This window comes from Artemia sp. Qi Xiang Cuo, chromosome 8 (assembly GCF_049724085.1).
Source record: "Artemia sp. Qi Xiang Cuo chromosome 8, ASM4972408v1, whole genome shotgun sequence".
In the NCBI taxonomy this organism is placed as follows: Eukaryota; Metazoa; Arthropoda; class Branchiopoda; order Anostraca; family Artemiidae; genus Artemia; species Artemia sp. Qi Xiang Cuo.
The window spans coordinates 49,222,204-49,366,382 of NC_142801.1; the positions used below are offsets into that span (position 1 = coordinate 49,222,204).

The 144,179-nt window shown below is 35.8% G+C and overlaps 1 protein-coding gene and 1 pseudogene across 1 annotated transcript; both read left to right on the plus strand.

Annotated features, from left to right (window-relative positions):
* Positions 1 to 21,541: 21,541 nt before the first annotated feature.
* LOC148949507 (uncharacterized) lies at positions 21,542 to 22,581 on the plus strand (annotated as a pseudogene).
* A 27,260-nt stretch (positions 22,582 to 49,841) lies between these two features.
* Positions 49,842 to 115,218, plus strand: LOC148949508 (uncharacterized). Its single transcript, XM_089093001.1, has 4 exons — positions 49,842 to 50,213; positions 100,161 to 100,263; positions 105,995 to 106,017; positions 112,100 to 115,218. Exons 1-4 carry the CDS (start codon positions 49,943 to 49,945, stop codon positions 113,077 to 113,079), a joined length of 1,377 nt encoding a protein of 458 aa, XP_088949127.1. The 5' UTR covers positions 49,842 to 49,942; the 3' UTR covers positions 113,080 to 115,218.
* Positions 115,219 to 144,179: the final 28,961 nt, after the last annotated feature.

Consider the following 144,179-nt stretch of genomic DNA (forward strand, 5'->3'; position numbering starts at 1 on the left):
ATAATAACTCCCTTTGCCCCCCCTATGGATACTATCTTGATAGGACACCGTCTCTGCTTTCAATAAAAAAAATAATTAACTTATTGGCACCCCTGCTTTCAAAAAAAAATCGAGCTTATCGAGTTAAATCAATGGTTTCCCAAGGAATTTGATATCCTTTTCTTCTGTCTCCACTTTAAATGAAAAAAATAATTATCCTTTTGGCATCCCTGCTTTCAATAAAAAAAAGGTATTATCACTTAAAAATGATAGCCCCCTATCCCCCCCCCCTATAGGCAATAATTTACAATTTATTTATGAGTTATATTTTTGAGGTAGCTTCCGAACAATTGACTATTAAACATTCAGGCGTTCTACAATTGAGTATTAAGCATTAAGAAAATCTCATCTAAAACAGCAAAAAAAAAAAAATAATAATAAAAATCTGCAAACTTACAATTCAGCTTAGAAACAATCTGTCGGCTGTCAAATTCAAAATCCAACTGAAGGATGAAGCTGTATAGTAGTGAATTCGTTCTATAATTATATTCAACTTGAAAATAAAATTCTTGAGAACGAACGATGTTAGAAATAGCGATTGGGAAACTACATTCGAAATGATTTAAACTCATTTCAGAAAGACGATACTTTTTTTTGTCAACATATGAAGAACTGTGTATATTGTAACATTTGAAATTGCATATTTTATCTGTCTGGTTTTTAGGCAAAGTAACAAAAGAGACGAAAATTAATGAACAAGAGAGTAGTGAAGAATTATGGTATGCAAAGTAATATTTGGCAGGAAAAGTTACTGATGATAAATCGCTAGGGGTGGCACCGTGATTGCGTGATTTTCGGGGATTCGGGGAACCAAATTTTTTTCGGGGTGACGCATAGATTTTCGGGAAAATACCTGAAAATTTGGGGATAGTGCAAGCCCTGCTTGATTTCTAATCAGGAAAATTGAAATACTAAACCATACGAAAAGGAAAAGCTCCGACTTTGCGGCTGACGCAATAAAGAATGGCCGCAAAATTAATTTAAAGTCGACCGAACGCCGCCGCCTCTGTCGGCGATGGCGCGCCTTCGGCGCGCCGGCGGCGTTACGACACTTCGGTGGCGTTCGACCGGGCCTCTTGTCGGCGGCGTTCGGTCGATCCGCCGGCGCGGCGCCGGGGTCTAAATGTACCTTTCTTATGAGCAGAGATTTTTCTACTGGTTGTACGACACACGTCAGTCATACTACCAAATCCTTTGTATTTCAGTGTGACATGGGGATATTCAAAAGTTTTAAGTGCTTCTACCTATTCATACTCGAGAAAGAGTGACCAATCAAATGGTCTAACTTTTATTTCATATGTACGATCTTTTCTCAGGTAATCATATGTATTTTTAAGATCACAATCGACAAGAGCAACTTCACACTTTTCCATCGTCAAATTTGACAGTGAGGGAGAGTTTTGTCCAAAAATCATCTGTTTTATTCAAATCATTGTAGAGGGGGTTAGAGACATTGGACACAAGCGTCACACAGAAATCCTCGGGCATTGTGAACGTCTTCAGCGGATATCCACGAACAAAAATCAGAGTTGTATCATAGCCAACGAACAAACAACTGTCTCTTGTTCCTGCGAGTACGATTGTTTAGTATCTTTTCAATCTGATACATTCCAGTATTTTTTTTCAATCTGATACATTCCTGCTTGAAGAAGTCATTTTATTTTAAAATCTTTTCCTCTGTTTTTGCTTGCTGCTGCTGCTAGGGCACGTACAAGTGAACGATGACACTTTGTATGCTGCTTAACTACTTCTGGCAGTTGAACATTGCCTTCAGTCAAATTTGAACAAAGCTCTGATATGAGATTAATGAATTATCTGTCTCAACACTATGTTTGAGTATGGCCTTCCGAAGCCGTGGTTTTGGACTACCTAGGCCGGTAAATACATGTCGGTGTTGATGTACTTTCTTCAGTTCCATGATTGCAACTAACTACCTTTTGTACTGTTCACCGGCAGATATACGGTAATTTCATTGTCAAAAATATCAGTCACTACACATAAATCCTCGGGTGTGTTCTGATTTAGGTTCAGTAAAATATTACCATAGGGTTTATTGGTGGCCTAATTGTATGCCGAGAGTAGAAATTTCGGTTCACCCAGATATACTTGTCTGTTTAAAGTTATGAGGGAGCTGGAATCACGAACAACAATGTAAGTAATATAGTAGATACAATTCGAAGCATGTGTTCTCATACAATTGCTCTGATGAAAGAGATTGTCTAGAACTAGGGTTACGGAAATCTGTTGATGATGAGATCGGACAGTGAACAATTTTAACATTTCCTGAGACCATTCTTCAATGGATTCAGCTAAATAATTAATCATCAACCAAGAGTTTGGTTCAATACTATTAAAAAATGTTAAGTCCATGTATGAATTTCTTTTTCAAGGCAATAGGTTTTATTTTATCGTATTATTCTTGCCAAACACTGTAGGAATAGTAAGTGTTTTTGGATTTTGTAAAAATAAACAATTTTGAATTATTTTTGTTAAAAGTGTCATTTTGCCACACATTGATGGTTCGCAAAGAAACGATCTGAATGGAGTTTTAAATTGATACATAGTACCTAACAATGTCAAAATACAACTGACTGTAGAATGCATCTGTACCTTGAATGAATAATAACAATTCCCTGATATGATTCGAGAACAATATTTTTTTAAAGATTAATGCATGTTTTTATTTATATATAAAAAGGCACTACAAAAAAATGAATGCAAAACAATAATACATGTTTATTTACAGTAAACAGGCACTATAAAAAAGAACTTATGATGCTTAGAAAGGCTCTCCAACCTGGAAGGGCGTTAAGGCTGTTGAGGGCAGCCGGCCGAAGGCTATTCCCTCCCTCCTCGGGCCCGTCACGGGTGCGGGGACAAAAACAACTTTTTTATAACAATTTTTATTTGCCAAAAAACACACTCACATATGACTCTACCTCGTTAAAGAACATAAAAAACACTGCTGAGTTGGGGAAAATGCCCCCTCCCATCTATATAAAAAAGGATCCCACCCATCACCATCTACTATTGAATTTTTTCCTGAACGAGATGATGTCTCTAACTTGACATAGACCTCGGTCAGACGTGAGATAATGTCCGTGGGGTAGCACCTTCACACTGTCCACACAAACATATAACTTAACTGATAGGGATGACATGGCATTTTTTTCCACTATAACTGTGTAGTTTTGAAATTTTAAAGAGCGAATCGCCATGACTTTTGCCCTTGATACTAAACTACTTTCCACACAGTTTCTATAAGCACTCATTTCAAAATTCTGATTCACATATTGTCTAGGTACCCCTTTGCATACTTTTTAGATTACCTCATTGTGTGTTTGCACACAGTACACCTTCGGACCTGCAAGCACACCATTGGAAATAAAGTCACTGCCCGTCTCGGATTTTAGCATTAATAATTTCGTTGGGGCCTGGCGCTTCACTAGCTCCAGGTAAATAGACTCGTAAAAAGTAGATGTGGTTGAAGACTTCACTTACCTGGGATCTATTCTGTCGAATGATGGCTTGATCACAAAAGAGCTTACATCTCGAATTGCCAAAGCTTCAGCACTTTGGGAGGCTTAGCAGCATCTGGCAAAAGCCAAACATAAGCCGCTTTACCAAAATGCGCATCTACAATGCGTCAGTCAGCACCGTCCTGCTGTATGGAGCGGAGACGTGGCCAGCTGCCAAATCTATCCTCAGCGCCGTTGATGTCGCTCAGACGAAACATCTCCGAAGAATTCACTGGACTGACTTCGTTAGCAACCAGACTCTCCTATCACGTACGGCTCAAACTCCTTTCTCGACGCAGCTCGCCCAGCATACTGTTCGGTGGTACGGCCACCTCCTTCGCATGTCACGCGACGCCCCAGCACGGGTTGCATTTGACTTCGACCCCACCCTACCCGGATGGAAGCGACCCAGAGGACGCCCACCCACTAGGTGGAAAGACAAAGCCGATGAATTCCTCACCCAAGCCCACATCCCGGTGGAAGAACCTACGAGCCTGGCAAGCGATAGGTCAACCTGGAGGCGCCTAGTCTCATCGTTCTCTACGCCGAACCCTCGGCAGGAGCCTTAAGTAAGTAAGTAAGTAAGTAATTGGTAAAGTCCATTCGAGAGCTAATGTGCATACCTTTTTCTGAATCTTCTAATAAATTCTCGGTTTTAACTTTTAGCAAGAGTAAATCGGTATCCCCGTAATATACTTGAACTTGTCCCTCCCTCGGCCATTGGTGCCTACACACATCATAAAAGAATGACAATATGAGTTTTTGGCTCCCTCCGACAATGCCCCCTCGAAACCCCCCTCCCGTGACAAATACCCTCCCCCCGGAAAATACACCCCCGCGGAAAATAACCCCGCAGAAAATGCCTCCGGGAAAATACCCCCAAGGAAAATACCCCCCAGTAAGTACTCCCCGCGGAAAATACCCCCCCCCCCGTGGAAAATAAGGCTTTTCAAATTTGAGAATATTTTTTCAGTTTTTTCTTTTTATTTCCATAGAGGGAAGGAATTTTGGTACTTGAGTATTATGCGCCACTCACTCAAGTTTAACCTGTGTAAAATTCGAGGACACACAACTTTTTTCGTTAGTTTCTTTGTTACTTTATAAATAAATTTGTGCTATAGGTTTGGATATTAGGGGGGGAGGATGGATAAACTATAGACGGTAGGCATGCAAAATGAGTATGGTACAATTATTTTGCATATTAGATAGATAGCTAGAGAAGTTTATTTTAAATCCAAATATATGGCCATGAAAATAGTAAAATAGCATAAATGAATGGCACAAATAACATCAACTTTGATCAGGAATCTTCATAAAACACTTAAATGAAACACTACATTAACCTAATAATAGTCCTTGGGAAAAACGCTTGGGAAAAACACTTAAACAAAACATTAAATTTACTTTATACTGGGATTTTTTTTTTAGTTAACGCAATTTCCAGATACCTCGCTTTTCTTCTGTAATTTTTTAGTGGCCATACCTAGGAAGAATTGTTTTCTGACTTTAAACTGTCCAAGTACTTTACCCCTACCCCCCTTTTCTTCTGTAATTTATATATATATATATATATATATATATATATATATATATATATATATATATATATATATATATATATATATATATATATATATATATATATATATATATATATATATATATATATATATATATATATATATATATATATATATATATATATATATATATATATATATATATATATATATATATATATATATATATATATATATATATATATATATATATATATATATATATATATATATATATATATATATATATATATATATATATATATATATGTGTGTATATATATATATATATATATAGCGAGGGTTTTTGCGAATCTTCGCTTAATATATAATCGGATGGAGTTCACTATACCATGCCTTGGTCTATACCATGCATACGCCAGTGAATGGAATTGTTTATTTAATATGTGAGTTTTCTTTTCCAATTTATTTATATTTTTTCTTTTGTTTGTTTAGTATGTTTTTTATGTTGATGTAAGAAATTTTTCTGTTTTTCTGTTGAGAAAGGCTCCCGGATGTGGGGCCGAAATATTCGGAGTATTTTTGTTTAATTAAGTGTTTTGTATTCACTGCTTTATAGAAATTAAAACCCGTTTTTCTTGTTTAATTTTATGCCTTGGTCGGCCGTTATCTATCCACATTCGTAACCAGAATTTCGCGTCCGCACACGCATCTACAGGATCCGAATTATTATATATATATATATATATATATATATATATATATATATATATATATATATATATATATATATATATATATATATATATATATATATATATATATATATATATATATATATATATATATATATATATATATATATATATATATATATATATATATATATATATATATATATATATATATATATATAGATATAGCGAGGGTCTTTGCGAATCTTCGCTTAAAATATAATCGGATGGAGTTCACTATATCATGCCTTGGTCGGCCGTTATCTATCCACATTCGTAACCAGAATCTCGCGTCCGCACACGCATCTACAGGATCCGAAGTATCGGACCAGTGGGGTATTACCGAGCCAATACGAACACGACAAATCGGTACTGCAGCCTTTTCCGTGCACTACAAGGCATGAACTATTTCGCTACAGTATATATCGATCAGTACTTATTTATCACTTGCTGCAACTGAAGAAGATTTATGATGTAGATTGTAAGGGACGCGAATTATTGCTAAAATATCGTCACATACATTCTGGTACAAGGGGGTATTAATTTTATCCCACATAACTTTCTGATGCCATTTTCTTCCACTGGGTGGATCAGGGTGGGATTTCGAAGATGTATTAGATGAGAAAACATAACCAACTGGTAAGTGGTCATATGCACTGATGAATGTATCCACATATGACTGGCAAAGGGGAACTGGTTGATGTGAATACATTATAAAATCAAGAGATGAAGTTGCTCCACAGTTATGCACATACGTGAAATCGAGATCATTTTCCATTATGTTTAGACCAGAGCATGCAGTCGAGGGTACTTGGGATCTAGGGCTTTCCGAATTTAACAAATCACAGTTCATATCTCCTTCAACAATGTATGACACATCTTGGGTGCGACAATTGGCAATAGCGTTTGCTAATTACCGACAAGCACTATCAAACTTGGAATCTGATCTAGATTATTTGTAGTCCGTAGGCATATAAAATGAGAAGATTATTGTCCGTTCAATCTTGATCGCAAGAAAATTATTGGATACTTGGAGAACTGTCACACGTAAGGACTTTGAAGCGAAGATTGCGATACCACCTTAGTGCCGGTCTCTACCACTCGATTTCGCACCAACAGCAAAAAGATCAATTGAATTTCCGATATTTAACCGTTGAGTCCCTTCTTTTGTCAGGAAATGTTCCTGGAGAAATACAACGTTATGACTGCGAATTAGGTTTTCGAGGATTGGCAGTTTGTTGAATACATTTCCATTAATGTTCCAAGTAATCAAACTTAATTCGCGATTCATTTCTTAACTGCAAGTAACTTTTGCGCTTCCGGACAGCTGAAACAGTATGCTTGGATGTTTGTCCGAACCACAGAGTGCGCATCTAATCGGTTTACTGCAAGGGTTGTCATTAGTGCTACTGTGGTTATTCCCACATCTAGAGCACTTGGCTTCGTTCTTGCAGAATTTGGTCGCTTGACCAAATGCTTGACAATTGAAACATATCATTGGAAGAAACAGATATTCAGAGATTGGTATACATTCTAAATGAATCACTGGGGGCGATTTAATGACGTTTTCAAGGTTCACTTTGGAAGAGAACTGAAGTTTGAACGACCTACAATTTCCCAACTGCAAAGCTCTCGAACAGTTCGGAATAATCTCGCTGAGTTCCACATCGCTCTTATCTGCGGGAACGTGGCGTGCTATTCCGTAGAAAGATGGTTGTTTCACTTTTGCCTCAACAGATATATCTTTAGCACATAACGCCTACGCAACTGCGTTGGTAGACACATTATTGGCTGGTACTATGCGCCACCCACTTTTCATTGCTCGCAGTTCAACAATACTAGAGGAATTGTCTCCACATACCTTATCTAAGTTCTCCTTTCTCATTTCTGGGTTCCTCAAGTTTTGAGGGAGTTTCTTTAGCACAATTGCGTAGGTCAGCTGGGGTGTGGGGACGATCGCTGAGATGGGGATCTAGATCCGCCGAACGGCCACTGGACAGGTAGCCGATCACGCTCGATAAAACTGTCTAGCTTAGAACACATTCCGTTTACTTTCCTAGTATTAACGGCACTTTCTTCCCCAGGGACAATGGGTACTTCGTCTGGCTCACGGATGACGTATTTAGGGAGGGCAATTTTCTTTTCGTCGCAATATATATATATATATATATATATATATATATATATATATATATATATATATATATATATATATATATATATATATATATATATATATATATATATATATATATATATATATATATATATATATATATATATATATATATATATATATATATATATATATATATATATATTGGTCTGACTCCAAACAACGTAACAAAGAGGCATATACACAAATTATGATGCGTTTTTAAAGTTTTTTTGTGCCCCCTCCCCCCTCTTCCGAAAAATAACCCTCCCCAAACAAAATATTCCATCACCTTTAAGATGTGATGGGAGAGGTACTCGTTTAACTAAACAATGCAAATTTTATAAACGGAGAGCTTTTTCTAGTTAATCCTGTTCCTAAAAGCAGTCGTATATTTGAAATCTGCCTAGAACTGAGTCTTTTCCACTTTAGATCTTAATTCTTGATTTTTAAATATGGGGCACTTTAGGCTGAGGCTTGCTCTTCACCACGTGTTCGCTAGTTTGAACACTGAAAGTCATTGACCAAATCAGCAAGAAGCATTTAAAACTTACGCCGTAATTAAAACTATTCATTGGACTTAAGTTAATTTGTAAGTTAAGAATCAATTCAGTAGCCACGATTAATGAGACGCAGAATCCATTAATAACTTAAATCCAATTAAAGCACGCATCACAGAATGGATGGCTTGGAATTTCATTACAAAAGGATATTCAATGATTATGCGCTCACTGGTATCTAAAATTAGGAAATGTGACAGTTAATACAGCCTTGAAAATTCAGTTGCCTGTCATATTGAACAATTGAACCATGAGACATGCAAAAAAAGAAGGAAAAAACTTGTCTCTTATGTACACTTACTGTGCATGCTGTAATCACATTTCATGATTCTTGTGAGTCTAAGTGAACGCTTTTTTATTATGATAAAAATAAATAAAAATACGGCATTGGATTTCGTGGCCCTTTAGCGAGGAAGTGCAATGGGGGCTGGGGACTAGCCATCTTGTGCTTTTGCACATCTTTCCTGTTCACCTTCCCCAGATTTCTTCACGTGCCCATTTAGAGCTGGGTCGAATCTGGCTGAGCTTACAGAGTCACTCACTGGCCCCCGTTCCCAAATCAAAGAACAAGCAGCACCAGGACTCCAACCCATGTCCTCTCAGCCAAAGGATTTCAAGCATGGCGTGCTAACCACTTGGCTACGATGAGCGGTTCGTTGGACGAACTTCGTTCGAAACAACTTTGACTGGTCTGACCCTTTAATTTAACCACTGAAACAACTAGGTGAAACCTGTAAGGTAAAAACCGACTATTAGACATGTGCATATGGAGGGTGTTCACTCCATTGTCCCTTGAAGTCTTGAAGCTTTTTATTTTCCTGCTGATCTGGTGTAATTTGCAAATAATTCGGATGTTTTTTGCTCACAAACTTCTGTGCAGGTGCCTGCTAACTGGTGGCTATTCATTGACGCCTACTGAGTAAAATTAGTGTACCTGGAAAACAGAACAATTTGGAGAACATTGCTCAAACTTAGTGTAATTATAAATAAATAAATTTCGGTACTTGTATGATAAACTCCCTACCGCTAAAGGTGTTCATTCATTGACGCATTATAGCTCTTTTTTTTCTTTAATTTCTTTCAGCTTAGCGTGAGACAAGACTAAGAGAAGTGACAGAATAGATGGAAAATATATAGTTTGGGCTATATATTCGCAGATTAGGGGGGGGGAGGTAAAGTATTCGGACAGTGTGAAGTTAGAAAACAACTCTTACTACATAATATGTGGAATAACTGTACCTAGCACATCAGGCATGCGCACATGCATGCCTACCCCCCCCCACCCTAATGTGCAAATATATAGCCCAAATTTGTTTTTAAAATATTATATTTTTATCCTACTTTGTAATATTTCATTGAGATTGAGCGTCAGAGAAATATATTAGAAGAATACTATGTAGGGGTATATCATACAAGTACCCAAATTTTTTCTGGATCTATGACATACTTTAGATCGTTTTGAAAATTTAATTCTTTGAATGATTGCAACTTCATTTAGCTCAAACATTCTTTTGCTTCATCTTATCGTTTTCATTTTCTTCCTCTATTTGTATAGTTGCTACCCAGAAGTCCAAATTTATGAATTTAAAAATAAATTAATTTTGTTAGAGCAACGTGAAAGATTGCAAAAACATTTAGTCTGCTTCGCCTGCAAAAATGCTGCAGGAGCACCGCTTTGGGTTTTTTCACCTTTCATTAAACGCTCTGTACCCTTTAATACTTCTAAAATGGTATATTGTAAAAAGTTTTTTTTTTCAAGTCGTTCCTTAAATAAGGTATCGTCTCAACATAGGTGGTTTCTGCTTTAGACAAATCCTCAGTTATGCCTGTTTGCCATTCTTGAAAGAGATCCGATAAATCTTAACGACGCCACTGCTTGGAAACTCGCAGCGATAGTAAAACTTATAAATCAGTGAGATTTCGCAATTGCTGCTTACTCTGCCACTTACCAGTGAAATAACGCTCCTAAGCAGGAAACAACAAAAAAGTTAAGCGATAGCCAAGCTATTTTTTAAAATCGTTTATTAGAGTGATTTTTCTCTTTTATTTTCAATCGGTTTGTTTCGGAGCAATAAATTTTTTTTGTAATAGTTAAAAACTAAATAGGCTACTCTTCACTCAAAACTGGCATGTTTGTTACAAAAGAATTTAGGATTCAAGAATTCAGTGGCAGAGGAAGCATAATCAAAGCGGGAAAGAGGTCTCACTAATAGACAAAATGCTAGCTTCTCCCTAAAGGAGGCAGAAGGACTGATAAGCTATGAAAAGACTGCACATTTAATGCAGATCAATTCAATTTAAGAATTTACTTTGGCTGTGTGTATTTTTTATCTGTCTGCTGCAAAGGGATATTAATTTTGGATGTTTAAGGTCAACTACTGGGAAAATACAGGCATTCGGCAATTTGCACAGGACAAAGTCGGCAGTGATATGTATCTTTGGTAGAGTCGCTGTTTTTGTGCAGCGTTTTTTTGGGCGGAATAATAAAAGTAAACGAAAAAAGAAATTAATTGGACGTTGTAAAGTTTGGTTCTTACACTTAGACAAATGATTTCATCGTAATCTGAAAGGTTGGGGGTAGTAATTAATATCGGGAAAATATAATTAAGAACAGTTATAATATTCCATCTTTTTTTTTTTTAAATAAGGTTGGATATGAGAACTAGGTCTAATGAACTCGGAGTGGTTGTTAATTTTCCTTACCTTAGACCTTAGAAACTCCTTTGCCTCCAGAGGTGCTTAAGGTATCCAAGAAGAGTTGCCGGTCATCTCTCATTGCTGTGGCCACGCAGACATCCTCCCATTTGGGATGGATTGAGGCATTGAGATTTGCGAGGTCTGCGTGGTAGCTGCGTCGTAGGGTCTTTTTGGGACGTCCTGTTCTTCTTGTACCACGTGGCCGCCACTCAAGGACGACCTTCAATAGTTGAGTCTCGGGCATGCGGATCACATGCCCGAGGTATCTCCACTTTTTATATTTGATCACTTCGGTTATCAGCGGCTGAGATGGATGTCTGAGATACTGAGTGAGATACTTTTCGTTACTTTTTGGAACCAGTGGATTTCTAGAATGCATCTTTAACACATATTTCAAATGTGAGGAGTTTCTTTTCAAGTTGTTAGTAGCTAGCTTCAAAGCCGTAGCAGAGCGTCGAGAGGACGTTGCTGTTTAACAGCCACAAGTTCAGTCAGAGAGAGTATTTCTGGCTGCGCCAAACTTGAGACAGTTTCCTGAAGGATGCATTAGCCTGGCCAATTCTTAGCTTGACTTCTCGCTAACACGATCCTGAATTGTGGATGGTAGTTCCTAAGTACTTGAACTCCATGACCTGCTCTATCATCTGGACATGGAATCGAAGGTGGAATTTAGATCTAGGGTTCATCATACTTTTTTTTCGTGGCATTTACCTTACGGACGAAAGATTCGGCAGCGTCTCTGACTTGAGATTTTGTTTGCAGGACTCTAGTAGGCTGATAGAGTCAGTGAATCTCCGAGTCTCTTATTATCCGTCTGGATTTCATGGCCGCCGCAGGTCCGGAGATGATAATCGATGGGGATGATAAATAACAGTGGTGATAGCGCACAGCCTTGCTTAATCCCTGTCATGATGAAAAAGTAACAGGTACTCCCGTCACTTGTCTTCACACAGAATTCTGTGTCTTTGTAGAAGGTTTCGATGAATCGGACGAGCTTATTCGGAATACCGTAGTATCGGAGGACCTTCCAAAGCGTTTGGTGTTCTACAGATTCGAAAGCTTTCTCGAAGTCTATGAAGATAAAGTACAGCATATTGCGTCGTTCACTCGCTTCTTCTATCAGCATTCTGAGAGTAAATACAAGATCGGTTTGGCCAGAATCCGTGCTGCTCCTTCCGGGCATGTGCGTCCAACGCTGGTTGGATTCTGTTAAATAGGATAGTCACCATTAGTTTAATAGGCGTAGAGACAAGGCTGATACCTCTTCAGTTTTCACACTTTGCAGCGTGGTTTTTCCTTAGGAATTTCTTCCGTTGCCCAAATTATAGAGAAAAACGCGGTCCACACAGTTATACATGCAGTTACTGAGCATTTAATCATGTGAGCTGCAATCCCGTTTCCCAGGGGACTTTCCGGACTTCAGATTCCTAGCCGCCTTTAGTATATCCCCAAGTGAGGGTGTTTTGATATCGACGGCTGGGCTTAGAAATGACGTCTTTAACTAATTTTTGAAATACGTTACCCAGACTTCGTTTACTTTATCAGGGTCAGTAAGAAGTCGTCCATAATCATCTTTGACGAGTCCATCTGTCTTCGGACATTTTCCAACTATCTCATTGGTGATGTGGTACACTAACCGAGAGTCTCCCCGTCTAGCAGCTACTTTAGTCTTCGCAGCTTTCTGTTAAAGGACACTTTTCTGTTCGACCTTTATAAGCGCAGACGCTTGTCTTTGTAGCCTTATTATGCATAGTACACTGTAGTTCAAAGGCGTGACTCCCGTTAAGGGACAGATTGTTGAGAAGTGATTTTTTCTTGTCAGCTTCTTCTCGATCAGATCTCATGATTTGACGGAGATCCATTCTTTGATTGGCGACTTTTCATTACCAAGCGTTTTGTAGGCAGTATCATTATAGTTTTGTCTGATAGCAGTCCAAGCTGCCTCCAGAGTTTCATCTCGCAGTATATCAAGGGCTTCAATCCTGTTGGCCAGTTTTAGCACAAACTGTGACCAGATTTCCTGGTCATTCAGTTTTCCGCAGTCGTGGGGCCGTTGCCTAGTTGTCCTCACCTTTCTTGGGACCGGAAACTTTACTCTTATTTTTGCAACCATCAGGCTATGTTCTGAGAAGATATCAGCGACTCTAAATGCGCGCACATCAGACAGCGACGTCTGCCACTTCTTATTAATAATAAAGTGGTCGATCTGGGTTTTTGTGCCTCCATCAGGTGAAATTCAAGAGTACTTGTGTATACCTTTATGGGCGAAGAGAGTGCCGCCAACAACCAGGCCGAGTGACTGAGCTATTTCAAAAAGTAGCTCTCCATTTTCGCTGCATTCTCCAAGACCGTGGTTGCCCAAAACTTCGACACAAAAATCTCAATCGTTGCCAACCTTCGCATTGTAATCTCACATGAATATAGGAAGTCATGTCTGGGTATATCTTTAAGGACAGATGTCAATCCAGTGTAGAGCGTCTCTTTCTGATTGTCAGTGGCTTTGTTAGTGGGTGCATAGCACGTAACCAGGGTTATTTTGGCATGCTTCCCATGGAAACGAGCAATCGTAACGCGGTTGCTCACGAGTTTCCAACCAATCAGGGATTTTTCACATGCTTAGAAATAACTACGGCGACTCCTTGAAGATTAAGGTGTTTCCACTGGTGAGCAGTTACATTCCGTTTCCCGGCCATCACACTTCCAAGAGGGTCATACAATTTTCAATGATAATTTCGCATTAAAATCCTATCCGTTGGCTGGGTGCAGGAGTCGTCATCGAAAAGAGAGTTTCGATTATTTTCTTCTTGGATGTTTCTGTTGCAACTTGTTTTTCCCTAGGGAGCTCTCTCTCTGATTCTGGGAGAGGGTTGCAAGCCCACTGCCCACCCTCCTTCTTTTGCAGGCTTAGGATTGTCTACAGCCGAACATAGGTTCGAGCTGCAGGTGGAGTTTTCAACTGGTCAGTTTTCAATTGATGAGTATTTTGTGCTTGAACCTCTGTTATGGCAACTGTATCAACACTATGTTACTAACAGTTAGACTCTAGTTCAGTCAATTTGTTGAAATCAGGCTTTCAGCGTTCGTAACAAGGAACTTTGAGAAAATAAAACGATTACATCATGATTACAGATACGAGCAGATTTTCTTTTGTGGAAGCTAAATGGGAGTAAGAGAAATGTGGAACTGGGAAAGACAGACATCTTTCTAGGCGTGAAAACTGTGGCCCGTTTAAGAAGTAGAATAATAAAAAGGGAATAGACTGGGCCTGAGAGGAAAGGAGGAAGGTCAGTTGTTTTCTGAAATGAAGTTAACCAAAGAAGGAACAACAAGAGATTTGGAGATAATCTGTTAAACTGCTGTTACGCGTTAACCGTCATGATGGGAACGATGATTCGGGTGTGCTGAAATGTCTTTCAATTGTGGACAGTGGGGGAGAGAAACATATTAGTACGATTAAAATTGTACTCGAGCTTCACACATTTTCCTGAGAGGTCACATTTACTGAAGTGAGGCAAACAACGATCATGCTGTTCTCTATGACATAGGCTGTTGAGCTCCACTTCAGCTCCCACACTATAGTCTCTGGGCCAAGGGTAAGCGAAGACCACCCTTTTCTACCCAAAGCAAGATTCAGAAGCATATTTTCAAAATGTAATCTCATGTTCATCAATCAAGTCTGAGATAAAAACTTTCTGTAGGAACTACGGGCTGGCAAAAATTTACTTGCTCGCAAAAAAAATGAAATAAAAGCAAGACAAACCAAAGCGTTACGCTGGTAATACAATTAAGCTTTGTAATGTGTGTTTTTTTTTTGTTTTTTTTTTTTTTTAATTTAATCTTCTATAAGTTAGTAATGAGTGCTGAGCTTAACAGCTCTATTTAAGTTGCTACTTGTAAGAATTTGAACTATGTTGTTTAGCTTGTGTTTTTCTTTTCTTTTCATATGAATGTTTGCGCGATTTCTTAGTTTTTAATTCATTCATCTATGGAAGTGATTTTTGTAGTTTGTCGACTTTTCTCATTTTCTTTATTTTATATGTTACTTCTGTATATGTTAATAAAGGTGTCAATATTTTTGCCACTGCCACAGACAGTGCAGCTTTATCTGGATTTCCGCCGTGTTTTATCTTGTACTTGTTTTGACTTTAATCGATTCCTCTTCTGCTTCTTCCCTATCTTCAGGCACGACATCTTAGCTATTCCCCTAGATTTACGCATATGTCACATTCCACAGTTTCTCACCACGAACCCCCCTCCGTGAATTCTAAGGGTGAACACCTGCAATTCCTAACCTCACAACTCTACACCAACACGATACCCAACGATAAGCTACAAATCCTATCCACAAGACGCGATATTAGTCAAAAATATACGATAGTACGTTAAGTTAAACGTAACTTAAAGTTTAAAGCCATTCACAATCTTCAAATCTTCTTTGAGCCTCAGCGTCAGCTGACCACCAAGAGACAAAGGGCCCATTAGCGAGTTTTCCCAGCACCACAAGGAACTCCAAAAGCTGTCGAATCTTTCAAATGATATTCCCTTAAATTTTGGTTAAAATTTATAGGGCTCTATATTGTGTCAACAGTTCGAAAAATATAATCTTTTACTAATTGTTAAGCAAAGCGATATCTATTCAGTACACCTACAGTGTAAATAATACGTTCCTGCGTCGCCAATGTTTTCAAAGGGGGTAGCACCACAGAGAATTCTCAGAGCTGTCAGAGCCCAAATAGTATTCTTTTTGAGCTGGTTTATAGCATTTTCCTAGGAGGTATGCTAGAAAATTTTTAGGGACTGCCCTTTCCAGAACTTTAAAAAGAAGTGACTGCCCCATTTAATCGCAACAAACAAAGTTTATTCTTTCTAATGATGTAAGCTCCAGAATTCTAAGTATCTCTATCTCTGGCACAAAATGAGAGAAGCAAAATGTTTTTTTCTAAAATTTCCGCCAAAGCAGATGTCGGATTTTAGTTTTCTGTTATGAAAATTTTAGAAGTTATGGCAAGAGCGCCCAGTCAATTCTAAATCGACTGGCCACACCACAGTAGACAGAATATAGCAGTATGATCATTCTCTATCTCTCCCATTATAAAAACCCGGACAGGGGTGCGAGTGGAAAGAAGCAGGCTAAGCAAGCTAAGGCAGAAAGAAGTGGGAGGAGCTTTTTGTTCACGATGACCAGAAATGATCTGCGATAAGCTTACTGGTATATTCAGAAACAGGCTAAACAAGCTAAGGCAGAAAGAAGTGGGAGGAGCTTTTTGTTCACGATGACCAGAAATGATCTGCGATAAGCTTACTGTCTATAAACTGTGGGCCGCACAAACTAAAACAGTCTATAATGGACAAAATTTGGCCATTGTTTAAGGTACTACACTGCCTTATACATGAGGCTGAAATTACTATCCGAGGCTTATAAAATGAAACATTGCAGGCAGGATTCATGTTCCATGAATGGTATCAAGTTTTCCACCATTGCCTCAGTGACAAATCTAAAAATAAAGTACCTCAGATAGATATTCCACAAATTGTATTTAGTCTCCACCAAATTCGGTATCATCGGAAGCCATTCGTGAGACATAGTTAGATAAAGCATGAATTTTTGGGGGAAATAAAATTTTTTTGTGAAATGTGTGTACACTTGCTGTGTTTTGGGCTTGGAACACTCATTTCCCAAAAACTGTCATCAATATTCAATACCAAAATTTGACTAAGATGTAAATCCCAAATAATATTAAAAACTGTGTCTGCTGGGGAGTTGTATGAGGCATATCTGTGTTGGTGGTTGAATAAGGAGTTTTGTGAGGCGGGAAGGTTGATCTGTAGGGGTCGAAGAATGCGTAGTGGGGATTATTGGGGTAGAGAGCTGTGGGGTCACCGCTTGGACCATAGGTTTCTAACTTTGCGAAAATTTCTACTTGACACGGAAGACATCTGTGTGCGGTAAAAATATTACGGTGAATTTGCCGCTTTTAAGGGAGCTCAGTTAAAGCCCATTTGTTCAAATTTAGCGAGTGCTGCGGAGCAGGCCAAAGAAAAGGTTTTGTTTCTAAGGAATAGCGTTTTTGTTTCATTTTGTATAGACATAATTATCTGGAATAAACTAATGTATTATTTATTATTACCACTAGCAGTAGGCTAAGCCTAGTGACCTTTAAATGAAACTTAATTTTAACTTTTGTAGTTTAAAAACAGGCTTCCACTCTTATTTTGACCTCGCTTTTTGACAATGCTGTAAAAAGATTCAAAACTCTTAAACTTAAAAAAAGAATGATACGAGCGAAATAGTTTGGGAATCTATTATTGAAACCGAGATTTAGCTAGCGATATATTGAGCCAATCATAATTCTTCAAAGAATGTTCTGATTGGCATCAGTCAATCAATAAATCCTGTGAAAAATCTGACTGGCTAAAACTAGAGATAACAAAAACTCAATATTATCAACATTCTATTGTGAGTGGACCTTAGAACCGTTGTTGATAAAATAATTTAAATAATACGTCTATGAAGTCAGTTAAACGAAAGTTAGTCCACAATCAACTTGCATAGCAAGCAGCTGAGAACAAAGTTTTGGCCGGGTACTACCGCTGCCATTCAAACCCACTTTAATCTGAACTAATGCCAATGGTCTAAATAGCCTTTTCATAACCATTCAATCAAACTCAATTAAGCTATTGTTATCATGCTACTGTAGAGACTTGAGCGTGATTGACAGTCTGATGTAATTTTTGATATTATCACAAGAAAATGCGGCCGATGCCTGTCATAGTTGCTAAATAGCAGTAGGTAGATTATCAAGATATGAGCTACCCGTACGAACTAGGCTGAAGCAGCTGGCACCTAAGCCCACTTAATGCTTTCTTTCAGATTGATAAATTGTCAGGGCCACTTTCTTCTATATAACAGAGTTCTTACAATAAAAATATGTCAAACAAAATATCTCTAATCATTAGTGCCGCGCCGAGCCTTATAGACTTTTGCAACAACTCTTGATACCAAGGCCGTATCCGGGGGGAGGAGGCCCCGCCGAAATGCTTTCAGACTCGTAATAACGTAATAAAAAAACACATTTTGATGCGTTTTTTAAAGTTTTTTTTTGTAAACCACCCTCCCCCGAAAAAATCCTTTTGCTACCCCTCCCGCCCAAAAAAGGCTCCTGGATACGACCCTGTCTTATATTCCAAACTTTTATTGGAGGCAAAAGAACGGTTTTTACACGACTGGAATTTAAATTCATCTAATTTTTATTCCATGCTGTTGCGTTACCAATTCAACTTTCTTTTTTTAGCTTCATGCAATAGCTGATTATGCAATAGCTTTGTACAGAAGAACTGTTGACAGCCAATACTTTGGCTCTGGGGTAAAATTTTTTCGTTTATTTTTCTAGCATTTAAGTGTCTCCCACTCAATATTTTTTCAAAGTAAATTTTTGAGCAACATTTTTGAGCAAGTTTAGTTGAAAATTCCAGTTCTGATTAATTTTCTGTGTAATTTTCTAAAGCTCAGACAATTTCTAAAGGTCAAAGGCACAGACAATAAAAAATAAATCAATAAATAAAAAAAAACGTGGTACTGAGCTAAAGAAAATAGTAAAACTTTATATATGTTTAGAACCCTGGCTGTTCTTGAAGAATACAGTCGAAGTAGCTATACTTATATGTGGCCAGTATATTTTTTTTTTTTTTCGTTTTGATTTATACATTGGCACCAGGGGACCGAGCTTCGCACGGTGAAAACAGCAAAATAACGAAGAATCCGTTCGCAAAACAACATTAATTCCGCGTTCTTCTAATTGCTATAGAAATAAAAACATTTGCGCATTCGACGTCTGGGTATTTGTCAAGTCATTCGTGTGAAAAACGGTTTTCCAAAATTGATTGAAGCCCAAAACGATCTAGATCCTATCTAAAACCTGTTTAGATCGTTTTTTATTTTTTTCTCAGCAAAAATGGTGGTGTGCAATAAAATATATGTATATATATATATATATATATATATATATGGTACTGTTGCTTTATATGGACCTTTACAAGGAAACAAGCCACGAAAAAACCGCCCATTCAAGAGACCGCTATAGAGTAATGCAATGCAAGACGTGGTTTTCATCGCGTTTGCGATATTTAAACTGTTGTCTTTTGGGGTTTAGGGGGGAGGGGGGAAGGCACCTAGGTTAGATTAGGTTACGTATTTAATATATGCTATGCTTTACCTCTACCGGTACCCATGTTTAGTTCAAAGCATAATCCAGGGATGCACGCGTAATGCGTTGAACATTCCTTGATTCAGTGAATAAATGACAAGCATTGTGCTATCAGTATTAAAAAAAAAGAGAAAAAGTACATTTGCAGAATTAATACTTTAAAAAAAAACTTAATTCGTTCTAATATACTCTTAAAATATAATTTGTACTTTACTGAAAAAAATTTAAATGAATTTAAAGAAATAATGTGCATTTTCAGTTTAATATACATATACTGATATTTATTCCTTAAAACCTTAATTAATTTTTGATTTCTTTAAGTTATAAAAGTGAAAAAGAATAATAGATTTTTTTTTAGTAGAGTACAACTTTTATTCTTGCTTTTATAAAGCATAGGGGTTTTGAACCCTACTCATATTAATTTCTGCTCGTTTTGAGTTTGACTCTGGTATTTATTTTAACTTCTTTTGTTTTGGGTTTCATTTATTTATTGATACTGATTTGTGGTAGTTGTATACTTGGTAGATTATTTGATTCTGTTATCGTTCATTTTTGGTTTAATGGAGGTCTTTACTTTTTTTTGCAAAACTTATTTTGTGCAAAAAGCTTTTTAATTAATTTCTGTTCGTTTGATATTGACATAGTCTTTTTCAGGGATAAGAAAATAATAGTTTGAATCTTTCTGGTTTTCCTTTAAGAATTTATAGTTTGGTCTGCTATTTATATGCTGGAGAAACCTTTTCAACAATTTTTAACAACATAAACTCTTTTGAAATTCATGACACAAATAGCAGTGTTTAGTTTATTCATAAATTATCTATTTGACCTGATAAATAAAAGTTAATACCATTCCCAAAAAATTATATTTGTGATCTTTCACAGCCTGGATAGACTTACACTCTTTGATTTAGTAAAATTTTAAGAGCAGAAGTAGTATTAGAAGTAGCACCTAAAATTCGAACTTAATACCCTCAGTCGTTCTTGGTATATTGCTTAGATGTCTTATTGGCCACCAACATACAGTGTGTTTTGATTTAATTTTAAAGCAATATTTAGTTTTTAAGCATAATGGGCAAATTACATAACTGTGCGGGGTTGACCTACCCAATAACCCTAAGGATAGAGTCATTAGACCCTTTAGCTATGCTGAACAAAATGGCAGTCTTAAAACCTTGATTGGAAGTGTCTGGAAAATTATGAGCTAAAGAGGAGGACTGATTGCCCTCCAATAACCTTTGACTCTTAATAGGGGACTAAAACTATTCATTTTCAATCAAATTAGTTCCTCTAAAATATCAATGATACCACTAGCTATGATAGAGCATCACTGCCTATGTCCTTATATGCCCTATTTTGCTTATATCCCCTTTTAATACCTGCATGCATATAGGTTTTTCGTTTAATTGAAGCTCCTCCTAAACGTTCCCTAAAAGTTTCAACTTAATGCCATTAGTTAGTGTCGTTAGTTATAGTAACCGTAGAAGCAGCATTAAATGAATACACACAGTGTCTTCTGGCTAGGTCAAAATCCCCCCAAAAAGGTTACTATGAAGGTATGAAGGTGAAATTTTCAGAGAATATTTCTGTTGTACGGATGACAACCTGCCATCCGTATGCAGGTTGTCAAAAGGGCATATCAGCAACATCTTAGGAAAAGTTTCGTGTGTAAAATCAAAACTTACAACTCTTGTTGTGGGGGATGCTGAACCTAACCAAAAGACAATATTTGCATCATAATACTAATGCTTCTACTTCTACAACTACTGCTACTATTACTACTACTACTACTACTTCAGTATAGCGGTAGCGATCATTCCGTAAACACCTCTGTGAGCGCTGAACGAGTTTCCTGTGGTAAACTGGTTTTTCGTAATAGTGACTGTATTTGATTGGATTATCTTATATCGAAGGACTATTTTAGTCTAATACTGGCAGTTTTAGGGCATGTGCGTTAACGTGCACTGTTCAGTGCCGTGCAGAAAAGGCAGGTGGGCCGACTTCACACAGTTTGGATTTGAAATCCACTCGGATGCATTAGTGAGGCTCGGCCCTCACTCAAAGATAAGTCTTTTTGTTTTGTTTATCGGCTCATTCTAATCAGATTTTTAATAATTATGCAGCGTTTCGAGCAGTTTGATGTTGCGCTGGCTAAATTCAAGAACTATCCCCTTTGGCCGGTAACAATTATTCAGCCTGGAAAGGACTCAAAAGGGAAGCCTAAATACCTCGTTTTTTGCTACGGAAGTCACGATGAATTTAGGCTCATTGATGCGAATCTTCCAAAATATAACCCTGAAACGACTGATTCATCCACGCCTACTGTTAAAAATGCATTTGCCGAGCTTGCAAGTGCTCCTGAAATTTATCAGACTCTTTCGAAGATATTTTTAGCCCTGAAAGCTAGAGGTAAAGTAGAGTCCACCTTGGTTTCTTCCAGCGTTGCCCCAATTTATGAGCAATTAGTTGCAACTGAAGCCCAGCTAGAGAAGACAAAAAGTGATATGCTTGAAAACATAACGCAGAAAGTGGCTGAAAAGTTTAATGATGCAAGGTCAATGAAAGAGCCTGCTGAACTAATAATCAGCCAGGTTTATGATGCAATCATACTCGAGTTTAATCTGAAGTTTGTGAAAATTGAGCAGGCTTTATAGGGTCTGAGAACTCAAATTGAGAACCTCGAGGACACAATCATTCGAATTGAAACAAAGCTGGATTGTTTTGATCAGGAGTCCCTACTTGACAGCCTTGTATTTCATGGGGCCAAACAATTACCCAATGCGCGGCAATACTTCAAATTCTGAACAGCAAAATGTCTCTGACTGAACTCTCGCCTTCTGATCTCATCAATGTGTACCGTCTCCGCCTGAATAATCAGACCCCACAGACTGAAGAAAGTTCTACTGGAGTTGCTCCGATCATTGTTAAATTTTTGAGCAAAGATGTAGCCCGAAAAGTGTTTAAAGCAAAAGCTAGACTTACATCTACTGGTATTTTTATATCGGAGTCCCTAACAAAGCGTCACCAGGATATTTTGAATGCGGCTAAACACAAGTACGGTCAGCGTAATGCGTGGTCGGATCAGGGTCAGATATTGGCAAAGCCTAGTGTAGGGTCAGCAAAAAAGAAAATAAGGTCTATTGCTGATTGCATTTAGTATTAGAAGGTATGATTTGTTTGTTTGTTTTGTTTTTCTATTTTTTATTCTTCTGTCTCTACTTAATTTTCATCTCTTGTCCCTTTGTGTCCCTGCTTTTTTTATGTATTTTTGGTTTTTGTTTGTATTTTTTTTCCTCTCCACTATTTATTATTTCAGATTCAATTGTTTTGGCTTTTCTTTTTTGTTTTTCAGTCTTATGTGTGTACAAAAATGAGTTCAGCGTTACCTTTGTATAGATGCCACAGCTCTGCTGTGATGTTGACAACCTTTGGTCTGGTGGGTTTGGTCGCTGAGTGGATCTACCATCCATCGTAAGTAATTTGATGGCTTCTTTTGATGACCAGGGTGGTATTAACTCTTTGGGGGGACGTTTTGCTGAGTTACAAAATAATCATTTAAAAATTGAAAGCGTAATTAATAATTCAGTTGGAAGTAGAAGTGAGAAGAATAATAAGTTTGGCTAATAAAAGTAAAATTTCGCAATTAAATGGTTCTGCCTCCTCTAAACGAGATGGTATTTTCTCTGTGCTTCACCTTAACATTCAGGGACTTTGTTGGTCTTTTGATGAGCTGAAATGGATAATTATTGGTAGAAATTCTGATATTATTGGATTATGTGAAACTTTCCTGGATTCAAATAAGGATATGCTTTTAGATATTCCAGGATATGGATAGGGAGGCTGAACAGGAAACAGATGGCGAGAGGCGGGCTTGCCCTTTATATTGCTGATCGTCTTGCATATACTGTCCGAAGTGATTTGAGCAGAAATGAGGAAGGAAACTTTGAATCCCTTTTTATTGAGGTTAAGTCAGGGTGTAAGGGGTGGGTTTGGTTTACAGATCACCTAGTGGATCTATTCCTTCGTTTATGAAAATTCTGGATTCAGTCCAAAAGCATCCCTGTGAACTAATCCTTATGGGCGATTTCCACCTCAACCTGCTGGATCAAAATTCTGCTTCAGCTATAGATTTTTTGTCGATGATGCTCTCTTCGGGAACTCTACCTTCAGTTTGTATACCAACCCGAGTTACTGAGACGCATGCGTCTCTTATTGATAATGTTTTTTCGTCACTAGATGTCGTAGACAATTCCGGGCTGGTTAGTGACATTTCTGATCATTTCCCCGCTATTTCCCGATATAAGAGCACTGATCAAGCGCAGCGTATAGCATCACCATCTAATCTCCCATTTTTCCGTTTTCGTTATACTGTGCTTAGTCTGCTTAATTCCCGTCTGACTGATCAGCCATTGGATAGTTTGATTTCTGATTTGGATTTTAACCGCTCTTTTGATATATTTTATGATTTAGTGAAAGAAAGTATCCTAGATATTTGCCATCACGGTTCAGCGCCCCATACTTCGAAAAGGATAGCACCGCTGAATCCATGGATGACTCCAGGTCTCCATAAAAGCTGGAAAAGGAAAAATTATTTGTGGAAGCTTTACAAGGCTTCATCATCTGTAGCTCATAAAGGCCTATAGAAGTATATTTAATTCTCTGTGTCCGAAGGCTAAGTCTCAGTATTATCATAGGAAATTTTCTGAATGTGAAAAGGATATCAGGAGAATACTGTATATTACTAACTTGGTTCTTATACTTACTCCCCCTTTATTTTTAATTCCAACAGCACTCAAAGTGAATTATGAAACTGTACAAGGATAACAGGTTATTCAGCCAGAGCTTACCTCTTATTTTGCTAATATAGGAAAGACAACTGCTTCCTCTGCAAGCTCTGCAACTTCTCGTTGTGATTTCAATGATTTTGAACTCTGTTTTTGAGTTTAAGGTAGCTCGTATCGTGAATACTCTTAAAGGATCATCGTCTTTACGCTCAGTCAGAACTCCTACCAGGGTTATCCATGCATTTCTGGAAGCTATTTGTTCACCATTGGCTAAGAGTGTCAATCTCTCTTTCGCGATAGAAATTTTCCTGGAATCTCTCAAACTAGATGAGGTTATAGTGCAGCGTAAAAGGGGATCTCAGAGCGATCCTGCTAATTATAGGTCATTTTCTCTCCTATCTGTTTTCAGCAAAATTTTTGAGAAGGTTATGCTATCCAGGCTTCTTAGTTTTCTGGATGCAAAAAAAGTTTGTGCATGATTTCCAGTTTGGATTCCGAGCGAATCACTCTACAGAGCATGCTTGCACAGCTCTCTTGAATTTCATTCATTCGGCAATAGATTCTGGTCATATACCGGTAGCTTTATTTTTAAATACTCGTAAAGCTTTTGATTCCTTGACTCATCGGATTCTTTTTTGGAGAATATCTCATATTGGTATGAGATCAAATACTTTCTCTTGGTTTGAATCTTATCTTTCTTGTAGGCTTATTTTAATTGATCCGCTTTTCCGGAGCCCTTTTGAAGCAGATTATGGCTTACCCCAGGGATCTGTTCTTGGCCTAGTTTTATTTCTGATTTATGTTAATGATCTGATTTCGGCAGTTAAAAACACCAGGCCTCTGGTGTTTTCATGCTACAAGCTGTGTCATCCTGATGTTCGTTCGTGTTCCAATACAACTTCTTATGAAGATTTTCTCTTTGCTTTTGCTAATATATTCTCTGAGACCAACCTGACGCTTATACATCATAATGGTAGATGGTAATACGCTTACCTAAGCTATGGCCATCAAGACCTGACATCCATAGCTTAGGTAAGCTTATTACCATCTACCACTATGATGTTTGCTTTTGCTGATGACACCACTCTTGGGACTTTTGGGAAGACGGAATGTGATATCGAGTCTAACCTTGTGGCAATATTCGAGAGATTTATTTCATGGCTTGAAGCTAATTACTTGGCCTTGGATGTTGGTAATTCCCATTTTCTTATTTTTTCTCGAAGTGGTAAAGCTTTCCCTCGGCTTACACAACTTCAGGTGTCACAAGGCATCTTGTGTAGACTAGAGAATAGGGTGGCTCGGTTTCTTGGTATCCTGCTTGACGAGAACCTTTCATTTAGAAACCATATAACCATGAGTATTGTTAAGGTTTCACAGAGCCAGGGTATCATTTAAAAACTTCGACACCCATTTTCAGAATCTATTCTAAAGCTTCTTTTTTTCTGCTTCATCCAGTCATATTTTGCACGTTGCCCCATTGTATGGATGTCTACCTTTCCCTCTACGCTGCGTCACTTTCTGTCATGCATAATAAAGCACGGCGTCTGGTTATGGACACCAACAGTTCCTCACCAAAACGCTCTTAAATCCACAGTCTATTTACATTCTTTCTTGTGCTTCTTTTGTCTTTCATCTGCTTCATGGCAATCTTTCAAAATCTCTTCAAAAACCTCCTGTATTCAAATCTGATTCAGCTACTCATAGCATACTTTCTTTATGTAATATCCGCAGTCTCCTATCCTTACTACACGAGTAGGTTTCAACCGTCTCAATGCATTTTAACATGTCTGGATTTTCCAATCTTTTTTATTGAAGCGATGCCCCTCGTTTGGGACTTTTAAAAGGATTCTTAAGGACCATTTAGTTAAGAATCAAACAGAATAGCATTTCTTTATTTATTTATTTTATTATTTATTTATTTTTTTTTTCTTCTGAGGAGGAGTTGATGTCCCCTGAGTGTTTATTTCAAGGTGTATGGGTTTTTTCTCTGCGCTTTGACTCCCAGGCCTCAGGTATGTTCTCTTTTTAATATTGTTTTTTTTTATCCCCCTTGTTTCCCAGGCCATGAAACCTTTCGAAGGGAATAAGGGTATTTTCATTCTGTATATATCTGGTGAATAAAAAACTCTAAATAAACTACTACTACTGAAACTAAGACTATTGCTATTAACTGTACTCCTATTGCTACTACTATATTTACTGGTGCTACTACTACAACTAATAAACCTAAGGGTATTAAGGCGAAAATTTTGGGCAATATTGTAACTGTATTGAAATAGATCGAAACACTATGCCAATATAGGTTGTCAAGAGGACATATCAGCAATGCTTCAGGACCGGTTGATTGTTATTAAAAATTTCATCGTGTATTGAAGAGGATGTTGAAAAAAAGGTGCTATTTGCATACTGCTACTACTGCTGCTACAACTATTGCTACACATGATTACTGAACCTTTCAACGGTGCTGAAAAAATTGATACCTCAAAACTTTGTTTGGATATTTATTATGGAATATGATGGGCGTGGGGGGGGGGGTCTCTCGAATCACTTTGACTCTTCAAAAGGGCACTATAGCTTCCAATTTAAAATCAAAAGAGACCCATCTGAATTTATTAAGACCATCCATTCCAAAAAAACTTATATGTCCCCAGGTCATAACTTAAAGCCCTTGCCCCAGGGCTCTGGGTGGTTGTACCAACCCTGGAAGCATTTTTATATGTTCTTTGAACTATTTTAAACAAAATTCTCAGCACACAATTACAATCAGATGCACTTGGTGAAAAGAGGGTTAGTTGGGTGGGGGGAAGACTACTTGACCTCCATCACTTTTGGCTCTTAAAAGGGAACTAGAGCTTCAAATTTCAACCAAATGAGCCACCTTTAAAGCTTATACAACCATGCCTTTCATAAGAACTTTAAATGCCCCAGGGGTATAACTTACAACCCTCAGGCTCTAGTGGTTTATATCAACCTCAAAAGCTTTGCTATATGATATTTGAACTATTTTGAATAAAAGAACTGTCTCAAAATATCTATTGGATACATCTCGGGAAAAAATGACGTGTTTATGTGTGTGTGTTTTTTTTGGGGGGAAGGGGGGTTAGCTGCGCTATGATCACTTTGAAATAATTTCAATCAGATGTGTTTGGTGAAAGGAGGGGGTTTAGGAGGGGCTAAATGCCCTCCATCACTTTTGACCCTTAAAAAAGAACTCGAACTTCTAATTTTCAACCAAATGAGCCTCTTCTAAAGTTCAACAACCATCAATTCCATAAACTTTAAATACCCCCTGGGCATAACTTAAAACCCTTGCTCCTAATCTTTTGGATTTGTTTCAACCCCAAAAACCTTGTTCTGTGATATTTAGACTATTTGAATAGAATCGTTATCTCAAAATTTCTGTTAGATGCATTTCGGGACAATACGACGTGTGTGTGTGGGGGGAGGGGGGTAGCTACCCTCCGATCAGTTTGGTTGTTAAAAGAGAACTAGAACGTCTGATTACCAATCCAATGAGTCCCCTCCGACGTTTATATGACCGCACTTTCTATAAAAACCTTATATTTCCCCAGGGCATAACTTACAACCCTTGCCCCGAGGTCTGGGAACTTTTGTTATTCTTAAAGTCATAATTTCCGGAGCTTTCAAATACATTGAAAAAAAAAACGGCTATCTCAAAATTTTGATTGGAAGTGTTTGGGGAAATAATGGGTCTGGGGGGGGGTCATTTGCCCTCTGGTCACTTTCGACCAATAAAATAGGCACTAGTCCTCACAATTTCTAATCGAATGAGCTTTGAGCCCTTTTTGAAGCTTCTACGACAGCACTTTCTACGAAAACCTTATATGCCCCAAGGCATAACTTACAACCCTTGTCCAGAGGGCTAAGGGAGGTTGTCATTCTCAAAGACATAATTTCTAGACCTTGAAACTACTTTGAAGAAAACGGCCATATCAAAATGTTGATCGGGGAAGTGTTTGGCGAAATAATGGGCGTGGGGGATTCTCCCTCCGATTACTTTCGACTATTAAAAAGTGAAATAGCCGTCTCAATTTCCAATTCAATGAGCCCTTTTTGAAGTTTTTGCTGCAACGCTTTCTATAAAAAGAAAACTTATATGCCCCCAGGGCATAACTTACAACCTTAGTCCTGAGGGCTCTGGTGGGTTGTCATACTCAAAGACAAGATTTCTGGATCCTTCAATTATATTCAACAAAATGGCTGTATCAAAATGTTGATCAGAAGTGTTTGGGGAAATGATGGGCGTGGGGGGAGGGCATTCGCCCTCCGATCGCTTTTGACTATTAATAAGGGCACTAGCTCTCTCAATTACCAATTGAATAAATCCTTTTTGAAGTTTCTATGACAACATATAAAGACCTTATATGCCTCAAGGGCATAACTCACAATCTTTGCCCTGGTGGCTATGGGGCGTTTGTCATCCTCTAAGACATAATTTCCAGCCCTTTCAACTACGTTGAACAAAATGGCTATCTCAAAATTTTGGATATGTTCGGGGAATGGTGGGCGTGATAGGAGGATTAGTTGCCCTCCAATCACTTTCGACTATTAAAAAGGGCTCTAGCCCTTTCATTTTCCAATCCAAACCTTAAATGCCTCCAGGGCATGACGTACAACCCTTGCCCTGAGGTCTCTGGGGGGAGCTGGTTGTCATGCTTGGAGACATAATTTCTGGACCTCTCAACAACGTTGAACAAAATGGCTATCTCAAAATATTGATTGGATGTGTTTGGGGAAATGGTGGGTATGGGAGGGGGGTTAGTTGCCGTCCAATCAATTCTGCCTATTTAAAAGGGCACTAGCCTTTTAATTTCCGATCGAATGAGCCCTTTTCGTAGTTCTTACGACACCTACTTCAGTACGAAGTGCCCAGGTCTAAACAAAAAATAAAGAATGCATTGTGCCAACATCGTTCTTTACTTAGGCAGCGCTATTGCGCTGCCTATGATTTTCTTTGTTCGTAACTTCTATGTTTTTTTTCAAGAACCAGTGTTTATAAAAAATCAGCGCAAGGGCAGATCCAATGCCTTTTTTAGGGGGAGGGGCGCAAAATAGGTTGATGCGATAGAATTGCGTTAGGAGCAAGTTAAATTAACGCAGACTTGCGTTAATTAAGTAAATTACACTACTTTGGACTACGTTAGGGGGGCACACGCCCCCCTGGATCCGCCACTGCATCAGCGTCTAGCCTACAAAACATGTCTTTAGTGACATTTTGCTGAACCAACCCTGAATTACGCGAAGAATTACGCAAATAAATTATGTAACTCAAATTATCAGAGGCCATACGGTAATAGTAAAGGCCTACAGTAAAGGGCTATAGTAAAGGCCTTGCAGCTCCAATATTTTATTATTTATTTTTTTTTTCCCAGAGGTACTTCATATGGAAGGGGTCGTCGTAAAAACTTCAAAGGGGGCTCATTCGATCGGAAATCGAGAGTTCCATTGCCTTTTTTAAGGGTCAAAAGTGATTGGAAGGCAACGAACACCCCTTCAACACCCACCATTTCCCCAAATACATCCAATCAAAATTTTGAAATAGCCATTTTGTTCTAAGTAGTTGATTTCCAGATAGAAATTATGTTTTTCAGGAGGACACTCACCCACAGTCCTCAGGGCAAGGTTTGTAAGTTATGCCCTGGGGGCATATAGGCTTTTTATAGAAAGCTTTGACGTAGAAACTTCAAAAAGGGCTCATTCAATTGGAAATTCAAAGGGCTAGTGCCCTTTTTAATAGTCGAAAGTAATTGGAAAGCAGCTAAGCCCCCTCTCACGCCCAGCTTTTCCCAAAACACATACACTCAGAATATTGAGATAGCCATTTTGTTCAACGTGGTTTAAAATTTTGGAAATTTGGTCTTTAAGGATGACAACCCCCCCCCCCCACTGCCCTCAGGGCAAGGGTTGTAAGTTATGCCCTGGGGGCATATAAGGTTTTTATAGAAAGTGTTGCCGTAGAAACTTCAAAAAGGATTCATTCGATTGGAAATTTAAATGGCTAGTGCCCTTTTTAATAGTCGAAAGTGATTGGAAGGCAACTAACACCCCTTCCGCGCCCACCATTTCCCCAAATACACCCAATCAAATTTTTGAGATAGCCATTTTGTTCAACATAGTTGAAAGTTATGGGAATTGTAACTTTGAGCATGACACTCCCCCCCCCAAGGTCTTCAGGGCAAAGGTTATAAGTTATGCCTTGAGGGCATAGGGCATATATGGTTCTTATGGAAGGAACGCTAGTATAAACTTCAGAGAGGGCTCATTTGATTGGAAATTGAAAGTTCTAGTTCACTTTTTAAGTGTTAAAAGATGTCGGAGGGTAACCAGCCCCCCTCCCACGCCCTTTTTTCCCCAATGCATCCCATAAAAATTTTGAAATAGCTATTTTGTAAAAAATAGTTCAAAGATCATATAAGAAAAACTCCGGTGTCGACACAGCCCCCCAGGGCCCGGGGGAAGGCGTTTTAAGTTATGCCCTGGAGACATATATGGTTCTTATGGAAGGGATGCTCGTATAAACTTCAAAGAGGGCTAATTTGATTGGAAATTGAAAGTTCTAGTTCACTTTTTAAGAGTCAAAAGAGATTGGAGGGTACCTAGCCCCCCCCCCTCTTCATCCCCATTTCTTCTCAAACCCATCTGATAAGAACTTTGAGATGCTCATTTTTCAAAAAATAGTTCAAAGACCATATAACGAAAGCTCCGGGGTCGACAAAGCCCCCCAGGGCCCGAAGGCAGGCGTTGTAAGTTATGCCCTGTAGGGAATATATGGTTCTTATAGAAGGAATGCTCGCAAAAACTTCAGAGAGGGCTCATTTGATTGGAAATTGAAATTTCTAGTTCAGTTTTTGAGAGTCAAAAGAGATTGGAGGGCAACTAGTCCCCCCCCCCCCTTCCCCGTCCCTTTTTCCCGAATGCATCCGATAAAAATTTTGAGATAGCCATTAAGTTAAAAATTGTTTAAAAGTCAGATAAAAAAAACTCAGGTCTCGACACAACCCCCCAGGGCCCGGGGGCAAACGTTGTAAGTTATGCCCTGGGGCATCTATAATTCTTATGAAAGGGATACTCGTATAAACTTCAGAGAGGACTCATTTGATTTGAAATTGAAAGTTCAAGTTCACATTTTAATAGTCAAAAGGGATCCGAGGGCAACTAGCCCACCCCACGCCTTCTTTTTCCAAGCCCATCTGATGAAAATTTTGAGATAGACATTTTATTAAAAAAAAAATAGTTGAAATGTCGGATAAGAAAAACTTCAGTGTCAATACAACCCCCCAGGGCCCGGAGAAGGCATTCTAAGTTGACCCCTAAGGGCATGTATGGTTCTTATGAAAGGGATCCTCGTATAAACTTCATAGAGGACTCATTTGATTGGATATCATCCGCTACAAATTTTAAGATAGCCTGTTTTTCAAAAGTTGTTCAAAAATTAGACAACAAAATCTCCGGTGTCAGCACAACCCCCCCCCCCCCCCAGGGCTCAGGGGGTAGGCGTTGTAAGTGTTGTCCTGGGGGCGTGTATGGTTCTTATGAAAGGGATGCTTGTATAAACTTTAGAGAGGTCTCATTTGATTGGAAATTAGAAGTTCTAGTTCACTTGTTAAGAGTCAAGAGACATCCGAGGGCAACTAGCCCCCCCCCCCCACACACCTTTTATCCCAAAGCCTATCCGATACAGTTTTTAAAATAGCCATTTCATTAAAAACAATTCAAAGGTCAGACAAGAAAAACTCCTGTGTCGACGCAACCCCCCTTGGCCCGGAGGCAGCCGTTGTAAGTAATGCTCTGGGGGCATATATCGTTTTTATGGAAGGTTTACTTGTATAAACTTCGGAGAGGTTTATATGATTGGAAATTGAAAGTTCTCGTTCACTTTTTAAGAGTCAAAAGAGTTTGGAGGGCAACTAGCCCCCCCCCACCACGCCCTAAATGCATCAGATAAAAATCTTGAGATATGCATTTTGTTAAAAATAGTTTAAAGTTCAGATAACAAAAACTCCTTGAACAGTCTTGGAAAGTATAAACAACATCAAATGAAATATTTGATATATAATGATAGATAGATAGATAGATAGATAATTCATTCAGCCACTAGGCCATATTAGTTTTGTTGAAAGATTCATCAGCACAATAATATATGTCAGTGAAATTTAATTTTTATTTTCAATGCTAAAAGAGCATGAAAGGAAAATATTTCTCTTAAAATTCCTTTTTCGGTGATACACAAATCATGCAGTAGACTTTTGGTTTTAGTTATTGCTATGAATAAGGACGGCTTCCAAATTCTTGTTTTTAGAGAAACTATATTCGTCTTGAACAACTTTAGAAAGAACTAATAAATTAAACTGAATATTTGATACAAAATGATATTAATTGCTGAAAGCTCATCAGTTTAAAATTTTACTATAATTTTAATGTTTATTTTCAATATTAACTACAAAAGAAAATATTTGGAACAAAATTGGTTTTCAGTAAAGGGCCAATGACGCAGTAGGTTTTAGACTTATTCAGTGAGAAAATGAGGCGATACCCAAACTCTTGTTTGTAGTGATTTTGTAGTTTCATTTATACTTCAATAGCAAAATATTTTTTTCGTTTTAAGCTTGATTTTCATATTCAATCCAAGCATTACTCGTTTTAATATCTATTTATTCATTTATATTATTACTTGTTGTATGTTTTTCCTATGATTGTTTATTTAATTTCTGTACGTTTTGGGTTTCATTTATTTTTTAATAGTAATTTCTGGTCGTTTTGTATTTGTATCTGCTGAGCTTAGGTTTGAAATGGCCTTTACTTTCTTTGAAAAACTTATTTCTCGGAAAAAATTTTTTAATTAATTTTTTTTTAAGTAAGGAGCGAAACGGCTTAATAGTAACCTAAACTGTAAAAACGGAATTTTGATTTATTTATTTGTTTTATCCAATAAAGGAGGAAGCGATAGGCTTGTCGCCTTGTCGCAGAAAGGCTTGTCGTGATACCAATAGATACATCAAAAGAATGAGATTTTTATGCTAATTTCAAATATATAAGTTTCATTAAGTTTAGTTTTACCCATGAAAGGTTACAAGCCTGAGATAATTTGCCTGATTTTTGAGAAAAGGGGGTAAACCCCCTAAAAGTCAAAGAATCTATATGAAAATCACACCATCAGATTCAGCGGATCAGAGAACTCTATTGTAGAGGTTTCAAGCACCTATTTGAAAAAACGTGGAATTTACTTGTTTTGCCAGAAGAAAGGTTACGGATGCGTGTTTATTTGTTTGTTTTCCTAGGGGTGATCTTATCGACCCAGTGGTCCTAGAATATAGTAAAAGAGCTCATTCGAACGGAAATGAAAAACTCTAGTTCCCTTTTTAAGTGACCAAAAAATTGGAGGGCAACCAGACCCCCTCCCACGCCCCTTTTTTCTCAAAATCGTCCGGTCAAAATTTTAATGATAGCCATTTTGTTTGGCATAGTCGAAAGGCCAACTAAATATGCCTTTGGAGATATTAGAACCCCTCACAGCCCCTGGCGAAAGGTACTAAAGTTACGAAATTTGCCTATTGTTTAGGTATAGTATTTATTATTATTGGGAAATATGCATACATTTTCCGGTGGGAGTGAATTTTCTACTGGTGGGATTCTCCACGGGGATAATTTTTCATTGGCAGGGACGTTTCCTGGGGGTGAATTTTTCAGGGGAAATTCTAAATTGGGGGGATATGCCAGAATTCCTATATGAAATTCTTCTTATGTCTTGCTTTCTCATTACCTACTCAATTTTACGCATGGAGATGTCCAGGGTAAATTTTTACCAGGATTGAATTGCTTAAACAATAAATCCTTGGGGAGGAAGGTATTCTTCAGTGGACGAGTAGCCAGGTTTCCTGGCATTATTTAAAAAACGATCAGAAGTTAAATAAAAAAAACAAATTTTTTCGACTGAAAGTAAGGAGCAACATTAAAGCTTAAAACGGACAGAAATTATTCCATATACGAAAGGGGCTTTACCCTCATCAACGCCCCGCTCTTTACCTAAAAGATTGCCTCCTTGTCACAACTCTACTTTTTAAAGTAATAAAGAAAAATTAGCGCAAAGAGCGGGGCGTTGATGAGGGTACAGCCTCTTTTGTATATGGAATAACTTCTGTTCGTTTTAAGTTTTAATGTTGCTCCTTACTTTCAGTTGAAAAAACTTGTTTCTTATTTAACAATGTACAAACACTGCAGTATGTTTCAACAATGTCTAACGTGGGTTAGACTTCACTACGGTTAGATTAACGTAGATATCTTGGCTGATAAAAATGTATTCTGTCGTTAATAAATGTAAAGGGCATTGTTTAGGATCATATCACAAAAGTCATTTTTCAGAGTGTAAAGCGGTCACGCTCTAATATCACAAATACACAGACAAAAGCTATTTCGCCCACCAAGAAAGTAAGAAAATCTTCGCTTTTACCATAGATAAACATCAGAATCCTTAAAAGAGATCAGAAGTCAAGGCGCATGGTAAACGGTTGATCCATACCCAATCGCCTATTCAGCGGGAGCCCTTCCACAAGATTGATTCCTTGTCACCTGTCCTCACAAAAATAAAAAAGGAATAGATCCTCTATGAAAGAAAAGCTTGTAAATACTCGGTATTTCACAAAAGAATACATGGCTTATTCAATGCTACGGCTGGTTCACCAACTTCCCGTATTTGATTTGATAATCACGAGCTTGGCGATTTGAACGGTTGGAGAATCGGTCGTAATAAATCAATTATATACGCTTCGTAACTTTTAGACCATATTTTTTTTCTATTGTCTGAATTTCTAAATCGTAAGGTATAATACATTTTTAAGATATTACATGACTATTTGAATTAGGAAGAGGTCAAATTTGCCTTTAAATTATTTCTTTTTATGCCTAGTCATGCAGGTAATTATAATAATTACAAGTACGCAATGTAATACTTTTTCAATCAGAGGTATCAGTTAGAATAAAAAGAAAAGTGTCTTTAGTTCATCAAACCTATTTTAATCGTAATTCTATGGCAAGAGAAGTGGGAATTTAGTATTATTCTGCTTTTAAGTTTAGCATTTATAGTCAGTAGAAGGCTTGTGTACAGAGGGGGAGGCGAGGTCTTTTTGAAAATATTGCGACTCACCTCTACTAAGACTTCTGGTTTTTTCGTAGTTTCTTAAGCACTCTTTTTCAGTTTTGATTAATTTCCTTATTTTTAGTCTGCTTTGTATTTTTTCAGCCCCTTCCCCCCAAAAGAGGTGTACATGCCAGGTCAGTATTATAACTTTGAGGGAGGGGTCAGGGATATAGACCACTCTCAAGAGAAGGTAATTATATGTTATCTGTTCCGTACAATTTTAACTGTTATAAAAAGGTCAAATGTTTATAAAAAACTAAATTTGAAGATTATATTTAAATTAGACTAAAATAGTCTAAAATGCCAGTTTTGGGATGTGCACATTTTCTCTTTATTTTCACATGATATACCTATCTACAGAAAAAGCGTCAAGAAAAGCACAAACGCAATAACTTTTGTCCTTCAGCTGCTTAATGACATTCCCATATTATTATGCAATTTCGGTCATGTTTCGCCACAAACAACAATTTTGGTCAACACAAACAGACAACATTGGATATGTAGCCTTAGAGCAGCACTTTTCGTCTCTAATGTAGTTCATATAATGTTATAAAAATGAAGAAATAGCCACTGGATTTAAAGCAAAGGAAAGTCCTTTAAAATATGGTTGTTTCCCAAGCCACACATACACGCGTGGCGGCGAATTTGTTCCTGAGCCGTATTGTGTAGTCTATGCTTAACTTGATATGCAACAAAATAAAAAAGGACAGACACTGAATTAGACAAACAAGGTTCTTTTTTTTATAAGAAATAATAAACTTATCTGAACCCTGAAAACCTACAGACCGATGCTGCAGCAAACTGAAAGTTCCCTAAGAATAGGGAGGGCTGCGGTACCTCTGCCATTCGCTCTCTAGCCTAAATTGTAGCTTTTGCTTTGGCAAAACTTATTAGAATGCAACAAATATTGACAGGTTATGATTGCAAGTGTTAATTTACCAATTAAACTCAAAATTTTACTGTTTTCATTCATATTGGTGATTAGGTTTCGTTTTTTAGTCCTCACATAGGTCCAGCCAAGACTCAATATTTTCTTTTTATTTGTTTTATTTAATTTGCTATACAACTTGCCGGTAACGTTTTTTTTTTATAGAGCCAAAATATCTGCTTAGGGTGTAATCATTGTGTTATTCACTCTCTTTGCAAATTTCCCTGTTATCTTCTCTTGTTTTGTATACTGTTAAATTGTATCAATAAGTGTAAATTGGTTGGTATTATCCCACTGTTTAAATTTTTCTGCTAAATAATTAAATTGACTTACTTGACTTTGACTTATGTCTCCTGCCGGGCGCTGCTCGGCGTAGAGAGTGACGTCTGCCTCCTCCATCCACTTCGGTTCATGGCATGCGTTTGCACATCGCTCAACCTGATATTTGTCATCGTCAGGAACTCGGACAGGCTGTCAGACCATCGTTTCTTCGGTAGGCCACGAGGTCGCTTCCAACCGGCTTTGACAGGGTCGAAGTCATGGGTTGTTTTCGCAGGTATGTGTGGAGGCATTCAAAGTAGGTGTCCGAACCATCGTAATGTTCGCTCGGCTGCTTGGGTCGAAAACCGAGACTGCTTGGTGAGTTGCAGCAGCTTCTCATTGCTGACAAAGTCGAACCATCGTAGACCTTCGATCCTCCTCAGGCTCTTCGACTGAAAGACATCAATTGCCTTGAGGGTTGCGGCTGAAGCTTGCCACGTCTCAGCTCCATAGAGCATCACAGAGCCGACGAGGGCATTGAAAATCCGCAGCTTCGTTGTGCGACTGATGTTCGGTTTTCGCCAGAGGTGACGGTTCAGTCTGCCCATGGCAGAAGACGCTTTGGATATTCTCGCTTGTAGTTCAGAAAGAAGCGAGCCATCTGAAGAAATTATGGAGCCCAGGTAGGTGAACCTTTGGACAACGTCAATGCTAGTGGTGCTATCTAGGCTAACTGAAGGATTGGCAGAAGATGGGTCTATGGCCATAATTTTCGTTTTAGTCCGGTTTATCTGCTGTCCTACTTTTGCAGCCTCTTCTCGTAGGACTCGAAGCGCTTCCAGCAACTCCAGCTCCATGGAGTCCGCCAGAATGGCCAAGTCATCGGCAAAATCAGCATCTGTAATTACACGATCTCCAAACTTGAGTCCAAAGCTGAGACGTGAAGTAGTCCTTGTCATAACGTAGTCTATGATGACATTGAAGAGCTCTGGGGCAACTGCACATCCTTGGCGCACTCCTGTCGTAATTTGGAAGAACGGGCTGCGGCGGCCGTTCACTTGAACACAGCTCTCTGTCCCATGGTGTAGAGCTTTGAAGAGTCTGAAGTATTTCTCAGGGAGGCCTGTCGATTCTAGAATCCGCCAAAGAGCTTCTCGGTCCACTGAGTCGAACGCAGCACGGAAGTCGACGAAGGTAAAAAAAGCTTTTTGTCGGAACTCCGTGGCTTTTTATATGATTTTTAGGATCGTAAAAATCTGCTCGATGGTTGAACGGTCCGACATGAAACCAGCTAGCTCCGGTCGCCAGATTTTACGAATGATATTTCGACATCGATCTAGTAGGACCATTGAGAAAAGTTTTCCTGGGACAGACAGTAGGGTTATTCCACGGTAGTTCAAGCAGTCGCTTCTAGAACCTTTTCTCTTCCATAAAGGGATAATGACACCCTTCCGCCAATCTTCGGGAATTCTCTCGGTTTGCCAAATTGTAGAGAACAGGGTGTGGAGAAACAGGAGCATAACAGGACCTGCATATTTTAGCAGCTCCGCACTCAGGCCACAAATACCGGCAGCTTTATTGTTCTTGAGCCTTTTTACTGCATTTCCAATTTCTGAGGGGCTGAAAGGCTTGTCTGGAGGAGCATCTGCTTCGGATCTTGGACTGCCAGGTTGGCTGGGACTATCAATAGGAGGCATAGACGGGCTAGTGTTGTTCAGGAGTGAGCAGAAGTGGTCCTTCCACCGCTCAAGACAAGAACCCTCATCAGAGAGAAGTGTCCCATCCCTGGATAGGACGGGTCCCAGTGCTGGTGTTTTATTTTCTGTGAGATCGCGGAGGTGCTTGAACAGGCTACCCATGTCTTTCTTTTTTGCTGCTAGTTCGATTTCATCGTCCTTCATTGCAACAAACTGAGTTCGGTCTCGGTGAATAAGTCTGTTCCGCACTCCATTGAGCCTTCGATAGGTGGCCATGTCCCCAAGAAGTCTTGCCCTCCGCCTTTGCTCTATGACCTGCAGTGTTTCGTCAGTTAGCCACGATTTCTTTGGGAAACTCCGCTTGCCAAGCACCAGCTGTGCTGCTTCGCTGGTCTGTGATTTAAAATACTTCCAGGCGTCTTCGCTGTTGTTGAGTGTGCCCAGGAGCTCAAAGCGATTTGATATCTCAACACTATACTTCTGGTGAGTATCTGGCTACTTTAGTTTCCCAATATCCGCTGCTGCTGGTTTTCTTTCCGATCGCTGTGCATGGAGGCGAAGCTGGACATCAGCACATACAAGCCTGTGATCTGCATTTCCGAGCTCTGCTGATCTGTAAGTTCTGCAGTTCTTCAGCAATGATCTCCAGCGTTTAGAGATAATGACGTAGTCAATCATCTTCTTTGTGTGACCGTTGTTACTATACCATGTGTACTGGTGGATAGTCTTACGTTGAAAGTAGGTGTTTGCAATCACAAGTTCATGGGATCAGCACAGTTCGAGTAGGCGAAGGCCATTGTTGTTCAGTGGGTCGGGGGATACAGGTCCAATTGTGCCATGCCAAACACCCATATCATCTCGCACTGTAGCATTGAAGTCACCGAGAAGAACAGTGACATCGTGGGGGGAAACTATTGACAGACATCTGGACAGAGCAGAGTAGAACTCTTCCTTGGTTACGTCGTCGGAATCGTTGGTCGGGGCATAGCATACAAAAATTGTCATCTTGCCATGCTTGTGCCCAAAGCGGGCCTTCATTATTCTGTCCGATACAGCTTCGTGCAAGAGGAAGGCCTTTCTTGCAAGGCCGTTTAGCGCGAGACCAACACCATTTCTTCTCATGCTCCCTCCAGACCAGACTAACGAGTAATTATCGCCTATTCGCTCTTCTCCACTTCCAGTAAGACAGGTTTCTGTGAGACCTGCAATTGCCACTTTATTCTTACAAAGTTTTTGAGAAAGTAGGTTCTTTGATGCAGGTGCATTCAGGGTCAAAACATTCCAGGTGGCTATTCTAAGCCCCCTTTGGTCTAGAAGGTTCAGTCTGTCAGTCTTTCTGACGTCGTCAGCATGTCCGTTGACGCGCGTAGGTTGAGATCTTAAAAGGAGGTCCGAATCCGAGGCCATGTAGTCACTTTGCGGAGCACTTGATTTTCAGGTGGAGGGTCGCTAGCCCAACCGACCCTAGGCCTGGAATCTGATTAGAGCTAGGTTTAACCTAGATACTGAGAGTCCCGGGGTGGGCTCCACCCGCCACATGAGGTTGCAGCCACCCTGATCGGAGTGTTTAGTAAGGGGATGACCCCATATCCAGAGGCACGTGGTCAGCAGACAAGGTCTGCATCATTCCGGACGAACTCCATCCGCCTCCAATTGTTGGGTTCAAACTAAAATTTTGGACAAAAGTTTGAATATTTAGTCAGAATTTTCGATAGACAAAAGTTTGTTGAACAAGCATTTCTTAACATTTTTACTTCAGAATTCTGGGTGGACGGAGAGAGGTATTCTTGGTTATATGAACGGAAATTCTCCGTGACTTTTAATCTTCGAAGCCACCACAACCTCTATAATAAGGCTCTATTGTTTAAATATATTGTATAAAAATATTTAAATATATTCAAACCGTGTGTACAAATAGGAAAAGGGAATATTATATATTCCCTAAAAACAATGTTTCTGGTAGCACTTGCCAACAACCCCCTCCCTCATGAAGTTTTCCGTTGAGACTCATGATGCCACGCCTTGCCTTTTCCACCTCTGTGCCGAATGCATGTGAATGTAATGTTTATGCTACATAGAAAAAGATTGTCGTAATGGGACATAGTCGTTATTAACCCCCCCCCTTAGTGCCACTAATAAAGGCGTAGATAAAAATATTTCCAGGAATGAAGAGAGATTAAATATCAATTTCTACCTCCCCCTCCCCTTCTCCAAAATAAATTCTGTATTTATCAGAAGGGTCAATGGGAGTTAGGATGCTGGGGCATTAAAATAACTCTTTGAGGCGTATACCTACACCCCCTAAAAAATGACCCACCGACCTTCCTTCATATTAGCCGATGCGTACTTGAACATCATTGTATCTAATTTTATGAAACATGAAGAAAATCAGGTTAATTAAATGAGGCGTTATGACAAATATCATAATTTTTTCTGCAACAAGAAAGGAGATATCAACCCACATTGCCCCTATTCAGGCTTAGTATAAATGAGAGTAGATAAGAAATTAACTCCCCCCCCCCCTCCATACCTTTTTCAGATTTATCCTAAGGCACACGGATAGATACAAATTTGGGAGGTTAAATGCGCCTCCCTTTCATAACACCTGATACATAATTACACCCAAAGGCGGATCCAAGACCCTCTTTAGGGGGGGGGGGCTCAAAATAGGTTGATCCGCTAAACTTGCGTTAGAAGCAAGTTCAATTAACGCAAACGTGCGTGAATTAAGTAAATTACGCTACTTTAAACGACGTTAGGGAGGCGCGCCCCTCGCCCCCTGGATCCACCACCGATTATACGTTCCTAAACTCAATTTCATGGAAACTCAAGTAAATTGAAATAAGTAAATTAAGCACTTGAATAAATGTCCATATTAATTTTATCTTGACCCTACTACGTGACTTTTCAGAAACGAATGCACCATCATGTGGCATTACTCCCTCTGCAATTGTAAAACTGAATATACATTTTTTGTTTCTTTTTTAAATTGATTGACTATCTCAGAATTGTTCATTGATAGTAACTTGGTCCTCCGTGGGGAAAAATTGTAGTGTGGTATCACAAATGGCCCATAACGCCACTTCACTTCACCGTGGCCTAATCTTTTTGTCGTCAAAATAGCCCCAGAACTTCTAATTTACGTTAGAATGAACACCCTCTCGATCTTCTTGGAGCACTGGTTTGATACGATCACCCCGAAAGAAGAAATAAACACGCTTCTGTGACCTTTCTTTTGCTTAAACAAAATGCAAATTCCACATTTTTGTAGAGAGGAGTTTTAAACCTCCAGAGCAAGGTTCTCTAATATGCTGAATCTAATGTTGTGATCTTCATTAAGAGAACTTGCCTTTTTAGGGGTATTTCCCTCTTTTTCAATAAACAGGTAAGTTTTCTCAGGCTCTGTAACATTAAACTTAATGAACATACCAGATTTGGAGCCAGAATAAACAGCCAGTTCTTTTGATGTACCAATTGTTACTAAAATTCCTTTATTTAAGGTTTTGGTTACTATTGGTCCGAGTCGCTCCTTACTTACAGTTCGTTTACCACAAACTGTTTTATAATTTGAACGATACAGTAGTGCAATAGCGAATCAGAAACAGGTATCTCCTTATATTTTGCATTTTTCATTCTTACAACTGTTAGTAATCCTGTACATTTGTTCAGGGGATTTCATAGTACTAATCCTTATAATCCTTGATACAACTACTACGTTTAAAACGACAAGAGCAATCCTACTTAACAAATAAGTGATCCCAGCACGCTGCAGCATATGAGATCAAGGTAGATAATTTCTAAAACCACATTGGCCAGCTATAATGTAAGAAAAGAAAACGATCAAAAAACCGGATTTTTCACGAAAATTAATTAAAAAAACTTTTTTCATAAAATAAGTTTTTCAAAGAAAAGTAAAGAACTCCATTAAACAAAAAATGTGCTAAAATAAAATCAAATAATCTACCAAGCATGAAACTACCACAAATCAGCATCAATAAATAGATGAAACTCAAAACGAACAGAAATTACAATAAATAACCGAGTCAAACTCAAAACGAGCAAAAATTAACATAAGTTGGGCTCAAAACCTCTATGCCTTCCGAAGGCCAGAACATAATTTGCACTTTACTGAAAAAATATAAATGTTTTTACTTTTATAACTTTAATAAATCAAATAATATTAAGATTTCGATTACTAAATATCAGTATATACATATTAAATTGACAATGCACATTCATTTGTATTTTTTTCAGTAAAGTGCAAATTTTGTTCTGACCTTGGGAAGGCATAAAGGTTTTGAGCCCAACTTATGTTAATTTTTGCTCGTTTTGAGTCTGACTCGGTTATTTATTGTAATTTCTGTTCGTTTTGAGTTTCATTTATTTATCGATGCTGATTTGTGGTAGTTTCACGCTTGGTAGATTATTTGATTTTATTTTTGCACATTTTTGTTTAATGGAGTTCTTTACTTTTCTTTGAAAAACTTATTTTGTGAAAAAAGTTTTTTTTTTAATGGTGGGCGTGTGAGAGGGGTTAGTTACCGTCCAATCAATTTCAACTATTAAATAGTGCACTTGTCCTCTAAATTTTCAATTGAATGTGCCCCTTTTGAAGTTTTTATCATAGAATCTCTATCATCAAAAACCATATATGCCCACAGGGCAAAACATACAACCTTCGCCCTTGGGATTCTGGGGGGTTTGTCATCCTTAAATACATAATTTCCAGAACTTTCAACTACGTTGAACAAAATGGCTATCTCTAAAATTTGATTCAATGTGTTTTGAGAAATGGAGGGCGTAAGAGGGGGGTTAATTACTCTCCACTCACTTTCGACTATTAAAAAGGGCAATTTCAATTTCCAATCAAATGAGCCCCTTTTGAAATTTCTACAACAAATTTCTATACAAACCTTATATGCCCCCAGGGCATAACTTAAAACCCTTGCAGTGAAAGCTCTGAAGGGGTTATCATCCTAAAAGACCTAATTTCCAGAACTTTCGAATACGTTGAACAAAATGGATATCTCAAAATATTGATTGGATGTGCTTGGGGAAATGGTGGGCGTGAGAGGGGGGTTAGTTGCCCTTCAATAACTTTCGTCTATTAAAAGGGCAATAGCCCTTTCAATTTTCAATTGAATGAGCCATTTTGGATGTTTTTACAACATCAATTTCAATAAAAACCTTACATACTCCCAGGGCATAACTTAAAACCCTTCTTCTGAGGGTAGTGGGGGGGATGGTTTGTCATCCTTAAAGACCTAATTTCCAAAACTTTTAACTGCATTGAATTAAATGGCTATCTAAAAATTTTGATTGGATGTGTTTGGGGAAAACGTGGGCGTGAAAGGGGGGTTAGCTGCCCTCAAATCACTTTCGACTATTAAAAAGGGCCCTAGCCCTTTGAATTTCCAATCGAATGAGCTCTTTTTCAAGTTTCTACGACAAACATTTCAATAAAAACCTTATATGCCCCCAGGGCACAACTTATAACCCTTGCTCTGAAGACTGCCGGGGGAGTGTCCTGCTCAAAGGTATAATTTCCTGAACTTTAAACTGTGTGGAACAAAATAACTATCTAAAAATTTTGATTGGGGAAATGGTGGGCGTGGAAGGGGTGTTAGTTGCCTTCCAATCACTTTTGTTTATTAAAAAAGGGCACTAGCCATTTCAATTTCCAATCGAATGAGCCTTTTTTGAAGTTTCTACGATGACGCGTTCAGTAAAAACCTTATATTCACCCAGGGCATAACTTACAACCCTTGCCCTGAGGGCTATAGGGGAGTGTCCTCCTCAAAAACATAATTTCTATCTGGAAATCCACAACACTGAACAAAATGGCTGTCTAAACATTTTGATTGGATGTGTTTGAGGAAAAGGTGGGCGAGACAGGGAGGCTAGTTGCTCTCAAATCACTTTCGACTATTAAAAAGGGCAGTAGACCTTTGAATTTCCAATCAAATTAGCTCTTTTTAAAATTTGCACGACAAAGATTTCAATAAAAACTTATATGCCCTCAGGGCATAACTTATAACCCTTGCTCTGAAGACTGTGAGGGGAGTGTCTTGCTCAAAGGTATAATTCCCTGAACTTTAACTACGTGGAACAAAATGGCTATTTCAAAATATTGATTGGATGTGTTTGGGGAAATGGTGGGCGTGGAAGGGGTGTTAGTTGCCTTCCAATTACTTTCGACTATTAAACAGGGTACAAGCCATTTCAATTTCTAATCGAATGAGCCCTTTTTGAAGTTTCTACGACAAAACTTTCTATAGAAACTTTATATGCCCCCAGGGCATCACTTTAAATCCTTGTCCTGAGGGCTTGGGGATTTGTCATCCTCAAAGACATAATTTCCAGACCTTTTAACTGTGTTGAACAAACCGAGTATCTCAAATTTTGATTGTATGTACTTTGAGAAAACGTGAGTAAGAGAGGGGGCTAGTTGCCGTCTAAGCAATTTTGACTATGAAAAAGGACCCTAGCCCTTTCAATTTCTAATCAAAAGAGCCTTTTTTGAAGTTTCTACGACAACGCTTTCTATATAAACCTTATATGCCCCCAGGACATAACTTAAAACCCTTGCCCCGCGGGTTATGGGGGAGTGTCCTCCTCAAAAATATATTTTCTATCTGGAAATCAACTACGCTGAACAAAATGGCTGTCACAAAGTTTCGATTGGATGTGTTTGGGGGACTGATGGGGGTGGGGGGGGGGGGCTAGTTGCCCTCCAATTACTTTCGACTATTAAAAAGGGCACTAGTCCTTTGAATTTCCAAACGAATGAGCCTTTCTTGAAGTTTCTACGACAACTCCTTCTATAAAAACCTTATATGCCCACAGGGCATAACTTAAAACCCTTGCCCCGAGGGTTGTAGGGGAGTGTCCTCCTCAAATACATACTTTCTATCTGGAAATCAACTACGTTGAAAAAAATCGCTATCTCAAAATTGTGGTTGGATGTGTTTGGGGGAATGATGGGCTCGGCGGGGGGCTAGTTGCCCTCCGATCACTTTCAACTATTAAAACGGGCACTAGCCCTTTGAACTCCCAATCGCTTGAGCCTTTCTTGAAGTTTCTACGACAACGCTTTCTATAAAAACCTTATATGCCCCCCGGGCATAACTTAAAACCCTTGCCGCGAGAGTTGTGGGGGAGTGTCCTCCTCAAAAAGATGTTTTCTATGCGGAAATCAACTACGCTGAACAAAATGGCTATCTCAAAATTTTTAGTGGATGTTTGTGGGGGACTGCTGAGCTTGGTGGGGCTAGTAGTCCTCCAATCACTTTCGACTATTAAAAATTGCACTAGCCCTTTGAATTTACAATCGAATGAGCCTGTTTTTGAAGTTTCTACGACAACACTTACTATAAAAACCTTATATGACCCCAGGGCATAACTTACAACCCTTGCCCCGAAGGTTGTGGGGGAGTGTCCTCCTCAAAAACATATTTTCTATTTGGAAACCAACGACGCTGAACAAAATGGCTATCTCAAAATTTTGAGGGGATTTGTCTGGGGGAATAAAGCGCTTGGGGGGTCTAGTTGCCCTCCAATCATTACTGACAATTAAAATGGGCACTAGCGATTCCAATTTGCAATCGAAAGATCCCTTTTCGAACTGTCTACAACAGCTACTTTATTACAATGTGTCCAGGCAGGGAGAAATACAAAACAAAAAAAAAACAACACATTGTGCCCACATCGTTCTTTACTTAGGCAGCGCTAGTGCGCTGCCTATGATACTGAATAAACAAACAAACAAAGCGAAAATGTGCATTTCGAGATGTTTTTTGGTTTTTTCTTCGGCACTTTCCTCGAATATATTATTTCGTTTCGCGCTGAAGAAGATAGGAGACCAAGGTCTAGCTTACACACGGTGTAATTGATGGCCGGGGGAAGGTGAGTTACATGGAAACATCACTCTGAGCTCGTGTTTTAAAGCGAGTGATGAAGCCGATTTAGTAGTGAGACTAAACAAGTTTAAGAAAGGGCATAAGGGCTTGTAGTGTTAATAAATATCATACCATATCATTGAAAATCCTGACCAGGCAGCCATCTGACTATTATTTAGATTACTCTATTTAGTTTTGATTTTCCCACCACGGTGTTAATGAGTTTTGTAAGAGCCTAATCTAATTTCATTTTGTTTAACTGTCAATAAAGAAGGGCAATCACTATTTAATACCAGTGGGAAAGATGAGTCGATACTAGATGATTTTTGTTTGCAGAGTCATGACTGTTCACTTTTAAGTAAAGGCATTGGGTATCTTTCATCAATTCATACACTTTTAATGGCCTGATGTTCCACAGTCGAGAATTTACCCTGAAATTTTTTAGAAAAATTTATAAATTAGTAGAAAATACCCCCTCCCCTCCGAAAAAGTCATTCCTGAATTCTATTGAATACTGTAGAACGATTTTTTTTTTCAATAAAAGGTTAATACGACTCCCTACATGTATTGAAGTAAAGCAACAGTTGAAAGGAATCTCTTTTTTGCCAGTTTTAGACAAAAATATTAGTATTTTCTGTAACTGGTGACGTTAAACTGCTAGTACTATTAACGACTCATTACAGCACCAAGCCGCTTCAGTTTTTAGAAGAAGAAGATAGTTTTAACATGGGGAAGCACCATCGATATCTCGATGGTGCTATGGATAATGATTATCCATAACCATTGCCATAAACCATAAACCATGAGCCATAAACCATCGATCACTATTAGCGACTCACCAAGCCGCTTCAGTTTTTAGAAGAAGAAGATAGTTTTAACATGGGGAAGCACCATCCATATTTGAAGTTAGGAAGTGGAGGGGAAGGGTTATTCCACTGATATTGTTTTCATCTCCCCTTGATACTGCACAATTTTGTAAGAGTTTGCTCTCATGTAACTTTGTTTTTGTTGAAGTGCCATAAGAGAGTGTTTTTTTTCAGTTGATGCTTACTGTGTAATACTAGCTGAAAAGATGGTTAAGCACTGGATAAATTTTAATGAACGATTATCTTCTAGCAGAGAAAAAAATCCAAAAAACTACCATCATCGTCTGTTCATCAATTAACATAAACGTTCAATGAATTACTCTTCCACACTGGTTTATATGCCCCGAATAACTAGACAAATTAAGAAAGTGCGAAGGGGAACAAAAAATATATATGTAGGCCTACCTAATAGACTTTTAAATGTCGAATGAAGAATATAGAGTAATTCATTTTAAATCAAGCCTCAGTCTGGTCAAATTATCTACTGTTCCTTAACTATTGAAGGCAGGAGGAAAAAAGTTGATTTTTTAATGATTTTTGCTTATTTAACAAAAACAGATGTGCATAATTCTTGCAATTAATAACGTTAAACTAGGTATGCCCTATCAATTTGTAAAAAATTTTTAGGGGCAGGGAGGAGGGCCCACTCTAGAAATAGTACTGAGAAAAGCCACTGTATTTATATGTCACGTTTATTAGAGGTTGTCAAACCGTTAATTTTCTTCTGTGTAATGCTTTTTTGATAAAAGAAAAATTCCTATGGGTCCCATAATTTTTAGGAAGGACTTGGACGCGTTTTCACCAGATATCAGTAGTATTCAGTGACTGTTCTTATATATTTTTTTTACATTTTCCTTATGATTCGCCAAACTTGTCCCTGTTTCTAACATCTATCCACCTCAAATGCATCCCTGTATACATACCTGTTTTGTCCATAAAGCTCTAATTGAAACACGAAATTTTGTAGCAATCTCGAACAAGGACCACTGTCCGTTATCGTACCTATTCAGAACTTCTACACCGCTGATCTTACCTTCAGTCCAGCGTTGCCGCCCGGTAAGAAAAAAAATCACTAGATTGTAGTAATTTTTCGGTTGGTTTAGTGTTTTTCTTCAATAATCTAGTGATTTATGTACTGATTTGGTGTTTTTTTTTCTTTAGACAATACAACAAATCAATAGAAATAGTGATAAATCACTAAAGGTGGCAACCCTGCTTCTGTCCAGCCTTTCAACTGAATCTGAATCCGTATGAACATAGGTTTACATTTAGGTTGATATGCTTGCTTCCAATCACGCACTCTTGTGTCTATGTCTATGCTACCAAGCTTAATGCAAAAGATATAGATCCATAGGTCCATTTTCATACTCTGTATGCAAATTAGATGCGTGGTTTGTTTGTATAACCAAATGTCATTTAAGTGAGATACGGTTTTTTCCTGACAATTGCAATCTATGAAAATCTAAAATCAACAGAAATTAACATTTTCGGTCTCCCGTAGGTTTGTCGCTGAATCTTTTACTGTTCCCTGCTTATATTTGTTATAATCACTTGCACCCAATTTTCGTGTGTTTCATATTTTGTAAAAAGATATATTTTCCACAATCTTTAGTCATGAAGCAGAGCAGCCCGATACTAAGCAGACTTCAGAAGCCTAAGAATACAAATAATCATATAAATAAATCAACTCGATCTAGAAAAATGTGTTGATCTAATCAAATAATAAAGCATAATGTTTTACCGGAGTCAAAGATTGCCTGCATGAACAACAGAGCATAAAGTTGATTCATATAGTGAAATATTTGCATCCATGCGCTATTTATTTTTGCGTGTATTTAATTTGTACCATTTATCTTGATCACTATTGAATATCTTTTTAAGATGACGGGGAAGAATAAGTCCCCAGGATCCTTTTTAATTTGAAGTTTCATCAAAACTCCCCTACAAATTCTCTAGTTTATTTGAGGAAATATAAAGTTTTCCAAAAGATTATAATTTTAGGATAGGCTAATTGACTGAGGAGGGATCTGGTCAATCAATTTGTTATATCGTTACCTGAAACATGTTATGTAAAAACACCAGAAAGTCATATGTAAAGAAATACTAGTGTTGTTGATATAAGCCTAGAACTGAGGCTATTGAGAAGGAAACATGTTAAGAAAGCAATTCTTACTTAATAACATGCATAAAAATTGTGGTTAAAGCATTTTAAATAGGCTTCCACTAAACTGTACACCCTCCCCCCCCCGAATAAACCCAAGTTATAAATTTACCTGCCTTTTTCCATGCGTCACTCTTCTTTCAACCCGTGTACTCGTAAATTGAATCAATGCTGACGGAATTAATAAACTGAAAACACATGAGAAATATATAATTTGAACTGTATATTTGCACATTAGGGGGTTTGGTGGTAAAACATAGTGGAAGTGGGTTCAAAATGTGTTAACTACAATTTTTTCGTATTATTAAGTAAGAGTAGTTTTCTTAATATGTTTCATTGTCAATATCCCCAGTTTTAGGCTTCTATCGCATTTTTTAATCATTTGCCCCTGACAAAATTAATTACAATTTTGTGATTACTGACTTCTTCTCTAGGAAATTGTAGACTAAATACAATTCCAAATCGTTGATGACCATTCTTCCTACCATTCTTTTAATATGGTATGGTTGGTGATATGACTTTAACACTTTATTTGCTCTTTGGGTATACATTGAACAACGAGAGGTTAATTTGATGGGTTCCTTATATCAGATTTCTTTGCACAAGATATTGCTGTCTACTTCCATTAAAAAACTACCTTTGCGCAGATTCTGCCAAACTCGGTACCGTACCTCTGCTTCAAGCAGATATGTCTTCAGTCAATAGCGGAACATCGCGGCTGAAACATTTGTGGAAGAAGAGAACCCTGTTTGAAACTGGTGTGATGAGATGGAACAATATGTTGAAGATGATAATTGGTGGAATGATGCAGATGTTATAGATTTAGTAGAAGAGACAGGCTGGGAGGAACCGATGGCCTGTGATAGCCTTGAGTTTTGTGAGGCTTTCCCTTCTTTTGTTCCCCCTCCGCCGGCCCCGCCGTTTATGTCGGCACTTGTTCAAGAAGGTTTAAAATTAGACAATGTTGATGACGAAGAACAGTGTATTATGTGTGATTGGATTAATTCTAACTTTACTGGATCTTTATTATCTAACACCGGTAAGTTTTATTTTGTCCCAGCTATGGATTTTTCTATAGCCTACTAATTTTCCAATTTTGAATGTCGACACCATTGTAGGTTAGTCTATTTGGTAAGATTTTATGTCCTCTTCTGAACTAAACAATATGATAGCAGAATTATCCCTTCATTACTGGGACCGCCTCTGAAAATTCAGTTAATTAATATTTTCTGAATGTAAAGAAGTAAGAATTTCGTTATTATGGTGTTGGTAAATTTTCGGCAGTTCATATTATTGACTTACCAATAAAGTAGACATACCACTCGATGCCCTTTTTTATACTCATTACGAATATAATAATCATTTTTGTCGGAAATGAATTTTACCCCCTCCCCTATATATATCAATTCAGGGTACATATTTGTACATTAGGGGGGCGGGGGTAAAGTTTAATTTTACCACTCATTTGCATCAGAAATAAACTTTACTCCACCCCCCCCCGTAATGTGCAAATATATACCCTGAATTGATATATATATGAGGGGGGGGGGTAAAATTCATTTCCCACAAAAATGATTATTATATTCGTAATGAGCGTAAAAAAAAGGCATCGAGTGGTATGTTTGCTTTATTGGTAAGTCAATAATAAGAACTGCCGAAAATTTACCGTAGTTTTTTTAGTTAATAAGAGAACATGAAGAAGGATACACATAACATAATTAGTTCACTAACATCACTTAGTTCAGACAAGCACATAAACTATACTTCACCGTGTATTTTTGTGCAGTGGGCTGTTCAAAAAAAAATCGGTAAATTTTTCGTTATTCATATTATTGACTTACGAATAAAGTAAACATACCACTCTATGCCTTTTTTTATGCTCTTTCCAAATATAATAATCATTTTTGTCGGAAATGAATTTTACCCTTACCCCTATATATACCAATTCAGGGTATATATTTACACATTACGGGGGTGGGGGTAAATTTTATTTCTGATGTAAATGACTAAAACTTTCCCTGATTTAAACTTTAACTTTTAAAGTTAAGTTAAAACTGATTTAAACTTTAAAATGTGCAAATATGTACCCTGAAGCCAATTCAGAGCCGATTTGCCACACACTCATGCAGAATTGTAGAAAAATAGGCACATATTTTATTAGTCACTTTTTCTAATTTTTTGAATGATTTGACAAATCAGTGCTGATCTTTTTCATCTTCATTGCTGATTTGATAGAAAATCAAACAAAAAAACAACTTTTTTTTAACTGAAAGTAAGGAGCAATATTAAAACTTAAAAGAAACAAATTATTCCGTATATGAAAGGGGCTGTCCCCTCCTCAACACCTCGCTCTTTACGCAAAAGTTTTTTATTGTTTTAAAAAATGAAGTTGTGAGACAGAGTCAAACTTTTGCGTAAAGAGCGAGGTGTTGAGAAGGGGATAGCCCCTTTCAGATACGGAATAATTTCTGTTCGTTTTAAGTTTTAACGTCGCTCTTTACTTTCATTTACAAAAACTTGTTTTTTTAAATTTAATTTCTGAACGTTTTTGAATTAATGCAGCTTTGATTTTGGCTCACAGTACATGAATAATTAAAACAAACTTTGTATGTTAATTTTACTTTTTTTTTGGCTAGATGGCTTTCTCGAAATTTTGTTCTGACGTAACTTACAAATTAACTTACGTAACGAACTTCTATATTCGTATATTTTTATTACATATATTAGGGGGTTCGCCCCCTAGTCAATACCTCGCTCTTTACGCTAAAGTTCAAATTTTGTTCCAATTCTTGAAGAATGGCCTCTTAATCAGAAAGGCCGTTAATTAGAATAAAATAGCTCTGATGAAAGTACAAAAAAAAACTTTAGCATAAAGACCGAGGTAATGGCTAGGGGGCGAACCCAATCATATACGTAATAATTTCTGTTCGTTTCAAGTTTTGATTTTGCTCCTTACTTTCAGTGGAAAAAATTGTTTTTTTTTATTCATTTGCTGATAATTTTTTTAAATAATGCTGGGAAATCCGGTGCCCCCTACATAGCAATGTCCCTTTCCCCATAAAAATTTCTTCCATGGAAAGATCCTACAACGTAACCCCCGATCCACCCCCCTCCAAACTACTAGAAAGAATCCCCCTGAAACAGGGGCGGATCCAGGGTTTTTAGGGGGGGGCAAAATAGGTTGATCCAATAAACTTGCGTTAGGAGCAAGTTTAATTAACGCAAACCTTCGTTAATTAGGTAAATTACACTACTTTATACTACGTTAGGGGGGTGCCCCCTCGCCCCCTGGATCCGCCACTGCCCTGATAACTTCTGTATACTTCCCAATAACCAATATTGTATGTAAACATTGGCCAAAGTTCATAACTTGCAAACCTTCCCCCGGGTACTGTGGGGGACTAAGTCATCCTCAAAGGCATACGGTAGTTACTGTATTCTTCGACCAAGCTGAACAAAATGACTATCTCAAAATTTTGATCGTGTGACTTTGGGAAAAAATGAGCGTGGGAGGGGGTCTATCTACCCTCCATTTTTTGTCGATTAATAATGGCACTAAAAATTTTATGTTCTGTTCAAATGAGCCCTCCCGTCATATTCTAAGACCATTGGGTTAGTACAATTACCCTGGGAAAAAACGAACAAATAAACACGCATCCGTGATCGTTCTTCTGGCAAAAAATGCAAAATTCCACATTTTTGCAGATAGAAGCTTGACACTTGTATAGTACGGTTCTCTGATACGCTGAATCTTATGGTGCGATTTTCGTCAAAGTTATATGACTTTTAGGGGGTGTTTTCCCCTTTTATCGAAAATAAGGCAAATTTTCTCAGGCGCGTAAATTTAAACTAAACTTATATATTTGAAATTAATATAAAAATCTGATTCTTTTGATGTATCTATTACTATCGAAATTCCGTTTTTTAGAGTTTCGGGGGTACTCATGCATTATATTTAACATAGCGCTATAGACTTGACAAGGAAATACAAATGGAAACTCGTCAAAAGGGTATTTGCAAGAGATAATGGATTGCAAAACGTGATTTCTTATCGCGTTTACAATTTTTAAATTGTTTCTTTTTTTTTTTTTTTTTTTTTTTTTGAGGGGAAGGTATCTAGGTTAGGTTACGTGTTTAATATATGCTATGCTTTACCCCCCCCCCCTAATGTGCAAATATATAGCCCAAATTTGTTGCTAAACTATTATATTTTCTCCTATTTTATTTATTTCATTAGCATTAACCAAACTTGACATCTTCCGTCTGTTATATATAATGCATAAGTACCGTTTCGGTTACTATTGAGACGGGCCGCTCCTTACTTACGGTTAGTTACCACGAGCTGTTTGATGTCTAGATTTTCGTATTTTCTTTCTTTGAAGAACAGGTAGCAAAGTTAGGTCAAGCTGAGCAAGCCGCTTAGTGTCCGTGATGTCCAATTTTGAAAATTCCCGCTAAAGCGGTGCTGTTTCTTTTTATGCCGTTTGGACACTGAAGTAAGAAAATCCACGCTGATTTTGCCTACATTATCTAGGCTGTTAGAGCTGAAAATATATATATATATATATATATATATATATATATATATATATATATATATATATATATATATATATATATATATATATATATATATATATATATATATATATATATATATATATATATATATATATATATATATATATATATATATATATTTATATATATTCAAGTATTAATCTAATTCTATTTTTAAATGATGATGATACAGGAGTATATCCTTAGACAAGAGAGGGGGTAAAAGGATTTGTCTAACAGAGTACGACGCAAGTGCAAATAGTAGGAAGTGAAGTCAAACTTTGCTTTCGGGGTCATTTTATTAAGGCGATTAAAATTCAGTGGTATAATGAAACAGGTAAAAACTTAAAATTTTGAGATGTGAGCTTTCACGTTTAGATAACTGTAAATAATTCCACAATATGGGCCATAACAGTCAAATTAATTGACAATGTCTAAGGATTAGGTTAATTAAACCATACATTATTCTGTTAACTTAATAGTAATTAACTCAAATAAAACTTTAAAAAAATGGTGGAAACCAGGCAAATTATTTGCAAAACAAAGGAAATTGTGGGAAGACTCTTAAAATTTCGGGGATAAACAGGCCCAAAGCCATCTCCTTACCATTTGTAGATGCCTGTTGTTTCTAAATCTCCAATTGTACAGTTACATCTATTTTTCTTTGCATGAAAATATTTTTGCCTCAAAAATATATAAACTTCCATAATAGTCACCTATTTTTTAAATAACAGTATTTATATGGGAATTTAATTGATTTTTCTTGCTAACTCTTTGATAGCTGCTATTACTTCTTTTTACTACGTAGTTTCATTGTATGAGATTTTCAATTATTGTAATTACGGCCTAAAAGTGAGTACCGTCGGACTTTAGTTAAATTTCGCGCGCTAAAATACCGCAAAGGCTTATAACCAGCATTGGCATTAGCCAAATACATTACTTAAAGGAGAAGGGAGGATTTAATGTTTCTGTTAGGAACTTAGAACCTCTTTTGTTTTCTTGTATATCTTCTGCTCTGATTTTCGTCCAATAAATGTTCGGTACTTGTGCACTAATTGGTACACACCGCTATAAACTGTATCAAGGAAACCAGACACGAAACCCGCTAACGGGTATTTGCAATAGAGAAATGGAATGTAAAGCGTGGGTTTGATTGCGTTTACAATATTTAATTTGTTGTTTTTTGGGGTATAGGGGGGGATGTACCTATAGGTTAGGTTAGGTCACGTGTTTAATATATGCTATGCTTTACCCCCCCCCCCCTAATGTGTAAATATATAGCTCAAATTTGTTTCTAAGTTATTATATATTCATTTTTATTTTTTTTTTATTAGCTTTAACCAAACATGACTTCTTTCGTGCGTACCATGTTGTGCACAAGTACCAAATATTCCACCTCTCTTCTGTCAGCCTTTTGGTCAGCCTTTAAAGGTTTTTTCTTTATGGAAAAATCATTATTAAATCGTAGCGACAATCGTTAATTGTTGTTGTAATTCATATTTAATTTTTTCGTTGGAAACGTTGCTAAAAATTAAACAAATTAATTTCCCTAGAAAGTACAAAATTGGCGCCTATGATATCATTTGGATTATTTTTTTAATTATTTGCTTGAAATACTACGCAAATCGACCTATTTTTAAAAGACAGAATTGGCGCCCGTGAAAATAACTGACAATTTTAATATTTAACATCTTCCTCAGTATTTTTAAATTTCTTGTGTTTTATGGGGTGATCCACAACTTGGTAATTCTTCTACTATAGACTACTTCTGTTCCGTAGTGAAAAGTTCACAACAATCTATTTATTTGTTTTATGGGGCTTGAATGGACTAGTCGCCTAATTCGTGATGCCTCGTCCATGAAGGACGCATAGCAGTTCTGTCCTCTCGAAGTTGGATTTATTTGAAACATTTAAGTTAGAAACTAGCATTTGTCCCATGCTAAAGCTTGAGATCCGTATGCAAAAATGACAAGGTTTTGATGAAGCGAAGGGGTAGTTCGGTAGTATATTGAAAGGCACAGTTGAAATGTTAAAGTAAGGTGAAACGTTTTGCATTCCTATAATTTACCTGAAACACTGCCTACTATTAAAGTAAAAAGTGTTTTGTATCAATAGACAGTATATATTTTTCTCGTTCGAGCGGTTTTCCATTTCATCTTCCTTTTTTTTTGGGGGGGGGTTGGTGTTGCCACTTTCTCATAAACGTTCTCCATTACTGTTAGCCGAATTGTGCGGACTATGTTTATTTGAAGGCATGATAAGTTGTATTGAGTCTGATATGAAAGGAGGCTGCTAGCTCTTTAAATGTTAGAAAATAATTAACGATTATGTTAAGTTACGTGTCGCTTTCAGTGTATTTTAGGTTATTTAGAGGGGTATTTTGTCAAATCTCGGGGTTGGGTCCCCTTTTTCCTGGTAAGCTTCTTATAACATTATTTGTGTATTTATAAGCCAAGGCAAAAATAATCCATTCAGGAACGAAAATATTCGCTTCCTTACAAGGAGTATCCAGGATTTTTTTTCGGTGGAGGTTTTTTACAAAAAAAACTTCAAAAAACGTGTCAAAACTTATTTGGAGTCGGACAATCTTTTTTTAGGAAGGGGGGGGGGGTAACACAGTAAACCCCTTTGGATGCGGCCTTGCCTACTTGACAGTTTTAAAATTGGGGTGGAGTAAAGATCATAGTAAATCACATAGATCTTTTTGCGCATTAGCGGGGGTGAATTTCGATTGGGTCCCCTGCAGCTCATGACAATACACTTCTTACCTGCTGGTGAAATGTCAACTTACTCTCATAGACCTTTTACACGTAATTGCTTTACCAAAAGGCTGAGAACAGTTTCGTACGCGGTGGGCACCTTTGGCCAATAACTTCAATCTAAAATCTTATTACTTTGATCAAGAACATATCCAGGATTTTTTAGTTCAGGGTTGCTGTAAAAAAATTTTGAAACGCATAAAAAATTTGTTTATATTCATTTTTTTACGTTTTTACGAGTCGGACAAACATTTCGGAGGATTCAGAACCCTACCTCCCTGGATACGGCGGCCTTGACTTTGATGTTTTCTATGATTCCTTATTTTCGCCTGTTTTTTTTACTTTTTTCTAGCTGGTAAAATATTCATTATGAGAAAGCCGCGTTCGAAATATTAAACGCTTGTTCATGACAGTTTTGCCCTTGTCCTGGCTGTATCAAGAACTTACTGTCAGTAGCTGTTGTTAAACTTCAAAGGCTTTTTAAATACAGACCAAACAGGGGAGATGCGGTTCGAATTTTTTGCCAATATTTCTTCATACTATAATCCGATATTTGACAGCTTTTTGTAGTAAATAGAAAGTTTGACCAGAGTCATGTTTTTTGCTGATGGGTCATCTTTTTGGGAAACGGTGCTCAAAAGTGCTGACAACAAATGTTATTAGCATAGATGTTCCATAAGTAGGCCTAGTACTAATAGGCTCTTAAAATGCACCTTTCTCTTGAGGAGAGAGGGATTTAAATACAATGCTACTAAAATGAACACAATGAGCGTTCTGTCGTAGCATTATAATTCCAAGCCATGACCCCTTTGGATACGATCCTATCGATATGATAATGCCTAAAACGTGTTTTGGCACATATAAACATGATTGTATGGATAGTAAAGCTGACAGATTTGTAGTTAGTTATGCTTGTAGTTTGAGTCAACTAGCACCATGGCGCTACCACTAAGTTTGGTAAGATAGAAATTTATCCGCAGATGTTGCTTTAATTTTCAAAATAACATTTCTATTTGAGCAATATATACGGATTTTCCTCGTCAATTAAGCTCATGGAGAACCTAATTTAAAAGTTTTCTAACAACTAGAGGCACTTCTTAGGTATCCATACCAAAAGACTGTTTAACTCATTTCCTATTTTAGGATTTTCCATTTTTTGCCACTCAGGTAATTAAAAAAAAAAAGACTCTTGGGAGAAACTTATATTTCAAAACTGTTTGAAATATGTTTTAGCTTTTTTTTATTATCATGTTTATCTCATGTTGGAGCTCTTCGCTTTCAACCTACTCACCAAAAACATGATAAGAGTTAGTTTAAAAGACTCGATTTATGAGCTATATTTTTAGTGTCAAGTTTCAAGCGAAAGAACGAAAGGTAACATTCAAACCATGATTATTGAAAAATTTTTATACGCACATACTACACGCCTTTATAGGGGGAGAGGTTAATTCATTAAAATAATATAGATAAGATGCGGATTATATTGAAATTATAGAGAATTATGGAAGAAATTCTATTCTATTTCGAGAAAGCAGGGAGAACCATCTCTCTCGAATGTTCAAGTCCTATAAACATGTTCCAAAATGCGAAAAATTTCATGACAATGGAGTAAAATTAAGTTTTCTGCAGTTTTTATCCTGATAGAAGAAATTAATTAGTCCCCACCACGAACTCATACTGGAATGGGATATATTCGAAAAAATCTAAAAAAAACATTAATATATAAAATATAGGTTTTATAATGACTTCTTGGATTATGCTTCAAGAATTTAAGATGGGTTCCTAATACTGTTATTGTCTCTCTTAAACCATGTCTTTGTTCTACCTATGTTAGAAACTATTCTCTGGAAACTTGTATAAACTCTGGATATTCTGATTTATCTGCATGAGACGCTTTACTGCCGTTTACATTTTAGGTTACTGTGGGCTAGAGTTCGATTTTTACTAGGTTGCTCCTAAGGACAACCTAAAAATAAACTTAAAACATCATTACAATGAAGTAAAAAGATCCTCTTTGAAGACAATTTACCCTTTTCTATCTTTGTTTGTTCTATATTTTTCCCTATCATTCTTTAAATTTGTTTACTTCTTAGGTTAAAATATTCCTTCATTTATTTAAGACACAAGCTAATGCCCCGGAAAAAGTATCTTGTGAGGAATTGCATAAACAACAAAGAGGGGGAAAGTATAGGGAAGATACAAGGTAAAGACAAAAACGGAGAAAGGGGTGACAGAAGAGGAAAGAATAGTGGGAACGAATGTTCCAGATTTATAAGAATTGTTCAGATTCCAAATCAGTCTAATCTTGTTTCTATATTTTTTTTTATACTTATGTACTTATTGTACATTGGGCTGAATTAGGAGCCTATGTACTTGAGGCCTGCCGCTCCTACCGACAACTTTCCAAAATTTCCAAATCAGGCAACGAGTTTCTAACTGTTTTTTAATAGAAATTGTAATACAGGCTAGTAAGACCTCAGTGATAAAGTAAGACCTCATCTCTGTTTGATAAAGTTTCACGTATTTTGTTTGCTCAAAACTTTCATAAATCTAGAGATTACATTCCAATTAAACCAAGTTTTATCTTGTACAGGGTGGTATTTTATTTCCACTTGTGTTCTGTTCAGTGCTTAATGTACTTAATAATCGCTACAACCAGCACCCTCTGCCTTCTTGCCGCCCTTTTGTTGTTAATATGGTGGTTTTTGGCGCTTTTGCAAAATAAGGACAACATTGTTCCCTAAGATATTGTAAACTGTCAGTCAACTGTTTGGTTTAAGCGCAGGCGCGTAAATTATAATGGGTTGTTAGGGGACAATTGCCCCTACTATTTTTGCCCCCCCCCCCCTTAGGTTTCTGAAAAATTTCTTTTTTTGGGGTTCATTGAAAAGTGACTTTTTTAGGCTATATATTTTCATGGAGAAATTTTAAAAAGATCAATATTCCCTAATAAACTTGTAAAATCCATTTTGTTACTTTTATTATTTACACTGTAAAAAAATTGCCGACTAAAGTCGGTAAAATTAGCTGAATATAAGCCCAAATCAAAGGGTTAGAGAAGATTTATCTTGACTTGTCAATATATTTTCCTGTCAGCTTATTTGACCTTTTCAAATTTTATGCTTATGTACAAGGCTGTATACAGAGAGGGCGGCTAGTGGTTTACCCTCCTCCGAATTGTTGTCTGTCTGGTAAAAAGTTAACAAAAATGCATATAAACAAATTGTTGGTGCTTTTTTTAATTTTTCTTGTACTCCCCCCTCTGAACAAAAATCCTGGATACGGCCTTGCTCATGTAAAGTACATTCTTATAGTCGTGAGAAAATACGATAAATATAACACTAAAATACTTGAGCAAGAAAAGTCTTCAGCGTACTATATATATTTGTTTCGGATTACGACCATTTCCTTCTACAATTTTTCTGAATGTTACAAAGTTCAGCAATATTTATTTACTTTCATAACCTCCTGGGACCTGGTGTCCACGTCTGTGGACACCCCCATAAAATATTTTTTGTGCAAAGGCCTCGCCATCTAGCAAAGATTCCGTTGTTTCAACGTGCTTTTTGGACCTGGAAAGCCATCTACGATATTTTTCAGAAAGTTTCTGCGACTTTTAGTGGTGTTTTTATAAACTAGAAAAGGCTAAAATAAGGAGATGAAAAAAGCAAAGGTAAGAAAAAAGAAAAAAAGAAAGTGATGAAAACGAGTTCTGAGAAAAATCAGGTGTACTCTCTTGATTGTAGACAGTACTTAGAAAGTTTTAAAAGCAGTTAGTTTGATAAGCGCCATCATTTGGAACTTGAAAAACCTCCATGTCCACGTCTGTGGACAGGCGGTTCCAATCGAGTAAAAAGCCAGGGTTGACTTTTTTTAGTTCAAATCTTGATTCTAATGGGGATAGCAGAAGCCAATGATTGTTTGATTTACTAAATTGGCAACAACCTAGCCGCCACTCACCCATAAGAAATTGCCACCCCCGTAAAGTGTCCCAACCCCCCCCCCATCTGTCTGCCATACCCATTTCTTCCTTACTTTATAAAAAACTTTAATTACCTTTTTTTCAAATAAAATCAAACAAAATAACAACCCGTAAGTCTGCTAAAAATTAAACTATTTTGTATATATTATTTTTTCATTGTTGAATATTTGGTTATTTTATTTGTTACCCTTTTTATATTTTTATTTTATGACCTTAAAAATATTTTATAGTTATGACCTATATTTATGACTTTTGTATTTTGTGTTTTCTGACTGTTACCTGTCGTGTTTTCGTTACAGTGGTAACTATGTGTTGCTATTGTATTATTTTGTTATTGTATTTTTTTTTACTAAGAAATGCAAATTTGGTCCACTATGGTTTGTGATAGTTCTTTTGCCAATCTCTATCTATCTATCTATCTATCTATCTATCTATCTAGCTATTAGTTTCAAGCTTACTGAACCTGTTCCTTTATTGTAGTTTCCCTTGATGACGCCATGGAATGCTCGATGAGAGTGACCTGGACCTCTCTGATTTAGATGATGATGAGGAATGGATAAAAAACCACTCCTTGTCGTCTTCAGACTGTGATGGTGAACCAGCTGTTGCAGCCATTCCGTCATCAAGCATTTATACTGTTCTTCCAGATGTTGAAAATAAAGAATCTGATGATGACGTACCCTTAGCAACCCGTGCCAAACGCTTGAAGGCTGACGAAGTAGCAGCAACCTTGTCCTGGAGGAAGTCTCGGCGGTTCGATAATCATCGTGGCCCGGACGTGGGCCCCGCTCATTTTTGTTGGCATTTTGTTGGCAAAATTTTTGTTGGCATTGTCATCCTGATCATTTCCAGGACCACGACGATTGGAGTACAGAACAATTCTCTTTGAAATATTACCCGGAGATCTTTTTCGAACGTATAGCTGTTTGCATGAACTACAACTATCAGTTGACCCACCACAAAATCTTGAATGTAACTCCAGACGAGCTGAAAATTTTTGTTGGCATTGTCATCCTGATGGGGAACCTCAGATTTCCTCGGATCCGCATGCACTGGTCTGGGAAGTTTAGGGTGGAAGCCATATCACAAAAGATGACTCGAGACAGATTCTTCACAATCCGATCAAACCTGAAGTTCGTTGTTGATTCGGAAATCTAAGACGAAAAAAAAAACAAAAATAGGCTTTGGAAGGTGCAGCCGATCCTTGACAACTTCAGGAAAATCTGTCTCCAGTTGCCACGTGACAGGAACTGTTCAATTGACCAACAGATGATACCCTTCCAGGGTATGTCGACTCTCAAGCAATATGTACCTAACAAGCCCAATCCGGTTGGATTAAAGAATTTTGTCCTTGCCAGCTCCTCAGGGCTGATACTTGACTTCCAAATCTACCAGGGAGCCACCACCCTGGAAGAACAGCTGGTAGCACATGGCTTGTCAGCTGGGATCGTACTGCGCTTGTCTGAGACCATACCATAAGGTACATACCTCTATTTTGACCGATTCTTCTCGTCTGTTAAGCTCCTCGACATGCTGGCTAAAATAAAAATAAATGCAAACGGAACTATCATGAAGAACCATTTGGGTGCCAACGCCCCAACGCTTTTTACCGAAACAGAAATGAAAAGAAAGGGCAGGGGAACCTCTGCCATGTCTGTGCGCTCAGATAAAAAAGTAGCCGTGAACCAAGTGGTATGATAACGAAGTGGTTCTCCTGTCTCCAAACTGCAAAGGAATAGAAGAGGAGACAGAGGTCAAACGTCATGACAAGGGCCAGGGGTCTTACGTGCAGGTCAAATTTCCACAAGTAGTCTCTGACTACAACACCTACATGGGTGGGGTCGACCTTGTGGACCGCATGGTCAGCTATTACCGATTTGCGACGCGTACTAAAAAATGGACTGTGCGTCTGTTTCATCATTTTGTGGATCATTTTGGATCATTTTGTGGCACTAGCCAATGCATTTCATGAGCTGAAGGGCCATGGCCCAGAAGTTTCTGGTGACCTTAAACAGCTCATTGATCTTCGTTTCAACGCGGCCGAGTTTTTGCTCAGTTCTGAAAGCTCAGAGTCACGGGGTCAAAAAAATAGCAACGGAGAGCCATGGGGTGAAACTCAACACCGTGTTTTGAGTGTGAAAAAGAGGCCAATCCCTCCCCCATATGCCAGAGCTGCACTGCATCTACCAGAATTTTGTGACTTGGCAAATGCATCTTAGTGCAGAAGGCCTGGATGCTGCAAAAGGTCAAGACGGATGTGCTTGCAGTTTAGAATCATTCTCTGCTTGACAAAAGACAACAACTGCTTCAAGAAATTTCATGAAGAGTAATGTTTTGTTTTCAACGTTTTGACATATCTCTTTTAATAGACGAAACAGATTTTTACTATACTCTTAGCTCGATAGGGACCCAATGTCCACACCTGTGAACATCCTTCCACGGGTGGGAGGGGGGGTCAACTTTTTTTTTTAGTTGATAAATGTTCAAAATGATTTTTTCTAAGTCAACTACAAAGACATGAACATAGTCAGAAAAGTTTTTCTATGGTCAGGTCTCAGGAGGATATATTTTTTGTATTCAGAAGATGGAATGAAATGACCATTCTTATCAAAGGTGAAAGGTTTGGCTTGTATAACGCTAAAATGTGTGAAATATACGTAAAACAAAAATTTGTAAAATATGTTAAATATGTGTTTAGATCTTGTACACAAAATCTTATCAAACAGCTGCTTAAAAGAGTTCCAGCATTCGAATAAAATGGACTAGATCTCGATAAAAGTACAACCAAGACATTTACACGAGAATTACCATTCATATTGTCAACAAAAATTAAACCTATTTGAATTAAATATGCTCAGTTTTACTCACAGGTAATTAGCCTTCAAGTTATTATGCCATACTATAAGGAGAATATTCTTCGCAAAGCTTAATGTCACAAAAAAGAGAGTAACCAGAAAGGGGCAAGTACACAAGACAAGTTATTTGAATACTATACAAACAAAAACGAGCAAGAATTTATCGTTACCTTTCAAAAGACCGATCGGGGGCCCTTAATAGTTGAGTAAAAGGTTAAATAAGCTGTGAGACAACAATATTACTAAATATTTCACCGTATGCTATCATTTTAAAATAGAGATTCAAAAACAATACTATTCAAAATAGTAAATTCGGTGAAATATTGACAGTATAGGCGTATTTATTGATTAGCATGATGCGTAGTAACAATATCTTCCACAAGAAAATCAACAAATATGCCGTCCTTCAAGTTCCATTTATTTTCATAAATAACAAAAACAATATCCCAAAGGGCTCAATGGCCCGTTATTTGGGAAACGACAAAGGATAAATGACTAATATTAAAATTTGGCATAAACAATGCTAAACAATGTCTAATTTATAAATCTATAAGGAAAAGAAGTCAACTCACCGACAGTCCACACGAAACAGTGACCCTCCTATCACCCGAAAATAAATAACAAATTAAAAACAACCCCCCCCCAAAAAAAAAACAAAAACAAAATGAAACCTTAAAACAACTAAAAATGATTTAATATTTATCTTTAATAAGAAACTTGTCATATGTCTTTTTCTTTTCCTGAAGCCAAATGTTTCTTTTTATATTAATTTTTGTTTTTGAACGAGGTTGCTATAGAATTGCAAAGTTGTGCGAAGTTTTGTTTTGTCACTAAACAAAACAAATGTAAAATCAGGATTAGACTGCAGTTCCATATTCCATAGAGCTGTTCAGATCCCATATCATGATATGGAATCTGAACAGCTCTTCTAATTTTCGAACAGATGTTCTTATTATTTTTTTCTCTTTTGTTACTCATTCTCCATTTTTGTATCTTCAGTATACTTTCCCCCCTCCTTGTTGTTTGTACAATCCCTCAAAAGCTGCAGTTTCAGGCATATTTTCTTTTGTTTTAAATAAATGAATGCATATTTTTAGCATAAAAAGTAAACAGGTACATAGAAAATGAAAGGAATTAGAGTAGAAGAAACAAAGATAAGAAAAGCAGAATTGTCTTCAAAGAAAAGCTTTTTACTGCTCTGTTTTCTAATTGATGCTTAAAAACGAGAAATAAATCTCATTTCTCCATAAAAACGACCGTTTGGTTCCATTCACAGGGCTGTATCCAGTATTATTTTTTCCAGGGAGATTTTATAAAAAAAAAACTTAAAAAAAGCATCAACAATGTGTTTATATTTATTTTTGGTACGTTTTTACGAATCGGACAAAAATTTTTTTTTGGGGGGGGGGTCAAACTCCCTAACCCCCTTGATACGGCTTTGTCCATTCAATTGTTTTAAGAAATGGTTTTTGATTGCAATCTGAAAACCCATTCAATGAAACTTTGAACTTTGTTTCCTGACAAGTATTTTTTCTAGTGTACGTCTAGATCTTCAGTGTTTTTTTTTTTTTTTTTTTTTTTTTTTTTTTTACAGTGGTCTCTTATACAAGCCTTCATAACCGACTTCGTTGTTTCGTTTGATCACTATATTCAAAGCATATTAGGTGGTCCTCCAGATTTACGGTACGTTAAAATAGTCTTGCTTACAAAAAGCTTTAATATCCATCCTAGGCAAGGCAAGGATTTATCTTAATGCATCAAGTTCTTGTTTTCTTGAGCTAATAATTATGTTTCTTCTCATCACATTTCAAAAAAGCTATAAAGTATGAAATTTCTTCAGACCCGATGGAATACATCAGTTTGTACCGAATGTTTAGCTTTTCACACTATCTTGTCTTACCAGTTATAACACATTAATAAGTTTCGTGTTTACCATATACCAAGGAAATTTGAAATTCCGGAAAAAAAAATGGTGAATTTTTCCTCATGCGTAAGAAATTTACTTTTCTGTCTTCTTTTAAGACAGCACCACACATATGGATAAACCTTATCTAACCTTTGGCCTACTAGCCGCTCCAGTAGGGTGGGTTTTATAATATCCTATTCATAAAGAGTAGATAATCAAATTTGACCACCAGGGCTGGACAAGGTTGATTGGGTTGATAATTCGTTTAATTGGGAAAACCGGAGCAATTAGATTTCGTCACGTATATGGAATTGATTGGTCATCTAAATCTTTTGTAGGCCCATTATTATGGCGAGTGCCCTCAGATCGCGGATGGTTCCCTGCTTCGCTATGAAGATAAAATAAAAAACAGAATGTTTGTCAGTGAATCCTATACCCCTAACACCTCTGTTTTGGAATCGAAGGTTACAAGTTGACTGTAAAAAACAAACAAAAAAACAAAAGTCTCTTAAAGTTATATCTTCACGGTCCTTTCTCTTAGTTCTATAAATTGGTTTTTACATTACTATACCTGTAAACAATGAATGACCTTACGTGTTAGTTTTATAAGGTTTACAGGACGATTACAGAGAAAAAGTAGAAATTCAAGCAATCTAAATGGTTAGGTGGTGAACACGTCTGGCAAGTCGTTAAGCCGAAAAAGTGAGACGAACATTCTTTGATAGCGAATATCCCGCTAATGTGAGCTGATAAATCATCCGATTTGACTGACTATAATCGGTCAAACTTTCATATAGTTGATTTTGAAGTCCCAGTACCACTGTGACACATTTCTTCTAATGTAAAATTGGCTGATCTCTAAATTGTTTCTAAATACGAGCAAATAAATCAGTTTTTATGTAACTAAATCTCCCAATAGCCTGGAAAATTATAGATCATTATATCTACTCATCAAAACGATGTACTTGGCATAACAATTGTGGTACAGCCATTAACGGAGCCTCTTCAGCAGGCACGCTGATCTTAGACAACAATACAGTTGATACAATTGAAGCTGCTCTTTTGTCAGTGGGAATTAACATGACACTCCATATTTATCCCTAAGCACATTTATCTGGGCCCCCCTATGACGCAAATCCATTATCATATGAAGGGTTATGTATGATTTATTGGGGGTTTGCACCTGCCACTTCTGTACATCCGAGTTTGTAATATTCCTAGTTGTGTGGTGTACACCTATCAAATGAAAATATCCAGTCACTAGGCTATGTAAGAAGATTACATTTTTAGGGGCGTATTTTAAAATCGTCAAATTTATTGACCATATTTAATCGGGAGTTTTTTATTTGAAAAAAAAATCAATCTTTTAATTGTTTGCACTCCAGGGCGTATCCAGGATTGTTGTTCCTTGGGGGGATTATAATTTTTTTTTTTTAAACACGTGAAAAATTTGTTTATATGGATTTTGTTACGGTTTTACGAGTCGGACAAAATTTTGGGAGGGGGCGAAGTTCAAACCCGGTAACCCCCCCCCCCCCCCTCGTAGGGCCCTCTTTGTACTAGCAGTACAGGAGGTATTCATCCAGCAAAAATCTGCTGTGGCGGGGTCATAGAGAACCTCGGAACATGTCCATTTAGCTCATGCCACGAATTTTGCTTGGCTTGCAATTCTTTTTCACACTAAGTTTGCACATTTGGATTTTTTGATTAAATAGAAAGCTCTATAGGTAAAGTTTTTTTGTGAATATTTTTTTTTTATAGACTTGTTACAAAAAATATTATTCAATGATTTGGTATTTTACCATCTAAGCCAAAATATGTTATTTTTGATGATTGTTGCTAATTTTGTTTTTGATATGCTAATTCAGATGGCCATAACTTCTCAATAGAATATGAAAAAGCAGTGTCTTTATATTGTAGAAACTTTTGGCTCTTAAGAAATGTATCGTTTTTTTTTAATTTTAGCTGTGCATCTTCTCATTTTCACTACAATGATGGTGATCACAGTGCTGACCATTCTGATTTTCTTAAAGTGTGCAAAATTAGAAGTTTAAAATATAGCTATAACATTTAATGAAACAATTCCTTAGATTTTGCTGTTTTAAATAATTTCTTTTAATAAAAAAATACCCGATTTCGCAATTCCCCAGAAAAACTTTTGTGCTGTTACTTGCTGTGAAATTCCGTTTAAGATACTTTTCTAACAAAAATTATTTCTGGTGAATAATTGTGATCCTAAGAAGATTAAAAAATTTTAGTGTTGAATGGAAAATCTTTATATATTCTTCATGTTTATTTTTCCAGATTCTCAAATTTAATTTTATGTATCTTAGAAAAACCAGGGCGGTAAAAAGCTTTTTATGACCTTCTGAAAACGCTGCGAGAAGAAAAAATACGATCTAGTAATATTTTAGCAACATACTTTTCGCCTCGGAAGGCAGGAGACCAAACGATTGAAATTTGTTTACACAGCAAAATGTATTTACACCAAAAATTGTGACCTTCTGAAAACGCTGCGAGAAGAAAAATACGATCTAGTAATATTTTAGCAACATACTTTTCGCCTCGGAAGGCAGGAGACCAAACGATTGAAATTTGTTTACACAGCAAAATGTATTTACACCAAAAATTGTGACCTTGGATTTATTCGTTTAGTCGAATAGCCGAAATATACGAGTCCAGAAAGCCAAAAAATGGACTGAAAGCTAATCATCTAAAACTGGTCAGGATAATGGGGTATGCTCAATTCTGAAATTCAAACGCTTTGATGTCCTGTATCACCCCACCAAAGCATAACTTTGTTCAACAAGACACCCTGTTTAATACTATTTCAATGCCACAGTTACAGTGTGGGAATAACTCCTTTTAGAAGGGAGATTCCCTTCTAAAATAATTTTGTCTTTTTATTACTTTTTTTTTATTAGTATTCTCTTGTTGTTCCGATAACTATAAAGAAAAAACAAAAACCTAAAAATTAAAATCTTAGTATTTGAAGAGAAACAGTTGACTGTCAATTTAAAAAAAAAAGATTTTGTTTTCTCTACTGATTTTTATCATTATTATAAAAGGGTTTATATGACTCATGGTCCTTGTGATATTAGAGCATTAAATATCTGTCTATCTTTACGGCGAGTTGTGGTAAGGTCCATTGGATTCAGAAAATTTTTCAAAATCCGATATGATGCTTTTACCTAGCCCGATTTATTAATATATATTGATTGAAAAATAATCATCAGTACTTGGGAGAGGGGGGATTAAAACAAAATAACAGACCTAAGACACTGATTGAGGGGCTGATATTTACAAATTCTTGGCTGTACTCTGTGGTGTCGTGTGACAATAAAATTATACCGCTGCTAAATATTTTTAAGTATAATTGTTCGTCCAGAATATTTCCAGAAAGAGTAGAAATTAAATCTGGTGCCGTAAAAATACTTATTTTTAATGTTCTAAAAGTGTAACCCACAAAGGCAGCTTGTTATAGCCGGCAACTCTGAAACTGTCGCTTTGAATATACACTATACTTGAAGAGGGGCAAGATTTGATAGAGGGACAGAGATGCCATGTTCTCTTAAGACTAAAAAAATTCTAGAACAGTGAGCCAGAAATGTATATTTTTGTTTGGAATGGCCTAAAAATATGGTCCTTGCATAGACCCTCCCCCCCCCCCTCATAGAAGTGTAATTTGCTCTTAGAATGTTAAAATTAATAATGTCAAAATGCAGCAATATTTGTATTTGAGCTTTGATACACCATCTTTTTCCTAATTCTATTATCTTGCCTTAGAGGGTTTGAAGGCTTCGCCATAAACTTAAGAAGAAACTGTGCAGGAATTCAGGCGTAGTCTGTAGCCCGGGTCTGGACCACTCAAATGACGCCTCAGGCCCTAGTCAATTTAAAAAATAAAAACTTGTCACTCGTGGATTGAATTGTCAAAATGTTTCAACCCTCCCCAAAAGTAAATTCGGGCTACATGCTGCCTCTCTGCATAGCAGCTGTCTAAATCCTTTAAAACTGTTCGTTCTTGTTTACATTCATGTTTATTCGTTTAAACATGGGAGGGGCTCAATGTTAAAAGTCAACCATTTCCTTTTCCTTCTTCAGCAGGTAAAACCAAATAATCCCATACGGAAAGAATTTAGAGAAGCTTCAATATTTGCAAGGCAGATATCCTAAGTTCTTTCATGTTTAAATAGGATATACATTCTGGAGGTAATTTTAATAATTACGCATTCCTCAAGGTTTTGTTTACATTGGGATATTCCAGCTAAAGAATAGAAAAGGCAAACTTGACAAAAGCCACCGAGCATTTATGAAAGTTTTACGTGAATTAGTGGATTTAACTCAAAAGTCGCAGGCTAGAGACCAAAAAACGCGAAGAAATTGGTAGGTAAGGGAGTTTTAAATCACATTTTACTGATGTGTTAGAAGTCATGCTAGGCTAATTCTGAATCAGCAGTCTGAGCAGGATCATTAAAGTGTTCTATGCAGAGCATTTTTAGTCGCGGAGCTTCATGCCCGAGCCACATCAAAGTCACACTTATCGACAAAGTCAAAATTGTACACAACTACAGCGACAATTCTGTACTCCATTCATAATTTACTGAGTTGAGCAATGTTCAACTTTCAAGCGTAATATTTATGATTGATCATTCATGGTTAAGATTTAAGGCACACTTTTTGAAATTAGAAAAGGTAGAAGCTTGAAACAGCAGTTTTTCTAAATGATAGATGAAACTGGTAAAAGACCCAAACCCATAGCTTAACAGGCAGTAGTTCGGAATAAGCTAGTTTTGGTACAAGCCTTTCTAACGAATTTTTAGCCCTTCGATATAGGCCTAGTAAAATTATGGCGTTGAGATCGAGAATAAGATCGAGTCAGGCCCAGGAATCTAGAATTAAATTCCTATTTAATGTTTGTGTCGTATACACAAGTTTCTCTAATACTGTCTAACATGGATTTTTAGTCCCAAATAGTTTTTATCTCTTGTTAGATATATAATACCAAGAGGTCAGAGTAAAGATAAATTTCTTGCTAGAAGATTGCTCGGCACAAAAGTGGTTGAAAGAACCGAAAGTTATTATTACCTTTTGAAAAAGTAAACTTGCGATGGAAAGCACAAACTATATCTTAGTTCGATCATTTTTTTGTATTATGTTTCCGCAAGATACTAAAAGACCTCATCTTTCTGGCACAAGCTTATCAGCAGAAAACCGAGACTTGTCTTTTTGGTTTGAACAAAAAAAATTGTAGTTCTCTGGCTGAATAAAAACATCAAAATAAGACACAATGGAGAATGAAGGAAAAACAATTTAAATCAATCAAGTGAAAAACAAACACTTATTAGCGCTAAATTTCTCCAAACGGTTTTATTTTGGCTGGCCCACAGAGTATTTAAGTCACAAGTATGTTATTTGCAATTTTATGAATGGCCCACATGATATGTGAAGTACTCTACAATTCATGCCATTAGGAAGACTAGCAAAAAAGCTAATTTTTACAAAGTTTCATTTTTCTGTAACTATCTAACTATGTAACTATCAAAGTTAATTTATTGAAACTATCTAACTACAACTTTGAGTTTATTTGACCAGTAACCGATTGTTTGTTTTCTTCCATGCTGTACCAATCGATCTCCAAAAACATGAATTTTATTATTTCCAAGAAAATAGTTCCAATGGCTCGAAGAATCTTCAATCTTTTTTTTAACGGTATATTGCAAATGAAATGTATAAATTTAAAACTGCATTTAAAGATCGTATTAAGGTCCTTATTGGTACCTTAAGATGAAGATGAAATGCTCGTCTATAAGTTGCTTTCTGTAATAAGTATTAAAGATTCAAAGCATCGGAAACTAATTTTATATATTAGCTTTTTTTTAAAAAAAGGCACATTATAATGGAGCTATAAGAAGGGGGGCACACCCCTTTGCAAAAAACCTGTAGCTTTCCACAACTGAAAGTGTTATCGTTAAGACTTTAATAGTTGTAGTAAAAGTTAAAAAAGATGAAAGGTTGATCCTATTAGGATTGTCTGTATGTCAACAAAAATTCTTCATCTTTTCTTTCTGTCAGGAATTTATAAAATTCCCCGTCCTTTTATCCCAAAAAGAATTAAAAAAAAATGTTATAATCGAGTAAGCAAACCAATTTTCAGCTAGCATTTGGTTAGGTAATCTGCAAGATCTGACATCTGTTACATTTTCTTAAGTCCGGTTTGCGGCAATTTCCATATAAAGAAGATCGTTGAATAGCTTTTAAATCATCATTATAGACTTTAATTTCGCGTACAGATTTAAGACGATCATAAAAGATTGGGATGAATACCAAAAGGTCGGTATTGTAAAGATCAAGTCTTTTCTCTATAATCGACTGTTAAGTTTCTCCTATCTTCAGAGCTGTATAATATATTATTCAGCTTTTGTACACAGAATTTTGAGGTTCTGCTTCGTCTGTATCAGCAAGCAGAATTTTATCCAGGAATTTTTCCCGGGGGGGGGGGTACAAAAGGATTTTTTTTGGGGGGGGGTCAACCAACTGAAAAAATTCATCAAAAATGCATTTATATTCATTTTTTGCTACGTTTTTACGAGTCGGACTTGGATATGCCTCCCAAGCCTCCCTTGGATACGGCCTTGTCAGTAACGTTTTGTGTGCCATTGTTCAAATACTGATTAATCCCATTTAAGAAGAGGATAAGATGTAGAAACTGGTGAAAAAAAACAACAACATATATTTCATCAGGTCAGTGTTGCAACATATGTTTCTGTGCATTCTCTCGACATTATTCTCAGAGACTAGCTCATGAAATATCCGGCAAGGCCCTATAATTTATCAAGGCCTATTTAAGTCCTAAAAAAATCAACGCTTCTTGCGAAAAAGAATTAACGGTTTAGTTTTTGCTTTGTTTAATATCTGAAAAAGTGTACTGAATACTTCTGCATATTAAATGCACAACCTACGTCATGCAAGTACATACTTGTTTTAGTGGAGGGGAAAAGGTATTTGAAAAACAAAAGCATGATAGGGTCATTGTTTTTCAATGACCCTATTGAAAAACAATAGGGTCATTATATGAAAAGATTTTGGGAGAGGGACTCGGAAACCTTTGATATGCAGTCTTTTTTTTTTTTGCTTAAAGAAATTATCAGAAGAGTTTACATCTGGAGTGAAGCTCTCAACATTTTCACTCTCAACAGGTTCTGGCGTCACTGCAAAACTATGTGATGATAATGCGCCGAGAATCTTTAAGAGAAGAATATAATTACTTAAAGAGACTTATGGTAGCGTTTAATGACTAAATGAATACTAATTAGTAATTAAACTTAAATCATTCTTTCGACAGTCAATGAAGGTAGATGATTCATTGGTTTTTAATACTCAATCAAAGCTTGATACTAAATAGTCATTCCAGTCAAAATCAAGTCTTTATACTTTCAAGCTACTATTTTTTTATTCGCCCCTTGGAAGTTCTGTGAAAATTTGAATATGAAAATAATATTGTTAAGGTTCTTTATCTAGAAGCGAAAAAGGGGAGACGAGAGCCATCTTTTTAAAGCAAGTTATGTTTAGGTCAATATAATGGATGGAATGAACTTTATCATAACAGAGGTATAAAGTGTAAAATAAACGCCGGTGTTGAAGGAGTTGGTCATGTTTGTTTGTCTATAGACAGAGGCACCGACAGTTGATACTGGTGGTGGATACAATATATTTTACCAGAGAGAGAAGGGTAATGCTAAAACACGGTATAGGTTAAGCCCTTGCGTTATTCTTTTTTTGGGGGAAGCGTGATGATTTTCTCTTATCCAGCTCTTATCATGATTTTCTCTTTTCTCTTATCGCAAGCCGGCCTGGTGGCCGGCTTGCTTATATGCACGCCTTTTTTACCTCTTTAATCTGGCTTGTATTTGATTCAGTATAACTTAGATCTATGGCCATTATCCGGCCATATTACTTATATATACGCCTGTTTCACCTCTTTAATATGGCTTGAAATTGATTCAGTAGAAATTGAATCCATGGTGGGATTCCGTGGAAATTATTTTTTGGTGGGAAGCCCAAAAGCATTATGGCTTTGCTCGAGCGGTCACAAGACCAAGCAGTATGGCTGTCAACATCTGTCGATTCCCTTGCAAACATTGCAAGGTAAACTGTTCACGAGCTTTAAAGCAGCAACTATTGTGGTTGTCAACGAATATACGATCTCTCTGTGAGTGATTGACCCCTGCCAAAATTGAGGCAGCGAAAAACGACATGTTGCAGTCAAACTTTGAACATGACTTCTGCTGGCGAAAAACATACTAAAAAGTTTCTTCGACGATTGGTTGTCATGATGAACGACCTTATAGTAGAATTTTGACCCAGAAAGCCCTCTGCTTTGAAGAATTTTCAACGGTTTATACGACAAAGAAATTGGGAAGGAAGACTAGAAGAACACCGTTCCAAAAAAAGTAAAGAGAAAAGGCTCCATGGAAAAAGTAAAGTAATAACGAAACTTTAAATAAGTTTGTTTTTCATAGTTTCTGTGTCCAAGCTATGTTTTAAGAGAATATTAGTATTGCAATTTGATTTTATATTCAATTTTTATTGGCTTTTATATTTTCTACTATTATATTCTGCATAACAGTATAACAGCAAAAATATTTGTTATATTTTTTATTCATGATTCCCAATATGTTAATGCTCATAGAACCAAAATTTAAAGCACCTTCTGCTTCATATCCCCCCCCCCCCCAATAATTTTTAAAAGGAGCTGTGAAGCACAGCCGAATGTAAATTATAATTCTGCCTGGAAGGTTACTAAATAATCACTTCTATTCCGGTTTGAGGAATGAGACAGCCTACACTAAGAATCCAACCACCCGATGATAATCCGTTCCTCCACTTGCTAGCAAAATATGGTAGTATTCTTCACGTTCAATTTCAAAAACAGACAAAATTTAGAAAGCAGTTAATTTAACTGGAATTCTGCTTGATTTGGCAATGGAATTTTATTGCTTTGACTTTCTCTGATAGCAGCAACAATCAAACGTGTATAAAACGAAACGAAGTTGAAGAAATTATTATCTTTATTAATTAGAGTAAAAAATTTGTGTTTTTTCGACTCAATGTAAGAAGTGACATTAAAATTTTAAACGAACAGAAATTTTTCAGTAGGCTATATACGAGGGCTGCCCCCTCCTCAGCCCCGTGGTCGTTACGCTAAAGTTTTTTGTGCTATAAAAAAGCTTCTTATTCCAATTCAACGGGCTTTGTGTTTAAACAGTTGTTCTTAAGGGATTGGGACAAAAAGTCGATATTTGGCATAAAGAACGAGGGATTGAGGAGGACCAGCCCTCGCCATACATGGAATAATTTATAATCGTTTTAACTTTGAATGTTGCTCCTTACTTTCAGTTGAAAAACTTGTTTTTGTTTTGTTTGTTTTTTAATTTCTGTTCGTTTGTTTAAACGATGCTAAGTCTTTAACCAAGATATGATGTGGGCTACCGGCTTGGGCGTATCCTGGATTTTTATTTTGGAGGGGGGGGGGGTAAAAAATGAAAAAAGCGCATCAAAAATTTGTTTATAGGCTATGCAATTTTTTACTTTTTTACGAGTTGGAAAAAAAATTTAGGGATAGTGATTGGTTGCGTCCTATATTGGTAGCGTGAGTTTGCAATGGCAATTAAATATCCAGGATTGTCGCAATGGAAGAGGTACTATTACACTCCCATCACCAATAAAAAGGCATAGACCCCCTCCCTCGTCTTGCCCAAAAGTAACTATATACTTTATCTGAAGGATTAATGACAGTTAGGAAGCTTGGGGATTAAAATTTACACTTTGAGGCATCTGGCACCCCCTCCCGCCTACGCAATGATCCGATGCCCATCTTTCATAATAGCTGATGCGCACTTATATATCACTGTAATAATTTTATGGAATATAAAGCAAATCAATTTATTCAATGAGGCTTTAAAATAAATGTTTGGAACGTTTTCTACAATAAGAAGAAAGGTATCAAACTGCGACATCCTTACGCAGGCCTAATCTTAATGGAGGGATGTGAGAGATTAATCCCTGACCCCTCCCCCATAAACACCCTTTTCTTTATTTATCTGAAGGCTCGGGGAGAGTTAGACAATTTGAGCATTGAAATGTGCTCTTTTAGGCAAATGGTACCCCCCAACTCCCGCCAGCACAATGACCCACCACCTGTTCTTCATAGTAGCTAATACGTAATTACTCTTCACTGAACATAATGCCATGAAAATCAATCCAACCAACTTATCTTAACCAATTATTAAATAAATAAAAAACGAGTTTTTTTTAACTGAAAGTAAGGAGCGACATTAAAACTTAAAGTGAACAGAAATTATTCCATATATGAAAGGGCCTGTCCCCTCCTCAACGCCTCGCTCTTTACGCTAAAGTTTGACTCTTTCTCATAACTCTATTTTTTTTTAAAAAACAAAAAACTTTAGCGTAAAGAGCAAGGCGTTGAGGAGGGGACAGCCCGTTTCATATACAGAATAATTTCTATTCGTTTTAAGTTTTAATGTTGTTCCTTACTTTCAGTTAAAAAAAACTTGTTTTTTTATTTAATTTCTGATCGTTTTTTTTTAAATAATGCTGAGAAATCCGGCACCCCCCTCATAGAAATGTCCCTTCCCCTATGACAATATCATCCATGGAAAGATCCTCCCACGTAGACCTCTCCTCCGAATCCCCTCCGTACCAGAAAAAATCACTCCTGAAAACGTCTGCATACTTCCAAATAACAAATACTATATGTAAACCATGGGCAAAGTTCATAACTTGCAGCCCCTCTCCCCGGGGACTGTGGTGGATTAAGTCATCCTCAACGACATATTTAGTAAGTTTTCGACTATGCTGAACAAAATGGCTATCTACAAATTTTTATCGGCTAACTTTGGGAAAAAATTAGCGTGGGAGGGGGCCTAGTTGCCCTCCATTTTTTTTGGCCACTTAACAAGGACACTATAACTTTTAATTTTCGTTCGAATGAGCCCCCTCGCGATACTTTATGGCCTCTGGATCGATACGATCACCCCTGGAAAACAAAACACGAATAAACACGCATCTGTGATCTGTCTTCTGGCGAAAAATGCGAAATTCCACATTTTTGCAGAAAGGAGCTTGAAACCTCTAATGTAGGGTTCTCTGATACGCTGAATATGATAGCTTGATTTTCATTAAGATTCCATAACTTCTAGGGGGAGTTTCCGTCTTTTTTCGAAAATAAGGCAAATTTTTTCAGGCTCATTGCTTTTGATGGGTAGGATTGAATTTAGTGAATTTTATATTTTCGGAATGAACATAATAAGGTTTTTCTTCCCAAGTAATTATTATTATCAAAGTTCCGTTTAATAGAGTTACGGTCAGTATTGGGCCGAATTGCTCCTTACTTTTGGTCCGTTACCCCGAACTGTTAAAAGAAAATAATAAAAAAAAGAACATGGGAACAACTAGGAGCAGTAAAAAATAAATTTCTGTTTGCCTAATTAATGTAACCGCCACGGCTATTAGGTTTATAGTTGCCTTGAGCAATTATAGGAAAACACAGATCATTAGTTGCAAAATGTTGCTTTAAATCAATAGAATGGTTGGAGATCTACTTTGACTGCATTCCGTATCAACCCCTAAACAAATTTGGGCATCTTTTCACGGCCAGATATATGAATTTTCAGAACCGGTGCTAGTAGGGATCCGAATATGTACTTTTCTCGTTCCTTCACATAGAGAGTAAGGACGCCCCTTTTCCCAAAAGTTAACAAAAGAACCTCTCCCCCTTTTCCCACGACAATTTGAAAATTATGACCAAAAAGAGCTTGATTGCCAAGGAAATCTTTTAATCCCCTCCCATGTGCTGAATACTCCTTATGATACTCGTAAGGAGTGGGACTTCTTTCCCTCCCCCTTTCTGCGATCTCCAACTTTGTTACAAACCTTTATTTAATTGTGTAAACATTTTTTACACAAATTGTATTTGCCTTTGTACGTTTTATTCGAGTTCATGTTACCAAAATATGGCTAGCTGAAATGACCAGTTTACGTGCCTACAACGCTCCCTCCAAGTATTATACCTGCGATTACAATCCATTTAAGTTGAATAGTGCTGTAAAAAAGGATCTTTGTAACTTGCATTTATATAAATCCCACTTTCAATCAGGTTCTAATTAGCAGGGGCGGATCCAAGATTTTTTTAGGGGGGGGGGGCAAAATAGGTTGATCCGATGAAAAAATTAGGTGGGGGGGCTAAATAGGTTGATCTGCTGAACTTGCTTTAGGAGCAAGTTTAATTAACACAAGCTTGGGTTAATTAATTAAATTCCACTGCTTTAGACTACGCTAGGGGGGGGGGGGGCTTGCCCCCCTGGACCTGCCACTGCTAATTACGCGGATAAATTCTGCTTCAAAGTATTTTAATTTTTTATATACGATATTTAATGTTTTCTTCTAGTTCTTAGTTTTTTTTTTATTCCTGTCTAACCAGGATCCCAAAATCCGACCCTTCTCGAAAACTACGTAAAACCCCAGCTTAGGAATAAAGAGAGAGAGAAGTGGGGGAGGGGGGGGGGGGCGGAGCTCCTTCCAGTAATACAGTCTTCTCTACAATTTACCTAGATTGAGTTTGTGCTCTCCATTATTTGAGTGACTCAAATTTTATGTGGGAACATTGACTACCTATTTTGATACCATTTCGTTTGTGGTCATTCTTAAGGGGGTATGTCATACAACATATGTTTCACAGGAGAGTGGAGAACTGAAAAATACCTTTCAGGTTTTCTGATTGTTATTAACGAAAAGTTATATATAGAAGGAAGGGTTTTGTAAGGATTTAAAGACAAAAAGTAAACAGTTATATTATCAAAAGCTCGAGATTCCAAAATATAACACATTTGTAAGAAAAAAAAATTATTAGAAACCTCTTATCATAGTGAGAACTAAATACGACTAAGGAAAGCCGATTGGACTGATCAATTGAACGTATAACTTTAAAATCGATGGTTTTCTTTTTATAAAAATAAAGTGATATATACTGCCTTTTCAATTACGACAGGTGATTTGTGCTCATGATATGAAAGAATTTTATTTATAACACGTCATGCAACAAAAGAAAATGGGCGGAGTAAAAGAAGAAAAAAACCTAACAAGAAAACTTCGCTTAAACATGTATACAAAACACAAAAAAAAAATCAAACACTCAGCAAACGGCAATGTAGATCAAGTATGTACATACGCTATCAGAAAGGCCACTCAGAACTTTTACGCGAGCATGATCTTTGAGCTCGGGCAGCTGAATTAAAATTGCATAATTCACACTCATTCTCTGAGCATGTCTATCACTGTATATAAATATAATACTGTATGATCATTCCCTATCTCAACCATTATACAAAGCCGGACCGAGATGCAAGTGCTCCGGAGAACATTTAAAGAAGTATAAACATTAGCGACATTAGATTTTTTCACGGGTAGACAAGTTAGATTTCTCTTGAACGCGAAACTTGGCTTCACCTTTGTAACTAAATTTTAAAGACTCTAATTTTAAATTAATCTATTCCAATAAATGTACAAATTCAATACTTAGTAGTGCAATGTTGTTATTAGATGTTTTAAGGAATTACCAGTTGTTTCCGAAGTTTCGAGTTGATTTGAAAGGCATTTTGAGAAAGTTTCTGCCAAAATATGTGTTCCAGTGTAATATACATCGGACCGCTGATGCCCGATTAAATGGGAGGAGCTGTTTGTACGCGCCGAGGATGTAGTAGCCAAAAATCACTGAGGCGTGATCTTACTTTTATAATATTCATATACATTGATGTATATCTAGTGCACTGTATTTAAATATAATTCAGTATGATCAATCCCTATCTGAACCATTATACAAAGCCGGACCGAGAGGCAAGTACTCGGGAGAATATTCAAACAAGTATAAATATAAGCGATATTCTGCTTAAAGTTCGCTTAAACTTTGGACAGTCATTAAACCAGATAAAACTGATAGAATTATTTGATTTACTCAAAACTGTGAGTCCGCTCACAGATTTTATACGCTATTCAAAACTTGAATAGATGGTTCAATTAATTTTCTTCTCTCCCTCTCTCTCGCTCTCTCGTAAGATTAAATTTTAAGGTAGACATTATGTGATGTTCTTCATGAAAGAAGCAGATGGGACACTGAGTTGTTCGAATAGGTTAAAGAAAACTCGATGTTGGTGTATTTTCTTTTGTTGATACATTAACAAGATGATAAAACAGTTCTCTTTTTTTGCAGATGTTACTTTAACAGTTCTGTGGTCTAGTTTAGATATTGATTTTACCATGCACACCCCTTCGCGATTTGTCTATTTTATTTTAAGGATTTATAGGGGGTGGAGCGGGAAGCCTGATCCTCCTTCTGAGACTTCAAAATTTTTCCGTATTCTCGAATAATGTTTGCAAAATTCTTGTATTATAAACCTTTTTGATGAGTTTGCCCCAGCCCCATTAATTTGGGGACCACTTCGATTTATTTCAACTTTTTCAAAGGACTTATCACATAATTGGTATGTCTTTATTTTATCTCATTTTTGGTATTTGTATTATGAAGTATTTACTAATTAAGAAGGGATATATATTTCGAATAGTACAAAAAACAATATGTTGCGCTTGATTTCAGAATTCCTCTAAAAACTTGATAAGAAAAAAAGGTAGGGTATTCTTGCATTATATGGGCCTTTACAAGGAAATCAGTCATGAAAAACCCATTTTTGACGGGTTTACTGCTATAGAGTACTATAACGATAGCATGGTTTTTATTGCATATACAATATTTAAACTGTTGTTTTTTGGGGGTTTAGGGGGGGGGGTGTACCTAGGTTAGGTTAAGTATTTAATATATGCATTACTTTAACCCCCCCTCCCTAATGTGCAAATATATAGCCCAAATTTGTTTCTAAACTATTATATATTCACACTATTTTATTTTATTTCATTAGCATTAACCAAACTTGACTTTTTAGAAAGGCCCATATAATGCAAGAGTAGGTACTTGTGCATTATATTCTACACATCGCTATAGACTACAATGAAATACTACAGGAAGCCAGTCAAACGGGTATTTGCAATGGATAAATGGATCGCAAAGCGTGATTTCTTATTGCGTTTACAATATTTAAACTGTTGTCTTTTGGGGTTTAGGGAGGAAAAGGTACCTAGGTTAGATTAGGTTACGTGTTTAATATAAGCTATGCTTTACCCACCCACCCCCTACCACCCTCCTGCCCCTCCCCGAATGTGCAAATATATAGCCTAAATTTGTTTCTAAACTATAATATTTTCATTCTATTTTGTTTTATTTCATAAGCATTAACCTAGCTTGACTTCATTCGTGTGTAGGATATAATGTACAAGTACTGAAAACAAAAAAATTAGATATCATTGGAAACAATAGAAAAAATACCGTCAAATATCAACTTGTCTGTATTAAATCTGAATAAACTGTGTGCTTTTTTTCTGATATTCAGTTTAATGTACCATATATCAAACCCACTGTTCTGTCTGGAGAATCTCTAGATGTCTCTTTTTGAGGTAATCCAAATCAAAACACTGTGTGTATAACCGCTTGCCTGATAACTTAGCAGCTTCAAATTGTGATTGCTCGTAACTAGAATTCTGCACATAATATGCTATGATTCTGATTGACTAAACTTGCTTCAAATTTCCAGCACCAGGGTCTATCAACACGAGGATTGCACTGCCCAATGGCTAGATTAGACGGCATGAAAGATCAGTCTTCTTAACGTTTTGATTGACAACTTGTGCCCAAGTGCTTAAATCTTTGAGATTGACAGACCTCTGGCTTATAAGAGACCATTAAATCTTTTATAGCAGGTGCTTATTAATAAGCACACACATGCACGGAAAATAATCGTTATTAAATCATACCTATATTTCGATGTTTTCTGCTACAAAATTGAGCCAAACTGTCTTTGCAATGCGTTTTAGATATATTTCGAATTAAAATTAAACTAATAATAACTTTTTTTTTATTTAATAAAGCAAAAAAATTTATTCTGTACTCTAAACAGTGACCAGCCCTTCAAATTTTGAGTCTTTTTGGAATATGCAACACACTTCCTTTTTTGAATTGGCGAAAAAAGTGAAGGCAGTTGAAAATTAATTTATCAATGTGAATCAGCGCTATTTCACTATTCGAATGCCAAATGATCCTTATCTTCAGTTTAATTGAAAATTAAGCATGAAATAAACTATTTAGATAAAATAATGTGCATTACACTTTTTCCATTGTATTTTATGCATCGTCGCTGTTACCCTTGGTGAAGTTTCAAGTTCCTATTTAACTTTTTTACATCCCTGGCATTATTGTTATAAGTGCTAGCTAAGCTAGCTAAGCAGGGCAGTGCAGATCATGCAGATCAAATTGTGATCGAATATGCATTGCCCGGATGCTCCTCCCTTTGACTAGAACTTGGCAAGCAGTCTTTGGCAACTATTTTAAAAGAGTAAAAACGTCAGATAGGACCTTTAGGCTTAACGGAGAAGATTTGTAGGCCACCAGAGTGTCCGAAAAATCAGATCGTTATTATCATTTAATAGTTTTTTTGCTCTTTTGTTTGTTTATTTTATTGAAGTTTCATTTATCTTAAGTTTTTGTGTACACTATCTTCAAAAATAAACGTAATGTTTCAGTTGAACAGTAAAATAGTATATGCTAAGGTTTCACATTAATATGCGTATTTGCCCAGTTTTGCATACATTTTGGTTGGTCTTAAGACCATACACATATCTGATTCTTTTAGGCACACGTAGCGCAATTGATGTGCAATGTGATATATTTTTAATAAATAACCCCAGGGATAGGCCGGGATAACCCCAGGATACAGTCCTTGTGACGGAGATTACTCTCAACCCGAATATGTTCAGGTTTGTGTGAGACCTTCTAATGATTCCCTAATTTAAAGTGTTTGTGTTTCAGTCTGGGTTCTGTCTAAAGTAGAAGCCCCAACATAATTATACCACTCAATTAGGTAATGCTACTCCTGTTGTTTTAGCATGTCCATTTCTTCTTTGCTTTGATTTGCACCTTTTAAATTTACTTCTTTACGGTGAGCTAGTGATCTATTTCTTATTAACCTTCATTTTTCACTTCTTGATGTACGCTGATAGCTATAGCTCATATTTCGTCCAAGATTTACGATTCTTTAAAATAATTATGTCTGCTCAACCCGCACAAAATTTTGAATCTTAAAATAACATCTTCGAAAATTACTGCTCTTTAGATTCCTCGAAGGTGTTAGCCCGTAGGAAAAGTAATTTTGAATCTACGCCCCAAACCCATTACATGGTCGACGGTATATACAATTTACTGAAAGGTCAGAGAGATATATAAAGACATTATAATGTAATTGTCTTGTTATTTTTTCTCTACGAGCGCCGCTCGTTTGCGAACATTTTTAAGTTTCGAAATCTGAAGTCGACTGGCTATCATATAGCTTATTTTTTCGTTGTTCCTACATTTCTTTACAGACCAAGGTTATCTCAACTTGATGAAATATTGCGTGAGAACTACTCTGAGTTTTTTTTTGTACTTTTTATCATATATGAACACCAGTGCAAGTCTTGGGGATTATTAGTGGGATGGGTACTTGGGCACTATATGGGCCTTTACAAGGAAACCAGTCACGAAAAACCCGTTTTTGACGGGTTAATTCAAGAGACGGCTATAGAGTAATGCAATGCATAGAGTGGTTTTCATTGCGTTCCGATGTTTGAACTGTTGTTTTTTGGGGTTGAGGGAGGGGAATGCTTTACCCCCCACTCCACCCCCTTATGTGCAAATATATAGCCCAAATTTGTTTATAAACTATATATTCGTCCTATTCTATTTTGTTTCATTAGCATTAACCGAACTTGACTTTTTAGAAAGGCCCATATAATGCACAAATATCATGGGATGTTCAAGGGATGCCAAATACGGGAAAGGGGATTTTGAATTTATTATATGTCAAATTTTCTTGGGAAAAGGGTTCTTCAAACATTTTCAGGGAGTGAATGACCTTACCCCTTCCTGCATGCATGCTTGCCACCACAAAACGTGTTATGAAGAGGAAGAAAGGATTTGAAAAAAAAATTGATGGATTTGAAACAACAGAAAATGAGCTTATCGAAATCAAAGCATATTAATTGTACAAAGAAAAAAACAAGTTTTGTGAAATGTTAATTTTAAGTTACAGAGTAAAAAGGATACTGATGATACTTATTTTGTTGTTTAACAGGATAAAAAAATGGGAAGCTTAGCAGTTTTTTATGCGTCACCGATCGGCAATTCAGGGCCTGTAACCATATGGTGTACCGAACTCGAAGCCGTCAAAGGTTATGCAGAATTTGTTTTAGCTTTGGATTCCTAAAATTCTGAATTTTTTTCTGTGGAAAATAGAAAACTTTGAATTCTTCTAAATAATACATTTGTTGGCGATTGGAAATTTCTTGTTTTATAAGCACAGATGAAGTCACTGCAAAAAGCATAGGTGTCGCTTGTTAAATAGTTCTAGAAAATATGAATTTATGCTACAAGTTCCTTTGCCTGGAAGCTTGGACCATCTCGTGTTAATGCGTCTGGAGAAGTATTGTGACCGTGGAGGTTATTAATTTTGTTTGCATCAATTTTTTATTAACAAGTTCAATTAGTATTTTTCTTTTACGTTCACAGTTTTAGAAGAAGAGGGATATAGTAGCTAACAGGGAGGTGGTGCTGATAAAGTTATACCATCAAATTTAAAATGTTCAAAAGCCCTAGCCTAGAGCAAAGGTTTCAATCCTCCATTTTCATCCTAAGAAGGATGGCCTCAGTTTCATCTTTTTCTTATGCTTCGTTTTTTAATATTTTTAGGCTATTTCCCAAGGATGATGTTATTGGACCAGTTGTCATAGAATACTGAAAGAATTTTAGTTTAGTTTTAAAATGACCGTTTGTTTAGTAAGACGAAGCAACATTTTGTCCCACTCGGTAGTTTAGTTTTAAAATGACCGTTTGTTTAGTAAGACGAAGCAACATTTTGTCCCACTTGGGCCCAAGAGCTTTCCAGCGAAAAGTCTAAGATAGCCAATCAGTTCACAAATATTCAGAAATAGTATCTGATGGCGAATTAAGACAAAATTACCGGTTAGTGTAGACGGTTTGTACAGTTATAATAATGAGCATACGGTATTGCAGTCGCTCTCCAGCTATTAGGGAAGTTTGGTGAATTTTGTAGGGGGGGGGGGGACTCTATAGCTTCAAAGTATGAACGTGTAGCCCAACAATATCAACCTTTGAATGAAATCAACGTAGAGAGGGTGAATGTATTTGCCCTCAACATCCCTTCGTTGTTGAAACTTAAATAAGCTTGCGGGGTAACGGGTCATCTTTTATTACAAAAACTGTACCTTTGAACGGAAAAAAGTCATTTTTAAGTGTAAAAGTATTATGCAGGCGCAAAGAGCAAGGCATTTGAAAAGACCGACAGCCTCCATTGCGTTTAGAAAATATAATTTTTATTTTTCATAGCAAATATGCCAAAGAAACCCTATATTCTGAGTATTTTTGTGCAAAAGTTAAACTTAACGTAAAGAACGTTGAGGGTGTAGCAGTCTCTCATATTTAGGATAACTCTGAATATGATATTAAAGATGAACAACACTAGATTGAAGAAAATTACATTTTTTTCCAAATGAGCTTATAGGGCAACTTTAAAACACCAAACGAACAAAATTTATCCTTAACATGAGGGGCCTGTTGACAAAGGTTCAATTTTTGTGTACAAGCTTCAATAATAAATTGTCTAATAAAAGAGTAATGTTATACAATTTTTAACTTTATCTTTTATCGAATTACTTGTACAATTTGCAAACAAAAAAAAAAAAAAAAAAAATGCAATTTCAGTTTGAATGGGTGAAACATATTCATCTTTAAAATATATATATATATATATATATATATATATATATATATATATATATATATATATATATATATATATATATATATATATATATATATATATATATATATATATATATATATATATATATATATATATATATATATATATATATATATATATATATATATATATATATATATATATATGTATATATATATATATTCTATATGTTGCATTAAAATTTTTTACAGGAGAGCACTAGTTAAACTTTCGCATAAATTGAGGACGAGGAATGGGGGGGGGTAGCCTCCCTTATATATAGAATAATTTCTGTTGGTTTTAAGGTTTACTGTTGCTCTTTTCTTCACTTGAAAGACTTTTTTTTTTTTTTTTTTTTTTTTTTAATGTCAAGAATGAGGCATTGGTTTCTATTTCCTTGCAAATCACTTCCTGAGCCATCAGAAATAGCTATTTGAAAATCTTTACTTACTTCACAGTTGTTTAAACAATTCTCAGAGTCAAAGACCCCGAATTCCAATTTGTTTGAACCCTAGTATTCACAATTTTTGGGTTATCTCTGATTTTAAGCTCTTGTTCATTTGCATCTGTAAAGTAGGATAGTTTTGGGTTTGGCATGGCTCAAAGCACATTTACTGTCAGCGTTGAAGGGAGAACTGATCTCAGCTGCAATTGATCTGCTTATATATGCAACTTCAAATTTATGACACGATTTATTTTTTCTTTTAGTTCTATTTCTTATGTACTGGAATTGTTAAGGGGATGAAGAGCAGCTTTTTACTAATTCAGAAAACTATTGAGCTAGGTCACTGCATAAAACTAAATACAGCCTAAAATGGGGTCGAAAAAGCTATTTTCCAGTTACTACCTACCGGTCTGAAATACTGGTCTGAATTTTGAAAAAATACATGTAGCTTGGCTTGGTCTGGAGGCTTTGGCATGGTGATTCTAAGGATTTTACCCTAATTTTAACACATTTGAATTTTTTCTAAAGAATAATACTTGCTTCAAAGGATGGTTTAAGTTTTACAAATACAGAAAAATGGAGGTAGAAACTTAAAAATACCTCCCTGTACCCTAATTTGGGTTGTAGATCTGATTCTAAAAGTTTTATTCACTCGCAGAAAATTTTTTAAGTCAACTAGAATGTAATGCTCTGGAAGCATCAAGGAGGGGAAGCATTTCTGAGCTGGAAAAAAGCTACCCTTTTCCAATTTTATCCTGCAAATCTCATCAAATAATGTTTTATTAAAAAAGGTTCAGACATATTTGTGCGGAAAGGTGTTAGGATGAATTTCCGCTAAAAAGAATTCGACAACAAAAATGATAGGCAAGCATGCAAAACCTGCCTTAGAGAAACAATTGTAAGTTTAGGTGCCTTAAAGATACTATAGGAAAAGCTATTTTGTGGAAAATATATTGTATAGTACAGGATTGATCTTCACAGCAAACGTTATACGTTATTAGAGACACTTTAATTTAAGAAAAAAATTACTTGCCGTTTTTTCTCACTTCATAGTTATTTTGCGATTAGTTACGATATGACAGCTCTGATCTCTCTCTCTCTCTGTCTGTCTCTGTCTCTCTTTCTCTTTCTTTGTCTGTCTCTCTCTCTCTCTCTCTCTCTCTCTCTCTCTCTCTCTCTCTCTCTCTCTCTTTTTGAATAATAACAGGGTGGCGGACGTGATCCCATAGCCTCATCGGCGTATCGCACGAGTCTCAAATGTTTAGCGTCACGATACAAAAAAAAAAAAAAAAAAAAAAAGGACCGGAGCCATGCATTCCAGAAACTGAGCTGACGAATCCAAATTCAAACAATAACTGACCCGACACGATAACGTTTGCCTATCGACCAGGGTTGCCACCACAAACATGAAAATCACCAACTTTTCACCAAGAAAATCACGAAAAATCACTAGAATTTTACCAAAATCACCAAAAAATCCGTGGTCAATAATGATAGACTTTACACCAAAAAGGCACGTTGGGCCCCCTGAGGTAAGACATTATGTTTTACAAAGGCCTTCAACTACTTTAACAAGGGAGGGAATTTATACCAAAAAATGGATTTCCAACCAAAAACTAAAATTATGATCTAAAATCTTGTTTTTGGACATAAAAAGGGCCTTTTTTTTTATTTAACTACTATTTTATCTTTCTTTGTCTATACTTTCCAAACCTTTTGTTTTTGCTTTTTACTTGGTTTCTATTAAAACGAATAATCACGATACTCCTCTTTCATCCTCAAATCGAATTCCATTTTAAATTTGTATGAAAGGTTGTTACTGAAATGAAAATTAACTCCATATATTTCCTTTCTCCTTTGGAAGTATAACAAGGTAGTTCTTCTAGATTACAAGGGGGTTTTCTATTTGATTATTAGTTACCTTAAAGAAATAACTATCAGACAAACAATCAAAATAAAATGGGGGCAGCACAAAATAGTAATACAATATAGCTGGGCTGAAACAATAGTGAAAAAGGACTTGAAAGAAAGGAATGAAAGAAAGAAAGAAAGGAAAGGACTTGAAAGAAAGGAAAGGAATATTTCCTCTCTTTGTCTCAAGATTACCTGCCTACTGTAGGAATAATAAAACAGGATACCCATACTAAAATTAGTTTAGCCCAAAGTCCAACAAGCACAAGGAATGTGGATGATTTGAATCTAATCCATAGTATGACTATGATAGGCCAGAGCAGGAATATCAGACTTAAATTTAATGTAGTATCAACACAGTGGGAGGATTTCACGGCTGCAGCCGAGTTCTGAGATGCCTGGCGAGGCTTCACAGAAACCCTATGCGTCATTCCTGGCTTTGGAGGATCTACGGCTAAGGCTAATCAACTGTGAAACATTTCTAGTTAGGCTTGTCCCATGTCAACATTCTGCACATAAGAAAATCAGATGAAAAATTTAGTTATTAAATTTCTCCATCAAGAGTCCATGTTCTGTCATACTAAAGATTAATTTCTAAGCAAACTTCCACCAGAAACCCAGTTAGGCTAAGCCTAATCTCAGTCCTAGTAAGGGTGAACTATGCTGGTTTTTGTATTTGTCATAGGCAAGTAGGTTTAACAAAAGTATGAAGAACCAAAATCAATTAAGACAATTTTTCAGTTAGTGTGTTCAAGACACCAAAAACAAAATATATGTTGTGTTCAAAACCTAGTATCTTTTCTTTCCTTTTTCTGAAACTGTTCAGTCCCTTGAAAAAACCAAGCCTAGGCTGCTGAATCTGTTCATATGGGACTAGACTTACTTTACTTGAGATTTTTTTATTGTTTCTGAGGTTCAATCCTTTGCTAGCACACAAAGGGTATGTATTTTAAATTTGTAACTATAGAGGACCTGATTGCCAAAAGGACACATAGAAGCCCAAAATAACCCCATTCTTTAGTAATAACGAATAAAAACAAAACAAAATATGAAAGTCACTGATAATTTCACCTCAGTAAAAAAGTGAAAACCAATCATGCATGGAATATCAACCACTTTTGTAGAAAATCACCAAAAATAATAAAAATCACAAAAAATCACCAAATTAAAGAAGAAAATCACCAGAAAAATCACAAAGAGGGTGAAAAATCCCTAGATCTGGCGATAAATTACCAGCGGTGGCAACCCTGCTATCGACTGAAAAATTCTGAGACAGTCAATCGACCTAAAACTATCAATAAAAAACTACGTAACCTACCAGTTCCAAAGGCCTTGCTAGTGCGGGGTGGTCCATTTACCCCTAAAATACATGCAGTCCATACAAAATGAACGGCCTTATGGACCTATACAGTAATACTAGCGACCACAAAGTGTCTTATGCTTACGCACTGTTTATTAGAGGGGAGATCATCGAAGTTTTTGCGGGGAGATCGGGGTCTAAAACTAAAAGACTGAATTTTTTGGACCCAACTTTAAAATTTCTACGAGAGGTCCTTCCTATCAATATGAAGAGAGGAGGAGTTTGCCCCCTGACTTCAGTTCACTTGGAGGATTTTATTTTGATTCATTCGATAAAAATACTGTTTCCACCTAAGATCTGCATTTTATTGCAGAAATGGTAGATTTTAGCTGAAAACGCTGTTTTTTTTTAAATAATAAAAAAGTGTTGCGATAAAAAGTTGAAACTTCACGTAAAAAGCGTTTGATTTAGATGACAGCTTATTTATGGTAATTCTTACTTTATCGCGTAAAGTAAATACACCCAAAAGCAACCTTTATTCCAGAAGAATTATTCTGCAAAAGTAAACATTTAGCTTTGAGGGGTTGAATCCTCCTTGATATTAAGGATAACATAAAATATAGTGTTGAAATGAGCTGAAATGAAATAAAACAGGCACTGTTTTTTGAATCAACTTTTTCCCACAATTAGAACACAGAAGCAGAGGGGATTGGGCTTGTAGCCCACCCACCCTCTCCGTTTATCTAAAATAATTGTTTATTATTACTTAATTATTCCATGTGTTCTCATGCTAATACGTATAAATATACTAAATTGTTGTTCAAAGAACGCCCAATAATTTAGATGCCTGTATACTTTCGTCTTTTATAAATGTAAGAAAGAGTCTGAATATTGGTAAAAAAAAAAAAAAAAAAAAAAAAAAAAAAAAAAACAAAAAAAAAAAAAACATTTGTACGAAATCATAGGTATTGGGTTCGTATTTGTTGCAAATACGAACCCCAATAGGGTTAATTCTCTTTAATTTTGTTATCGAGCCACCTCACCCCACCAAAATTATGAAGACATCTACAGGTAATGGCAATTACCGCGAAGCCAGAAGGCATAAGGGTACAAGGTATTTTGTTTTAAGTATAATTTGAATTACAATTATGTAAAGTGATTGACATGAAAACGCTTATTTGACCAGATTTTGCCAGGGTTAAAGGTTTAACCAAAGCTTTGTGAAGCAGCAATTTAAAAAGAAAAATCACTGCGAGTTAATTTGCTGTCAATGGTGCAATTGAGATTTCATTCTAGGAAGGCCAAATACTTTTTTGGAGGGAGGGACGGTGTAATCAGGGCTGTATCCAGGATTTTTTATGGGGAGTGTTTTACACAAGGATTTTTTTTCGGGAGGGGGGGAGGGTTAAACACACGACAAAATAAAAAAAACGCATAAAAAATTTGTTTATATCCATATTTGTTGTGTGTTTACGAGTCAGACAAACATTTCGGGGGGAGGGTTCCAACCCCCTAACCCTCCTGGATACGGCCTTGGGTGTAATTATAATGGTAGATCTTTTTATAGCCATTATATCATCAGAATTTACCATATTGTAATTTTTTTCAATTTCAAGAATGAACCTAAACCCTCAAACATTTCCCCTAGATAAAACCATTTTTACTATAAAAAAAAAATACGAAACTAACGAAGGAAGGTAAGAAAGAGGGGGGAAGGGGGAAGGTAGAAAAGGAGATATGATTGAAGTGTTAGTTGAGAAGTCAAACTGGGCCAAAAACTTCCGTGCTCAGTCGTATCGGAAATAAGGAGATCCGAGGGAGTGCTACCATTTCATCTAACCGTCACAAGCACTAAACTTCCTTTAGTCGACAAGGATAATCCGTCAGAACATTGACACGTCAGGACTTCGACACGTCAGGACATCGACAGTCACAATTGCTACCCGTCAGAACGTCGACATTCATAACATCGACACGTCAGTTCATCGACAGTCACAATAGCTACCCGTCAGAACGTCGACAGTCATAACATCGACACGTCAGTTCATCGACAGTCACAATCGCTATCCCTCAGAACGTCGACAGTCATAACATCGACACGTTATAACATCTAAAAAAATTTTAGATGCTATGACGTGTCGATGTTATGACTGTCGACGTTCTGACGTTTAGTGGTTCTCAAGGATTTTCGTTATGTAAAAAAATTTATAAATAGTAATAAGTATATATAGTTTAGAAACAAATTTCGGCTATATATTTGCACATCAGGGGGATGGGGATAAAGCATAGCATATATTAAATACGTAGCCTAACCTAACTTAGGTACCTTTCCCCCCTAAACCCCAAAAACTTAAGTTTAAAATTTAAGATATTATGAAATTTTTTTAGATGTTATGACGTGTCGATGTTATGACTGTCGACGTTCCGACGGTTAGTGGTTCTGACGGATTTTCGTTACGAAAAAAATGGATGTTATGACGTGTCGATGTTATGATTGTCGAAGTTCTAACGGGTAGCGATTGTGACTGTCGATTAACTGACATGTCGATATTATGACTGTAGATGTTCTGACCGATTTTTTGTCGATGTTATGACGGATTTTGTCGATGTCCTGACGGTAGTGGTCCTGACGTGTCGATGTCCTGACGCCTTCCCGATCCGAGCCAGAAAAACAGATTTGGGTCGAAAAAAAATAGTTGAATGGAATTCAGTGTAATTTGAGGAGGCTCTGACACGACAATCTTTAAAAATTGACGTGATCGAAAAAATAGTCGAAAAAAGGAAAAAAGACGATCTTAGTGGAACAGAAAAGAAACAGCATCTAAGAGAGGCAAATTGATCGTAAGATTCAATTTTAAATTGCCTTAAGGTGGCCTAATAGCAAGGGCATTTATGGAAATATTAAGAAATCCTTCTATTATTGATCTTACCTTATTGGGATAAAATTTTTCGTTTTCACGGAAAAAATAATATTGAAAGTAGCATACTTCTCTTTTTCTCTAATTATCTTTTTTTTTACTTTTTTTCTTTCTCTCTCTATCAATCTTTCTTTGTCTCTCTTTCAATCTCCCTGCCTCTCCCACTTTCCCTCTTTATCTCGCTCTGTCCACTCTCTCTCTCTTTCTCTCACTTACTTACTCTCCTCTCCCTCTCTCCTCTCCCTCTCTCTCACTCACTCAAGCACTCTCTCTCTTTCTCTCCCCATCTGTATCTTTCTTTCCCCCCTGCCCTGTGTGTCTCCTTCTTTCTCCCTCTCGTTCTCCCCCTTCTCTCCCTCTCCCTCTCTTTTTTAGCTATTTTTTTATATGTAAATATACCTGTGCACTATGTAAATTGGTTATTGTGAATGTTCTAGCAATGTCGTATTTCTAGAAAATGTATGTGTATAAACTACAGTAATTATACATCATGCAGTGGTAGTATTTTTACTATCAGGTATAGCTGCAGAGTCGTCATTTCAGCTGGAGGGTACCGGAGGGGGGGTGGTAAATGGAAATTCAAACAGGACAAAACGTTTCTCTAGAATCAGGCCATTCCATAGCAATAGTTATTTGTTAGCCTTTGATAGCATTTGCCTGATCTTGGTTAGACTCCATAGGTTTTAAGGCTTTACTGGAAAGATCGTTCCTTTAAAAACTTATATTATTGAACTCATATTATGTTTCAATACCTTAATTAGTCTGAATACGGTCACTAATAATTATTGAAGCCTATTTACCTGTCTTCGTTTTGACATTATTATCAAACAGTTCGTGGTAACGAACTGTAAGTAAGGAGCGACCCGGCTCAATGGTAACCGAAAGTCTAAAAAACGGATACCAATAGATACATCAAAAGAATCAGAATTTAATTGTGATTTCAAAAATATAAGTTTCATCAAATTTAATCTTACCCATCAAAAGTTAAGCGCCGGAGAAAATTTGGCTTATTTTTGAAAAAAGGGGAAAAGACCCCCTAACAGTTATAGAACCTAAATGAAAATTACACCATCATATTCAGCGAACCAGAGAACCCCACTGTAGAGTTTTCAAGCTCCTATCTAGAAAAATGTGGAATTTTGCATTTTTTGCCGGAATAAAGATCACGGATGCGTGTTTATTTTTATTTTTTTTTTCCAGGGGTAATTGTAACGACTCAGTGGTCCTAGAATATCGTGGGAGGGCTTATTGGAACGGAAATTAAAAGTTCTAGTGCCCTTTTTAAGTGACCGAAAAAATGGAGGACGACTAGCCCCCCTTCCACGCTAATTTTTTCCCAAAGTCACCCGATCAAAATTTTGAGATAGCCATTTTGTTTAGTATGGTCGAAAGTATGATAATTATGTATTATATGATGACATTATCCCCTGACGCCCCCGGGGGGAGGGCTGAAAGTTATAAACTTTACCCAATGTTCACCTACAGCATTGTTTATTGGAATGTATACAGACGTTTTTAGGGAAGCTCTTTTCTAGTAATGGGGGTTGGGGATGGTTCAGCGATTATGTTGGAGGATCTTTCCATGAAGGAAGTTTTCATGGGGGAAGGGACATTTCTATGAATGGGGCGCCGGACTCCCCAGCGTTATTTAAAAAAAAAATCAGAAATTAAATATAAAAATCAAGTTTTTCAACTAAAAGTAAGGAGCAACATCAAAACTTAAAACGAACAAAAAATATTAGCCTAGTCAATACCTCGCTCTTTAAGCCAAACATTTTTTTAGTACTTTCATAAGAGCTATTTATTCTAATTAACGGCCTTTGTGATTAAAGGGCCATTTTTAAAGAATTGGAACAAAATTCGAACTTTAGCTTAAAGAGCAATTTATTGACTAGAGGGCAAACCCCCTAATATATGTATTAGAAATATATGAATATAGAAGTTTGATACGTAAGTTATTTCGTAAGTTACATATATTTATTACTAATAAAAACGTCCTTAAATAAAACTCAACAAGTTTCGAGAAAGCCATTTAACCAAATAAAAGTAAAATTAATGTGCAAATTTTGTTTTAATTATTCATGTACGGTGAGTCAAAATCAAAACCTGCATTAATTCAAAAACGTTCAAAAATTAAATAAAAAAAAACTTGTTTTTTAACTGAAAGTAAGGAGCGACATTAAAACTTAAAACGAACAGAAATTATTCCGTATATGAAAGGGACTGTCCCCTCCTCAGTGCCTCGCTCTTAACGCTAAAGTTTGACTTTCTCACAACTGTATTTTTTTTAACAATAAAAAACTTTAGCGTAAAGAGCGAGGCACTGAGGAGCGGACAGCCCCTTTCATGTGCGGAATAATTTCTGTTCGTTTTAAGTTTTAATGTCGCTCCTTACTTTCAGTTAAAAAACTTGTTTTTTTATTTAATTACTATTAAGCTTCGCTAGTCCCGTTGCATGCTTATTTCTGTTTATCTGTTTATTTGTATTCCATGCTTTATATAAGAAAATGATACTTTTTACACTAATTTCGACCAAACTTTCAGTATTTGCTCTCTTTATGGTGATTTTACTGTATTGTTTGTAGAATGAGGCTGTAGCGAACTAGACAATTCTATTATTTTTTTTAAATAGAAGAAAGAAAAAACTAAAAAATGGAGAGATTTGTTTTTCAGCTTAGAAGCGGTTCCTTTTTTTAAAATTTTATTTTAGCGATAATATCACGGAACCTTCTAATAGGCTAAGGAAATAAGCGTGCCAGTTCATAAATTAAGGATAGGAATTAATATCATATTTTTCATTATATGTTGTACAGAGACACTGTTCTGTTAAAAAAATCATGTGCACTGACTAGCGCACGCTAAGCATGATGGACGTATGCCAGACGTGGTACGAAGTCTGCAATGCGTGGTGTGAAATGGTGTGGCGTGGCGTAAAAGTATCAGCGTGGCGGTCTAATTGGCACTCTAAGATATACACCAGATGGTAGATAGTCGACAATCCCTGGTTTTGCATATAAGTCTTACTGGAATTCCTGAACCGCTTGTAGCTGTGCTACAAGTTTAATAACCCTATTTGTATTGATTTAACCTTAAGATGTTAGATGAACAAACTTCATAAAACAACAATAGAAAAGAATCTAAAATAAAATTCCCGGCTAGTTTTGTTTTTGATTTACAAGCAATCTAAGGGGGAGGGGTGTTTATGATTTTTCTGTATTTGCACTTGTGTTTGACTGTTTAATGTTCAGCGTTAACACAGATTTGGTCAATTTCATGGAATTGCTCCTTGTTCTTAGGAAATAGCCTTCTCAATCTACAATGTTAAGAGATAGGAATTCTGATGACATTAACGCTTAAAAAGTTAAAAATCGACCTTATTTAATGAGTTGGTTTCCTAAAGGCTCATTTAACCATTTGACTTTTTCTAGCAACTCCTTTTGGGCTGCTTTGATTTTTCCCAGGGATACAGTTTGTGATACAATTGTTGGCTGCAAATCGTTGTTTTTAAAGCTATATGTAATTCATTCGAAATTCAAAATTAAAATGCAATTTGGCTTTCATTTAGCCCAATGATTTTTCCTAATAACGTCTTCTTTGTTGCCGTGGTTTTTAAAGTTGGCAAAACAGCTCTGGGATGAACAATTTGTGGTATTACTACTCTATAAGCAGATAGATCGAGATGAATGAGCGGCTCTCTAAAATTTGACTGAACTGCGCAAAAGATCACCAGTTTTAAACAAAATTTGTTGAGTTGCTTTATCATCAAATACAAACCAAATGGGTGGAATTCAAGAGCTAAGAAAAACCGCTTTAATGTTTGATAACGCGCAAGGTACACAAACATGGTTGCGAAACACCTAAGAACTTTTTAATCAGTGAGATGTAGATATGGTCTTTTTTGAAATTTATTTGGGGTCTGTGCGTCAGCAAATTCAATGTCCTTATAAAAACTGTAGAAAGTCAGGTTGTTGGATCATAACAAAGTAATCCTAACAGTGTCATACGGCGGTATTTGAGCTGTCATTTACTGTTCAACGATTAATTTACACATCTTGAGAATTATTAAATCATGGCCATTAGAATCGTTTGTACTTCCGTATTAACCAGAACACACTCAAAAGTGAAGTTAGGTTAATCATAATGAAATTTACCAAAATATGATGAAAATGCAATACTTTAGTGACAAAATTATGTAAGCTACAACAAAGAATTATGGAAAGCAGGCCACCCAAAACGCATTATATTACATACCTAACCTAAATACCAACTCTTTATCTAAATATTTAATTAAATATACCTACAACGCATTTTTTCCCTTGAGCCTAAACTAATCGTCTCCGAATACAGATAGCTAAAAGCCGGTTATCTCAGATTCAACATAGCAAGTGTCTCGAGTGTGTTCTGGTTAATACGGAAGTACCGAATCTTTAACTACAAAGCAATATCTAAATCCTCGATACAAAACGAACAGTTCCCGTGCAATTGAACCCCCATTTGACTGAACCCCGTGCAACTCAACCTCTGTTTAACTCAATCCCCCTTTAACGCAACCTCCCTTTAACTCAACTCCCATTCAACTCAACAATTGCAACTCTGTCCCGTCCAACTAAAATCCCGTGTAGCTAGACCCTTATTCAACTGAATCTCAATTGATTGCAACTCTCATTTAGCCCAATCCTTGTGCAACTCAACCCCCGTTTAAGTAAACCCTCATTCAACTCAATCCCCTTCCATTTCAACTCTCGTACAACTCACCCCCTCCCTTCCCCCGAAATTCAACCCTCATTTATCTCAACCCCCGTTTAACCCAAGCCTATTTGACTCAATCCCTGTTTAAATCAGCCCCATTCATCTTTAACCTCCTTAAGTCAACAATATACCTCGAAAATATAATTCAGCCCGTTTTGTCGGAAGTAATAATAGTTGGCTCGAATGAAATGGTCTTTAATTATTGGTTAATTCTCATGTAAGCGTATTTCTTATGCTGCTTTACCACAACCCCCCCCCCCCTCTAAAAGACAATAATTTGTCATTCTGTCTTATATATTTGAAATAAGAAAAGTTTTTTCATGCCCAGAGCCCATATAAACTTGAATTTCATGGTTGTTACAATGGGATTGAGTCAAATAGGATTGGGTTAAACGGGGGTTGGAGTTGCATAAGGGATTGAGTCAAATCAGGATTTAATTGCACGGGGATTCAGTTGCGTGTGAGTTGAGTAACATGCGGATTGAGTCAAATGGGGTTTAGTTGCATGAGGTTTGAGTTGAATAAGGCCTTTTTTGGCTGGGTACTCCCCGCCAAGAATATCTGAAAACGAGTTTCACCTGGCGATCGGTTGCCACATGGAATAGACTGCCGGCAGAGGTATCCCGGAAAACCCTTCCCTTGACGCGTTCAAGAGAAGGTATTAAAAGTACCTCAGCATTAGAAAATGAGGTAACTACAAAAAAAAAAAGAAAAAAGTCAAATGGGTTGAGTTGAACGGGGTTCAGTTACACGGGGGTTCTGTTACACGCACCCAAAAATGAATTGTTACTCCTTTTTTTGTAAGATACCTCAGGAAACCAGGTCCATAGAAAGAGTCAAATATGCTGTTAGTTCTTTACCCAGTTTAATCACTAGGTCCTATTTTTGCTTCTGTTGAACCTCCGCTTGAAGGAATTAACGGTATCAGGGATACCAGGAAACTGACAATATGAATGATATAACTAACAAACATTATCATATTACTATGGTTTGTGTAAACGGTAATAAATGAGCCAAAATTGAAGTTTTAGAGGTTGTCATATATCTATAGAAGGAGTTTCTCCGCCGCTTAAAAATGTCTTATATGTGTAGCACAGGATATATTATCGTTTATTTTTGACGCATTGAGCATCAAACGTTTTGCTGATGTTGGAAAGCTGCCAAGGCTCCTGAGGTTGGCGTTGGAGCACAGGGAAACATTTTTATAAATGTGTTATCTTTAATTTGTATGCACTTTTGATGGCAAGATGTACTCTCGATTTGCTGCATCAATAATAAAAGCTATATAGGCTACCAAGAGGCCTGCCAATTATAGATTTAAAAGAATTGAAGCCTTTGGGCTTTTCGGGCCAAAAAGAACTTGGCCTTTTGGGCCATTCTTCTTATTATTTGTTAATTTTGTGTGTAATATTACATTTTTTCCTGTATAGTTACAATTTTTCTTAGCGCATGTTTATTTTGATATTGCACGCTCTTGTATAATAAAATTATCTGGCTAGTACTTTAATTATACAGGAACTGCAAACAAAAACGTAGATTAACAGTAGTTTAATTGTGTTTGACTTGCCATTTGAGACGCACCAAAAGAGGGACTATTTAACAAAAGCAGAACAACCACCCAAGTTGACCTATTCAGTTCTGTCACCACTGCTGAAAGCATAAAGTGAAAGGTGGACAAAAGAAGCAATCTATCAAAACGGCTTTAACAAGTCAACAGCAATAGTTTACACGGCCGATGAGATTAGGAAAAAATGAACGAACTCATCCGAGTAAAATAAAAGTCAAATAAATAATTTTGGTGGGAATTCTAGATTGACATTCAACAAGGGATCAGTAGACTGAAATCCTTTTTTGAAATAATGCATTTCTTTATAGTTTATCTATTAAAACGAATTAAGTGAAATGCCCTTCTAAAGATAGCGTGCTTTTGAATGCACAAAGAAAAATCCCTATGCTGTTCCGAAGGACATCTTGAAAATTAAGTATGCATTCTATATTTAGGACCACTAGAGGACTGAGGAACAAGTTGATTTTATCGAAGAACCAGTCAGTAGTCTCGGAGCTGTTGTTTCCACTTCCTATAAACATGAACTTCTGATTCCTATTGAAGAATTAACCTGCTTGCACCTAGCAGTCAGCATTTTGAGAGTTAAAAAATTAAGCGTAAAATTCTAAATTTATAGCATTTATAGTTTAAGGAAGGGGCGTTCAAATGTTTAATGCGTTTAGCATGGACGAGGAGGGGGTTCAAGGCCTGTCCCATCCGCAAATCCTAAATTTTCATAATTTCTTAGCATTTTAATTTGAGCTGTCAAATAAATTATTTTTTTAATGTGTTAGTAACCCCCAGGAACAAAAATTCATGCGCACGTGCCTGCTGTTTAGAATCGTAAATATTAAAAAAGTGAAAATTAGTGGGTTTCAGGAAATATCAACCGATAAAACAACCATTTTTATAACTCAAAGCTGTTCTATTCAGTAAAAAGATAATATAAATTCATGTTTTATTTTTATAGTTCAATGTCGTTGCTATGACAAGAGTTAGTGCAGTAATTGGTTTCTTCTTCATATGTTTGTTTTTACCTTCTACTCCGTCTTATCACGTTGTGTGAATAATGTATGTTCAATAAATAATTAAATAACTCAAAGCTCTAAAAACATGCTTGGATTTTTTTTTTTTTTATTTCTGCTAGTTAAGGTCATTCGTGGCTGCAGCTCCAAACAAGGTAATTTTTAAGACCTGGAGATCAAAAATATATAAATAAGACAGTGCATAGTGATGCTGCATAAAATGATTAAAACTAAACAGTTCATAATTTTCAGGTAACATTGAAAGTAGCCGAGTGTTTGCTTGTGAATTATGAAATTACTTAACTGGCATTATTTTCCTTGACTGAATTTAATAATAATACAAGGGCGGATCCAGGATTTGTTTTCGAAGGGGGGGGGGTTACTAATTTTTGACTCAGTTTTCGACTAATTTTACTGATTTTTACCTAGGTTTTACTAATTTTCGACTTATTTTCGACTCGGTCAAAAATTTCGGGGGGAGGGGTTCAAACCGGGTAACCCCCCCCCCTGGATACGGCCTTGTAATAATACCATACATAATCACTTTGTCTATTACGGGCCATCTGCATCTATATTTTATGCTTCATTCAGCTATTCCTGAAACTAAAAAGGGACAGAGTAGATGTCAGTTATAAGGTTATAACAGCTTTATCAATCGCATGAAGTTATACAGGAGTTACTCAGAGTTGTAAGTCGGAATGCACTGATGGTCGCCTAAATCTTATATACCATCTTTTTCTAATGAGACTGCAGAGTTTCAAGACTTGTATTCATTTCTTTTATTTAGTTATTTATTTGTTTTGTTTTTTAGTATAAACTATCAGAAGTGGCCTGGGACTGGGGATAGTCATTTCATTGGATTCTGGAAAACTTAATCCAAAAACTAATCTCAGACAAATCCCTTGCAACGACGGTTCTGTATTAGATAGCGTTTAACCTCCTAGAGTATTAGAAGGAAAAAATTACCGTTTACATATTCCTGTTTTACTTTGTGCTTTTCTTCATTCTGAGTCAGATATATTCCTTAGTCATTATTTTTATATTTTGATTTTAGAGATACCACAACAGCGGGCATGGATTTCAATGCTAATTATTGTGGCGTTAGCGTCGGCAATGATTGGAGCCATTTTAATGATATTTCTTCTAAGATGTAGAAGGTAAGCCTCAATTTCGTTTAAACAAATTACCGCTAATTTATTTTTATTAGCCAAATGACCTGTCAGACGAATGGTATAAAGAAAGAAAAAAAAACGTGGCGTATGCTCCCTTCTAAAGACCGGAGAAAAAAATGTTTCATCTCCTTCCCTCAAACACAACATTATAAGTCCCCTCACCCCCCCCCCTAAGAAAATAAATCTCAAAAGCTTCAACTCGATCCCCCAGCCACGAGATGCAATAGGATGTACTTTCTAGCGATGATTGGAAACCAACTGAACCTAATTATAATCAGAGTTGCCAATTTTTGGTCTATGACCTTGTCTCCTGATCATCTAAAAATGTGTCATTTTTAGCTAAAATGGCCAGTTAACAACAAATATATTTGACGTAAATATATTAACATCATTATATTTTTTTTTTTTTTTTAGAAAATTCTTTAATCACGACATTTCTGGCAAACCCTAGTTGCTAAAAAAGCACTACTTTGGTAAAAAGAGATCATTTTTTTTTTTTTTCCAAAATATATATCCAGTTATGAAATGTTTTGTATTGTCTCTTTTTTGCTATTTTATGTTCAAAATTTCTCAAGTGTGTCACTTTTTCGCCCTATTATGTCCCAAATTCCTAAAATGTGTCACTTTTTCGCCCTTTTATGTCATTGTGTCCTGGCACATGGGAATATGTCCTTTTGACAGAAAATGTGTCGAGTTGGCAACCCTGATTGCAATAGTTTTCTCCAGCTACCCGCTATATAACCTCACATGATTGACTAGCTGCTACGGACACTTATTATTTATATAAAGGAGGATTAGTCAAGTTAGAATATTTCCTAAATTTGTCATGATGTTTCATTCACCGAATTATATTTAGAAAAATGAAAGATCTTCCTCATCTCCAAGCTGTCAAAAAGTTTGAAGGTAACCAAACTCTTTCCTATGTGTTTCATCGCTTGAAAAAATACATTCTTAGGCATCAATGAACATTAGTGGTTCGTTCTTCAGCAAGTTCTTCTTCAATTGAAATAGCCAAGTAATACCTGAAAGAATCACAGCAAACTTTATCAAAATTCGAATATTAAATCTACTCATTATGTTTTTTTTTACTATTACATCTTTGACAAATATGGAAGTTCAAAAGGTGTTTTACAGGAGAACAATAAAATGAAAATGAAATCGGGATCCTCCACTGCTTCTGATGACCAGTTAATTATACCAGGAAGATTTTGCTAGGCTTTCGATATATGGAGAAGACGAGTTTTAAATCAAAAGTAGCAATCTCCAGCATACGGTGTATTATCCAAAACCTCCAAATATCTTTAGAACGAAAAGAAATGTGGGGAAACTGTTTAGACCAATGGAGCCTGTATAAGGTTTTAGATTTGAATATTAGTTTTAGAAATATGTTATACAGTATGTCTGTTTGGCAAACCATGAAGCAATGATTTTGAAAATGTAGTTGTCGCTTTAGACTACTCACCAGGTCCCCAGTAAAACTAAATTAAGATATCAATAATTAAAAAAAAAGATGTTATGAGTCTCATGGATTCCCAAGACCTTAATTTTCTCTTTCTTCTGATCGGTTCTTCCAATTAGAGGTGGGTAATTTGTCTCTGATCGTTGCCTATGATTGTTTATCAAATGGTTTTATGGTCTCCTCAATCCAAATATATGACCTAGGCAATGCCTCGCAGGAAAATATGCCTTTAAAACGAGACCCAAGACGATTCTTCTTAGTATGTTGGTAATATTTGCAAATAGGAAAAGAGATGAGGAGCGGAGTTAGAAGAAGTTTAGAAGGAGTTAGAAGGAGTTTATGAAGAAGTTGATTGTTGCTAGTTTCTCAACAATTCGCTCCCCGTGTAGTTGTTTTCACTTCCAGAAAAATAACCTCATATGATATTTTATGCGGAGATTTCCCGGTTATGTTCCATAAAGTCTTTGGTCAGTAGAAGGAAAGACAAAAATCTGCATTGCAGTGGACTGGTGTCTGATGAAACTACTAGTGAATGCAATTGACTGTTCATTGCTGCCAACACCCGGAAGCATACGGATTGATGGGAGATTTGCTTACCTGCAATAGGAAACTAATTTCCTATTATTCCTATCCCCCCATGTAATAGGAAACTAATTCCCGGGCAAAATAAATATTCAGATATATGTAAAATTTATCAAGAGAGCAGTCAAATACTGCTTTTGCGGTATTAAAAACCTTTTTGTATCTTAGCAATAAATAAGCTCTGATAAATTAAAAAAATTGTAAAAAAAATACGACAGAAGTGCATTAATGCTAGAAATATGTTTTATTTGATTAAAAAAGGAAGTGTAACGGAAGAACTTAAGTGGTGAACAAAAAAGAAAAATCTCAAGACTCATGAAAGGAGTAATCTTGTGCAAACAGAGATTTACAAAAAAGAAAAGAAATGAACCTGTTGTTCTGCGAAAAGGCGAGTTGGTCTCTAATCTTTCGATCGTTGGTTGTAATTGCTGATATACTTGCATATCATCCGCTGCGTGAAACAGGCTTACTTTGTACGCTATTTAAACCGAGTACATAACCCTGCATTGGGAAAAGCTCTTTTTCACTGCTGTAAATGGCACTGAAGGATTTGCCCCAGACGTCCATATTCCATACCCCATAAGTGTGTCTGCACATCTCAACTGTCACTGGAGCTAAAAAAAAAAGATAATCCAAGTCAATAGGGATCAACTAGAATATGATCAGTGGTCTTGTATGTATTTATTTACAGTAGGTAGCTTCGCTTGGTATCACCTGACATTTTCCAGAGGAATTGGCCGATTGACACCAGAGCCTAGTGATGTAGCTCTACTCTATCTGATGCGCAATTAGGCCGCCAGTCGATCTAAAGTCGTTACTCTAATCTAACGGGAAAATCAAATTAAATTGTATTCTCGAATAGTGATATCACCAATGCTATATCAGAATTAAAAACGGCAAAGGAAATAGTTGGATATTACTAATGTAAAAATAAAAAGCGTAATCTATCGCTTTTGTCAAGAATTCAGAGATAAAAGATGGCCATCGCTGCTAAACAAAGTTGCAGAATGAACCTTACGATTTGTTCAACTTGGTCCACGTTTTGATAGAAAGCTGAAATTAATGGACAGCTGAATCAATCTAAAAATTGTTTTTGCACTTGGCAGTGTTCACCTCTTCTAAGCAACTAGTGCTTGGCACGCAGTGATTCCAAAGGAACGTTTACTTAAAGTTTCTTTTTACGCCCCTAGTTTCATGTTTTCCCATCTTCTCAGCTATACGAGCTTAATAATTAGCAAAGTGTAATCACCTACGGAACAAGTACTGACAAAACCTATCCTCTCCACACAAAAAAGTGACCCTTTGTATACCTATGCGAACTTGGCAACCAAGTATAATCATCTACGGAACAAGTACGTCACTCGTCGCCTGAATCACGCTCTAGCATAATTATTGGCCGGAGCAAAGTACTTTGGCTCGGAGCAATTAAGTAGTACAACATATTGCGTCTAGAGGCGCTGAGGTACGCGGGGTCACTTTTGGAGAGTTTTGTCAGTACTTGTTCCGTAGGTGATTATACTTTGATAATTACTAAAGTTGTATAAATAGAAATCGATTTGGTGGTTGTATATTATGTGGTACACACTCGAGAAGTGAAGTTAGGTTAATCCTAATGAAATATGCACAAATTATGATGAAAACACGGGACTTTAGCAACAAAATTATGAAAACTACATCAAAGAATTATGGTATAGGGGCCGCACAGAACGCATTATATTGAAAACCTAACCCAACCAAAATACCATCTCTATATATTAAATATTTAATAAAATATACCTACAACATAGATTTCATCTGAGCCTAAGCTAATTGCCTTCAAATACTGATAGGTATAAACCAGTTACTGTCTGATCTGTTGATGCAAATTCTGGAGGGTCTACCATATAATGGACAAGTACCATCGATTTTATTCTGGGTAGTTGGTTTGTTCCATAAAAAAATAAAAATAAATAAAAATGCCTTTTTTATAGCCTTTGTGCTAAACTGTGTAAACAGATTGTTTCTGTTTGGATAAATTAATATTCTTCATTCAGTTATATGGAAAAAAAAACTTACCAATTACACTTACCACATGGAAAAAAAACTGTTCAGGTGAACAAACATTTCGTTTGAGTAGACTAAGGCACTCGAGCGGAACTTTTATGAGGATATACTTCTAGTTTGCGTCTATTTAAAGCTTGATGATAAAGATATACACTAAAAACACTCTATTTATCTTTTAAGTTTAGGTAATCTCTTATTTACTGAGGTTTTGCTAAAAATGTTAATAGATTCTCCACGCCAGCTCAAACATATTCTACTCCAGGAATGTTTATGCTCCCTGTGCAGTTTTGGTATGTTGTTTTTCTGCTCCCGTTTTTAATATATCCACGAAAGCCAATAACTTTATTATCATTCCATAGCTGAGATCCATCAATCGAGTTCAATTTTTGAAATTTTGCGTATATAGTTTTTTAGATTGAAAATAAGTTGAGTATTAGTTGAAAATTTCTGGAAGAGGGATGACAACCGGTTATTTTCTCATGTTCGCGATACAAGATCTTGAGTGGGGGGGGGGGCTTTAAGACAAAAGTACCCATTTTTTTTGTTTACTAATCTTCCAAAAATCAGTGTCATGGTAGAAATAAAGTTAGTAGAAATTAGTACTTTTCGGAACTCCATTTGATGTCTGTAGGAGGGTTATTTGCAAAATTATCCCGAGATTTTTAGAATTAATAGCAAATACCTAGAATAGGCTTATTTGACACAATTTTTTTTTTCTAATCAACCAACAAACAGAATAGCAGCACTAGTAAAAAAGTTAACTATTATGAGCCTTCTATTTCAGTTGGGCCTGGGAAATCATACCCCATCCAGTTCTCAACGAATGATAAAAGAATAATAGATGTCTTGACCTTTCCAAATAGTTTTGGAGGGTGTTATGAGCGTTTCCATCTCTGGAACCACTTAAGTTCCCATCTTTAGATATAAATCAATTCCTGCTGGAAGATTACCCTGTTGGGAACTTTCGAGGTCTTGCGAATTGCCTTGTTAGGAACTTTTCCCCCCTAAAATAATCTATTGTATTTGAGCATCCCTGCATTCAGTGTAACCCAGTTATTGAATTGAAACTTCCTCCTCTTCTTCTTTGTCTTGTTTTGCTTTCATTTACCTTTCATTTAACTTTCATTTGCCTTTTCATTACCTTTCATTTACCTTTGCTTTCATTTACCTTTCTTAGACAACTAGATTCAAAAAAGACTTGCTTTTAAAATTAAAATGCTGTTTATCACAGTCGCTTTATTGACATTTATTGGGCTACTCGTAAGAAACGCGAAATTATTTATTTTTATTTAAGAATTGGAGTAATAGTGCGGGGAGAGTCAATTTGTTTCTTCGGTTTTTTCGTTTGTTCTTTCCAAAATTACGAGGAAATTGCTCATAATATTTTAAACAAAGTTTTCTTAGAGTTTCTTTCTTTCTTTTTTCCTTCTCTTAAAATAAATTGCAGAATTTAGTACGAGTTGTCTCTTTGGTAAAAGTTATTAATCCAGTGTCCAAGAACTACTTTAAATTTTTTAATAAGTTTATACTCTTGCAAAAAAGTCTTATTATTTAAAAATTAGATAAAAGACAAAACAAAAATAATTAAATGTAATATTCATGCACTTTGAATTTACAGTTGTTTTTTTTTAGGTTGAAAGTCATCCCAACAGCAGGTGAGAGAATTTTCATTTAATAATTAAATCGTTAGTAGTATATTTATTGCTCATTTATTGCTCGTATTAGAACTCTATATAGGCTACTTGTCTATATGCATATTAAATAAAAAAGGCGAAATTATCAACTAGATGATGTTAAGTCGTGGATATGGTAAGTTACTATTTAGCTATCTACTTTAAACGTTAGGGTATGAACTAAAATAAGAAAAAGACTGTAAATAAGGAAAACGCATTTTCAAGAAAAGCTTGACCGTAAAAAAGAAGAACAGCATCTTTCTGTAAAAAGAAAAAGTTTCCTTTGGCAGCTATAAATTAGAAGCCAAAACAAACATATGTGTATAAGATTTTATTTCGGAGGGAGCACATAACTTTGATGGGAGGAAGGGAGGCTCATCTTTGAAATCGTGTCAAAAATAGACGAAACGATTAAAGAATTATGGGAACTATCGCAGTAGTCTTGGTATTGGAGGGAGGAATTGAGGAACGGGTCTGGAGGCTCCCACCTTATGTATATGCCTGAGTGACAGTTATTTTGGAGGGAGCACATAATTTTTATGGGGGAAGGGAGGCTCATTATATATGATATAATGAACCTCATATATATAAAGAAAATTGTCACCCACTTCATTCCCCGATCTTTACGCTGAAGTTCGACTATTGTTTTTCTTAAAGCATTTGAGAATACAATAAATTGAGCAAGATGATGAGAGTTATTTTTTTACCGATTGCCTTTCAAAGCATTTATGACTTAATATTTTTTGTTTGTTTTAGACAAATTCAACCACACGAGCCCTATCATCCATGGAGCATAGTGATACAAAAAATTACAGCTTTTAATCACATTGGTTTTATGCTAGAATGTTCATTCTTGAGGCATTGAAATACAAAAGTCAAACTCAAAGCGACAGCCTCTCTTCTATATAAGATTAACTAAAAAAAACAAGTTTTTTTTAACTGAAAGTAAGGAGCGACATTAAAGCTTAAAACGAACAGAAATTATTCCGTATATGAAAGGGACTGTCCCCTCCTCAACGCCTCGCTCTTTACTCTAAAGTATTTTATTGCTTTAAAAAATAAAGTTGTGATACAGAGTCAAACTAGCAAGACCCCTGAAACAAGGAGTCTTAATAAATAACATTTCGATATTTGTGAACTGATTGGCTATCTTAGACTTATCGCTGGAAAGCTCTTGGGCCCAAGTTGGACAAAATGTTGCTTTGTCTTACTAAACAAACGGTCATTTTAAAATTAAACTAAAATTCTTTCAGTAGGCTATTCTATGACAAGTGGTCCAATAACATCATTCTTAGGAAATAGCCTAAAAATTTTAAAAAACAAAGCATAAGAAAAAGATGAAACTGAGGCCGTCCTTCTTAGGATGTAAATAGGGGATTGGAACCTTTGCTCTTGGCTAGGGCTTTTGAACATTTTCCTATTGTTTGAGTCAGTCCTATTGTAATAGCAGTGTCTCTTCACCATAAATCTCACAAAATTTGCACACGCTTTGCTTCCGGAGCTTCCCACTGAAATGGGTTTGGTAACTCTAACTTGTTCCTGAGGCCACCCATGTCCTAGATTGACCCAGGCTCATTGCTGCAATTAGTCCTATTGAATTTTCACAACTTGGGATGTAGTGGGCCAGGCTTGCCTTGCCAAGCCCCCCCCTTCCCTAAGACACCACACTTGATGTTCTTTTGCTTGAGTCTCACTCGTTGCCTATGCTTGTGTGCTCGTTGCAGCTGAGTCAACCAAATTTTTGACAAGTCATCTAAACATGTAATATAAGTTAACCAAGTAGCATATACCTGAGTTCACCTGACTTTATACCTGACTTTCTCCATCCGTGTAATAAAATTAGTAAATTATCTCTCACGAAGATATTAGTAAAACAAGGAAGACAAATTAACAAGAGAGAGAGAGAGAGAGAGAGAGAGAGAGAGAGAGAGAGAGAGAGAGAGAGAGAGAGAGAGAGTCGCGGCAGATTTGCTATCCAGAAGAGATTGGAATAAAAAATATTACTAAGTGAAGTACGAAGACAGCGTTCCTGGAATCCTTATATAATTCACCTTAAATGTTTATTAAATTTAAAAAGTCCGACAAAACTTGATGTTGTTGCTTATTCTTAGAGGATTCCACCTGCTTAATTTTCTTTTTCTGAATCCTTACAAAACATAACTGTTCCATCATGCTAGGCTTACATTAGCTTTACCAAATGTAATGCCCGCATCCATAATTATTCTTAAAAATATCTTTGGATCCTTTTTTGGATTAAAATGGCAATTAATGGTTAATTGTCAATCAATGCAGCGTCTTTATTACAATAAATGTTTCCATCATTTTTTTTAACCTTTTCTTCTAAGAAGATTGCCTCCTAATAAAGATTAATTGTGTACAGCCTAATAGAAGAATATTGCTTTTCTCTGAAGATTTATTTTGGTTGGAATTTATTGTAGCATGCTACCAAGTTGATTTAATCTCAAAGTAAATCTCACTTGCAAGTTAAATACCACTTTCATTACGGTGACCTGTCTACTAGTCGCTGTTTTTACAAGCGAAGCTTATAAAACTAAATTATCTCCTATATTCCGTCTTATACGGTTTACCTCAGATTTGAACGGATTTCTACGACTGTCGCTCATGGGGAACTGGGTAAAAGGGGTCTTTTGCTCCCTTCCCCTCACCTCCCTAAAATACCTAAAGCATAAAACATGGAACTGTATAATATGTTAAAGAAATATGACATACTGAAAGAAGAGCAGTTGTATCACTTTTGTTTTACCATTCTGCATATATGAATGTTCTTTAGAATAATCTCAGAAAGTGCCTACATTTCTTACTTGAAGTTAAACAGCTTTTTCACGCTGTTTCGACTACAGACAACTTCACAAAAAGGACCCCCACCTTGTTACTGAGAAAGGGTCGTCCAATTTTAGTTTTGTTTTTTTATTTTAAGGTCTGGTTTTTTATATTTTTATCAGTTTTATTCTGCACTGAGGACGGTCAAGCGGAGGTCTTGACCGAAATATTTCCATCAATTTTTTCACTGGATGTTAATTGTCCTCGTTGGGGGTAAAGTATAGCAGGTTTGCATGCCTAGTGTGTTAAGTACAATTATTCTGCATATTATGTAGTAGGCCTAAGAATTTTTTTTCTAACTTCACACTGTCCAATTACTTTACCCCCCCCCCCCCTAATGTGCAAATATATAGCCTAAATTATATATTTTTCATCTATTCTGTCATTTCTCTCTGTCTTTTCTCACGCTAAGCTGAAAGACACTAACGAAAAAAAAACGGTTCTATAATGCGTCAATGAAGAACGACTTGAGCGGTTGTGGATTTATCATACAAGTACCGAAATTAATGCTTATCTTCAAGATTAAGCCAAAAAGAGTGGATATCAAAAATTTATATAAGAAATTAAAAATTATGCCAAGCCGAATGTTAAAAAGATCCAATAAAGAAACTTCTGCCGCAAAGTAATTATCTGCTTAGTTTTTTAAATTTTCACTGGCTTAATTCGAGTTCTAACATTATTGTTTCAAACAGTTCGTGGTAACGAACTGTAAGTAAGGAGTGACGGGTCTTTAGTAACCGAAACTCTAAAAACAGAACTTTGATATCAATGGATATATCAAAGAATCGGCTTATTTTGCTGATTCCAAGTGTATAAGAATCATTAACTTTAGTTTTACCTATCAAAAGCTGCGAGTCTGAGAATATTTGCCTAATTTTTGAAAAAAGGGGAAAACATCCCCTAAAAGTCATATAATCCTAATAAAAATCACACTATTACATTCAGTGCATCTGAGTGCCTTAATGTTAGGTTTTAAGTTCTAATCTGCAAAAATGTGAATTTTTTTTTTTTTTTGCCAGAAAAAGATCACGGATGCGTGCTTATTTGTTTTGTTTTTTTCCCCAAGGGTGGTCGTATTGAACCAGTGGTTCTAGAGCATCGGGAGAGGGCTCATTCTATCGGAAATTAAAAGTTCTAATGCTCTTTATAAGTGACCAAAAATATTAAATGGCAGATAGCCCCCCCCGCCTTGCCCTTTTCCCCCCAAAGTCGTCCGATCAAAATTTTTGAGATAGTCATTCTGTTCACCTTAGTATAAAGGTCCAATAACAATGCATTTGGAGACAAAATGGGCCTCCAAAGCCCCCGGGGAAAGGTCTTTAAGATACAAAATTTGCTCATTGTGTAACGTATAGTGTTTGTTATTGGGAAGTATGCATAAATTTTTTGGATGGGGGGAGGGGGGTGAGTTTTCGGATGGGGGAGGGGAGAGTTTTCTGATGGGGGATTTTACACGGGGAGAATTTCCTATGAGGAGGGGAAGTTTCTGGGGGGTGAACTCTTCAGGGGAATTTTATACAGGGGAGTTTCCGGGGGAATTTGCCAGAATTTCTAAAAGAAATTCTTTTTATTTGTCTGACTTTCTCTTTGCCGACTCATTTTTAAGTGTGGAGATGTTAAGGGTAATTGTCCGGGGTAAATTTTTCCCGGAATTGAATTTTCAAGAGGATCATTCCGTGGGGATGGATTTTTCCGTGAAGATGGGGTCGGATTTCCATGCATTATTTAAAAAATGATCAACAATTAAATAGAAAAACAAGTTTTTCAACTCAAAATAAGGAGCAACATTAAAAGTTAAGTGCGAACAGAAATCATTACGCATATGGAGGGGGATGCCCTTTCTGATCACATCACTCCTTACGCCAAAGTTTGAATGTTGTCCCAAATCTTTAATAACGATTCCTGAAACACAAGGGTCGTTTAATTAGGGCAATAAGAAGTTTTTTTTAACAGTATCAAAAAAATTTAGCGTGAAGAGCGAGGTTTTGAGGAGGGGATAACCCCCCTTACACGTATTCTGTTTGTTTTAAGTTTTAATCTTGCTCATTACTTTGAGTTGAAATTTTTTTTTTTTTTTTTTATTTATTTCTTTTTAAAAACGATCTAAGATATCAAATGTAGAACTAACTTTTTCTCAATTGTTTTTCTAGGTTATAATTATTATGTTTTGTAATTTTAAAACTTTGTAATTACTACCATCCGTCTTATCTTTTCGATATTTACTATTCTTGTTAGCATTCTTACTGTTAATTATTTAATTGTTATTTCTACCATTACTGCATTGCGAAAATTGCAAATAATCATTTGTTTATTCTTGACTATTTTTTTTTTTTTTTTTTCACCTCAAACCAAACAGGATTTGATACGTCAATGAGCGGGTAGAATGGTAGAAGCCATTTTAAGTCCAGTGTTTTGTCATACACAAGCCAGCCAATGAAAATTTTGTATTCTAAAAAGACCGCCATAACTTCATCGTGATCAGATTAATTTGATAGCACAAAAAATAATAGAACGCTGTAAGCTAGACATTGCCTTCTCTCGTTTCGGCATCTCTGAATTGTGGTTTTGAGGACTATCAGATGACACAAATAAGGCCGCAACCAACAAGTGTAGCATAATAGCTTATATCAACAGACGTTTTTTCATTGAAACTTCAGTACCTCTTAAATTCGTGCCCCATAATGCTCCAATGCTTACAAAATTACATTTTCATAAATCTTAAATCGTAATTTAAGTCAAACTAAGTAAAATATAATGTTTTAGCCGTCTGGTGGACACAGGAATATTTTTTTTCCAGAAAGTAATTCTTAAGGCACGCGTTATTGTGGAATTTTCTACTAGCTCACTCGGTTCGTGTGCAATCAAACTACATGTGCAGTAAAGGGTATATTGCTAATATTTCGATTGAAATATGTTAGAATAACACTTTTGCAAATCAATTTAGTATGTTCAACCTTAGCTATGTTTTTTTTTTGCTTTCAAATGGTTTACCCAGTTGTAATTTCAGCGGCAACTGTGCCACATAACCCCCAGTCTTGTTTAAATTTGTAATTTAAATTCTAAATCTTTGCCTAAATCTAGATTCTAAATCTTTACCTATCTTATTATTGCCTAACTAGCTACATATTCTATAGTTTGTTGTTTTTAACTACATTTTTCATTTGCAGTTATCCTATTTGTACTTGAGCAACAGGGTATGTTTAACCTTTTCTTAATGTTCTAGGAAACTCTACAATGCTATCAGTAGGCTACAATAGTGGTTCAAACAAAGATGGTCCCTCACAAAATAGCACAATAAATTCTCATTCTATACCAGCTCTGGCACATTCTTGTGGCACATTAAATGTTTCTCATATTTGTACGCTCCAGCAATCGAACTTCAATTCAAAAAGAAGCCGTTGGAGCCTAAAATGGTGGAAAAAAGTGCCAAAAAACTCACTAGAAGATCGTGTTAATCCGTACGCTTCAGTGAATGACCAAGCTAGTGCAGTGTATGCAGAATTAAATAGTGCCAGTAGCTCTTTGAATAACAGAGATGACCTTTATCATGGCTATTTATCGAATATGTATTCAGAGATAGTTGATATACCATTGCATGCGGTACATCATAGTCATCAGTTACCTATTACTGCAAGTTTTAGACATATGATTCGAGAAAATGCTTATGAAAACGCAGTGATTCAACCGTCTGAGCAGTGTTTATCTAGTGGTTGTCCATCATCAACAAGCAGTAGTGCATATTACTCAGATTTATCAAATCCGGAACAGTGTTCTCGAACTTGTTCAAACCCTCGACTGCAACGGTTTCCTTCTCGATCCTGTTCGACATGTTGTCGACCGACACGTGCTCACGTGCAGTCTGTATTTTCTATACCCCATTGTCATACTCCTCATTGTGTTCCACCTGTATCATGCAATTTGCAAACGATAAGTAGGGCTTCGATTCGAGGCAGAGATCTAATGCCAGTGGCCCTGGAAGTTATTCCAGATAACGTCGCAGTTGATCCACAGCTGCTTCAGAATCTCGCACCGAACTTGACGCGGAATCAAACATTTAGTGAAATATATGATTATGAAACATCACTTAAACGGCCGCTACCACCCTTACCTAGCAGGCAAGCACAGGGCCCTCAAAAGAGGTTTAGTGGAAATAGTGGTAATAGTGAAAGTTCAGAGGTTCAGGTACCTTCTCAATATGTTTAATGCTCAATTTGTTTTCTTTTTAAGTCGTACAAATTGTTGATTCTAGCCAACCTAAAAAGCAACGCTTCTTTGCTTATGAATGTAAAACAAATATTCATTCCTGCAATTAAGTTTAATATTAAATTATAAATTTTTTCGCACTTTAATTATAGAGCTTTCTTGTTTCCAAATAAGAAATTTCCTTTCCTAAGGGTTTTCTTTGAATTCCCTTCTTCCGTTTTGCATTATGTAGCTGTTTTTGATAGCAATTTATTAGATTCATTGTTTTTGAAGTTCAACATGTTTCAATTAGACAGTGCTATGCAGAAAACATTCAATCTAAATAATCCTTGAACTGGTAAAACTAGCCTTCAATATATCGACTGCAAAAACCTAGCATTTGTAATTATCTTTTGGATTTTTGCACCAAATTTTGTAAAAACATGTTCATGCCTGCACACAAGGGGGGGGGGGGGGTGCTGGAGAGATTATAGAGGAATCTTTCTTTGATACAAACTGTCAGAATCGGTCACGAGTTTAGATTGAATATTGAACGATACACAGAAACGTATCCACAAAATGTACCCTTTTGTGTATAAAAGAAATGCCAGATATTTGAAAAAAATATTTTTTTTTGACAAGACATTTTTAACAAGATCGTTTAATATTGAGGAAAACTTATTTCCTATGGGAAAATTCTTTTCAAATGAAAAGCATTAAAATCTCCCTCGAATAAGGTGTGCAGGTGCCCTTTGAAATACATGCCCTTTTTCTTGACGAAGCTCAATTAAAAAACCCATTTCACAATTGAGCCAATAATTATGCTTGTGTGACTTATCAGCTTCTTAAACGCAACTCATCAATAATCTTCTTTGCTGTGTGGCTAATATACACCGCAAACAAATGCAAATAATATTGCAATGGAATAACACTTTTCCCTCGTACGGTATGCATTTTCTCATATCCCCCATTAACACCACCTATAATGGTTATGTTATCTCAACGTTAATCAAGAAAGCCTGCTATTCAAAATTGTCCGAACGCTTTAAGACCTTTTTGGTTAGATTTTGTGTTTACAGATCGTCAACAGGCTATAAGTCAGAAGTTGTTAAATCACCTGGTATATTTTACTGCTTTCCTTCGGAGTTTCCTAACATCAGCCAATTATACCTACCATGATTTATGTTCGGTTATGTACCACGCCTAAATATAAAAGCAGTTTAGCCACTTTAGCATTTTCCAAACAATAATTTTGTATTTTTGAACGAACAGCTAAAAAAAGGATTCAAGTATTGAGATATAAGATTCTATGTAATTTTTCAAGCTCTGCTAATCTATTTCATAAACAGTAAGTATTGGGTATTTTTAAACTCACTTTCATCGCCATAGATCTGAATTATAATATAATTCAAGCTCTAATGTATTGCATTTGGAACATTGAAAGCTAATATAACTGAAAGCTATTAGGTTTTTGCAATACATCAGGCCACGTATAGCAGACAATGTTCTACTCCTGTGGGTGGTCTGGGGACCAAGCCCTTTTGCAAGATTTTGAAAATGTATCCAAACGTGCTCTTCTTGGACTCCGAGGGTTTCTTAAATAAATTTTCTTAGTTGAACTTCTACCCTAAAAAGAGCCAAAGTCCTTGAAAAACAATTCTTGCTCTGAACTGTAGGTGCCATAGCCTGAATGTTTTTAAATATCATATCAAACTGAAATTTGTAAATGCCTTTTCCCCTTTAACTGTACAGGTTTTTATCTCAAGCTTAATATCGCGACAAAAATTGTATCTATTTTAACCATAATATCGTCATTGGTCTTGCTAAAGGTCCTAACTGGGATGAAAAAGGCTTAAAGTGCCCGCTTGTTAAGTTTCCAAGCCCCTTCCTCCCCTAAACCGAAAATCACCTACCTACAACGTATACTGAAAAATATATATAGTTTGTTTTTTCTACAAAGTAAAAGTTTTATTCTCTGTGTAACTACAATTACAATTTAAAGGTAGTAGCCTACTTCTACCTTGTTGGATTTCTGTATTGGTGACAATTTAATTTGTCAAAATTTTCTAGTCATTTTGTAAGCCGTCCGTGTTTTATATTGTTCAGCTAGTATTTTGTGTTACTAGTCAAAAGATATATTTTATCAGAATAAAGATCGTTTTATTTACTAGATTTTCTTGTTAAATTTAATGTTTAGATTAGAGGTCTCCGACGTGCCCTGGACCGTGCTCGAAGAAATGAACTTCGGAATACATTAACAAATTGACTCCGAAAGATAGTCCTAGGGTGAGTATTTGATTTTCATTTTACTTTCATGGTGACGAACTGTAAGTAAGGAGCGACCTGGCTCAATAGTAACCGAAACTCTAAAAAACAGAATTTTGATACCAGTAGATACACCAAAAGAATTGGATTTTTATGCTGATTTCAAATATATAAGTTTCATCAAGTTTAGTCTTACCCATTAAAAGTTACGAGCCTGAAAAATTTACCTTATTTTTGAAAAAAAGGAGAAACACCCCCTAAAAATAATATAATCTTAATGAAAATCAAACCATCAGATTTAGCGTATCAGAAAACCAAACTGTAGAGGTTTCAAGCTCCTACCTGCAAAAATGTAGAATTTTGTATTTTCCCAGAAGTAAGATCACAAATGGGTTTTCATTTGTTTTTTTTTTCTCATGGGTGATCGTATCGATCCAGTCGTCCTAGAATTTCACGAGAGGGCTCATTCGAACGAAAATTAGAAGTTCTAGTGCCCTTTTTTAGTGACCAAAAAATTGGAGGGCAACTAGGCTCCCTCACACGCTCATTTTTTCCCCTAAGTCACCGGATCAAAATTTGGAGATAGCCATTTTGTTCAGCATAGTCGAAATATCGAATAACTGTGTCTTTGAGAAGACTTAATCCCGTACAGTCCCCAGGGGAAGGGCTGCAAGTTATGAACTTTGCCCATTGTTTACAGATAGTATTGGTAAATATACAGCCGTTTTCAGGGGAGGATTTCTTTCTGGGGGGGGATTAGGTTACGTGGGATGATCATTCCATGGAGGAATTATTCATGGGGGAAGATAATTTCCATAAAAGGGGTGCTGGATTTCCCAGTATTAGCCTATTCAAAAAACAATCAGAAATTAAATAAAAAATTCAACTGAAAGTAAGGAATAACACTAAAACTTAAAACCAACAGAGATTATTACGTATACGAGGGGGTCGTTCCCCTCCTCAATACCTCGGTCTTTAATTTTGGCCACCACTAGTACCATCACACTGAACAGTAAAAATATATAAAAGTCTTTTTTACTTCAGTTTTCCTCCGTGAATATCATATCATCATAATCCCCACAGAAAATAAATAAATAAAAACTCGTATTATACAAAAAGCAGCTCCTTAATAATATTTCTAGACATACTGAGGTTTTCATTAACCTTATTATTACTAGTTAAACTATTCCATTTCCGTGTAGCTCTGTAAAAAAACGGAAAAAACAAGAACGAGAAGAAATACCTTGAAGTACACAGAAATCAACACTACCCCTTTCGCAAAACCATTGCAACTAATAATAAATTTCCTCCTTCATCCCATTTTATTCTGAGATTCACTCTTTGGTCACTTCCATGAAATTCCCATCTCTTCTTATAACTCGCTTATAACCGCTTCTTATAACTCGCTTATAACCGCTTCTTATAACTCGCTTATAACCGCTTCTTATAACCTCTCTCTACTCTAATTTAGGACATACTGCTTTTCGTATGGCCTGGGCTGGATTGCCACAAAGCATGCATTTTTGTAGATTATCAACATTGGTTTGAAAAACATGACCTAACAATAATCTTGCGTGAAACCAATGTATTTTTGCTACTCAGTATCTCACAATAAAACAAGGGTGTCAATTTTTTATTAAGTTCTGTTTGTGTCAAAATCGATTTTCTTAAGGAAAATACAAAAGACGAAAAAACTTACCGCAACAATATCAGTAGTAATCTATATAAAGGTTTCAATCATACATGGAATTACACAAGAATATACAGTGTGGTTTGACGATTACATTGCAAAAAGCGACCAATCCTTTTATATTATATACCTATAAAGTGATCAAACACGTTTTGAGAGTATAATTGAGATTATATAACAGTAGTATTGGTACAATCTAAGGTACGGGGGTAATAGGAAATTACTGTGTCAATCTAAGAGACAAGACAGGTAGGAAATTACTGCGTCAATCTAAGAAACAAGACAGGTAGGACATTACTGTGTCAATCTAAGAGACAAGACAGGTACCCATATAACTATAATGATAGAGAAAAGACAGGTACCCATATAGCTACAATGCTTACAACAAGACAGTCCTGTCATACAAGCAGACAGTGTAATCACCGATTCAACTACCGTGAAAATTCGTCCTGATCTCTGTTTAAAGTGCGTGATATTTTCATGGTAGTGATTCGTTTCCTTTGTATGAAATTGTGAAATTCTGTCTGTAAATTAATTCGTTTAATTAATTTAAAAAAATTAATTTATTATTAATTACTTTACATAATTACATTAATTAATTTAATTTTTTTTTTAACTTTTTTTTTTCAAGGTTCATTTTGGATTTTTACATTCTCTTGATTTTTCAAAGTTCATTTTGAATTTCTTTCATTGAAATGCAAGATTTGGATTATTTCAGTAGTGTTTTGTCATTGTTTACCTTGTCACAGTTACATTCTCTTAATTTTTCAAAGTTCATTTTGAATTTCTTTCGTTTAAATGAAAGAGTTGGAATATTTAAGTCGTGTTTTGTTGTGGTTTACCTTGTCACAGCTACATTCTCTTGATTTTTCAAAGTTAATTTTGAATTACTTTCGTGAAATGCAAGAGTAGTAATATTTCAGTAGTGTTTTGTCTTGGTTTACCATGTCATATTTACATTCTCTTGATTTTTCAAAGTTCATTTTGAATTTCGTTCGTGAAATGCAATAGTTGTAATATTTCAGTAGTGTTTGGTCATGTTTTATCTTGTCCCAGTTACATTCTATTGATTTTTCAAAGTTCATTTTGGTTTTCCTTATTTGAAATGCAAGAGTTAGAATATTTAAGTAGTGTTTTGTCTCGGGTTACATTGTCACAGATAAATTCTCTTTATTTTTAAAAGTTCATTTTGGATTTCTTTCCTTTAAATGAAAGAGTTGGAATATTTCAGTAGTGTTTTTTCGTGGTTTACCTTGTCACAGTTACATTCTCTTGATTTTTCAAAGTTCATTTTTGGATTTCTTTCGTTGAAATGCAACAGTTGGAATATTTCAGTGGTGTTTTGTTATGGTTTACCTTGTCACTGTTACATTCTCTTGATTTTTTAAAGCTCATTTTGAATTTCTTTCGTGAAATGCAAGGTTTGGAACATATCAGTATCGTGCTTTAGGGGCTTTACTTATAACAGATATAATCTCTTGGTATTTAAAAGTTCATTTTGAATTTCAGTAGTTGAAAAGCAAGATTCTGAATATTTAAATTGAGTCTTGCTGTGATTCACCTAGTCATATTTACATTCTCTTGATTTTTAAAATTTCATTTTTGGATTTCTTTCGTTGAAATGAAAGAGTTGGAATATTTCAGTAGTGTTTTGTTGTGCTTTACCTTGTCACAGTTACATTCTCTTGATTTTTTAAAGTTCATTTTGATTTTCTTTCGTGAAATGCAAGAGTTGGAATATTTCAGTAGTGTTTTTTATTGGTTTACCTTGTCACAGTTACATTCTATTGATTTTTCAAAGCTCATTTTGGATTTCTTTCCTTGAAATGCAAGAGTTGGAATATTTCAGTAGTGTTTTGTCGTGGTTTACCTTGTCACAGTTACATTCTCTTGATTTTTCAAAGTTCATTGTGGATTTCTTTCCTTGAAATGCAAGAGTTGGAATATTTCAGTAGTGTTTTGTCATGGTTTACCTTGTCACAGTTACATTCTCTTGATTTTTCAAAGTTCATTTTGGATTTTTACATTCTCTTGATTTTTAAAAGTTCAATTTGAATTTCTTTCGTTGAAATGCAAGAGTTGGAATATTTCAGTAGTGTCTTGTTGTGCTTTACCTTGTCACTGTTACATTCTCTGGATTTTTCAAAGTTCATTTTGGATTTCTTTCGTTGAAATGCAAGAGTTGGAATATTTCAGTAGTGTTTTGTTGTGCTTTACCTTGTCACAGTTACATTCTCTTGATTTTTCAAAATTGATTTTGAATTTCTTTCGTGAAATGCAAGAGTTGGAATATTTCAGTGGTGTTTTGGCATGGTTTACCATATCACTGTTACATGCTCTTGATTTTTCAAAGTTTATTTTGAATTTCGTTCGTGAAATGCAAAAGTTGGAATATTTCAGTAGTGTTTTATCGTGGTTTACCTTTTCACAATTACATTCTCTTGATCTTTCAAAGTTCATTTTGGATTTTTTTCCTTGAAATGCAAGAGTTGGAATATTTCAGTAGTGTTTTGTCGTGGTTTACCTTGTCACATTTACATTGTCTTGATTTTTCAAAGTTCATTTTGGATTTCTTTCCTTGAAATGCAAGAGTTTACCTTGTCATAGTTACATTCTCATGATTTTTCAAAGTTCATTTTTGGATTTCTATCGTTGAAATGTAAGAGTTGGAATATTTCACTAGTGTTTTGTTATGGTTTACCTTGTCACAGAAACATTCTGTTGATTTTTCATAGTTCATTTTTGAATTTCTGTGGTTGAAATGCAAGAGTTGGAATATTTCAGTAGTGTTTTGTCATGGTTTATCTTGCCAAAGTTACATTCTCTTGATTTTTCAATGTTAATTTTGAATTTATTTAATTGAAATGTAAGAGTTGGAATATTTCAGTATTGTTTTGTCGTGGTTTACCATCTCACAGTTACATTCTCTTAATTTTTCAAAGTTCATTTTGAATTTCTTTCGTTGAAATGCAAGAGTTGGAATATTTCAGTAGTGTTTTAGTCATGGTTTACCATGTCAAAGTTACATTCTCTTGATTTTTCAAAGTTCAGTTTGAATTTCTTTCATTGAAATGCAAGAGTTGGATTATTTCTGTAGTGTTTTGTCGTGGTTTACCTTGTCACAGTTACATTCTCTTGATTTTTCAAAGTTCATTTTGAATTTCAGTCCTTGAAATGCAAGAGTTGGAATATTTCAGTTGTGTTTTGTCGTGGTTTACCTCGTCACAGTTACATTCTCATGATTTTTTCAAAGTTCATTTTGAATTTCTTTCATTGAAATGCAAGAGTTGAATTATTTCAGTAGTGCTGTGGTTTACCTTGTCAAACTTACATTCTCTTGATTTTTCAAAGTTCATTTTGAATTTCTTTCGTTGAAATGAAAGAGTTGGAAAATTTAAGTAGTGTTTTATCGTGGTTTATCTTGTCCCAGTTACATTCTATTGATTTTTCAAAGTTCATTTTGGATTTCTTTCCTTGAAATGCAAGAGTTGGAATATTTCAGTAGTGTTTTGTCGTGGTTTACCTTGTCACAGTTACAGTCTCATGATTTTTCAAAGTTCATTTTGAATTTCTTTCATTGAAATGAAAGAGTTGGAATACCATGTCACAGTTACATTCTCTTGATTTTTTGAAAGTTTTTCAAAGTTCATTTTGAATTTATTTCGTGAAATGCAAGAGTTGGAATATTTCAGTAGTGTTTTGTTATGGTTTAACTTTTCACAGTTACATTCTCTTGATTTTTTCAAAGTTCATTTTTAATTTCTTTCGTTGAAATGCAAGACTTGGAATATTTCAGTAGTGTTTTGTCATGGTTTACCTTGACACGGTTACATTTTCTTGATTTTTCAAAGTTCATTTTGAATTTCTTCTATTGAAATGCAAGAGTTGGAATATTTCAGTAGTGTTTTGTCGTGGTTCAGCATCTCACAGTTACATTCTCTTAATTTTTTAAAGTTCATTTTGGATTTTTTTCGTTGAAATGCAAGAGTTGGAATATTTCAGTAGTGTTTTTGTCATTGTTTACCATGTCACAGTTACATTCTCATGATTTTTCAAAGTTAATTTTGAATTTCTTTCATTGAAATGAAAGAGTTGGAATATTTCAGTATTGTTTCGTCATGGTTTACCTTATTAGATTTACATTCTCATAATTTTTCAAAGTTCATTTTGAATTTCTTTCTTTAAAATGCAAGAGTTGGAATATTTAAGTAGTGTTTTGTTGTGGTTTACCTTGTCACACTTACATTCTCGTTATTTTTCAAAGTTCATTTTGAATTTTTTTTATTCAAATGCAAGAGTTTGAATATTTTAGTAGTGTCTTGTCGCGATTTACCTTGTCACAATTACATTCTCTTGATTTTTCAAAGATCATTTTGGATTTATTTCGTTGAAATACAAGAGATGGAATATTGCACTAGTGTTTTTGTCATGGTTTACCATGTCACAGTTACATTCTCTTGATTTTTCAAAGTTCATTTTGGATTTCTTTCATTGAAATGCATGAGTTGGAATATTTCAGTAGTGTTTTGTCATGGTTTACCTTGCCAGAGTTACATTCTCTTGATTTTTCAAAGTTCATTTTGAATTTCTTTTATTGAAATGCAAGAGTTGGAATATTTCAGTAGTGTTTTGTCGTGGTTCAGATTCTCACAGTTACATTCTCTTAATTTTTTAAAGTTCAGTTTGGATTTCTTTCGTTGAAATGCAAGAGTTGGAATATTTCAGTAGTGTTTTGTCATGGTTTACCTTGCCAGAGTTACATTCTCTTGATTTTTCAAAGTTCATTTTGAATTTCTTTTATTGAAATGCAAGAGTTGGAATATTTCAGTAGTGTTTTGTCGTGGTTCAGCATCTCACAGTTACATTCTCTTAATTTTTTAAAGTTCATTTTGAATTCATTTCATTGAAATGCAAGAGTTGGAATATTTCAGTAGTGTTTTGTCGTTGTTCACCTTGTCACAGTTACATTCTCTTAATTTTTCAAATTTCATTTTGAGTTTCTTTTGTTGAAATGCAAGAGTTGGAATATTTAAGTAGTGTTTTGTTGTTCTTTACCTTGTCGCAGTTATATTCTCATGATTTTTCAAAGTTCATTTTGAATTTCTTTCATTGAAATGCAAGAGTTGGATTATTTCAGTAGTGTCTTGTCGTGATTTACCTTGTCACAATTACATTCTCTTGATTTTTCAAAGTTCATTTTGGATTTCTTTCGTTGAAGTACAAGAGATGGAATATTTCAGTAGTGTTTTTGTCATGGTTTACCTTGTCACAGTTACATTCTCTTGATTTTTCAAAGCTCATTTTGGATTTCTTTCATTGAAATGCATGAGTTGGAATATTTCAGTAGTGTTTTGTCATGGTTTACCATGACACAGTTACATTCCCTTGATTTTTCAAAGTTCATTTTGAATTTCTTTCATTGAAATGCAAGAGTTGGAATATTTCAGTAGTGTTTTGTCGTGGTTCACCATCTCACAGTTACATTCTCTTGATTTTTCAAAGTTTATTTTGGATTTCTTTCGTTGAAATGCAAGAGTTGGAATATTTCAGTAGTGTTTTGTCATGGTTTACCATGTCACAGTTACATTCTCATTATTTTTCAAAGTTCATTTTGAATTTCTTTCCTTGAAATGCAAGAGTTGGATTATTTCAGTAGTGTTTTGTCATGGTTTACCTTGTCACAGTTACATTGTCTTGATTTTTCAAAGTTCATTTTGGATATCTTTCCTTGAAATGCAAGAGTTGGAATATGTCAGTAGTGTTTTGTCGTGGTTTACCTTGTATCAGTTACATTCTCATGATTTTTCAAAGTTCATTTTGAATTTCTATCGTTGAAATGCAAGAGTTGGAGTATTTCAGTAGTGTTTTGTTATGGTTTACCTTGTCACAGTTACATTCTCTTGATTTTTCAAAGTTCATTTTTTGATTTCTTTCGTTGAAATGCAAGAGTTAGAATATTTCAGTAGTGTTTTGTCATGGTTTATCTTGTCAAAGTTACATTCTCTTGATTTTTCAAAGTTCATTTTGAATTTCTTTCATTGAAATGCAAGAGTTGGAATATTTAAGTAGTGTTTTGTTGTGCTTTCCCTTGTCACAGTTACGTTCTCTTGATTTTTAAAAGTTCATTTTGAATTTCTTTCGTGAACTGCAAGAGTTGAAATATTTCAGTAGTGTTTTATCGTGGTTTACCTTGTCCCAGTTACATTCTTTTGATTTTTCAAAGTTCATTTTGGATTTCTTTCCTTGAAATGCAAGAGTCGGAATATTTCAGTAGTGTTTTGTCGTGGTTTATCTTGTCACAGTTACATTCTCATGATTTTTCAAAGTTCATTTTGAATTTCTTTCATTGAAATGCAAGAGTTGGAATATTTCAGTAGTGTTTCGTCGTGGTTTACCTTGTCATAGTTACATTCTCTTGATTTTTCAAAATTCATTTTGGATTTCTTTCCTTGAAATGCAAGAGTTGGAATATTTCAGTAGTGTTTTGTCGTGGTTTACCATGTCACAGTTACATTGTCGTGATTTTTCAAAATTCATTTTGGAATTCTTTCCTTGAAATGCAAGAGTAGGAATATTTCAGTAGTGTTTTGTCGTGGTTCACCTTGTCAGAGTTACATTCTCTTGATTTTTCATAGTTCAAAGTCCCCATTATTTCACAGGAATACAACAACCATAAGCTAGGTTAGGCTCGCCAACGAAAGAGCGCGGACGTAGGCTGGCCTAACCTAACCTAAGCTATGGTTTTGGTATTTCTGTGCAATAATGTAGAATTTGAACTTTGAAAAATCATGAGGATGTAACTCTGACAAGGTAAATCACGACAAAACACTACTGAAATATTCCAACTCTTGCATTTCAAGGAAAGAAATCCAAAATGAACTTTGTGAAAAATCACGAGAATGTAACTGTGACATGGTAAACCACGACAAAACACTACTGAAATATTCCAACTCTTGCATTTCAAGGAAAGAAATCCAAAATGAATTTTGAAAAATCAAGAGAATGTAATTATGACAAGGTAAACCACGACAAAACACTACTGAAATATTCCAACTCTTGCATTTCAATGAAAGAAATTCAAAATGAACTTTGAAAAATCATGAGAATGTAACTGTGACAAGATAAACCACGACAAAACACTACTGAAATATTCCGACTCTTGCATTTCAAGGAAAGAAATCCAAAATGAACTTTGAAAAATCAAAAGAATGTAACTGGGACAAGGTAAACCACGATAAAACACTACTGAAATATTTCAACTCTTGCAGTTCACGAAAGAAATTCAAAATGAACTTTTAAAAATCAAGAGAACTGTAACTGTGACAAGGGAAAGCACAACAAAACACTACTTAAATATTCCAACTCTTGCATTTCAATGAAAGAAATTCAAAATGAACTTTGAAAAATCAAGAGAATGTAACTTTGACAAGATAAACCATGACAAAACACTACTGAAATATTCTAACTCTTGCATTTCAACGAAAGAAATCAAAAAATGAACTTTGAAAAATCAAGAGAATGTAACTGTGACAAGGTAAACCATAACAAAACACTACTGAAATATTACAACTCTTGCATTTCAACGATAGAAATTCAAAATGAACTTTGAAAAATCATGAGAATGTAACTGATACAAGGTAAACCACTACAAAACACTACTGAAATATTCCAACTCTTGCATTTCAATGAAAGACATCCAAAATGAACTTTGAAAAATCAAGACAATGTAACTGTGACAAGGTAAACCATGACAAAACACTACTGAAATAATCCAACTCTTGCATTTCAAGGAAAGAAATTCAAAATGAACTTTGAAAAATAATGAGAATGTAACTGTGACATGGTAAACCATGACAAAACACTACTGAAATATTCCAACTCTTGCATTTCAACGAAAGAAATCCAAAATGAACTTGGAAAAATCAATAGAATGTAACTGTGACATGGTAAACCACGACAAAACACTACTGAAATATTCCAAATCTTGTATTTCAATGAAAGAAATTCAAAATGAACTTTGAAAAATCAATAGAATTTAACTATGGCAAGGTAACCCATGACAAAACACTACTGAAATATTCCAACTCTTGCATTTCAATGAAAAAAATCCAAAATGAACTTTGAAAAATCAAGAGAATGTAACTGTGACAAGGTAAACCATGACAAAAACACAACTGAAATATTCCATCTCTTGTACTTCAACGAAAGAAATCTAAAATGAACTTTGAAAAATCAAGAGAATGTAATTGTGACAAGTTAGATCACGACAAGACACGACTAAAATATTCCAACTCTTGCATTTCAATGAAAGAAATTCAAAATGAACTTTGAAAAATCAAGAGAATGTAACTGTGACAAGGTAAAGCACAACAAAACACTACTGAAATATTCCAACTCTTGCATTTCAACTAAAGAAATTCAAAATGAACTTTGAAAAATTAAGAGAATGTAACTGTGACAAGGTAAACCACGACAAAACACTACTGAAATAATCCAACTCTTGCATTTCATAGAAATGAATTCAAAATGAACTTTTAAAAATTAAGAGAATGTAACTGTGAGATGCTGAACCACGACAAAACACTACTGAAATATTCCAACTCTTGCATTTCAATAAAAGAAATTCAAAATGAACTTTGAAAAATCAAGAGAATGTAACTCTGGCAAGGTAAACCATGACAGAACACTACTTAAATATTCCAACTCTTGCATTTCAAAGAAAGAAATACAAACTGAACTTTAAAAAATTAAGAGAATGTAACTGTGAGAATCTGAACCACGACAAAACACTACTGAAATATTCCAACTCTTGCATTTCAATAAAAGAAATTCAAAATGAACTTTGAAAAATCAAGAGAATGTAACTCTGGCAAGGTAAACCATGACAAAACACTACTGAAATATTCCAACTCTTGCATTTCAATGAAAGAAATCCAAAATGAACTTTGAAAAATCAAGAGAATGTAACTGTGACATGGTAAACCATGACAAAAACACTAGTGCAATATTCCATCTCTTGTATTTCAACGGAATAAATCCAAAATGAACTTTGAAAAATCAAGAGAATGTAATTGTGACAATGAAAATCGCGACAAGACACTACTAAAATATTCAAACTCTTGCATTTGAGTGAAAGAACCCCTAAATGAACTTTAAAAAATAAAGAGAATGTAAGTGTGACAAGGTAAACCACAACAAAACACTACTAAAATATTCCAGCTCTTGCATTTCAACGAAAGAAATTCAAAATGAACTTTGAAATATTAAGAGAATGTAACTGTAATCAGGTAAACCACGACGAAACAATACTAAAATAATCCAACTCTTTCATTTCAATGAAACAAATTCAAAATGAACTTTGAAAAATCATGAGAATGTAACTGTGAAATGATCCACCATAACAAAAACACTACTGAAATAATCCAACTCTTGCATTTCAACGAAAAAAATCCAAAATGAACTTTAAAAAATTAAGAGAATGTAACTGTGAGATGGTGAACCACGACAAAACACTACTGAAATATTCCAACTCTTGCATTTCAATGGAAGAAATCAAAAAATCACTTTTCAAAATTAATAAAATATAATTGCGACAAGGTAAACCATGACAAAACCCTACTGAAATATTCCAATTTTTACACTTCAACGAAAGAAAAAAAAAATGAAATTTGAAAAAATAAATAAAATGTAACTGTGACAACGTAAAGCACAAAAAAACACTACTGAAATATTCAAACTCTTGCATTTCACGAAAGAAATTCAAAATGAACTTTGAAAAAATTTCAAAAAATCAAGAGAATGTAACTGTGACATGTTATTCCAACTCTTGCATTTCAATGAAAGAAATTCAAAATGAACTTTGAAAAATCATGATACTGTAACTGTGACAAGGTAAACCACGACAAAACACTACTGAAATATTCCAACTCTTGCATTTCAAGGAAAGAAATCCAAAATGAACTTTGAAAAATCAATAGAATGTAACTGGGACAAGATAAACCACGATAAAACACTACTTAAATATTCCAACTCTTGCATTTCAAGAAAGAAATTCAAAATGAACTTTGAAAAATCAAGAGAATGTAAGTCTGACAAGGTAAAGCACAACAAAACACTACTGAAATAATCCAACTCTTGCATTTCAATGAAATAAATTCAAAATGAACTTTGAAAAAATCATGAGAATGTAAGTGTGACAAGGTAAACCACGACAAAACACAACTGAAATATTCCAACTCTTGCATTTCAAGGAAAGAAATTCAAAATGAACTTTGAAAAATCAAGAGAAGGTAACTGTGACAAGGTAAATCACTACAAAACACTACAGAAATAATCCAACTCTTGCATTTCAATGAAAGAAATTCAAAATGAACTTTGAAAAATCGAGAGAATGTAACTGTGACATGGTAAACCATGACTAAAACACTACTGAAATATTCCAACTCTTGCATTTCAACGAAAGAAATTCAAAATGAACTTTGAAAAATTAAGAGAATGTAACTGTGAGATGGTAAACCACGACAAAACAATACTGAAATATTCCAACTCTTACATTTCAATTAAAGAAATTCAAAATTAACATTTAAAAATCAAGAGAATGTAACTGTGGCAAGGTAAACCATGACAAAACACTACTGAAATATTCCAACTCTTGCATTTCAACTAAAGAAATTAAAAAATTAACTTTGAAAAATCAAGAGAATGTATCTGTGACAAGGTAAACCATAACAAAACACTACTGAAATATTCCAACTCTTACATTTCAACGATAGAAATCCAAAAATGAACTTTGAAAAATCATGAGAATGTAACTATGACAAGGTAAACTCTTGCATTTCAAGGAAAGAAATCCAAAATGAACTTTGAAAAATCAAGACAATGTAAATGTGACAAGGTAAATCACTACAAAACACTACTGAAATATTCCAACTCTTGCATTTCAAGGAAAGAAATCCAAAAAGATCTTTGAAAGATCAAGAGAATGTAATTTTGAAAAGTTAAACGACGATAAAACACTACTGAAATATTCCAACTCTTGTATTTCACGAACAAAATTCAAAATAAAGTTTGAAAAATCAAGAGCATGTAACAGTGATATGGTAAACCATGCCAAAACATCACTGAAATATTCCAACTCTTGCATTTCACGAAAAAAATTCAAAATGAACTTTGAAAAATTAAGAGAATGTAACTGTGACAAGGTAAACCACGACAAAACACTACTGAAATATTCCAACTCTTGCATTTAAACGAAAGAAATCCAAAATAAATTTTGAAAAATCCAGAGAATGTAACAGTGACAAGGTAAAGCACAACAAGACACTACTGAAATATTCCAACTCTTTCATTTCAACGAAAGAAAATCAAAATGAACTTTGAAAAATCAAGAGAATGTAAAAATCCACAATGAACTTTGAAAAATCAAGAGAATGTAACTGTGACAAGGTAAACCATGACAAAACACTACTGAAATATTCCAACTCTTGCATTTCAAGGAAAGAAATCCACAATGTACTTTGAAAAATCAAGAGAATGTAACTGTGACAAGCTAAACCAAGACAAAACACTACTGAAATATTTCAACTAGCATTTCAAGGAAAAAATCCAAAATGAACTTTTGAAAATAAATAGAATGTAACTGGGACAAGGTAAAACACTATAAAACACTACTGAAATATATTACAACTCTTGCATTTCACGAAAGAAATTCAAAATGATCTTTGAAAAATCAAGAGAATGCAACTGTGGCAAGGTAAAGCACAACAAAACACTACTGAAATATTCCAACTCTTGCATTTCAACGAAAGAAATCCAAACTGAACTTTGAAAAATCAAGAGAATGTAACTGTGACAAGGTAAAGCACAACAAAACACTACTGAAATATTCCAACTCTTGTATGTCAACAAAATAAATTCAAAATTAACTTCGAAAAATTAAGAGAATGTAACTCTGACATGGTAAGCCACGACAGAAAACTAGTGAAATATTCCAACTCTTGCATTTAACGAAAGAAATTCAAAATGAACTTTGAAAAATCAAGAGAATGTAACCGTGACAAGGTAAGCCATAACAAAACACTACTGAAATATTCCAACTGTTGCATTTCAACGAAATAAATCCAAAAATGAACTTTGAAAAATCAAGAGAATGTAACTGTGACAAGGTAAACCACGAAAAAACACTACTAAAATATTCCAACTCTTGCATTTCAAGGAAAGAAATCCAAAATGAACTTTGAAAAATCAAGAGAATGTAACTGTGACAAGGTAAACCACGACAAAACACTACTGAAATATTCCAACTGTTGCATTTCAAGTAAGAAAATCCAAAATGAACTTTGAAAAATCAATAGAACGTAACTGGGACAAGGTAAACCACGATAAAACACTACTGAAATATTCCAACTCTTGCATTTCATGAAAGAAATACAAAATTAAATTTGAAAAATAAAAATAATTTAGCTTTGAGAAAGTAAACCACGAAAAAACGCAAATGAAATATTCTAACTCTTATTTTTCACGAAGCAAATTAAAAATGAAAATTGAAAAAAAAGTATCAATTAATATTACAAATGTAAAGAAAGACAATAAACAACAGAAATATTACAACTCTTTCATTACAACGAAAGAAATTCAAAATGAACTTTGAAAAATTAAGAGAATGTAACTGTGACAAGTTAAACCATGACAAAACACTACTGAAATAATCCAAATCTTGCATTTCAATGAAAGAAATTCAAAATGAACTTTGAAAAATCAAGAGAATGTAAAAATCCAAAATGAACCTTGAAAAAAAAAAAGTTAAAAAAAAAAATTAAATTAATTAATTTAATTATGTAAAGTAATTAATAATAAATTAATTTTTTTAAATTAATTAAACGAATTAATTTACAGACAGAATTTCACAATTTCATACAAAGGAAACGAATCACTACCATGAAAATATCACGCACTTTAAACAGAGATCAGGACGAATTTTCACGGTAGTTGAATCGGTGATTACACTGTCTGCTTGTATGACAGGACTGTCTTGTTGTAAGCATTGTAGCTATATGGGTACCTGTCTTTTCTCTATCATTATAGTTATATGGGTACCTGTCTTGTCTCTTAGATTGACACAGTAATGTCCTACCTGTCTTGTTTCTTAGATTGACGCAGTAATTTCCTACCTGTCTTGTCTCTTAGATTGACACAGTAATTTCCTATTACCCCCGTACCTTAGATTGTACCAATACTACTGTTATATAATCTCAATTATACTCTCAAAACGTGTTTGATCACTTTATAGGTATATAATATAAAAGGATTGGTCGCTTTTTGCAATGTAATCGTCAAACCACACTGTATATTCTTGTGTAATTCCATGTAAACTTGAAACCTTTATATAGATTACTACTGATATCTTCTCAATTTATCAGAAAGTCCTCTTTTCAGTAATGGTACGTGACATAAAGACGACTCCAAGAGATAGAAGATCTGAGGAAATACACTGACATTAGCATTATTGCCCAAAGACGGTTAGAAGATAAGCATCCCGTTAAAAAATTAGGATTATCTTGTGAGTTGGATAAAACAAAAGATGACCAGATGTTTCCTCAAAAGAATTCTTATATTCTTCATTCAGATTTTTATTCAGACACGTACATAAAACGTATTCTTTTGAAAGAGAATCTGCAGCCCTTCATTTTAGGAATCCGTCATCGAAACTTTAATATGTCAAATGCAAAGACTAACTAATTTTTCCCACAAAATTGAAGAGCGACATTAAAACTTAAAACGACAGAAGTAATTCTGTAAATGGGGGGGGAGGGGAATCCGACACCTTCCTGACTCACCAACTTTACGTTAAAGCTTTACTAGCAGTTATCTGAAAATATTTGATTGTAAAATATCTAGCGAGTTGGTAATTATAATTGTTTCATTTGCTAATGACCCTTCAAGCATTTGAACTGAAAATATGTGTTTGATGCAAATGTGCATCAATAATCTCTTTTATTCTTTGGGGTATTTGAGAAAAAAAACTCTGCGTCACACTCCCCCTTGCTTAGGTCATTCATTTTTGGAGTTCGGGATCGAATTTTAGTCTAAGGACAGGGGATATAAGAAGAATTGGGCGGGAAGGGGTGCTTCAGACCTTTTGATGTACATTAAAATTTAAGGTTAAACTTTATTTATTTTAAAATGTTATTTAAGGTTGTAATTTCGCTGTTTACTTTCGTTTGAAAAAAAAGGTCACAGACCACGCAAAAGTCGAGAGACAGCAACATTTGTAAAATTAAATAAAGGTCTCGTCACAACTTTCCCTGAATTTGGCATCAAGATTTGAAACTTTCCCTGAATCTTATCGACAAGATTTGAAACTCATTGAAAGTGTTCAGAGGTGAGCAACAAAGCGCGTGAACAGCCTAAGTCAACTTAATGTGAGAACTGCCTCTGTTTTTCCCCTGTTTTCTTTTCTGGCCATAGAGCCTTACGGGGGATTCTATGCTGAAGTGTTTTTGTCGTAAATTTATTTGTTGAATAAATTGATTGATTGATTTTAAAGAGAAAAAATCGTTCCCACAATAGAAGGAGATTGATTTAATCTTAATTTAATGAAGGAGCCGATCCATACACTATGGGTCGAGGTTCAGGCCTCACTGGCCCATTGACCTCACACCGTGAAAAATTAATTATTGGTTAGACGAACCACAGATGGATTTGGCCACCCCACCCTTATCATATACTTTGCCAGCTGTCGGAATCTCTATTCCCCTACTATTTCCTACAACTTAATCTAAGAAGTTCTGGCCTACGTTTTTGCATCATATTATTATTATTATTATTATTATTATTATTATTAACATTTAAGTCATAAAAAATATCCAGCCGATGTATACTCCTCGCTGGACCTTTTTCTCTTGTTGCCACGGCCATCTTACATTTTTAGTGAAATGGGGAATCAGCCCTCTCAGTCCAGGCAAGGTGCTTCCCAACATTTCCAATCCCTGTTATGGTTTCAGTCACCATTCTTATCTTCGACCTTTTAAGCCAAAATACGTGTTCAGTTAGTTTGGGATTAAACTTCAGAAGCACTTTCTTTGTTTCATTACATCCTAGCCCCCTATGCCAATCTGTTCCACTCTTCCAATACCCCACCTCCTTATCACCCCTTTCTAGCAATTCTGAGAGATGGGAATAAAAGGTTCTGGTCCATAGCCTGTCAGTGATGTTTCAGCCTTGGCTGCTTCATCTGCTATTTCGTTACCTTCAATCCCCGAGTGTCCAGAGACCCAAATCAGAGTAATTCTATTTCCTTTAGATGCTAGACTATTCAATGCTTCATAACATTTCAACTCTCTTCTTAAGCGGCTCTTTTTATTCTGAAGACCCTTAAAGATTGCTTGGTTATCAGTTAGAATAAATACATTGCTATGGGTGCTTAAATATCTGCATCAGTGTTCTAGCGTCTTGTTCTATTCCAACCATTTCAGTCTGGGAACCATAGTGAATCTCTCCAGATTATAACTAATTATCTCCTTCTCTAAATCAGGTATGTTCTGGTATATTATTATTCGAGTTCTCAATTTCTCATCAAACCGCGAGCTATCCGTGAAACAAATTATCGCGTTATTCTTGTGGAGCATCTCTACCTCCTGCTCCATTTCTTCTCTATCCTTTATGGGGACCTTAAAATGCCTTTCGATTTTACTTGTGGGATGATGTTATCCCTAAGCTTCTGCAGCTCCTTGCCCTTAAGTATTATTGAGTTACAAACGTAAACATAGCTTTTAATTTTCCCATTTCGTATCTGCTGTTTTTTTTTGTCCATTGACCTCTAATCTGCAGTCTGACAGCATTTTTCACTACTTTTTCCTCTAGAAAAACTTCTGTAGGTTGAAGTCCTAAAATTTGTGCTGACTTTATCAATAGGCATGTTACACTTTGTACCTTTTTTAAAATGGTTATTTGGGTTTTTTATCTAAGTCTAATTGATCCATGTCACTACTCCATATGTTAAAATTGTTCTGATTACTGTCTTGTTAAGGTACATTATAGTGTTGGGCGATAATTTGATCAAACGATATATCAAAATATCGATATTTTTACTTTCCACATTTGATAATCGATATATCGATTTCGATATTTATGATCAGTTTTATTCAGATTAACTCTTGGCTTTGCAAAGTTAAAAAAAAATTGGGTACTTATCTGTTAGCCAATACACACTCGAGAATCTGAATCTATAAAATCATACAACAACCGGTTTGTTAACATCTTTGACAACATCTTTGTTGTCTGTAGTAAAAACACCAGCCCATCATGACCTCTTTTTTGACAATTACTTTACTAGTTATGACCTACTTGTTGGCTTTCACCATGTTGAATTCCGTGCTACAGGAACTGTGCGAGAAAACCAAATAAAACGGTGTAACTTAGAAGACTCAAAAAAGCTAGAAAAGCGAGAGAGAGGCTACTATGACTACAAATTGACAGGATCTTGACAGTAAAATGGAACGACAGCAAGGCCGTTTGTGTTGCCACTAATAATGATTCTATTGAACCCCTACACCCAGCTAAGAGGTTTTCCTCTGCAGAGAAGAAGGATATAACCGTCGGCCAACCGAGGCTCATCAGAAATTATAACCAAGGAATGGGTAGTGTGGATCTTCTTGATAATGCGCTGCCAGCTTATCAACCAATTCTACGTGGAAGAAAAGTGGTATCGGGTTATTCGACAAAACCTTCTATGTACACTTGCTGTTTCTTCCTGGAAGTTTTATCGTCACCTTCACGAGGATGATGAAAACGGAAGAATAAGCCAGGTTGAATTCATTACAAAGGTTGTCCAGGGACTTTTTAACAATGAAACATTCCGCGTACCGAGTTCCAAACCAGGCAGCTCTGGCACTTTGAAGATTTCCCTCCAAAAATATGTGAGCCACTCTCTCGTCACAGCAATCAAGCAGGGACGTTGTGTTGTTTGCACGAAACTTACGCGATTAAAGTGTAAATAGTGTGGAGTTCGTCTTCATCTTCATGAATGTTTTGAACAATTTCATGCTTAGTTCTGTTTTCACTTACTTTTCTTTAACATAAATGAAGTAGAATTTATAAATTTTTTTATCCCATCCCCCACGGCAATGTTCCCAAATTGGAACTTGTTGCTGCTGCTGTTGGGATTGGTGTTAAATTTAATTTTCTGTACTAAAACATAAGTTAGACTCCCAGTAGTCAATCCTGTAAAGCTCTTGGAGAAATTTCGTCTGCATCTTGTCTTGGGCATTAATGGGTTAAAGTGATTATTTTATATGCCCGATGATTCAAATAATCCTCCTTTCCTGGTTTGGGCAAAACAACGTCTATTGCTTTTAGCCACACCCGAGGAACATAGGCCAAAGCAAGGTTTTGCTTTGCAATCCCAATATAATGGCTTCGTATTTTTTCCCATCCCCTTTTGAGTATTATGGGATATACCTAACCAAGATAAGATGTGGGCTGCAAGACCCATAAACACCCGACTTCTTGCTGTTAAATTTTATATGTTAACGATTGGGAATTGATTTGAAGCGTCCCGCTTTTTCAGTTTTTTGCTTAAGAATAAAAAAAATTCAACCGAAATTGAAATTTTGGACAAAATTGAATATTTAGTCAAAATTTTTGGTGAGTAGTAGTTAGGTAGAATAAGTTCTTCCTAATATTTTTACTGTAGAATTCCGGGCGACCGGAGAGAGGTATTATTGTTCATATTGATTGTGATTATTTGTGACTTTTGATTTTCTACGCAGTTGAAGCCGTCACGACCTCTACAATAGGGCTCTCTGAAGTTTAAAATACATTGTGTATGTATGCTTAAATACATTGAAAGATTGTATATAAATAGTAAAATAGAAATATTACCATTTGAAATTACTCACGGAAAATAATTTTCCAGGTAGCACTTGCCAGCCTTAACCCCCAAAAAATTTCTTGGCAAGGTTCATGATGCTCCACCCTTTCGTTTGCCATCTCTGTGCCGGCAGGCAAGTGAAAATGATATTTTAAGCTACAAAGAGAAAGATTGTCGCTATGGGAGGGCGCAATTAACCCCACCCCAGCACCAATAATAATGGTATTGACTATAAAATTCACAGAATTCAATACAGGTTAAACATCAATCTTTACCTCCCCTCCCCTTTCCCCAAAACTCAATCTCTATTTATCTGAAGACTCAATGGGAGTTATGATATTTGTGCATTAAAATGCACTCTTTGAGGTATCAGCTCCCCTCCCACAGCCCCTGCCAAAAAAATTACCCGCCGCCCCTCCTTCATAACAGCTTTTTTAGTTTCTTGGCTTCATAATAGCAAAATATATAAGGGTACGTGTAAAAACTAGTATGTCAATCTTATGGTATGATTTTCATTAGGTTCACTTGCCTTTTTAGGGGTATTTCCTTCCTTTTTTAAAAATAAGTAAAATTTTCTCAGGCTGTAGTATTTTGATGGGATGATACATTTTGATGATACATTTGGAATCAGCAAAAAAATTTGATTCCTTTTATGCATTAATTATTCTAAAAAATTTTTTTTAGACTTTGGTTACTATAGACCCGTAGCACTTCTTATTAACAGCTCGTTACCACGAACTGTTTGATATGAATGAACAAAATTTTCAACATTTGTTATGTTGAGTAAAAGTTATCCCTTTATTATATTTTCATTTCATTTTGATTATAAATAGAAAGTTGATGCAGTCTAAGCAATTACTTCCCCGTCTTATTTGCGGTGATTTTCCGCGTGATTTAAGACTCAACGCAAGTTGTAGTTTTGGTGGTGTACCCTCAATCGTAATGCTGCAAAAAATAATGTGCCAGTGTTATTCATCATTTTTTTTATAATATATTCCAAAGCTCATAATGATCGGCTCATTGGCTTGATGTGCATTTTATAATCTTACAGACACACATCTGTTTGATTAATTTTATAAATATAGTAATATTCCTGTTTCTCGTGACATGTCATCGTCCAGTTTCTAGTAAGTTAATTAACTAAAAAAAACAAGTTTTTTTTAACTGAAAGTAAGGAGCGACATTAAAACTTAAAACGAACAGAAATTATTCCGTATATGAAAGGGGTTGCCCCTTCCTCAACGCCTCGCTCTTTACACTAAAGTTTTTTTATTATTTTAAAATATAAAATTGTAAGACAGAGTCAAACTTTCAAACAGTTCGTGGTAACGAACTGTAAGTAAGGAGCGACCCGGCTTAATAGTAACCCAAACTAAAAAAAACGCATTTTGATACCAATAGATACATCAGAAGAACCAGATTTTTATGCTGATTTCAAATATATAGGTTTCATCAAGTTTATTCTTACCCATCAAAAGTTACACGAACTCCCTAATATACGTAATAAAAACATACGAATATAGAAATTCGTTAGGTAAATTAATTCGTAAGTTACGTCAGAACAAAATTTTGAGAAAGCCAATTAGCCAAAAAAAAGGAAAATTAATATGCGAATTTCGTTTTAGTTATTCGTGTACGGTGAGCCAAATTCAAAGTTGCATTAATTTAAAAATGTTCAGAAATTAAGTAAAAAAAAGATTTTTTTTAACTGAAAATAAGGAGCGACATTAAAATTTAAAACGAACAGAAATTATTCCGTAGAAAGGGGCTCTCCCCTCCTCAACGCCTCGCTCCTTACGCTAAAATTTGACTGTCTTACAACTTTATTTTTTAAAACAAAAAAAAAGTTTAGCGTAAAGAGCGCGGCGTTGAGGAGGGGACAGCCCCTTTCATATACGGAATAATTTCTGTTCGTCTTAATTTTTAATGTCGCTCCTTACTTTCAGTTAAAAAAAACTTGTTTTTTTTTGTTAATAGCGTAAAGAGTGAGGCGTTCAGGAGGGGACAACCCCTTTCATATACGGAATAATTTCTGCTCGTTTTAAGTTTTAATGTCGCACCTTACTTTCAGTTAAAAAACTTGTTTTTTTAGTTAATTTCTGAACGTTTTTGAAATAATGCAGCTTTGATTTTGGCTCACCGTACATGAATAGCCTAATTAAAACGAAATTCGCATATTAATTTCCCTTTTTTGGCTAATTGGCTTTCTCGAAATTTTGTTCTGACGTAACTTACGAATTAACTTACGTAACGAATTTCTATATTGTTATTTTTTATATCGTATATTACGGAGTTCACCCCCTATTTAATACCTCCCTCTTTATGCTAAAGTTCGATCTTTGTTCGAATCACAAACCCCTGAATCACAAAGGCTGGTCAATTAGAATAGATAGCTCTTTTGAAAGTACTAAAAACTTTAGCGTAAAGAGCGAGGTATTAACTAGGGGGCGAACCCTCTCATATACCTAATAATTTCTGTTCGTTTTAAGTTTTAATGTTGCTCCTTATTTTCAGTTGAAAAAAACTTGTTTTTTTATTTAATTTCTGATCGTTTTTTAAATAATGCTGGGAAATCTGGCGCCCCTTCATGGAAAGATCCTCCCGTAACCCTTACACCGACCCCGACCCCTCACTAGAAAAAAAATCCTCCTGAAAACACCTGTATACTTCCCAATAACCAAAACTATATGTAAACAATGGGCAAAGTTTATAACTTGCAGCCCTTCGCCCGGGAACTTTGGGGGATTAAGTCATCCTCAAAGACATTTAAACTAAATTTGCGACTATGCTGAACAAAATGGCTATCTCAAAATTTTGATTGGGTGATTTCGGGAAAAAAATGAGCGTGGGAGGGGGCCAAGTTGCCCTCCAGTTTGTTTGGTCACTTACAACGAGCACTAGAACTTTTAATTTCCGTTCGAATGAGCCATCTCACGATATTCTAGGACTACTGGATCGATACGATCACCCCTTGAAAAAAAAACAAAAAAAAAAATAACAAAAAAACACGCATCGGTGATCTTTCGTCTGGCAAAAAATGCAAAATTCCACATTTTTGCAGATAGGAGCTTGAAACCTCTATAGTAGGGTTCTCTGATACGCTGAATCTGATGGTGTGGTTTTCATTAGAGTTCTATGACTGTTAGGGATTGTTTCCCCCTTTTTTCGAAAATAAGGTAAGTTTTCTCAGGCGCTTAACTTTTGATGGGTAAAACTAAACTTATTTGAAATCAGCATAAAAATCTGATTCTTCTGATGTATCTATTGGCATCAAAATTTCGTTTTTTAGAGTTTCGGTTACTATTGAGCCGTGTCGCTCCTAACTTACAGTTCGTTACCACAAACTGTTTGACAAAACGGAAATTTACATAAAAATCATTTGAGAGGCTGGAGATGTCCTATTAATATTTTGAGAATAATTTCTGATCTATAGTAGGTGATTAAAATAACTTTTTTTGGGACTGGAGGGCTCTTTTGTGAAAACAAATCTAAAAATAAATTGGTAATTGATTCGTCAGTTCATATATGTATCTGATATTTTCGATTAGAGCGGGAAAATGAGAGCGCGGGATCTGTCCTTCTGGAGTTTAATTGGAAACTCTACAGTCATATGTGTTTTTTATTATTTTTGACTTTTGATTATTTTTTGACTAGACATAAAAAAGTATGTTTGAATAAAGACGAACAAAACTAAAAATAAACTTCCAATGAATGTAATGAGTGACGCTGAAACAGATATAAGCACCAATCGTCGGTGATTCTTGAGGAGAAATTCTAATGCCTGATCACATTCCTCTCCAGGATAAAGCCGGCACAATAAATCATTGAGCAGTTTCTTCCATAGCTCGTTGGTACCTTAATCTGACGCGTAAAACACGGCTTTAGCATAGAGAATTTAAATTCACATGGCTCATTTTATCCATGTAATTAAGCACGTTTTACCAATATTACATGTCATCATGTAATTAATTGCCCTAACCATATGTCAACCTTATAATGTAACTTCAAGCTACTATATACAATTCTTTACTCCTTGTAGAGAAATGACTGGTTGAGCTCCTCCCCTATAGAGATTCTATGGATTTAGGTTATGACCATAACGCCGGTTAAGTGCCGAGAGGGGGAGTTTAAAAACTGATTTTTCAGTTTTGAAGCTACGTTTATAAGATAAGTTTATCTTTCTAAAAGAACAAACAAATGCAAAAACAATATCAATCGGCAGCAACCCAAAAGCGTTGCTTGCGAGGGTTTGTGCGGGCGAAAAGCGTTGAAAAACACAAGAATACTTCCGTGTTTGAGGAAAGCACCAAAATTGGCTGAGATGTACTTTCGAGCATGTTCTAAAATATGGCTCGATTACGCAAGGGAAATTTTTCCTCGGAACGCCGCTAGGTGGCTTGAAATCCTAGATGGCGGATGAAAATTACGAGTTTCCGTTCAAATAGGCTAGTCTGGGATAATCGATGGCATAAGCTCGGAATAAAACGTAACTTGTACCGTAGTGCCGCTAGGTGCCTCAAATTCAAAATGGCAGACGAAAATACGAGTGTGTAAAATGAGAAGAAACGACCTTTCAAATAGGCTAGTCTTGGATAATCAATGGCATAAGCTCCGAATAAAAACGTAATAAAAATCTAAGTTGTACCATAGAGCCGCTAGGTTCCTCAAATTTAAAATGGCGAGCGAAAACACGAGTTTGTTTAAATGAGAAGACATGATCGTTCATATAGATTAGTCTAGGGTAATCGATGGCATTGGTATATGAAAGCAAGAGTGGACTAAAGCAATAATATCTGGAATTCCGTCTATTGTTCTGAATAATAATAAGGAAAGAAGCATTTTGATACTAAACTAACTAAAATAATACATTGGTCATCATGCTCTGCTGGTCATCATCAATACTCCGTTGGTCAAGAATTGCACTGCCATATTTGGGGGTCTAAGAAGAAAAGACCAGCCTCAGCAAAAACTCAGCTCAATGCCACTATAAATGATGTATCAATATTTGAAGCACGTGGGCTATGTTGCTCGAGGAGGTGACATGGACGCCTTCTCTAAGCACCAAAGCAGTTAGTGTTCCCCGGCTTTGACATCTGGTCGCTATATTCGTGTCGGCCACAAGTCTGAACTTGCAGATGTCTTAGACAGCTTAATTCCAGCTGCTGAGGTTACCGTTCCAAATTTTACAGCGAAACTGATAGACGGAGCTGCTCTGGTGCAATGTTGAACCCAGGGAATTCGAAAACTTCCGGAGAGTACTCAGAAAACTTGTTTTTTTCCATGATAGAGTATCAGCTCAGATATGTCGAGAGACTTGACCTCGTATTCGATGTTTACAGATTGAATAGTCTAAAGTCATCTATCAGAAGTCAGAGAGAAAAAGGTTCACGATTAAATGTTGTTCCGAACACACAAATTCCATTGAAGTGGAAAAAATTTCTGCAAGTATATGCAAAAAAATAGACTTGTTTAACCTGCTATCCCATGCTGTCGTGAACCAGGCATTTGAAGAGCAGAATCTCATCCAGTTATGTTCACGCGGAGAGGCTGACACCCGTCGTTTGCTTCAAGCGTGTGACGCAATCTTAAAATGACATTAGTCGATTCTCATAAAAACGGTGGATAAATAAGTTATTGTGATTCCGACCGCATGCTTAGATTGAATAGGAGTGTCTGAATTTGGGACACTACAGTATTTATTGTGTTTGGTGGCGGTACCACCCTAAAGTACGTTCCCATTCACAAAATAGTTCGATCGCTCGGGCAGTCAAAATCACAGGCACTTCCATTCTTCCACGCGTTTACAGGATGTGATACCGTTTCTTTTTTATTTGCCACTCAAAGAGGCAGTTCTTTGCAACTTGGCAAAATATGCCAGGACTGACGGAGACTTTCCTTCAACCGACAAGCCAGGCTTCCCAAGTGACAGAACTGCAAGTATACGATCTTGAACGCTTTGTCATGAAGGCATACCACGTAAAACAAAACTGCGACGACGTGAAAAAGAACAAACAGAGACTTCCTCCAGCTAGTGCTTAGCTTTTACAATATATCATTAGACTGCATAACAGCCAGGTAATGTGAGGAGTCACAGCCTGGAATCAACACCCACCCTTTCCAGTTTTTCTTACTTTGGCTGGATAAGAAGCACCGATGGAAAGTGGCTTCCCAATTAGCTAGGTTCTCATCCGCCAGCGTCAAAAGTCTGTCGTGAGAAAGTGCGTCGTGGTTGCAAAAAAAAGTGTGCAGCAAAAAGGCGCAAAAAGGAAGGGCAGAAAAAAGGAGCAAAAATAAAAGATAAACTGATAATAAATTTGAGCCAACTTCGCTCTTTGCTTTAATTTACTAGAGCCCGGGCTATTGTTACGCCTATACTCGCTTGCCTTCAAGCTTTGTGAACTCTCTGTATAACGTCGCGCAATTGTTTCGAAGCTGATAATGGGTGATTGACTGGGATTTACCGAAACAGACAATTATGAGTAGTGTAGCTTCAGTAGACGCGGATGGAACGCCCGAAGCTCTAACGATTTCCTATTAATACGAGCGGAACACCTCATTTGCATATTCAAGATAGAACATAATTTACATAATCCTGGCAGGTTCTAGAAACCACATCCGGTCATGAATCCTCCCTAGCAAACAGATTCCCTATGAATACAAGCGATACACCTCATTTGCATATTCCTGTGAGTACATAATTACTGTTTTACCAGATTTCTTATGAATACAGAGGATACACCTCATTTGCATATATTAGCCGGTACATACTTAATATGCTCTAATTCCATGACAATTCTATGAATAAATTTTTATCCGGGTTGAAAGAAAACGATTTACATTTTCATAAGTTTCCTACACTGAGTGAATATAAAGCGGAATTTTAAATGAATTATATTAAAAGGCGTCGAGAATAGAATTTTAATATCATTTAAATTAAAAAAAAAAAATAAAGCGAAAAGTCTGCTACCCCTTTTTTCTCATGATGTGACCTTGGGTAAAGTAAACCGGCAAACTTTTGTCCCCAATGAATCAATTATTATGGCATTTTCTTTTTAGAGGAAACTTATGTGCATCCATGTCCCACTTCCAAGGGCCCCCAGTGCCACTCCCCAACTTCCTCCCTTTTTGAACTTGGATTTTTTTGTGAACTTTAAAATTTTTTTTATTCTTTTGTAACTTGGACACTTTTTCAACTTTACTTTTGGGACTTAGAAAATTTTCAAATTTTTTCATGCCTTAAAATGACATTAAATATATTTATAACAAAAGAAATTCACTTGTGACAATTTTGAAACACGAAATGAAGATGATATACATACGTTAGTCGTGAATTTTCTTAGAAAATAATGTTCGTAGTAACATTTTTTCTTTTTTTTATTTCTTTTTTTATTAATTATTTTTTCAACTTTTTTTTTCGAGACTGAGAAATTACTTCAACAACTTGTATATGACTCAAAATGGAATAAGTGCAATGCCAAGAGAAAACACAATGAAGTATTTTATGGACTCGTTTCAAAGCACAGAGAAAAAGACAGGCAAATAGACGGTCAAAAACACAAGCAAAATCCCCCGGGTACCTGCAGCCAACCTACAACCGCACTGTTTTTCAAATAACTGTATTCAAGTTAAGTTCATTTATGTTCACTTAGCGTGATTTTTTTTATAACAGGAAAAATCACGACTAACATGAATATATCATATTCACTTCGTTTTTCGAAAATATCGCAAGTTAATTTCTTTTGTTATAAGTATATTTAGTGTCATTTTAAGACGCAAAAAAAAAATTGAAAAAATTTCTAGGTCCCCAAAAAAAGCTGAAAAACATTCAAGTTAATTTTTTTTTTAAAAGTTCAACAAAATTATTTTAAGTTAAAATAAAGGGGGGGGGGCAAAAATCTGGGAAGGGGCATTAGGGGCCCTTGGATATGGGACATTGATGTCCAAAAGTTACCTTTTAAGAAATACCATAATAATTGATTCATTGGGGACATAAGTTCACCGGTTTACTTTACTCTCGCGCGGTTCAAAAGAAAAAAGGGGTAGCAGACTTGTCGCTTTATTTTTCGTTATTCTTTTTTATTTAGATGATATTCAAATTCTTTTCTCGACGTATTTTAATATAGTACATTGAAAATCCTGATTTATATTAACTAAGTGCAGGAAGCTTATGAAAATGTAAATCGTTTCATTCAAACCTGATAAAAATTTATTCATAGAATTGTCTTAGAATTAGAGAACATTAAGTTTGTACCGGCTGGTATATGCAAATGAGGTGTATCCTCTTTATTTATAGAAAATCTGGTAAACCAGTAATTATGTACCCATATAAATATACAAATGAGGTGTGCCGCTTGCATCCATAGGAAATCTAGTTGCTAAGGAAGGTTCAGGACCAGCTCTGGTTACTGGGGCCTGCAGGGATTCTGCAAATTCTGTTCCATCTGAAATATGCAAATGAGGTGTTCCTCTCATATTTATAGAAAATTTTTGGAGCCCCAGGCGTTCCATCTACGTCTATTGATACTATACTACTATTAAATAATAAAAAAAAAGAGTTTTTGCAACTGAAAGTAAGGAGCAACATTAAAACTTAAAACGAACTAAAAATTATTACTTACATGAGCGGGTTCGCTCCCTTGCCAATACCTCGCTCTTTACGCTAAAGTGCAAATTTTGTTCCAATTCTTTAAGGAATGACCCCTGAATCACAAAGGCAGTTAAATTATAATACATAGCTCTTTAAAAAAAAAATGAAAAAACTTTAGCGTAAAGAGCGAGGTATTGACCAGGGGGCGAATCCCCTCATGTACGTAATGATTTATGTTCCTTTTAAGTTTTTATGTTGCTCCTAACTTGCAGTTGAAAAATTTTTTCTTAAACTTAATTTCTGATCATTTTTAAAAATAATGATGGGAAATCCGGCGCCACCTTCATGGAAAATTCTCTTCCCCCATGAAAAATTCCTCCATTGAAAGGTCCTCCCACTTGTTGGTCACTAAAATTTATAATTTTGTTCACTTAAAAGCGGCATTATAGCTTTCAATTTTTGCGACATTCTAGGACCACTGGGTCGATACTATCACCCCTGAAAAAAAACACGTAGACCTATCGGTAATCTTTCTTCTGGCAAAGTCACAAAATTCTACATTTTTACATATAGGAACTTGAAACCTCTACAGTAGGATTCTCTGATATGCTGAACTTGATGGTGTGATTTTCATTAGGATTTTATGACTTTTAGGGAGGTGTTTCCCCTTTTTTGAAAATAAGGCAAATATTCTCAGGCTTCTGAATTTT

Excerpts from the sequence above, each read along its gene's own strand:
- LOC148949508 (XM_089093001.1), top strand. The coding sequence starts at position 49,943 with ATGGAACAATATGTTGAAGATGATAATTGGTGGAATGATGCAGATGTT. Across the intron at positions 50,214-100,160 it reads ATCTTTATTATCTAACACCG|AGATACCACAACAGCGGGCA; the intron begins GTAAGTTTTATT and ends TTTTGATTTTAG. Across the intron at positions 106,018-112,099 it reads GAAAGTCATCCCAACAGCAG|GAAACTCTACAATGCTATCA; the intron begins GTGAGAGAATTT and ends TTAATGTTCTAG.